The sequence below is a fragment of the Mytilus edulis genome, chromosome 12 (assembly GCF_963676685.1).
Source record: "Mytilus edulis chromosome 12, xbMytEdul2.2, whole genome shotgun sequence".
In the NCBI taxonomy this organism is placed as follows: Eukaryota; Metazoa; Mollusca; class Bivalvia; order Mytilida; family Mytilidae; genus Mytilus; species Mytilus edulis.
In genome coordinates this window covers 38,526,261-38,653,345 of record NC_092355.1, presented here as the reverse complement: position 1 = coordinate 38,653,345, position 127,085 = coordinate 38,526,261, and the positions used below count along the sequence as shown (strand labels likewise).

Sequence of the window (127,085 nt, the reverse complement as noted above, 5' to 3'; positions counted from 1 at the left end):
ATATATCATCGTGATTTCTTCAATCTTGAAACAACAAAAACAATGACGACCAATAATAAGTGACGGTATATATAGTTTTCTTATTATTTGCTAAAATCTTTCAACAGACAATTTTAGTTTCATATTTCGAACTGAGTGAAAGAGATTTAAATCGGAGCCCCCTCTTATGAAGAACAAGACAGACTGCAACTAGAAATGTCGATGTATGAAAATTAAAAATTAAAAAAAAAAAAACCAAATAAAACAAAACAAAACAAAACACTGCGGAATTCCGAGGAAATTTCAAAACGGGAAGTTCATTAACAAATTGAAAAATCAAAAGCTCAAACAGACCAAACACATCAAACGAATGGAAAACAACTGTCATAATTCCTAACTTGTTACAAAAATTTTCTTGTGTAGAAAATGAGGACTTGAACCTGGCTTCATAGCTGTCCAAATGTCTTCTCTTCTAAAAAACTTTTAGGTAATTCCTTCGATAATTACGAAACAATGCACAAAACCCCGTAAAACATAGGTTATCTAATTCAATGATAAGATTCACCTTGATAAAAGTATTCGAAGTGATATTTTGGTTTGATAGTTCTAAGCTTTCTTTCTCCGACAATCTTATTACGACTGTTTCATAACTGTATAACTATTTTTCTAGTTTACCGTGAAAGTCATTGATAATTCGAGTAGTTGCGACAATACAGACATGACATTTGCATATCCTACGCTTGATGATGGACACCGTGTATCATATCCTGGGTTTATAAGATATGGAAAATTCAAAAATGGTGTTTACGTTGAAAGTAAACTGTCTAAGTAAGTTTCAGTTATAAATAATAAAAATCTAATTAATATTAGTCTGATTTTTACTATGATGTATTTATAGAAACTGAACAAACAAAATCAATAATCAAAAGTAGCCAATCCAACTGGACCACAACAACCAGATAAATAAATGAAATCCGAGGTGATCAAATTCACTATAAACGGATTGAGACCTCAGGCAGGTTCTCTTACATGCTACTTTTGCATTAGTATAGAGAACGGAAACAAGGAATATTTCATAGAGACAACAACCCGATCAAATAATAGAAATCACCCAAAAGGCCACCAAAGGTCTTCAACGCTGCCAAACAAAAAACAGTAAAATAAAAAAATCCGCACACATACTGTAGGTGGGATTCATCTGACACCTAGCCCGTAATATTTATTAATTGAGCAAAGTGGACGCCACACTAAACTCAGAAACATACCAATGAACCAGAATAAATAAAACCCATCAAGACTAACAAAAGGTTCCGAACAGGCGCGAGAAATTCAGCCCGATTAACCATTTATATCTAGACTATATCAAATGTCACGATACGGAATAAAACATAATCGGTAAAATGTTTATACCAGACGACTATTCTAAAGTTTCAGATTTATCACCGTTAAAACATCTTTGACACGTGAACCCCTCATATCGAATTAGCTTGTAAGTGATAAGCTGCTATTGGTGATGTCTACATCGAGGAAAAGAGGATATCATTGTTTGTAGTTTCAACAAGTAGAAAATATGTATGGTCATCTGTGACACAAATGTTAGTTAAACATTCAACCAAGTCATGATGTCATCTCAAATGATTCAAACGATAAGGCATGGAACAGAAACAAATGTTTCAAATAGTGTTTGTATCGTAAAATCTCCTTTTATCTATGTTGTTTGCCATAATGAATCGGATACGTTTTAAATGAACAGTTCCTTTAATGGACGTCTTAACTAATAATATTTTCTATCCTGTCCATTACAAGTATGTTCCGGGTGCGGGAATGTCTCGCTACATTGAAGACCTGTTAGTGACCTTTTGCTGTTGTTTTTTTCTATGGTTGGGTTGTTGTCTCTTTGACACATTCCCCATTTCCATTCTCAATTTTATTTTATATCTACCTCAAAATATGCCGTGTCCATTTTAACGGGTTATAGACACTTTCTTGTGTAAAATACATGTATCAAGGCATACAGTTTCAAAACGTGTTCTGTTTGGTTTAGTTTGTGTCATTACTCTCAGTTTCTTTTTCTTCTTATATCTAAAATTTATACACAATGTTTCATACTTCTGTCAAATTTAAGTTACTTTTGAAAATCAGAAATGTATATTCATTGATAGCATGAATCCCATGATATATGGTTAGATACGATTTTATCATTACATCTGATTTATTTTACCTCTGTGAAGGCCACACATTATGCAATCCAAAAAATGAACACGTTATTACTGGTACTATTTTAACTTCCATGACAACTAACGCCATTTCTTATATCTTCAATTGGGATTTTTTGGTAAAAAAATACTGACGTTGTGAATGATGTGCGAAATATTGTTGACAATGTAACTTTTCAGTGGGGTTCTTTTGACTTTCGTGAAGGGTCGAAAGATACCAGGGGACAGTCAAACTCAGAAATCGAAAATAAACTGACAATGTCATGGCTAAATAGAATAAAAGACAGATAAAGAATAGGACACAAAATACAACATAGAAATAGCAACTTAGAAACTTAGCAACACGAACATCACCAAAAACTGGGAGTGATCTCAGGTGCTTCGCAAGCAGATCCTGCTCCACATCGTCGCGTTGCTCATGGTAGTACAAACTCAATAATAAGTCCAATTCGGTGGGTCACATTCGTGAAAAGGGAATGTGTCTGTAGTTACGACATAAGGAGAATATCCGCTGTCATCCGTGAAAAACCTAAGGGATATTCCATTACGGTCAATGAACTCGTGATGGTGTCAGTAAAAATTACGAAGGAATGATTTAAACTTCAACATTTAGAACTCTTGCTTTAATAGCTTCCTTGTGAGCAGCAACCATCTATCAAGGTAATCATGACAAGGAATACAATCCCGGGAATATCGTATCAATTGGGGGATATATACTCCGTATGCAGGCGCTGCTGGAATGATGCTATATAGAAATGGAAAGTTCAAAACTGGGAAGCTGAAATCATCCCTTTTGCCGTAAAGTTTTGTTTCAACCGACCATCATTGTCAATTTCAAGTTGCAAGACAAGATATGAGACAGACATAACTGTATCTGTTGTATTCTTTATCTCTAGTTCGATGGGATAGATGTGTTCACAATAGTCAACAAATTTTGAATTATTTAGTAGAGAACATCATCTGTATAGCGAAAAGTAATGTGAAAGGATAATGCTAACTTCTTTCTTTCTTGTATGAAATCAGCCTTATACGAATAAAGGAAAAAAGTCGACAAGAAGAGGGACACAGTTGGGTCCCATGGGAATGTCGAATGTTTGTTTAAAAACACGTATTCCAAACGTAACAAATATGTTATCAATCAACAAATGAAGCGTCTTGATAATGTCAGTTTCAGAGAATTATTTGCCTGAATCAGAGAGATATTTTTCACGGATTTGGCTATACTTTTTGAACCTTTTGGATTATAGCTCTTCATCTTTTATATAAGCTTTGGATTTTAAATATTATGGCCACGAGCATCACTGAAGAGACATGTATTGTCGAAATGCGCATCTGGTGCAGGAAAATTGGTACCGTTAATTTTATTACAAAGTAGGATTTATCCTTCCCTAAGACAAGATACTTGTTTCTACGTTGGCTATTATGTTTTATGAAACAAAGCAATACCAACTCTTGGAGTTTTTCTTGTAGTTTGGAATGGGGAGTACTTGTATATGAAGTGTTGAAAAGTCATATGTTTTAAAACTATTGCAAGATGCAAGAGTCTTAGCTTTTATGTACTATATAAGATCTTTGGAATTTTTAGTATCCACATCTGATTCACGCCACCTCTATAATAGGCAGTTTAGCAATAACTTTGAAGTCCAGCTTTGATTGCTGATAAAATTGATGTTAATAATTTAGAAAGAGGTTTCGTGGAGCACTTAGAAGACCCAGATATATACCGTAGTTTGTAGGGACACTTATGTAGTTTATATATCCAATAAAGCAATGGAAGATCTAGTTCTTCAAGACCTGTTGGTGACCTTCTGCTGTTGTTTTTTTCTATGGTCGGGTTGTTGTCTCTTTGGCACATTCCCCATTTCCATTCTCAATTTTATTGGTTGTAATTCCAAAGGAACAAAGAACAGACATATGATTATCCAGGATTTCCTCTGTAGTAAGTGCTGTGTATATTTTGACTTTCCAAGTGAATGGTCATTCGTCAATGCCTAATTCATTTATCAAACAGTTTATGTAATGTAACTTACACCCTAAAACGATTTAATTTAAGGCTTTATTTGCGGGAACAACAACATATTTGCCATGGAGGTAGGACAATTGTTTTGCAACATTATGGTCTTTAAAGATTGACGTATCATTTAGGCTCAAGATATTTCGGACCTTGGATATCACATTTCGCACAGAAGTTTTATTGACAAAGTTGAGGTCACCGGCAATAACGTAGCCAGCTGGATTATATATAAATGGGAACTAGCACAGGTGCAATCAGAAGGATAGACTTGAAGTCATCAATATAGAAATCCTGCAAAACGTATTTGTAATCTAAAATTTTAGTTGCAATTGGTTTGGTATAGGTATAAGAAATGATTGATACACACTGATCTTTAAAATAGGGAGGTATTTTCGATTGAACCAATTTATAATGAAGGATATTGACCAAGTTGACAACATGGAGACCTTTGTTGGCATAGGAAAATTTAAGAATGGATATTTTCTCTTTTTCGTCTTTTCCAATGCGAATTGCTTTGATAAGTCTGTGACTTGCAATATCCGAAATGATAGCTGTAAGTTTGTATTGGTTTGAAAGAGGGTTTGTAAGTTGGACCAATTATTTTCAAATATTGACGTTGTCGGTTCAGATTTATCGCAGACAATGTACTAAGAGGATACGTGAAGTTCTTTGTTTTATATACTTAATAATAATTAGTATGTGTGCGCCCCTAACGTCAGATATTTCAAGTAGCAAAAACGGAGAAAAGGGGGGGGGGGAGAGGGGTATTTTGTATATTTTTTTTCTGACCTAGGTTTTTTATATCGCGTACTTTTTTTCTTGATGAGGTTTCGAAAAGTGGATTCGCTTGAGATGTGTCAGCATCTTTAAATAAGATGTAAAACAATAAAATAAAGCGTTAAAGATTTTCTGCCAAAACACGTTATATATAAATTATGTTTTTTAGTTCAGTGGAATTTATGGCAAGTCTTCCAGCAGGGATGCAAGTGGAATTGTTGAAAGACGATTTACTCAGAAATAATGTTTCAAGAATCTATATAAGCTGGAATCCACCCCGTGAGCAGTCAGCTGATAATATAATGTGTGTATGGGGAAAACGTGATAATGGGTAAGGTTTCTGTATCTTATCATAGAATAGTTTTCGGAACATTAAATTTCACTTTACCTTCGCAAAAATGTCCTTTGAGCACAGAAGCTTCTTGTTGTGACTTTACACTGCACCTGGCTGACCGCTTTTATGAGCTTTTGATAGCGATTGTAGTTCATCGTCTCTTAACTTCTTCAGAGATCTTCTCCATTGAAACTTTTCAACCAGTTAAAATGAAATTGCTCCTCTGGGTGTCTAGTTTATATCTTTTATTTTATTTAGTTAATTAGCCAACATGATAATCATGTCACAACATAAAATATGACGGTAAAATGCCAGTAATTGTCTAACATCTTGAAAACCACAATCGATACAGAAAATCTGAAGTGGGAATTAGTTGCGAATGTCAGCCATGGCATATAATCTACTGTTTCTACCCTTTATATGTATACAATTAACACATGATACTACATTGAGATACTGCATTTAAAGACGAAGTTAGAGTTTTTCATATTATCTAAAATCCAAAATGCATGAAACTTTCAATTGAAACCTTGAAGGACAAATTGCCTGAAATAAATATATTCTTTCCACACCATAAGTATGTTTGCCTACAAATGATATACAGAAACTACCAGCAACACATCTGAGAGAAATTGATCACGAAACACACTAAAATATTTAAATTATAACTTAATGCTTTTCAACTTCGTTCCTTTTTGGCCTTCTTAATATTTTTAATCAAGGGTCACTGATGAGTCTTTTACAAGGAACGCAAGTCTGACGTTCAAAAGTTTAAGCCTGACATCAGTGACTAGTCGACAATATTCCCCCCTCCCCACTTTTTAAGCTGTTAAAACGATATGAGTAATTGACAGATAAGCATCCAGACTCCTTGATTTAATCCATACCACCTTCTTTTTGTGGTATATATTAAAAGGGTAGTCCGTCTGTGATTCCACCCGTCACACTTTGTTTTATCCGCTACTAATCCTTTACAGAATTTAGTGAAACTTTCACAAAATATTTCTTAAACGATGATCTTTCAATCTTCAATTTTGTGTCTTCATCATAATTTTTTTTTGGATCACTTAACCATGACATGGGCGTTATTCTATCTGCACATTACAGATTACAGTTGTATCCGGGTCTCCTACTTAACTCGTAAAAAGAATTTAATGAAATGTGCTAATTTTTTTACAAGAGATTACCTATGTGAACCTCTTGTTTTTTTTTTTTCAGAAATACTTTTTTGGTTTCCTTGAGAAATTATTACACATTCTCATTGCTTTATCTGGGGGAGCGGACATTTTAAAAAATCTACCCACAATTCCTACTTGTTAGAATTCGATTAAACTTGTCAAGGAAATATCCATTAAAAAACTAAATAAAAACTAGATAAAATCGTGATATCCTAGCTAAAAAATGTAATTATAATTATTGAATGCTTCTTTTTGTAACTTCATAGGGTTGTAAAAGCGTTGACCGTGCGCCATACAAAATGTACCTCGGTCAACGTTTTTACACCCCAATAAAATTACAAAAAGAAGCATTCAATTTTTAATTAAAAAAAGAAATTGAATAAAACACCTTATAAAGATTATTTTTCATAAATTTAATTATGCGAGTATCAGTTAGTTGATATTTTTATCTTAACTTTGAAGTAGTAACTATGTCGACAGATCCAGACAACGATAATTCAAACATTAAAATTGTCTACAAGGATAATGAAATGTCATATTATCAATTTACAAAGTATCATGTGTGTTGTTTTATGCTGTTTATCGCTTTGTAATATATATTGTCATTGCTATAGCATGTATATTAATTGCAAATAAACTTAATTGCAAATAAACTCATTCAATCAATTCAAAACACATCAGTTCTCATTAAGGTGGATCGGGACTATTCGACTGCGGATTGTTTCACGCATGAATTCCAATGCACACGAAAAGTATTTGTCCTTAATTCGATATTATTATTTAAAATATTTTTGTAGATTAGAAATGTTAAATCATTGTAGTTGTGTCACTAAAAGAATATTTTCGATATTATGTGTATCTGTTAAAGGCTCAAAATGACATTTCACCCATTTTTACCATTTTCCCGCCAATATTTGGGTTTTAATGCAAAATATTTGTTGTTCCTTATCGGTGACCTATGTTTTTTATTTGCTTATTCTTTGAAGCTATATTTCAGCTTTTTATATCACAATTTTGGACCAAGTGTCATAGAACGTTTTTTTGATATTCCGATAAAAATATGTCAACACCTCTATTTTCCCTATCATTTCATTGAAAAATGGTCCCTTTTACATACCTGTTTAAAAGTAAAATTTTGAGCTTAAATGGTCCGTGACCCCCTATTTGTTTGCGACCAATTTGATTCACTTTCTGTAAAGAGAAACATAACAAAAAAATACGTCACTTCTGATAGAAACTTCGAATAGTCCCGAGCCACCTGAAGCTGCTGTTTGATACAGAAAACATTATTATGTTTTGTCAGTTAATTATATTTCCGCTCCAACCAATACAACCTTGATATTGCTATTCGCTGTGCCTATACATCATTAGTTATTCAGTGTGTCTATACTTTGATTTGTATGACTTAACTTAAATATCTAATCCTATATATATCATTAACTGTTTGTCAAATGGAATTATATATTATAACGATTTAAACCAAATTGTTAACAAGAATTAAAAAAGGATTTTTCTGTCTTAAATTCGATTTCGCAGTACAGCCGATATAACTGTACATGTGAAGGACAGACCAATGTTAAGTGGCTTGCTTGAAATAATTGCGATCGATATATCAATCTCCGTACAGCGCTCGTTTCCTTTCCGTATACTTAGTACACTACAATACAATAACAATCTCCGGCGCAGAGCTCACATCCGTTCCGTACTCACTTCGTATCACTACACTAAATATGTCATTGTATTGTAGGGTACTAAGTATACGGAAAGGAAACGAGCGCTGTACGGAGATTGTCATATTTGTGTAGTGATACGAAGTAAGTACGGAACGGATGTGAGCTCTGCGCCGGAGATTGTCGATCTATCTGTTGTCCTATTTTGATTTGTATATATGTTTGAAATTCTTTGTCAGTTTTGTTGTATATCCTTGATTTATGTTTACTCATTTTTGGCTGCTGGATGCGAAGTATTGTAACATTTATTTATTATGTCTGTTTGCTCAACCAATTTTGTAAATATATTAAGTGAACTATAAACAATTGTCATACAGGTGGGAGGTTCAGCAGCAACCAATTTAACCAGGTTTCCACTATTTTCTTCGAAAAATGCATGAACCATGTCGGGAATATGGCAGTTGTATTTAACTCGTTCCGTTATCTGAAAACTTTTGATTTTGTCATTTTTTATTCTTAGACTTTTGGAATTTACAATGTACATTTAAGTTCAGTATTTTTTTTATACGTTTTAGTATGTTTTGACTAAGTACTGTGTTGGAAGTATATTGTTGTCATTTGTTCTTCCATTGTTCAACCTGAAGGAACAACGCCTTATATCTCTCTATTACCAAACCATCCACCAAGTAATCTATCCCAACCGGCAATGTTGACAAAGTCTATCACAAACATTTTTGACACAACACTCAATGTAATCAGAACTAGTTTGTCAAGTGCACGATATTACTAAAGGCGTTTCTGTAGATATATCTGTGTTGTATTTTCGCTCTTTTTCAGTTGCTATTCTGTTTTGGTCAGCAACGGTATCGTCTATTAAATGGTAGTGTATTTTGTCGTTTCAAACATTCATATTCTTTAATGAATTTTAGATAATTTACATAAACCGATGGTTTATATTTAGGTAGTATTTTATAGTTAGACATGATACCTTTACCAACCAACTTTTGTGTAATATCATGAGAGTTAAGCAAGATACCTTTACTGATCTGCTTTTATGTGATGTCTTAGGGTTAAAAAAGAGACGTGGTCACCAATTTGTTATTGCGTGTGATATCTAAGGATTGGGCAAACGAGGCTACTACTATGTAATCTGATATTTTGTGATGACTGAGGGTTTGGCAAGGAAAGTTTATGACCCGTTATTGTGTGAGGAAGTAATTACTCGTAGAGCCCATAAAATTTATAAAGATGTTTCTATTAGGACAGAGGCTTTTACTTATCTGTTTTTGTATAATGCCCTAGGGTAAGGCAAGCGCCTTTTACTAATCTGTTATTGTGTGATGCTTAGGGTTATTATTGAAGGTTGTTATTCTGTGGTTTACATGTTGTTAAAAGTAAAATTCCAAAAATACTGAACTCAGAGGAAAATCAAATCGAAAAGTCCATAATCACATGGCAAAATCAAATGACAAAACACATAAAAAACGAATGGACAACAACTGTCATATTTCTGACTTGGTACAGGCAGTTTCAAATGTAGAAAATGGTGGATTAAACCTGGTTTTATAGCGCTAAACCTCTCACTTTGACCGACAGTCTCATCCAATTCCGTTATATTTACAATATAAAAGAGGGACGAAAGATACTAGAGGGACAGTCAAACTCATAGATTTAAAATAAATTCATGCAACTTTGCTACTGGGAGGATGATGTCCTCGGGGACAAAATGTCGACCAGCAGAGACATCGACCCAGTGGTTATAAAAGAGAGACGAAAGATACCAGAGGGAGAGTCAAACTCCTAGATTGAAAATAAATTCATGCAATTTTGGTACTGGTTGGATTATGTCCTCGGGAACAAAATGTCCACCAGCAGAGATATCGACCCAGTTGTTATAAAAGAGGGACGAAATATATCAGAAAGACAGACAAACTCGTAGATTGAAACTAAATTCGTGAAATATTGCGACTGGGCGGAATTTGTTCTCTGGGACAAAATGTTCACTAGCAGAGACATCGACCCAGTTCTTATAAAAAGGGACGAAAGATACCAGGGGGACAGTCAAACGCATAGAATGAAGATAAATTCATACAATTTTGCAACTGGGCGGATGATGTCTTTGGGGACATCGACCCAGTGGATATAAAAGAAGGACAGTCAAGACTTATGTACTATCACATTAATTATTTATGCATTATTCTGTCCAGCGAGTTGTTTTTACTGTATTGCAGTTACGTATTATTGTAATTTTAGCGGTATTTTTACTTTTTCCTTATAAGCGAGAGGTTTAGCTAGCCACAAAACCAGGTTCAACAAATTTTTTTTTCTTAAAATCTCGTGTACTAAGTCATATAAGGGATATGGCAGTTGTTAAATTTTTTTTCGTTTCTATGTATGTTGGCGTTTGTTTTGATGCAATTAAATGTTTCTGTTGTTTTGTTGTTCTGTTGTTTTCCTCTTATAGTTGATGTGTTTCCATCGGTTTTTGGTTTGTGACCCTGATTTGTTTCCGCGTAAGCGTTATACTGGCTTTTTTCAAATTAGAATAAGTATAATGAAAAGAACGTGAACAAAGTCCTCGTTATATTCATTATAGCACATTCTTTCTCTGTTCTCTTTTCGAACAAATAATTTCAAAAAGACCTTTTCTCGCCTTATATTTACTAAATGTGTGTTGCTTATCATGACGATACTTTTGCTCCAATGAATACACATCATATTTATATGGATATGTCATTTCTTACTTTTAGAATAACATCTGATACACGATGTGTAGTCGGATTGATAAATGGTAAGTTCATTTTATCATATTAAAACGGAAGGTTTACAAATAATGAATAAAACAAAATGTGGTATTGCAGAGTTGCTATTGAGGGTAAAATACTTGAAAATCGGCATTTTCCAGTCTTGATATGTTTATTTTGCCTTTTTGGACGAATTGAGTAAATAGGAATTCCACGTAACATATTTAGAGTTTCAATATGCAATAAATGGGATGTGTCCGAAATATATTTTTTCAATAATAAAGTGAAAGTTCTTAAACGACATTATACATTTGAAAATATAAGCACATTCATACCACATCGCAATATTTTTAAATGATAAAATATAAAAAGGATTCCAAGTTAGCAAACAAAACAATTTCGAAGAAAGACAAAGACTATTGCCAAACTTTCAAAGAACTCCATTCAGCTTTACACAAAATGCTCTCAGTTCTTATGTTTTCAACATTTGTTGAAATATTCACTAAAGACCTTCAAACGACATACACAGTTATATAAGTCAATTGAATGTTTTTTCTCGTTATTTCTTCTTTAACGCGTTAACTAGACTTCGTGATATTAAGGCGGATTGTAGCTTATACGTTTTTTCAGCGATAGCTAGGTCTAGCTGTTTTGCTAGTTTAAATTGTGTATCACCTTATTTGTTTATAAGTTCATCATCTCTGTAGGACATACTCATCATGTCATAGAATGGTAATCACCTACATAGTACATGTAGTCAACATATCATATACGTCAAGGTATGAGATATATACTAACAAAATATAGAAATTAGAATGTTCCTGTTTTATTTCAAGATTTCAATGACTGTGACATAAAGCATATTGTATGTAAAAACAATGGAACATGCGTTAATCTATGGCACAGGACAACATGTAAATGTCAACATGGCTTTAAACCAAAAGACTGTACTGATAGTAAGTAGCATTTTCTTATCTCTGTAAAACCAGCGGAAAATACCAGTGTTGATCAAAAATAATGTCAAAATGGGTTTGAACCAAAAGACTTTACGGATAGTATAGATTCCCTTTTCTTGTCACTATAACACAACCGGAATATATTAGTGTCGATCAATAACAATGTCAACATGGCTTTAAACCAAAAGACTTTGCGGATAGTAGATATCCTTTTCACTGTAAAAGAGATAGAATGAACCATTGTCGTTCAAAAACAATTAATAAAAGAAAACAAACAAATTAATGACCAAAGGAAAAATTACGAAAAGGCAAAACAGTCAACAACAAAAAAAGATAAAAAAATACTTCAACACAGGAAACTACAAAGAAAAGAAAGAGTACCAATATAAACCAAGGGTTATTTTTCATTTCTGTCACATATATTCATTTTGTTCGTTGTTTATGGTAAACAAATGTGTTTCACTTTCCTTGTCTGGTAAATAGGATTTTAGAACTTTGATATTACAAAAATTTTAATTTTCAAATTAAGAGAACTGCATATGAGTAGATTTGATTTTATGTCGAATGAAATTTATTATGCAGGAGTGACATGTGCTGATTTTCCATGCAAGAACAATGGTACATGTGTAGATACTGGAAAGGCATTTATATGTGCTTGCATGTCAGGTGAACAAATTTCGAAAGCTTAGAATATATTAATTTTATTCCTTTAAATATTTACTCTCCTATTAATACATATGACAGAAGATAAGGTTTACGCAAAGACACTTTTCTTTGACGTCTGACTTGTAACGTTAATGGTATAAATATTTTTATACTGCACTTGTTCTATTTGAGCAGTCAAAATGCGTTGACTGTATATTTCTAAATCATATACAGTCACTGACCAGATATAACTTTTCCTCATGAATATTTAAATAGAAATTGCCAGATCTATATTTTATTATTCATAGGACCTCTTCAACCTGTTCTTGTTTCCAATGTTTACAACGAAGCGTGGAACTTATTTCTTTTACAATTTTTAGATAACCATATTTCACATGTTAATATTTTTTGTTTGAAACCTATAAATCATCATGTTTTATGCTTAGGAATGATATTTTAGTCCATACTCAACATGCTCAAACGACAGATCTTAGCGTTTCCTTGTTTCTAAGCCTCATCATTATATCGTTGATATGTCAAGTCAATGCACTATTAATGTATATATAATCATATTCGTAAATTAAAATCTGTCGATACTACTATTTTGGCATTGCACAAGGTCATGTTTTCTGTAAATGTAGTCTGTACAATTACTCAAATGGATGGTGGATGTGTAGGGATTGCTATTTTTGTCTTAAAAGAGGGACGAAAGATACCAAAGGGACAGTCAAACTCATAAATATAAAACAAACTGACAACGCCATGGCAAAAAATGAAAAAGACAAACAGAAAAACAATAGTACACATGACACAACATAGAAAACTAAAGAATAAACAACACGAACCCCACCAAAAACTCGGGGTGATCTCAGGTGCTCCGGAAGGGTAAGCAGATCCTGCTCCACATGTGGAACCCGTCGTGTTGCTTATGTGATTACAAATCCGGTATATAGTGTAATTCGGTAGGTCACATTCATGAAAGGGAAGGGGATTGTAGTTACGACGTAAGGAACATATCCGATATCATTTGTGAAACGGTTATTCCATAACGGTCAACCAACTCGTGATGGCGTCCGTAAAATTTACGAAGGGATGATTTCAACTTCACCATTTGGAACTCTTGGTTTAATAGCTTCCTTGTGAGCAGTAACCCTCTATCAAGAAAATCATGATAGGAAATGCAAGCACGGGAATATCGTATCAATTGGGAGATATATACCCCGTATGCAGGTGCTGCTGGAATGTTGCTACTTAGAAATGGAAAGTTCACAATTGGAAAGCTGAAATCATCTCTTTTGTCGTAACGTTTTGTTTTCAACCGACCCTCATTGTTAATTTCTAGATGTAAGTCAAGATATGAAGCCGACTTAACTGTATCTGTAGTATCCTTTATCTCCAATTCGATGGGATAGATGCGTTCCACATAGTCACCAAATTTTGAATTGTTTAGTGAAAGAACGTCATATATATAGCGGAAAGTAGAGTTAAAGAATATTTCTAACTTCTTATCTTTCTTCCTAAGAAGTTCCTGCATGAAGTCAGCCTCATAATAATAAAGAAACAAGTCGGCAAGTAGAGGGGCACAGTTTGTTCCCATTGGGATGCCGACAGTCTGTTGAAAAACACGTCCTCCGACCGTTACAAATATGTTGTCAATCAAGAAATCAAGCATCTTGATAATATCGGTTTCAGAGAATTTTTGTTTGAATCAGAGTGATTCTTTACAAAGTATGATTTATCCCTCCCTAAGACAAGATACTTGTATCTAAGTTGGCCATTTTTTTTTATGCAGCAAAGTAATACCAACTCTTTCAATTTGTCTTTTAGTTTGGAATGTGGAATACTTGTGTAAAGAGTAGAAAAGTCAAATGTTTTAATACTGTTACAAGATGAAAGAGAGTTAGATTGTATGTACTCTAAATGATCTTTAAATGTATGATTATGTTATTGGTTTCTGTATTTTGTTGTAAGGGATGTATAACTTCCATGCCAAGTCCGTTCTGTGTTTTTTATTAATATTTTTTTGTACTTTGTATCTATCTGATGATTTAAGTCCATTCCAACTGATTTTTATAGTTTGTATTACGCTGATCTGTTACAGCACTGTTCCAAGTTTGATGGGAGAGTGTTCTGTGCCAGCAAACATGTTGAACACATCCAAATTCTCTATGCGGCTGTCCAAAGTCCCAAATCCGAGTAGTTCAGAGGTTGTCGTTGGTTCATGTTTGTCATATTTGTTTTTCGTAAATGTTTTATTATAGAATAGGCCATTAGTTTTCTCAATTGAATTGTTTAATATTTTTCATGCAGAGAATTTTCTAGCCTACTATCCACTTTTTACTAGTATATCCACTTCATTTGAACTATGATGGATACATGTCTCATTAGTAGTCTTACCAAATATCCTTATTTTCATATTTATGTGTTTTACCTGCGGAAACAAACCCATGAAGTCAAAACAGTTCCAGTCTGTTTATTTACCTTTATGACATTATACTAATAACAAGCAAGCGAGACAATTTCCCGTCAACTATTCGTGGTTAAACTAGACTTCCCAAGTATCCGTCATCTAAATAAAAGGGTACTAATGTAGAAGTCAAACGTACTTTTCCACTTATATACACATTTCTCTTTTTCTTGATATTTTAGTGTTAAATAGATGATTTTGTTTGGTAGCTATTGGCTTTGAACTAGCTTTTAGTTCTGTGAGTGCTATCAGATCTGTATTTTGTGTTTTTGTTAAGAGAGATTGGTAAATTCACTACCACATCCGGTCTACATAATGATCATGATAATTGTTTCTATAATGAGTGGTTGATATCAAACACATCGATGAAACCTTCTGGCTACCAATTATACACAGCCAAAGAAGTAAAAGGACAAACTGTAACAGTAAACTTGTTCAGTTAGACATGATCCAAATAAAAGGCAAAGAAATCTGAAACCGAAAGTCTACTTCTTATAAAATGAATGACCATTTGTACTTATTTTTTTTTTAATTTTGTCAACAACTATAGAAGATAGAGGGAAAATGAAAGAAAAAAACAAATCTAAGAAAACATATATTTCAGTCATTAATCGTATTCTAGACTTTACTGTTGAGGTGTGGCCATTGTTAAAAATGCACCTAGATTCCTGCGATCGATCAGAATTACCTAGTTGTTATTTTCTTTTTCGTTTCTTTTTAAAAGTTTATTACACTTCGAATCGAATTTTTATTTGGAGCTTCATCTGTTTCTAAACAGTATACTTACAAATGCATATCTGTATCTAGAGAATGTAAATAATATATGTTTTGTAAAATACGTTTTTTTCTAATAATAATCATCCAACGGAAATTCCATATTAGTGAACATTTTGTTATTGCGTACGCATTTGTTTTTAATATTTTTTATCAAGAGTTCAATGTACTAATTCCTTGTTTCTGTCAGTGCATAGTTAAAGAGAATTTGAGCTTATTGATAAAAGGGCGCAATTAAGAAAATAATTGTACTTATAAAAATACGTCACAACAAGTGTTTAAATGAAGGACATTATGGATAGGCGTTAGTTTATAAAAAAAACATTTACATCTGGTCAGGGACCTTATGTAGTATCTTATTTGATGCTTAGCAAACAACAAATCATTAATGTAATAGCTTATCAATTAGTTTTGATTACTTATCGTTGTGTGTTATGTCTTTTTTGTTGTTGGTTTTATTGAATTGAGCGCAGATAATACGCTCATCAAAATCATTAGTAATTGCAATAAAAGCATCTTTATTTTATTCTTTTTTTTTTATATTTTTTTGTCAAACATCCTACATGTTAAAGAAAACAAAAACAGGTATCAGTACACAAACGAAATTATCATACCATTATTTTGTAAAGATATTTTCGACCACTGGGTCGATGCCACTGCTGGTGGACGTTTTGTCCCCGAGGGAATCACCAGCCCAGTAGTCAGCACTTGGGTGTTGACATGAATATTAATTATATGGTCATATTTTTTTTTATAAATTCCTGTTACAAAACTTTGAATTTTTCTTATCCCAGGAATGAATTACCTTAGCCGTATTTGGCACAACTTTTTGAATTTTGAGTCCTCAGTGCTCTTCAACTTTGTACTTGTTTGGCTTTATAACTACTTTGATCTGAGCCTCACTGATGAGTCTTTAGCAGACGGAACGCGCGTTTGGCGTGTTCAATTATAATCCTGGTACCTTTGCTAACTATTCGATCTATTGACCATTCTTAATACCAATAAAAACAAAAGAAGCTTTGATGAATAAGTTTTATATAAAGTATTTCTTATATTTTTTAGGGTAATAGCTTAGAATTACAAATCTTTTGACCATTCTAAATACCAATAAAACAAAAGAAACTTTGATGGATTAGTTTTATAGAAAGTATTTTTTATATTTTTTAGGGTAATAGCTTAGAATTACAAATCTTCCTGAAATAATCGCCACAACAAGTGTTTAAATGAAGGACATTATGGATAGGCGTTAGTTTATAAAAAACATTTACATCTGGTCAGGGACCTTATGTAGTATCTTATTTGATGCTTAGCAAACAACAAATCATTAATGTAAAAGCTTATCAATTAGTTTTGATTACTTATCGTTGTGTGTTATGTCTTTTTTTTTGTTGGTTTTATTGAATTGAGCGCAGATAATACGCTCATCAAAATCATTAGTAATTGCAATAAAAGCATCTTTATTTTATTCTTTTTTTTATGTTTTTTTGTCAAACATCCTACATGTTAAAGAAAACAAAAACAGGTATCAGTACACAAACGAAATTATCATGCCATTATTTTGTAAAGATATTTTCGACCACTGGGTCGATGCCACTGCTGGTGGACGTTTTGTCCCCGAGGGAATCACCAGCCCAGTAGTCAGCACTTGGGTGTTGACATGAATATTAATTATATGGTCATATTTTTTTTATAAATTCCTGTTACAAAACTTTGAATTTTTCTTATCCCAGGAATGAATTACCTTAGCCGTATTTGGCACAACTTTTTGAATTTTGAGTCCTCAGTGCTCTTCAACTTTGTACTTGTTTGGCTTTATAACTACTTTGATCTGAGCCTCACTGATGAGTCTTTAGCAGACGAAACGCGCGTTTGGCGTATTCAATTATAATCCTGGTACCTTTTCTAACTATTCGATCTATTGACCATTCTTAATACCAATAAAAACAAAAGAAGCTTTGATGAATAAGTTTTATATAAAGTATTTCTTATATTTTTTAGGGTAATAGCTTAGAATTACAAATCTTTTGACCATTCTAAATACCAATAATACAAAAGAAGCTTTGATGGATTAGTTTTATAGAAAGTATTTTTTATATTTTTTAGGGTAATAACTTAGAATTACAAATCTTCCCGAAATAATCGTTCAGTTAAAAGGGACGCAGTAATTATCAGCTAAGGTTTGCCTGTAACAACAATTTCAGTATGTTTTTAATCCTACTTAGGCTATACTGGTGTTGACTGTGAGACAGAAATAGACGAGTGCTCTTCCAACCCATGTAAACACGGTGGAAGATGTGTTAATGATATCAACAAATTTTCTTGTTCCTATGTCCAAAATTATACCGGGAAAAAATGCAATTTGGGTAAGCATTAAAATGTATATGGGACTCGGCAATAACTTGTTTTCTATTGGTAAAACTCAATATCTAGACAATTATTGAAAACAATAATGGATAGTCATTAATTCGTAACATTTCAAACGATTCCAGATTACTTCGTTATAGACAAATTGTAAGACAAACAATTAATAATCATAATGAAAAACACAGATAGTAAGTTTGAATGTTGACGATTTTTTGTCAGGGACAGTTCAACAATATATCAGCCGGCCATCGGAATTAGCATTCATCGTCAATGCCTCAATAATGTCCAATATAAAAACAAAGAAGAGCAAATTAAATTGAGAGTCTACCAAAATTTATGAAATGAAGATATCTTCTAAACTTGAATCTCCACAGAGATTTTGTTATGTAAACACACACGACTTGTGTACATTGTCCAATGTCAAGGCACTTATAACTATTGTATGTATGTCGAAAATATTTAATACTGTTATTGAAAAGGATTAGAATTCTAAATCAAATAACCGACTGTACTTTAGGAGAAAAAAGCATTTTAGGAGAAAGATGAAAATAAGTAAAATATATATGTTTATTTTCCATTTCAGACCCAGAGCAACACCATAAGGTATGTGCATAATATTGTCGTCATTGGATGTAATGTTTGTTATCTTTTAAAAGGTTTATTTAATTACAATGTTGCTCTCACCTATATTTCAAAAAGCTATGTCACTGTTTGTTGAGATAGTGCAATGAATACACGCTATTCCGTTTTGCTGGTAACTTCATTTCCAAAGCAATGTTTCTCTTTACAGATCTCAACATAAACACATACTGATATATTACAATCAAGAGGCACACTATAACAATGTCATGGCAAAACAAAACCCAAAAAACTCCGACGAATCGATAAACAAGTACGCAAACAACTACATAGAAAATAAAAGACGGAACAACATTATAACCATCCAACAATGATTCGAATCTTTTTTGCACCGTAAAGTACAAATTCTGTGGTCTGAAGTCTCGTTCGGAGAAAATGACCCTGTAGAAGCTCTGAAGTCAACGGACAAACTAAAAGATTTCATATAAATGTTTAGAAATCGATTTTTATTAAAATCAAAAACTTGATTAATTAGCTTTTTTTCTTCAGAATTCAGAAACATGGCCATTGGTGATTGCCTCCGTTTGCGGAGCGACAGCTCTAGTCGGAGCAACAGCTTGTTGTTGGTGGTGTTTGTGTGGAGCAGCAGTTAATCGACGAAAGCGTAAACGGATACATCCTAAACCCCGTTCCGTGGAAAAAAATGGAGTTGCACATAATAATGTTTCATCAATAAGAAAATCAATCGATATTTTGCAGGGAGCCAAGTAACGATTTTCCATGACCCGTACTAGTAAATCTGCAACCATGGGAAACTCGTATTTCATTGTCATACATACCTTTTCTTCTGATAAATATTGTCCAAAACTTTAATATACACTGAAAGGATTTATTTATCTAGTAGATATCTGTGTAACTAATAAATCATATTCTCTGTGTTTTGTTTAAACTAGTTTTACTACCGGTTACGTCAGTATGTTGACCGAGCGTTTTCGTAGAAGGTTGATCCGAGTTTCGTGATTTTTTAAAACTCGTAATGATAATTTTCGAATTTAATTCATAATGTTTGTGTGAAGCAGCATTTCTAAATTATTCGAGAATCTTTATTTTTTTAACACAGAAATCGCGTCTGGCGTACAAAATGTTGATGATGATCTATGATGATTTTTTATATACATAGATTAAAGACAAAATCAATAAGTTTGTTATTATTCCTAACAGTATTATGTTTAAATGGTTTAATTTCATTATTAGCAGGTCTTCAAATTTAATGGAATTACTTTTAAAGTCCTATGAAAGCTCATTTTCGTGGATCTTTTTTCTATCGCGAATAGAACTGTTTCTTACATTGTCTTATGCAAATATCTTTGAATTTCACTTTTAAGTACTTTCTATGCCCACTGACCATCATATTGGTCAAATTTGCATCTAAACTATGCACGGTGAATATTTGTCCAGGAAGCAGAAATTCCTAATTTCGAGACCGCCTTATTCATATGACCTCTATTTCGACCTCACTCGGAAGCCGACTGCGCATCGCGTTACGTTGATGCTGACAAGATGGCGGATACACAGACTAAGTCAACACGAGGGAGAAAGCCAATTTTAACTGATTCTGGACGAAAGAGGAAGAAAAAGGAAGTGAACGCCCAAATTAATAGATCTCGTATCTATATTGGAGACCATTTACGACCGCTGGAATGATCTGAAAGTTGCATTGGGAGTGAAGACGCATTCTGATTTGACCAAAATGTTACTGGACCGGTAAAGTTTAATTTACTTAATATATGTGCACGTAATGCAACTGGGTTGCAGTATTTTATCATGATTTGCGTTTGTGTTATTGTTTGTTGCCGTATAAATAACGTATAAAATCCGTTTTCTCTTTGCAAAAAAATTATAACTGAATTTCATATTGACGCACGAGGTAAACTTTTCGGGGGCCCACCAAGGGGTAATTTTATTCTAATGCTTTTGAACGACTAGACTTGACATTTTCGTTGCAAAAATACATGATATTATCAGAGACATATAATACAAGAGATTGGCAACTCGGCGAAATCCCGTAATATCACACGGCCAGATTTAAACCTCGCGAGATCTCTTTGAGTAATAGAGTTATTATCAAAGTATTAAAAGTACTCGAGGTAAAATTATTATCAAAGTATTAAAAGTACTCGAGGTAATGGTGAATGTTTAAGCATAAATTAACTGTTTCAGTGTTAAATTTAACATAATTAATTAAATAATTTGAGTTCATACATTCATAATTATTTATTTCAATGTCCTTTTAATTTTGATTTGTATTATTTGTATTATTGAAAAAGAGACATAATTTGATATTGAATTAAAAAAAAAAAAAAAAAACAATATTAAATAATTAACACTTAATAAATTGTATCAGAGTTCATTTTATTTGATACTTTCACAATGGGTTTCTATTAAATATACACCTGTCTCGGAGACATAATTTCACAGTGTAACATATATATTAGGCTTGAATTATTCGATGGTCAGGTAAATCACAACCTGTTAAAAAGAGTTTTATTTGACACCTGGTACACAAGAAGTTGTTACACCACAGGTGTCAACACTATATCCGAAAATACTATTTACAAAATATATAAAATTAATTAATGTGTAGAAAAAAAATAATTAATTTGTTTGTTTATTTATCGTTAATCATGATCGACTTCGTCTTATATTCATAATTTGTATAGATCATTAAAAATTGAATACTTATTGTGTTAATTATTAATTGGGCTTGTATTAAGTTTTTTTCTATGATTGTCGGTAAATTGTTTCCTAAGTGTGTTTTTTTTCAAAATTTACATTATGAGCTTGCATTGAGTTTTTTTTTTATGATTGTCGGTTTATTTATGGTTTCTCCTTTTCACGGATTGTGTATTTAGGACTTACATTTAATGATCATTTAATAGAAAATGGCAATATAAGTCTCACTTTTGACCTCGAATAGAAAGAGATTAAACCATATTTTAAGTGTAAGGAACTGATAAATATACGATAAAGACTCAGAGCAGCAGGAATTGCTGCCTTTTCATGTAACAATTTTTGTAAGAAGAAACATTTTACTATGTTATACTTCTGTCAGCTTGGTAAGTTGACTTCAAAGCATACACCAGTTTTAATGCCACATTGATATCTAAATGTTTCGAAATGTACATGTTTCCCTTCTTTCTTTCTTTCTTTTTAACTTTTGGACTAGTTAAAATCTTTTAGTTTTGAAACGGACATGCACATGTGTAAATATTTTACAACTATTTGACTTGATTTGTAAGTTAAAACCTTTTGGTTTACTTTATACAAACTGCACGAACATGCGTCTACTTTTGTTGTTGATCAGGCTGATTTAATTGATGGTTGCCTAACGTCCAGTGGAAAATATTTCATGGCATATTTTTAATATATTGATGTGCGAGTGTATGACATTTCTTTTCTGTACAGTATATGCAATATAATATTGAACTCTCCACAAGAAACCAAATGATACAGACATTAACAACTGTAGGTAACCATAAGGCTCTTAGCAATGAGTAAAATTCATACTGTACTGCGAACTATACAAGGTCTATTTACATGTATGAAAAAGGTTTAACAATTCAAACAAGAAAACTAACCGCCCGATTTATGTACAAAAAAAATCCAAATATGATATACAGCAACAAACCACAAGTGAATTACAGGGTTCTTACTTTGGAAAGACACAAAGATAATAAAGGCATGATAATATATTTCACCATTATTACAAGCCGTACAATTTTATGTTTTTGTTTGTTTTTGTGTTTGTTATGTTTTTCCCCCCACAGTAAGCATATCTATAAATCATATAAACCAATTAATTTGGTGTGGCTTTTGGATAAACCAAATTACATCGTTCTGTAAAAAAACACTGTCATACATCATAATAATAATAATAATAATGAAAATTTATAAAGCGCCCTATATAAACAATAAAAATTACTCTAAGGCGCTGTACATACACATGGTAATTAAAACATATCAATGACAATAACATAAAACATAAAAAAATACATCGTGTCAGATTCAAATACTGAAATAAAAAATGCCTACCATGAAATAAAAGGTCAATACGAAATACATGTTAAAACAAAGAATAAAAAAATAACAATATAGGATAAAAGCATGCAGAACAAGCAAAAACTCAATACAAAGAGTAAAAAAGCCCGTAAAAGAGAAAAGAATTCAATCTAATTAAAAGCAATACGATAAAAATGAGTTTTTAACTGTATTTTAAAACACTCTAGGGACTTGCATTGTCTTAAACTGTTCGGGAGATTGTTCCATAGAGATGCCGCTACCCAATCAAATTGTATTTCACCGTACGTCTTCGTTCTCACTTTTGGAACGGTGAGTAGTTTTGTGGAACTTGAACGCAAAGATCGGTTTGGCACGTGTAGATTGACTAGTTCCCGGATGTAAGCAGGGCCAATGTCATTCAAAGCGCAGTACACATAAGTCAGTATTTTGTATTGTGGTCTATATTGGACGGGTAACCAATGTAAATCAGCAAGCATCACATTATTCTGAAATGAAAAAGACCAGTCAGACTGAGAATCAGAACAAGTATTTATGTATACAATATATCTAGACTATCACTACACATCATTCCATCCTTTTTCAATAATTAAACCAAGATATAAGAGAACAAAATTCATTCCAGGTATAAATAATATTTTTATTATCAAACATTCACTTATAATGTTACTGTCAATGATAACTGAGAGCTTCATGCTAATTTCCCTGCAACTGATCTGGTACAGTACTATATGCAAATTTCGGTATCTGTACAGCTAAGGATATATGTACATGTATCATTGATGCTAACTCGTTATAAATTGCATAAAGTCTGAAAGGGAGAATGGGAGAAAGGCAAGGTTTTTCATGTTCATTGTGTGTCTAATTCACTGCAAATATCTCAATTACAAATGTATTGTGTAATCAGTTGCTCTGTGCCTTCTAGTGGTGCAAGAAAAAAATCAGCATGGCAATCAAATTCAAGTGTACATATTTTTTCATTCTCAAATGGCTGTTCTTTTGCTGCATAAGTGTGGTCTGAGTGTTCATCTAACAAGAGTTCTTCTTTGACTTCTTCTGATGTAATAGAAATTTCCTCAGAACGTACAAACTCGACCAGAGATGTGTCATAATTGGATGATCATTTTAATCTTCAGTGTGGATTGAAACTGCAACAGATATCTCCTCCATAATGGTATCAACAGCTGTTCATGGTCGAGGATTACCTTTCTTTTTAACTCCTTTTGTTAACTTACTACATCTTTTCCTCTTTTGGCATTCTAAATAAAAAAAAAAATGTTTTAGAGTTGAAAAGAAATTTGAATTTGTAGAGCCTATTATACAACATCTATTTGTCTTACTTTTAAACTTTACTTCCTACATGTATGTCATACAACATTCTGCAGGTTTTTATTATGCTAAATCTATTTTAAATTTCATTTTGTCATGTATGAACCTTTCAAGCTTGCTATTAGGAACAAATATTTGATATATTTGTCAATTGTTAAACATCGTACAGTGAACATACAATGTAAGTTGCTGACATCAACTTTACTTAGTCTCTGCTTCTATCTCATGAGGGTCTGGAAGCAGGGGCGGATCAACCCAGGATAAAGGGGGTTCCAACCACATGTCCCCATTCAAATTCATTGATCGTCCATAAAAATGGGCTGGATCCGCCAATGGGAAGGTGTTTACAAAAGGTAAACGGACAGAAAGTCACAGGACATAAAGTCACAAATTTGGTAGGACAAAAAGTCACAAATAATCTGTTGACAATGGTTTGTATATATATAAGAGAAATATCTTTAAATATTTACTTTTTAATACATATAGGTTTAATCCACCATTTTCTACATTTGAAAATGCCTGTACCAAGTCAGGAATATGACAGTTTTTGTCCATTCGTTTTTGATGCGTTTTGTTATTTGATTTTGCCATGTGATTATGGACTTTCCCAATTGATCTTCCTCTAAGTTCAGTATTTTTGTGATTTTACTTTTTATTCATATTAAAGTTTAATAAATGTGTCATTATATTTGAAAAATGAAGATTTATTTAATTTTAATCATGCAAAAGAAAGATTTATTGGCACCATGAAGCCATTTAAGTGGCAAACCAGTTTGACATTTTGTTTTTTCAACAATTATTTGATCATTTTTTAATTGTTTTTGATAATTTTTGTTTACAAAGTTGGTTTATATACAATTGTTCGGTGTCTTCCTCGAATGCCAACATTTTTTATGTTACCTATTCCTTGAATGCCAACATAAATATTTCAATGGATGTTTATATAATAACTATAAGTGTTTTTATAAGTATTTGACTGTGTAAAATAATTAGTGAACCTGATAAGATTGCAACATTTTATCAATTTTTGATAAAAAAAATATCATATTTTAGGATGAAAATTATCATGAATTTTAAAAAAAATAAAGATAATGAGAATATTTTTATTACTTTTTATTAAAAAAAAATGATAGTGTGGGAATGCACATGTTTATAAACATAAGACGCATCAGAAATATTACAGAAATTTTAGTTAAATACAATTATTTCAAACTAAACAAGGATATAAGAGACTTATTTAATTTCGTATTATTTTAAATATTATGTAGTTAAAATGAAATTTATAAGGTTTCAATTAAAAAATTAAATAAACTTTAAAAATCGTCAGAAATAATTAATTAAATTTGAAAACTTCCAAGCTTTCAATAAAATAAAAAAGGGTGTAGTATTATTACCAAGAAAATTATCATGAAAAAAACTGAACAAAATAAAACATAGTTAAACATAGTTATCTAACCTGTGATACAAAGCTTCCAGAAACTCCATTGAGTAATATGGGGGGATGTTTCAGAACAGACAACTATAAAAATATTGAAAAAAAAAATAATGGTCATATTAAAAAAAAGAGGAACGAGAAACACGTATATGAACAGCCACATCAACAAATGACAACTACTTTACATCAGGTTCCTGACTTAAGACAGGTGCAAATAAATGCAGCGGGTTTAAATGTTTTAATTGGTACTAACCTTCACCCTTACCCGAAACAATAGTGTAATATCACAACATAGAAAGACACACTATAAGATATCAAATGTTGTAAATATGTTTTTGTTGCTATATAGATATAGGAAGATGTGGTATGAGTGCCAATGAGACAACTCTCCATCCAGTTAACAATTTATAAAAGTAAACCATTATAGGTCAATGTACGGCCTCCAACACGGAGCCTATCGCATATATATGCTTTTTGCTATAAAGTATTCATTCATTTATTCAATTGAAATGGCATGAATTAAATTTAGCTACCTATAAAATACCTATGTGTTTAATTGGTATGATTGTTTTGATAAGCATGCACTTTTGTTGTGATAACTACTTGCACCTATTCCTCGAACGCCAACATTATTTTACAGGTAAATTGTCGGTAGATCAAAGGATGTTGGCATTCAGAAATAAACCCAGATAGAAATAAGCGTTTTTTTGTTCAAAGAAATAATCAGAAAAAATGAATTGTGACTTTTGTCCTGTGACTTTCTGACACTGTCCTACATTCATACAATAGGAGTATTGGAATAACTGCATACATTGAAATCAGAAAAGTAAAGACAAGAGGAAACATTTTATCAAAATATTAAGATTGGAGAATGATGGGGTGCTAAAATAAATAAAGAATAGAGAATAATGGGCAAAATTTATAAAGAAAAGAAGAATATATTGGGAATGTGTACATGTCCATGGTATACACATATATGCCCCGCTGATCTTATTTTAACAAGATAACATTTGGAATTTATTCAGGCTCATTCAATTGCATATTTATTCGATAATTTCTAAGTTTATGAAAAAAGGTAATTCTCTCACATAGCTGAATTTGGGTATCAATGTGAAAAAAATAAATCACCTTTGATGGTATTTTATGAAAACACTATTTGATCAAAATATACGAAAATAGTTTCATTTTAACGGGATAACAATCGGGAGTAGAATAACACTTTAAAATTGTATATAAAATCGTAAATTTTAAAGTTTTATGGAAAAAAAATGGTGGGCCACACCGGTTCTACACAATAAAGAGGGGCAGCTGAATGGACCGAATTTAAATTGGTCTGCTTTTGATTATTATCATCATCTCAGCACATTATAGTATAAACAAATTGGTAGAACTAGTTAAATGTATCTTTTGAATATACTTGCATGCTTTAGCTGTGAAAGCAATCGACATAAACGAGAAAACAAATCTGTAAGTATATCGTCTCTTTTACAACAATGGCGGAATTTTCTCATCTCGATCCTCCTTCATCCCAGGTCACATTATAATCCCAAGCACTTCCGGTAGCCAAGTGATTTCATTGACCGTTATATAGACTCTACTAGAGTTGCCAATCTCTGATATTATCAAGTTCATTCAATTATGATTTTGTCTACAAGTTATATTTGATGATGCATCTTGCACATTTCTTTCAAAATTGGACTGGGTCTACAAAACAAGAAAAAGGTTTCTTCAACTTTACCATGTTTACACACTAGCAACTGTTCACTATCAACTTTTGACTAAAGCTACATGTACATCTATATTATACCCCAACTTAAAGTGGACATGGTGGAAGCCGGTGTATGATGTATCCCAAAGAATAATCATGAATCCCCAGTATTATCTTTTTTATCACTTAGAAGTATATACATGATATAGGTCAGTCGAAACCTGTGCTTATTCAAATTTATTAGTCAAGTAGTTTTTGTCGAGCCTGCGACTTTTGTCGCAGAAAGCTCGACATATGGATAGTGATCCGGCGCCGGCGGGGGTGGCGGCGGTGTTAGCTAACTTCTTAAAAGCTTTATATTTTAAAAGGTGGAAGACCTGGATGCTTCATACTTTGTATATGGATGCCTCATGTTATGAAGTTTCCGTCAGTCACATGTCCAATGTCCTAGACCTCATTTTCATGGTTCAGTGACTACTTGAAAAAAAAGTTCGATTTTTTGTAATGTTAAATTCTCTCTTATTATAAGTAATAGGATAACTATATTTGGTATGTGCATATCTTGCAAAGTCCTCATGCCCGTAAGACAGTTTTCACTTGACCTCGACCTCATTTCATGGACCAGTGAACAAGGTTAAGTTTTGGTGGTCAAGTGCATATCTTAGATACTATAAGCAAAAGGTCTAGTATATTCGGTGTATGGAAGCACTGTAAGGTGTACATGTTCATCTGGCAGATGTCATCTGACCTTGACCTCATTTTCATGGTTCATTGGTTATAGTTAAGTTTTTGTGTTTTGGTCTGTTTTTCTTATACTGTATGCAATAGGTCTACTATATTTGGTGTATGGAATGAATTTAAGGTGTACTAGCTGGCAAGTGTCATCTGACCTTGACCTCATTTTCATGGTTCAGTGGTCAAAGTTAAGTTTTTGAGTGTTGGTCTTTTTTTACTAAAACTATATGCAATAGGTCAACTACATTTGATGTATGGAAATATTTTATGATCTATATCAGTTGTGCAGGTTTTATTTTACCTTGACCTCATTTTCAAGGTTCATTGCTCAGTGTTAAATTTGTGTTTTTAGTCTGTTTTTCTCAAACTATGAGCAATATGTCACCTATATATATTTGTTGTATGGAAGAATTGTTAGCTGTACATGCTTGTTTGGCATGGTTCATCTGACCTTGACCTCATTTTCATGGTTCATTGGTCAATGTTTAGTTTTCTTGGTTAATTTCAAGTTTATGTGACAGTTGTAATAAAGCTTTATATTTAGGACTTTCAACATAATATCAATGATTAGTAAAGAAGGCGAGAAATTTCAGCATGTGCATTCTTGTCTTTAAGGTAGCACAATACAAAGATTTTTCATCCCCAATCAGACATCTTTAAACTGATGTAATTCCACTCATCTTTCTTTAAATTTTATAAATGAGGTACCAAAAGAAAGAAGAAGGATTAATCTTTCAAATTGTGATAATTTCATTATGACATAATTATTACATAATTAATTGTTATGTAATAAGTTGCCATATTGTGATGTCCATACGTGAATGAATTTAGCTTCTTTGTTATTCATAGCATTCCAAAATTTTTTATAGATTCTTGTTCAACACAGTTTGACCTCCAAAACTGTGTCTCAGATTTTTCCTATTGTATTTCATTCTCTCATAAACCTTAAATGAAGTTTGCAACATCAATTCATAAGAGACCACTAAATTCAATTGGGTATAAAATTTGTTCTATTGATGTTTTTGGAAATCTGAGACACAGTTTTGGAGGTCAAGCTGTGTTGTACAAGAATCTATGAAATATTTTGGGGTGCTATGAAGAACAAAGACGATAAATTCATTCAAGTGTGGACATCACAATATAGCAACTAATTACATAATAATTAATTATGTAATAATTATGTCATGATGAAATTATCACAATTTGAAAGATTAATCTTTCTTCTTTCTTTTGGTACCTCATTTACAAAATATAAAGAAGGATGAAATGAATTACTTCAGTTTAAAGCTGTCTGATTGGGAGTGAAAAAATCTTTGTATTGTGCTACCTTAAAAGCTTTAGATGGCTATGATTATTTTCAGGGAAAACTAAATGTAGATTACAGTGAACCTGTTGACTTTATTGAAATAAAGATAGGAAATTCTTCAGATATACTTCAGCTAGAATTCCAGTTAACATACACTGATTTACTTCACACAATGCCAACACAGACTAGATTAACAGCTATTGTTAATGGTGAGTACATTGATCTTATAAACAAAATGTCAACACAGACTAGATTAACAGTTATTGTTAATGGCGAGTATATTGATCTTATAAGCACCATGTCAACACAGACTAGATTAAATGTAATTGTCATTGGTGAGTACATTGATCTTATAAACACTTTGCCAAAACAGACTACAATACAATTATTGCTTGACGAATTTCTGGTGTCAGTACTTGTAGTTTTGGTTTCTTCTTCCTTATCTGTTTGGATGGTCCTGAGGAAGATGCCACCTTGGATAGTAGCTGATTTAAGTCTATTCTTTTAACAACAAAATTATTTTCATTAACCTGTGTATAATATGACGTAATTGTTTTCAAAGTTGATGTTTTTTTCTGAAATTGTTTAACATTTCACAGCGGTATAATACTTTTACTTTAATTTATCATCCCTTTTTTTTTTATTGACTTTGTATTTACACTATCATAGATAAAATGTATTTGTTTTTTGTGTGCTAATTTGTGTTACTACGTTTTTTGATTGAGTTAAGTCATTCCAATTGATATTCTATAGTGCGTCTTTCTATGTTGTGATGTTACCCATTTGTTTCAGATAATGGACAAGGTTTGGTACCATTAACTCGTTTTAATCCCGCTGCACATTGTTTGCACCTGTCTGAAATCAGGAATCTGATGTTCAATAGGTGTCGTTTGTTTATGTGGTTCATAAGTGTTTCTCGTTTCTCGTTTTTATATAGATTAGACTGTTAGTTTTCCCATTTGAATAATTTTACACTATTAATTTTTAGGGGCCTTTTATAACTTGCTGTTCGGTGTGAGCAAAGGCTCCGTGTTGAAGACTGTACCTTGACATATAATGGTTGACTTTTATAAATTCTCACAGTGACTTGGATGAAGAGTTGTCTTATTGGCATTCATACCACATCTACCTATATCTATTAACTCATCAGATGCATACAAATACAAGTACTACACATAGAGTACAAGTACTCTTGTTCCGGCAGTCAAACCTTTGATTGTGTGAGACATTGGAACAAAACCGGCCTTTCCAACGAACTCCCATTGTTCTATGGCATCAACATGACCCGCCCTTCACCACTGTTTTCTTTCCATGCAGAACAACCATATATTGCTCTAAATGTTAATCATTTATCGTCCTGAATATCATTGAACTTCTTTCTATCCACCAACAAGAAGGAACATGCAAGGATTTTGTATTAATTTCTTTTTTTATTAAAATAATCTCCAACCAGAGAATGTCCATCTACCGTACCCATCACTACTGAGAATCCCTTGTGGTTGTTCGAATGGTGCTGATCTTGTAAATACAACGTCTCCGGCAGACAACGAGACTATAACCAAAGCTGTTGAACACGCATCATCATAATCTTGTTCACTGTCAGCATTTATTACGCCTTTTACGACTGAGTTTTTCACCAGTTCAACGGTTATCTCACCATGCTTAGCGTCACCTATTCTTCCAGCAGCTTTTATTGTCCAAGTAAAGGCATATATTCCGTCTGATGGCGCAGTGAATGTACCTGTAAACTTATTGTACCCATTGCCTTCGTTCGTTTCGATTACATCATACTTAACGGTATGACCAGTTCCAAAGTGTTCCCCATCGAAATTAGCGGATAAATATGCCGTAAAAGCAACAAGCTCACTCGCCCTTCGTTGTCGGTTTGTTTTGGTTTCAGTTAATCCTAAAATATTTGAATAAATACAAACATGAAATCAAAATCTATATATGTATGTTGGAAGAAAATATGAAATTTATTTGTATGAGCTTTAGAAACAGGACGAAAAGCGAGGCTTATCCGAGCTTTTCTCCTGTTGGGTAGCGAGTACAAATAAATTTTATATTTTCCGTCAATGTATATATATTATGTTTATTCTGAAATTACTCACAACACTTAAAAATTTAGTTATTTAAAAAATCTAAATCCTTGTCTCTAATTTCTCAAAGAAATCGACATAGTTGAAACGCGGACCGCGAAGAGGACCCCAACATGAACTGGTTCGGAAACAGAAATATTCATATAACCGCTTTCTCAATATGGAAGTGGGGTAACAGGAGACTTTATTTGTCCAAGTCCAAATAAAGCAAAAATTTATTTGCATACTTGTTATTTTTACAACAGTAGGCTCATTACAGGATAATACGTTTTATGGCAATGACTTCTAATATCAACTGGTGCATTATGTCTGTTATATTTCCTATCTTAAATTTCCAAATCTATAGCATCTGAAAGTCTTCTAAGAGTGAAACTACAGGCGAGTTGTCTACGGGATTTAAATTAAGAGTCTTCCTAAAAATAATTAAACCATATATATGAAGGATTCATAATTTAACTATATATATGAAGGATTCATCTTTCTTCTTTCTTTTGGTTCCCGATTTATGAATTGTAAAGTTGAATGAAAGAAATTACATCAGATTAAAATTGTCTGATTTTATTTTATGATATGTACATTGCGCTGCATTAAACATTTTTATTTACTTTTATCCTGCAATTGGCATGTGTCTTATCATACATATACAGGACAATGTCTAGGCTGTATCTGTATACTATACAATATGGGCCAATGTCACTTTAAAGCTCCACCCACTGACGGACTACGTTTATGTATAATTATTGTTGACGAGTATTTTATAAACCTGTGAAATCTCTGAATGTGTATAACTATTGCAGTCGCATTCCAGTTTCATACGTACCTTATTTAAACTATCGATAGATTTACGTTCTGTTTGTTTTCAAGCATTTCTTAAGCGAACCATTTTCTGCTAACAGACGGATTAATTTTCTACGACACCAATCATTAAGTTCACATCAGTTCAATCCATACGTCATTGGAATGCGACTACAATACACATTTTGAGGTCATGCAGGTTCATCAAAACTTGTCAATAATACACAAACGTAGTCCGTCAGTTTATGGAGCATCAAAATATATGTTGGCCTGTTTATGAATGATAACATTGAGAATGGAAATGGGGAATGTGTCAAAGAGACAACAACCCGACCAAATAAAAAACAACAGCAGAGGGTCACCAACAGGTCTTCAATGTAGCGAGAAATTCCCGCACCCGGAGGCGTCCTTCAGCTGGCCCCTAAACAAATATATACTAGTCCAGTGATAATGAACGCCATACTAATTTCCAAATTGTACACAAGAAACTAAAATTAAAATAATACAAGACTAACAAAGGCCAGAGGCTCCTGACTTGGGACAGGCGCAAAAATGCGGCGGGGTTAAACATGTTTGTGAGATAAGATACCAAATTGCAGAAAAAAAAGAATACGTTTGTGCATGTTACCCAAAGAGCTGTGAAAGTAATGAAAGCGTTAGTAAATGACCATGGGATGAATTGAAACCGTTATTATTTTTTTTAACAATTTTCTTATATATATATATCTTGGGAAATATGTTCAAGAATTCCATTGAAAGTTTTATCTCCGGAACTGCATAAACCATTAAATAAAAATTCTTTTTAAATCTTATGATTAATGATACCGGTAGTCTCCCCAGTTGAAAATTTATTTTGGTTAAGTTTACATACCTGTATGATTTTCTTGTCCCGTGTTTGCAACCACTTGGCCAAGTCTCGACACTTCCTTCTCGAGTTCCTGAATTTTATGTTTGTATTTTTCTTCTCTTGCTTCAAGACCTATCATCTTTGATTCAAGTCGCGTAAGGTGATCGGCTAATGTCTTCACAACATCCGTTTCTGCAACGGAAGCTGTGAAGACTGCAAATAAAATAACTGGGAAAATCGACAACATTTCATTTACCGGTAGTTCACGAATGAGTTTTACCTGTATTCTGATTTACAGTACTTATATAATTGATAAGACAGGATATGTTCCCGATTTTGACGTATTTCATTTTGATTTAACATTATACATGTTATATTCTAGATCAAGGTTGTGAACTATCTTACCATATGTCTACTGAAAAATATTTCCATAGATAAAACAAATTAAGACAAATTGAATTCGATTAGACTAAATAATCGTGTTGAAAACCTAACACAAGTTAGACATGTTAGACTACTGCTGAAAACGAGAATGTTTCGTATGAAAAAATCCACAAGGAAGAAAGTATCCGCCCAAATACCCAAACAACAACAAAACATTACAAACAAATAAATTATTAAAAGACGTAGAGTTTAACTTAAATAAATGCAACAGTACTATACCGCTGTTTGAAATTCATACATTGATAGAGAAAAAAAAACCGAGTTACAAACTAAAACTGAGGGAAACGCATCAAATATAAGAGAACTACGACACAACAGAAACACAACATAATGTAATACACACAGAAACGAACTATAACATAACAATGGCCATTTTCCTGACTTGGTACAGGGCATTTTTAGATAAGAAGGTGAGTTGAACCTGGTTTTGTGGCATGACAAACCTCGCGCTTTAATGGCAATGTTAAATATAACATTAAAATGACAACATTACATGACAGGACTACAATACAAATGAATGGGAGAAAAATAAAGGACAGAGAAACAAACAATTAATAGCCAACAACAGGTACCTGGTTAAAAATTTAATATGCCAGACGCGCGCTATTTAAAATAGCAACACAGTAATACGATGTACCTTCTAACCTGGTTTCAGGTATCGCAGATCAAATTTATTCGTTCATAATGTGTTAATTTACGTTTTTTGATTGAGTTAAGCCTTCCAATTGATATTTTATCGTGTGATTTTCTATGTTGTGATGTTATGCTATTGTTTCAGAAAAAAGGGAGAAGGTTTGGTACCATTAAAACGTTTAATCCCGCTGCAAACATTTGTATCTGTCCTAAGTCAGGAATCTGATGTACAGTAGTTGTCGTTTGTTTATGTAATTTATACGTGTTTCTCGTTTCTCGTTTTTTTTCTATAGATAAGACCGTTGGTTTTCCCGTATGAATGGTTTCACACTAGTAATTTTGGGGCCCTTTATAGCTTTTTGTTCGGTGTGAGCCAAGGCTCCGTGTTGAAGGCCGTACATTGACCTATGATGGTTTACTTTTATAAATTGTTATTTGGATGGAGAGTTGTCTTATTGGCACTCACACCACATCTTCCTATATCTATTGCATGCTGCATTGAATACGTTTTGTGTGGATATATTTCAATTTTATAGTCAGACGATAAGATACGACGAAAGTCTAGTTAATTGGTCCATTAAAACCCAATCACGAATTACCTTAATAATTTGGTAAGAGGATTTCATTAACCTGTTCCAAATGCTAATTTTCTTGAAATGTTGAATATTTGTGCACTTTCTGATGATCTTGTTAATCATGTTAATGCGTTATTTGCTCGGGCACTTACGACAGTGGATTTAGAACGTAAATTGTACATCTATACTTTAAAATGAGATGACTTCATTTTGTGTGTCGCTTCTCTTCTTTCCACAATAAATGTTTCCGTCATCGGACATTTGAGTCATATATAAGATTACCGTTAAGGACTTTTTAAAACTACTCATAATTTGCATATGTACTTGGGGACAGGACCATTATTTTTGCTTTTTTCTGTATACTATGATCATACATACATGTATACTATAAATAAAGTGTATATGCTATTTAATACCAAATCCAATAGTTTACTTTCCACGGAGATCACTGATATATTATATAGATAGTCTCTATATAATATATCAGTGACTGTTTATAATATATTTATGTTCATAGTATAGAGAAAAAACAGAATCCCCCCTCCCCCCCAAAAAAATAGCGCACTTTTGAAAAAGGGACAGGACTAAATAACATTTCCTGTCCCCAAGTACCTATGACTTTGGATAGTGATACCTTTCCTGAAAGTTTCCAGTTATAAATCTTTTTTACAAAAAAATATTCTACAACAGTTTACATACGCTCTAAATGACCGCGATTTCGCGGGTGTGTTCTAGTATTAATGTAAACATTGATTATGTCTATGACCATGATGACAGCAAATTGTCTTAAAAATCTATGCAAGAGGTCTAGTTATAAAGCAATATCTTTAACTTGCAGAAAAACCTAATTGAACTCAAAATTGATTAGAAATTATTGATAAAATATTAATGTTGTTAATCTGAAAATGTTGACTTAAAAATCATTTCCAAGTCAGTATTATGACAGTTGTTGTTCATTCATTTAATGTGTTTTATCACTTGATTTTGCCCTTTGATAAGGGACTTTCCGTTTTGAATTTTCCTCGGAGTTTAGTATTTTTGTTATTTTACTTCCCCCCTCCCCTCTTAAATGTATGCCATAGTTCTATTAAGATATTCACAGTTGCGTTTAAACATCAACCATGAAGATGTTATCTTTTGGTACATACATTGGTTTACTTTTTGTATATTGAAGGTTTATATGAATTACAAAAAATCTACTTTTTCCAACTTTTCATTCGACTCTTTCATCAAATACTATCCCTCGGATCTAGTTAATTTTATTTTATCATTATTTAAGTAAATGTCTGAAAAGCAAACAAGCATGCCACACAGTCTTTACATGCGAAGTACAGCTGTCAAAGAACAATGATTAAAACAACAGCAACATTTTGCGTAGTTTGCTTAAATAAATAGCAGCCATATTTATTTTATTTTGACGACAACTATTTCAAAGGGATTAAACATACATGTATGTAAAATAAGTATACAAACATGGCAATTCTTAATATTTATCAACAATTCAGTCGCATATAGGTGAATTTTAAACGTTTGATATTCCTTCTGTTTGTGTACTGATGAACATTGTCAGCGTTGAAATCAAATTGACCCTTTTAGTTTTAAAACGTAATTGCAATCGTAGTTATGTGATATTTATACTGAAAATAACAAAAAAAAAAAAAAAAAAAAAAATTGGAATGTCAGATACAAAACACAAATAAAGTTTGTCCAATGTTTGCTTTTTTAAAAGTTCAACATTCAATCTAAAAAACAAAATCCTTTATGCATTATTTTCCAATGCTGATAGTAAGCGCTGTTTTTCTCTTGTTTCGTAACAGATATTAGATAGTATATCGATATATAAGCAAGCGATTATAAAGCAATGGATACATTTTTATAGTTGCCGATGATGACAAAAGCACATATTTTGAGTATGAGTATAAATGCCCTTTTGCATCAAATATGTTCATATTAGCTTTAATTTCAATGAGACCGAAACATATTTTTCATTAAATATAGAAAGAAAAAAAACCTTATTATATCGAAATCTACCAAGACAATCCAAATGTTAAAAAGAAATTAACAAGTTAAGAAGTTAACCATTTCGTATTCACGTTCTCTCCACCTGAATGTCTTTGTTGCCTTTTTATGTTTTGTTTCAAAGAATGGTTTCTTTTTTTCTTTTTCTAATTTTCCCTACCTAACAGTATTTCTATGTTCTTTCAATCACGTTGATTTTGACCCTGTTCATTAACAATTTTCACCTTTTGATAAATTAATAAAAACTACGCTTACATACTGACCCTGTTCATTAATAACGATCATGATTCGATCAGGTACTTTGGCTTGTTATCTCGTTCATTAATCTGTTCATGAAGAGCATTTAAATGAATTGACACTGTTTATGACTAACATAATAATTTTACAAGCTATTTTTTTTTTATCAGTAACATATATTAATGTGTAAATGTGAAAACCAGTATCATTGTGTCATCAGTATATTCAAATAATTTTTTATTGATCTCACATTTTTGTGTAGATCTATTCGCCTAATCTCTAATCTTTATATTTGATATGCTAGTACACGTTGTCTGTTTTCTGTCGAGCATGCATTTTTAGTTTTCATTTGACTACTATTTTTAAAAGATCTAAAATTTGTAGAATCAGTCTTATTACTTGTTCTCAATAATAATATTTTAGCAAATCTCATCAATTTTTTGGATTATCACGTTTTATTTTCTGTTGTTTAAAATGTTGAAGTAATCTGTATCTGTAAGTTGCGAAGTCAGTTCATCCGTTATGGTATCAATCTCCATTATTTAAACTGTTATACAAATGAGAGCGCTAAACTTGTTTTTACGTACACTCAAAGACAGCAAATACATAGTCCACATACTGTGCATACAGCGCACTGGCAATGTTGAATGGGTCATTTAGTTTCGGTAAAGTCTTTGATACAGGCGAAATAGAATTTACCGTCTATCACCCATGCCGATTGACACTATGCTTTACGTACATGACCGATTCTTTTATATCTTCTCGGCCTGCATATTTATGAAAAAATTTCCCCTTCACTTTGAAGAATGTCTCCTCGTGATTTTATCAGATAATGCACACATGTCTATCATATTGTTATTATATTTGCATTTGATATAATATATATACATTATAAAGATCTATAAAGCAATAAAATTCTGACAAACAACACAATGATACTGGTTCTCACATGAACATACGTCAAATAACAAACATATCTTACCCTAACTAAAACTGCTACGCATATGTAAGACGCAATATATGAACCACCTACCAATCAATTTTCAAGTTTTATTACATTTATGTATATACACCATGTATAGATTGAGATGTTGAATGTGAAATTAACGACCAGCGAGATAAAGCAGATTTGAACATAGTTGTACGTATTGTTTTCTTTTAATATTGTTTTAAGTAAAATCAACAAATTAAAACATTTTTTCTATATTTTACTATTTGAAAATCACTGCTTAATATATATTGATTTTTCACAATAGTATTGATCTTTTATTCACGTTACATTTTTTGAGTGGTGCAAATTGGGATGACTTTGTACTGGTGATTCATTTATTTTTCGTTAATACCAATTTTCGTGGATTGAGGAAAACTTATATTTTTGTGGATACCAATGTCTGCATACATACCTTTCGAACATATGTTATTCGTTGAACATTAATTTTCGATTAAGATTGCAATTGATATCCAACGATTATAATGAATCCACAGTATTTCATATTGTTGAAAACGTTCCTTAACAAACCTATATAGAAATAAAACGACTTAATTAAACATGTTAAATGTAGTTATTTAAATACGTATGATTTTTAATTACCTTTACCTAATTTTTGACGTTGGTGTACTGTATGTTCAGGAATTTCCCTTTTAAGCAGTTTTATGTTGTTGTTGCTCTAATATATATAATGTTTAGAAATTAGTAAATACCATAATAATGTTTTCTTAAATTAACTTGTGATAATGATTTACGCATTACTGGTGTTTCTTGAATAACAGACAAATAGTACGCTTCAAACAAAAAAGTTTCGAAAGCCATGAAAATATAGACTCTAGAAAATTGACCACGAAAGCACAGACAAAAAATGTAAAATGTACACTTTTACTAACCCCACACAAAAGAAGGACTGCGGTATAAAGAAATATAGTTTTTTTATTAGTCTCAGTTAAACACTTACTGAGCGTAATGTATAAATTCACATTCATGTTCAGTCAGATTGTAGCTACGTGTAGAAAGAGTCCCGCGATTTTTGCATAATAAGAACCTTAGCAAAAACTCTTTTCCATCCGGTTTCACCCAATATTGCAAGACCGACCTAGTGTTGATTGTTTATTTGTCCTCATCCTAAAAAAGTATGACATATGTCAATGTATATGACACACATTAAGCACGCCAATTGTCGTAATTTTATTTTATAATACATGATTTAATTTTACCAAAAAACAAGAATGATATCCCTAAACACCTGTAATTCTAGTTTCGATTATGTGAATGGATTATGTAACAGTTACTACCGTTTGTCCCCTTAATCGTTTCTTCTCTGATGGCATCACTTGCCCAGAAATCAACATTTCTGTGTTAACATGAATAAATATAAATATGGTTAGAATTTCGGGCGTTTAATCCAATGATTTGTGTGTAGCAAATGTCACACTTTTAATTGAATACAAAACGTTAACTCTAGGCATAGATCACTTTAGCTGCATTTGAAAAACCTTTAGGAAAGTTGGGTTCCCAATGCTCTTCAACTGCGTACTTTATTTTACCTTTTTAACATGTTTGAATCACTGGTGAGTTTTTTTTTTGTAGACAAAACATGAAATGGCGTACAAAATTTGAATCAGGTACCTCTGATGTTTTTTACCATAATTTTAAACTGATTTCCTGCGATAGCTGTTGTAAAGGGAAGGAATGATACACTTAGTTCAGATGTGTTCATTTCAATATGTTCATAACGTTATTGATGTTGAACGATTACAACTGATATTTGGTTCGGAAGAACTATGTTCAATAAACAAAAGACTTTATAAATTTCGGAGGATTTTTCTTTATCTACCTAAATAGTATACCGAATCCTCTCATCCAAATAAAAAACAAACCAACACAAACAAAATAACTACATTGTTAATAAAGTAATATATAAAAAAAATGTTAAAAATGGAACTACATTACAGATCATTTTCAATTTGTTAATTTAGTTCTACGTTTCAATTCATACAAAAATAACATTTAGTGAATTTTGAGGTATATAATAGTCGTCATTTGCAAAAATCATTGTTTTAATTTTTCTGCGCAATTCATGCAATTGACATAATCAATAGATATATAGATCACATCTTAAGTTACGTTCGTACACCAGTCTTTTTCAATTCATGAATTTGATTTATGAGTTTCAATCTATTAAACTGCAGAGAAGGACCTCAAATGATTTACATGCTAATGTAAATAGTAACTGACGTCACGGCACATATACGGTAGTAAACACATCAGTTTTTATACCCCAATAAAAGAAAAGTGGGACTATTACCTAGTACTATCTTTCAACAAATACGATTTTAATTTTCATTGGTACAACTAAACATAATAACTTCATATTTGGTAAGCAGCTAGATAGTGAAAAGTATAAGCACTTTTTTGTTAGAAATCTTCTTCCTGATATTTAAAATGTTAATGTCAAATTACAAGTTGATGTATTATAATCATGATAAATCACATTCTGGTGCTATTTTATCATTTTTCTTATCCCAGGCATAGATTACCTTAGCCGTATTTGGCACAATTTGTCACAATTTGTTGGAATTTTGGATGCTCAATGCTCTTCAACTTTGTACTTGTTTGGCTTTATAAATATTTTGATATGTGCATCACTGATGAGTCGTATGTAGGCGATCGCGCGTCTGGCGTACTAAATTAAAATCCTGGTACCTTTGATAACTATTAAATAAAAGACAGGCGGAAGGTACAAAGGGATCAGTCTTAAAAGTCTTAAAACGAAAACCGCCAAAAGACATTCAACCGTTTTTAACACACAATACAAAAAATAAATACCGAGCAATACAACCCAACCAACAGGGGTTCGTCTTAGGTCTACATGTAGAATAAGCAGATATCAATTCCCTGTATCAAAATTGAAAAAGGACGAAGCTTAATCGGATTAGGAAGCACTCTTGTTTAAAAAAATATTTAATCATCAATCATAGATTACATTTTTATCAACTATATTGCTAAGTTTTCTTTAGATGTGTCTTTGTTTTTATATTTACTCGCATGTTTTTCTTTTAAAACAAATATGTCTTAGGTTTTTTAATCTTTTACAAATACATCTTGCTCACATACTTGATTATTTATTAAATAAATGTGAATTGTTATTAGTGCTAAAGCTTATGTGGGTGGACATGACTCTAATCTTAATTGACGAAGATTGTCTGTTTTCCTACCGAAGGTTGGTGGTTTTCTCCGGGGACTCCAGCTTCATGAGCTTCTTCTGCCAATAAAAACTGACCACCATGAAAAAGCACAAAAGTGTTGAAAGTAGCGGTAATGTGCATACTATGCTTTATGCATTTAGGAATAGTTGTATTTTTGCAGGTGTTTCCATCATTAAATTTTCCGAGGTTTACTTTTACCTACGAAATCCATGAAAATTGCTTTTCCATGAACAAGTTATAAAAGTCATCCATGTTTAATAAGGCTATCTGCGCTTAATCTAACTGAATGCTATCTATCAAAATATGTGATAATATAAAAGGTAATAGTAAAGTTCCATTATTATGTTTACAGTCACTATGTCTACAATATCAGTGCCAGTGTGCGACCTGCATGGACAAGAAGAAGTCCGTTTTTATTGTAAAGATTGCAATATTACGTTGTGTGACGATTGTATAACCGGGCCACATAAGAATCATGACTTCATAAAACTGAAGGAATTTGGGACACAGAAAAAAGACAGTTTATCAAAAATATTGACAGCTGCGAAAGAATCCAAAATTCCGGAAACTCGTGCTGCTGTAATGAAGGCTGAGGAAGGCAAGATTGAATTTCAGAAATCAATAGAACAGCAAATTGTATTGATAAATTCTACGCGGGAAACAATAAATCTTACGTTAGATAAATTACAGAAACAGTTAGTTGAAAGTTTTCAGAATGAGAACAAAGCTGCCGTTGATGAATTTGAAAGATTTGTCACGAGGCAAAACAAACGTATAGTAGAAATAGAGGCTATAATAGAAAATGTTGAATCCAAGGGAACTAATTTGCTTGATACAGATGTGGCTTTGTATCATGTAACATTAGATAAGCTTTGTGAATTTGATCCTTATTATGACACAGTCCCTAATATACAACATCCAGTCTACCAGTTTACTAAGGAAATTGCTACCAGGAACAAGTTACAACATATTATGGGTCAGATGGACTGCGGAACATATGACGTCGTGCAACCTATTAAAGAAGAAACGATTCCTAAAACGGTAATGGACAGTCCAATTGAACAGTCTGTTGAAGACAATTCAAGCGATTTTTATTGTTCCGCAACACAAGAAAATAAGAAACATTTTCAAATATTGCGAACTATCTCCACTACAGAAAAATCGGAATCGTTTATTGTTCCAAAGCATGATAGGTTTTCGGCATGGCTGATAGACAACAACGTCACAGAAATCGATTGTAGTGCTGAAGAAACAAAGTTTGAAATGGTTAAAACATTGAATGAAAAACCAGCCTCAGTGTGTACAGATGGTAAAAGTAACCTTCTTTTAGGATTTAAACAAAAGAAAGCTTTAAAGCAATTGCAAACAACAACATCGAAATTCCTTCGCAGATCATCCTATAATTTTGTTGCAGACATAAACTATGGCGATTTAAAATTATGTTGCATATCAAAAGCTGTAACGACAGATGAAATTATTTTATGTCTTTATGACACAATGTCAAGTGATGCCGGCTCGTATGTAGTTCAATGGCATAGAAGCGGAAATAAAATTGCATCAAGAAAGCTCTCGTTATTATCCATAACAAGTGAAATTGTCAATCCTGTACAAATATGCGAACAAAAGGATAAACTGATTTGTGTGCTTTGTCGTCCAGACAACGATTCGTGGGTTCTTGTCGTAGACATAACTGGACAGATTCAGACAAGATTTCCAAAATTGGGCGTGCAAGAAAGTTTCAACATTGTCGGTGCTGGATTTATGACTGACGGCACAATCACCATTTCCTGCCAAGAAAGATGTGAGCAATGCATATTTAATTTAGAAGGCAAATGCTTTCAGAAAGATAAACTTGACAAAAACCCAACATGTTGCTCCGTAGATGAGCAGGACAATATATGGATTGGATTTGATGATGGGACTGTTCAAATTGCTAGTTATGTTAGCGGTTTAAGTTCGTCGAGTGAAATCAAAACACAGCTGTAAATCTAATGTTCATTTTTTTTCTGATTACTCTAATGCAAATTTTATCCATTATTACCTTTATGTATATGTATGAGGTAATGATAATTAATAGCTAAAAATTTGTTAATTTCCAAAATCTGATTATATCACGTGGAGAAATCCCCCTCTACCCAAATAATTAAGAAGGGAAAATGTAACAGGTCAATTTGCCATATTCGGCTTGTAAATCGTATGAACTAAACAATTTCTAAACATGACATATAACATTTATTAACCTTTGCTACGAGTTAAAACAATATTGTCTTTATAACGATTGAATGGCAATTTTAAAGATTGACTTCGAATGGAAAGAAGTCGTAAGTTCATGACGAAGCAAAATATAAAATAGAAATATATTAATTCTTAACAGTAAAAATAATATTTTAAACCTATGAAAAGTGCTAAATATATAATTCTTAAAATCTAAATATAGAATATGATATTTGGATGTGTATATTGCCAAATGTCAATCCCGCAAGCATGCGTTATATTGGTGTCATGCCGTCAATCAACAACTATGTCATCCCCCCCCCCCAAAAAAAAAATGCTAATGAGGTTTGATCATGACAAATATTAGCAATCAAGTCATCAAGCGTATACAAACAAACCATACCAGTTTAGTCATATTTAATCGACCGAAGCTTCATATTTCGTTCATTTTCTGTATTTTGCTTAATTAAGTAACAATAGCCGATATTTTCTATTTTTAGTTGTCACTTTTTTTTATTGTTTTGATTCAATCACCGACACAAGTGTAGCACAACGAGTGCTCTTTAAAAAACAACAGGATCTGATTGTTTTCCTGAGCACATGATATCGACCCAAGTGATCAGAAGAGTTCGAGTTTCTTATACTTTGACTTCCTCTAATACATTTAAATGACTAAGATTTGACATTTAATACATGTTATGTTGATATATTGCGGATGAGTGATTATAGTTTACCGGTATAATACCATCCGTTTGTTTTTTTTTTACTTTACCGGAAAGAAAGTTAAAATATTGTTAATGATAGTTTTTTTTGGAAGCCCGTCATACTCAAAGTACTGTTTTCATTTTCAGTTATAAAAGATTTGAGCAAAAACTTAACTTTCTCGAAGCAAACAAACTTTTTCTAGCGAGCGACTCTATTCTTGTTAGTCATTCCTCACTCTAATATATAATTATAGATACAAGAAGATGTGGTATGAGTGCTAATGAGACGACTCTCCATTCAAATCACAATTTTAAAAAGTAAACCATTATATGTCAAAGTACAGCTTTCAACACGGAGCATTGGCTCACACAGAACAACAATATGTACTGGGCCCAAAAATAACTTGTGCAAAACCATTCAAACAGAAAACTATAGGTCAAATCTATACATAAATAAGAGAAATGAGAAACACTTAGGAACCACACCAACAAACGGCAATCACTGAACATCAGTTCCCTGACTTAGGACAGGTGCAAACAAATGCAGCGGGTTTCAACTATATAACAAGATGTGACTATTAGTAATCAACAGTCAAGCAATCTTTCAAACATAAATGTGAATAAAACTAATCGATGCATTGTAGAGTACAGCTTTAATAAGATTTTGAACAATTGTTTACTGCAAACAAATTGTTAAAATCATAATTGACAATCATTTAAAAACACATAAAAAGTCATATTTATGTAAATTGCACAAATAAATTATTGTAAATTAAAAATGTCTCGGTTGTCCATCGTTCATGTTGTCGTTTTCTTCTTATATATAATTAACCTGAAAAATATAAGATAAACTATTCATGTTGATACACAAAATATATTACATTTGCACGCAAAAAATAACAGATGATTCAGAAATGCAACACTCTCAGATAGATAAAGCATACCCTTTTGCTGAATTGAAGGAGAAAGTGATGTATAAATACGTCTGCGCAAGAATTTGAGTTTACTTATAGAAACTTTCACAATCTCTTTCTAGAATACACTAAACCTTAAGAAAATATCATTGATATTTGGTTTTAGGTAAGTCCACTAAAAGTTTGAATACTATGGATTCTTTCGATTTCGTGGGGTATCAATTTTTATAAGTTGTATGCAGACATTTTTATCTCAATACACGAAAATTGATACCAACGAAAATAAATAAAACCAAAGTAATAAGTTTTGCAGACTTAATTCAGTGGTTACCAGAAAAAAATCAGTTAATTTGGCATGAGTGTTTTGGTTTATGTAGACGATTCAGTTGTTTATATTCAAAGTTCTGTTATTGTAATTATATCATCGCTTTGAAAATTGATGAAACAATAATCAAACGCATGCACTTCACCACATGTGAAAAGATTTTTAGAACCAATCAATAGTGTGATGGATTTTTTATTTTATTTGATTTCACCATCTTATTCAAGGAACAGGATGTTGGAATGCAAACTTCCAATGGTTTCAATAGAATAATTCAATTGAGCAATTTGCCTTTGTCCTGTAGTACCCTAAACCACCTTCCATTACGTCAGCTTTATTCTATTTTTGCACTTAAAATACTGATAAATCATTCTCCTTTCTAATATGACTCAGCAATATTGTTTTACCCTGTAAATAAACTATTAGTCAACTATATACTTACATTGTCCTTCTGTCAGGATCATATGGTCAATTGCTATGTCTCCTTTAGAAGTGCTGCCTATATATCCTATTATTGAAATCTGTAAAACATTATGACAACTTGAACATTTAACATACTGATGTAAAATGAGTAAACTAAAGTTCCTGTGAAAACAATACATTAGCAGAACATTCATTTACTGACTTTGACATGGATTATAAGACTACAATTGAAACCTATAGAATTAAACAATAGCAAAAGCATAAAACAGTTATCATGCTCTCAGATTTCAAAGCATGGTTATTAGTATACAAAACATCTTTATCTAAATAGTAGTATTGTGTCTGTCGCTTGTCTCAACCAATTCCTGATGCTGACCATACAACATATGAAGTGTCGATTTTGGTCGTAAATCAGGACATTGTAATTCGTTCGCATACTTGATAAATGTTATTCTAGACATATTTTGTAAGCATTGAAATCGAATAAATATTTATAAACAAGATCTACAGTCATGTCCTAGTATTATATCGTGATATATAAAAAAAATATGAAACGTGCTTCGGCGAATGCAGGTAATACAGCATTATCTTTTTAAAATTACTAAAACCAGACATATTTAAAAAAATAGTTAAGTCATCCAAATGCCTTCAATATTAAATTACAGAAAAGATCAATTTTTTTATGATGAAAGAAAAAGTCTTCAGACACACAGTAACATGTTGTAGAGTTATATGTTTTTTTCTTCAAATCATTCAATCTCCTTCAAAACAAAATTAGAAAACTGATATATCGCATGGTGAACCATAAGATAATTTTGAAAATGTGTCGTATTATATACTCAACCAAAGATACGACATTGGACAAGAATGTTTATGAACACAATATGTACTTACTATTGGGTCCGAAATCTGCGGTATGTTGATATTGGCGCTAAACCAATCATCCCCTTGGTGTCCTATATATGACGCCTCACCATACCAACTACCAATACGTTCTTCAGCTGAAATAACTAATTCTCCAGGTTGTCCCCTCATATTGATAGACAACGAAAGACAATATGCAGAATCTAAAATAAAATTAAAAAAATGTGTATTTTTTGTATGCAACATTCATTATACAGTTAAGAAATAATTCATGGGGGCTTGCATATATCGTGATTTTACCCTGAGCGATATCGAGGAGTAAAATATCGGCATAAATAGACAACCCGTGGTAAAATCATGATATATTCAAGACCCCATGAATTATTTCGATTCTAATAGGTCAAATACGGCAAAAGTTTTGGATTATAGCACTCTAGGTGAATGCATTATTTGCCGTTCCCATAAATAAAAGCACTATTAATTTGACGTAAAAGAACGGAGCAAACTGAATATGTGACATGCTAAAACTATTTATAATAAAATAATTAGATGGGTTTGGATGAATCTTAATGACAATTATAACTATATGTCTTATAAGTATACAACAAATAGCTTATATAACAAATTTTAGCATCGTTTGTTTACGTTTCCTTGTTTGTGATGATTTAAGGTTTCACAAGCGTGTATTTTCCCGATAAATACTGATATTTTGACGTCAAATTTCTATGATAAGATACAATAAAGGTTACTGTAAAAAAAAAAAAACCCTTGCGAATCAAAAGAGTGAGACCGGCTTCATTGAAAGGGCTAACTTTTGCCTTATACATACATCAACCACTATGCGCTTTGATGTTCATTCGAAATGCCCAGTTACGCAGAAAGGACACAATCAATTAAAAAGTATACAACTAAACTTATAGCTAAAGGCCGCCTTTGGCGTTATTAAGACGAGAGACGAGACACAGACATAATATTTGTCCACCAACTCGTGATGGGGATTGTAGAACTTCTGTAATTTCGATTTAAGTGTTTATTCTTAGTTGGAGGAGTTAAAGTGAGGGGACACACAATTTTTATCGATGTCCTCATAATGTGGATATTTCTTCTTCTTCTTCCGAATACGGGAGTAGACTCCTGGGTAGGAGTGTAAAACTTCCCGGAACTTGTGCGCTATGTACATATACGGACTTAATTTAAAATTAATATAAAAAAGAAAAATAGTTAACAATAACATGTAATTATACATTATGTACAGTGGCTTGGTAGTTTAATAAGTTGTTGTGGGTCCTTCAAATGTTAGAGTGGATATGCCACTTTTGAAGGATTCCAGTGTGTCAGACATACCTTTTGCTTCAAGTAGTGAATTCCAGTCAGAAATAGTGCGAGAATGAAATAAAATTTCTTTTTTTGTTGATATTTGCCTTAATTTATGTTTCCCTTTAGTACGTCTATCAGATATTGTCAAATTGTCCTATTGAACTTCAACTAACCCTCAATGTATTTTATATAGCATAGTTCTTAACTTAACAGAATGTAAAAATTCATTTTTCTACATACAAGAACTTATAATATTTACGTGGTCGTTTTCTTTTCGCGAGGAAAATAAAATTTGTTAAAAGTTGTTATCCACCAAATGTGCTTCGTTGCACGTATTTTACCGGTTCAAAGCTGATTTAATTGATAAGGTTTTAAACCATGTCTTCTGAACGATTTTAGATAGGGCGTATTCAATGAACAAAACCACAGAAAAAACATGTCATGCAAACTCAAATCCTATAAATATTACCTTTGAGTCTATAGTTGATAGTATCCATAACTGCAAAATCACTTTCATTCCGAGGAGAGGATGCCTCTGTATACATGTAGTAGGATCCAGATTCGGCCCCATTAATTGGTCCTGTATTAACACTTGAAGTCGTACCCTATTTATAGATATAATCTTTATTGTGAAATTATACCCATAAGGGTCAAAGCAATATAAACATTGCAAACAATACAATGGAAATACTAAAGAACATATCTAAATTAACAAATTCATGTAAACACACAATTATAAACCGGTCTGACATTGGTCTGACCCACTCAGTTCTAAAGACTGCTTAATGAAGTCTCCAATATGACAACAAGTGCAGGAGTGGGGTTTAGAATGTGTTTTATTTTATTAAATGCATGGAGATGCTGAAATAAAGAAAATGAACTGCAAGTAAGCTTTTCTTGTTGTTAGACATGTATTATTGTATGAACCAAAGAATATTATTTCAAAATGCTTAGTAGCATTATATTGTGTTAACCAAGTATCATGGTTATATTGAAATGATATGGTTTTGTTTTCTTTTTCAAAAGTGTTTAGTAGGTTTTATTCTGTGTGCACCACATTTTTTATATGATTTCTCCATAAAACAAATATCACAGTCATTCCTTAAAGAACATATAAGAATTAACTCTATAATCAATAAACGTTTGTCTGAAATCATTGACGTAAGTTAATATTTTACGATAGCCAGAACACCTTCCATGACAAAAAAGAATACAAATTCACTAAGATAACTTATGATAATATTTTCTTACATTAAAGGACATTTTCTACTTGCAACAAAAAGAAGATATGGTATGATTACATGCCAATTAGATGATGGTAGCATAACAACATATATGGATGAATTTGAACTCACAGTTCGTCTTCTCCAATCAAAATCATCGTAAGATAAAGAATTTTCAAATATACAACCAACTTCATTGTCCTCGAAATCACATGCCATAGATGTCTCTAATCTTTTGTCTGCAATAAAAGAATGTAAAATTCAAAATTTTTAAATGACAAATATAGTATATTCATAATAAATTCTTTCTATTCCCTGTAATATCATTTGATGAGTTGGGATTCTATGTTACTGTTTTCTATATATGTTTGAGTTTGTTTTTGTAACAGTTCAGTATTACAGTTAATCTGTTGTTTTTCTTTTATAGTTGATGTGTTTCCCTCGACCACCACCAAATCTCGTATAATACGATATTTATCCACTCTCGACAGTTAAATTTTAAATATTTAAAACGGTCGGCAAGCCTCGCGTTTTAAATTTGAACATTTAACTGTCTCGAGTGGATAGATATTGCATCACACTTGATACAGTGATAGAATCTATATGTATCATGATGGTGAGAGATGCTCATAAAGCACAACTGAAGCGACACTTTTTGTCGGGTTAACTCTAGTAAATTTCTCGTTCAGTCACCAAGACAATGTGTTGAAGAAATGAACCAGTAAGCGGTACCGAAACGTGGAAAATGAACTCATCAGTTTTCTAATCAGATTTATCTAGAAATACGTTCGAAAGCTTAGGAAACTGAAAATTAGAAAACAAATTAATTGGGAAATAATGGGTAATGGAAACTAAAATGGAAATAATAAGGATTACTATAGAAGTGGCAAAGCAATTTAATGTTAAAAGAAAACAACCAAAGGAGTGAGAAAAAAGATTGGATAATACTACAGGAAACGATCCTTCCAATAGTGAAAACGAATTAAATAATTACATAATTTGAAAGCTAAAATTCCAGATTTTTACGACAAAAAAAGCCGAAGCAGCCAGAATAAGGTCTAAGGTTGATTGGTAAAGACAGATGAAAAATCAACAGAAACTCGATAATAAGAGGGGCGAGGAAAAACTAATCACTAGAATAAAGGCTTCAGATGGGAGGTATAAAGATGATAAGGAATCTATTCTAGAAAAACAAGTAGCATTCTACAAACAATTATTTTACGACCTAGGGGTGCATAGGGATGTTGCAGAAAATAAATAGCAAAATATATGTTATATATTCTGCAAGCAGAACCACTTGCTGCATCAATATGAAACTTAGAAATAAAGAGTTATCATTTGTGCCCAAAATTGTGTCTTAAAGATACTCGATGCTTTAAGGAAAGTAATACAACTCCAAATAGTCAGTTTAATGGGGATTTACATATTGGGATGGAACTACAATGGGCAGATATGTGGGACAATTTGAATAAGAATTAAGCTAAAAGGAAGGCAAACAATGGAAGATAATTCATGAGATATAATTTACTCGACATAAAAATACAAAAAAAAATAATCGCTAAAACGAAAATTGTCAATTTTGTAATGAAAACAATTCACTATTTTACCTTTTTTATATACTGTAAAATGTTGGAAGATGTTTGGCGGGAAATTTTTGCAATTTGTTAAATTGAGTATAATGTGTCATAAACGCAGAAATATGTTATTTTCAAATTGTATTTACATGGATTTAGGAACATAGCAAACCATCAAATGAACGGGATAACAAAATTGAGAATTTTGAATAAGACAAAACATGAAAAGGATTCTTTTGTTTAAATCTCTAAAATAACATTCGAACAATGAAACTTTCTTTGCTAAATGTGAGACATTTTGAAGAGAACTTAATATTTTTGTGTGATCAGGGTAGTGTAATTACCACTTCAATACTTAATAAAACATCAATAATATTGCTATCAACTTCCCCTTTAAACTATGCATTTTCCTATTGTGTATATAAGCCCCGGGATATAAGCAATGTCTATTGTATACTTATAACAAAGACAATTTATGTCAACATGTACATATCATAAGCAAGTATTTACTCACCATATCTTTTAATAACTCCTTTTCAGAAAACAAAATAATAAATCCTACTTTTTAAATGAATTTTAACAAGAAGCACGTGGCAAAAGATCACTCTACCGGAATGTAATAGAAATTAGCATATCAAAAGAACTGAATGAAGTGCTATAAAATTGAAACTGCTTAATATATATTTATACAATGTTTATAAGTTGCTCCTGTGAGAAAACATATATAGGTATCATGAATACGTTAAACAAATGAATATATATGGTGTGAGGTGTAAATATATAGATATATTATAATTATATGGATACATGTTTGTTATTTAAGAGAGAACTGTATTGTATTTGAAGCTTTAAGGACGTCCATCGGTAGTTCTACTGTCGCAAATTTAGTTTACCTGGCGACGCGGAGCGGAGACAGGTAAACGGGTATTTGCGACAGTAAAACTACCGATGGACGTCCGCAAAGCTTCAAATACAATACAGTTATCTCTATTCTAATGCAAAACAAGTTCATAATTAAATTTTAATCATTATTCAGTATAAAATCTTCATTAAAGAAAATTCCGCGAAAAGATGTTATCTTCTTTGGTCCCTACACTAGGTGACGTCATAGGTATGCTTCCGGCGTCAAACATAAACACCGGGCGTTTTCTGGCTTCTGTACCGCTTCAGAATGTAATAAAATTTCATAAAAAGAAGATTTTTAGGCGCAACAAATGAGTTTTTTGTTTATTATTGTAGAAATAACATGTCAATACATTCCGAAATTCAAAATGTCGGCTTCCTTAGTTACAGACAAGGAGATAGAGAATTTTACGCTTGCTGTCATCCAATCAGAACAATTGTTACAAAATAATTGCATTAGAATTATAGTTGGAGTTTGTTGTTCCTCATTTGCATTTCCCCCGACACATGAGACTGAAAATTTTGGACCTCATTAGTTGCTTCCCTGGACAACTTAGGGATGACATTACAGGTAAAAATTATTAAAATATATATTAAAAAAATATAATACGCTCTAATTTTGTACCATTATGAAATGAGAAACATTGATTGATTATGTTGAAAATATGTACATAACAATCACTGTTATAAAACCCTCACATCAGTGTAAGAAGTTGACGTATACCTGTTAACTGACATTCGGAACCAGTAAATTCTGATTTACAACTACATTGATAAGTGCCGTCCTGGTTCCCTGTACATATACCACCATTTTGACAAGGAAAGCTGCCACATGGAGATGAACCTGATATTTGATAAAAAAAAAGTATGATTATGTAGGAACAATTGTTTGCACAATTGTTTTTTTAAAGTGATAAAGTCGTTGACATAAATATTCAAATTTATTTTACGAAACAATATTTATTGTTAAAGTTTGCACTTTTTTTTATTACAGCTGTTTCTCAAACCACGCCTCTTTTGGGAAGATTTAGAATATTCATAGTTCCCAGTTATGATCTGTAGGTTCCATCTCATAGAGACATAACTTGGGAAAGTTACCAGAAAATATACATATGAATATTGTTTATATTGAAATCAATGGTAACCCTACAGTTGAGGTAGGAAAAGTTTAGAAATTAAGTGTAAGTTAAACTTATAGAAGTTTGGGGTATATAAACGCACAGCCCTATATTTTGACCTTTGAAAAAAAATAGTAGTGCATATGAACTTTCCATTCCAGGATATAATTTTTTTCAAAACTTCATAGCAAAAGTGGTACAGTTTTAGCCGTAAAGGGAGTTCCTTTGGAAGAATGCATTGTCAATATTAACAGAAATGCTAGTTATTAACATGTACTTACAAAGTCCCTTCTGTAGAGTGATCAAGTCCAGCCCAATGTCTCCTTTACTGGTAGGTCCTCTTATACCTTTTATTGAGATCTAAAATATGGATAACTCTTAAATAAGATGAACAGACAGGTTTAAACTGTAATCATAGGGTGCTACATATAATTATAATCGAAGAGCAAAATCAAACTGAACTAACTCGTCACCATCAAGTCATTTTGTGACCGTAGTCAATTGTATTTGACATATATTGAATTGTATACAAGGGTATTATACCTTCATCCTGGTCAACCCACTTTATAGATGCTAATTATCACTTAACTAGTATAAATATTTGTTTATGTGCCAGCTGAAGGACACCTCGGGGTGCGGGGGTTTCTCGCTACATTAAAGACCCATTGGTGGCTTTCGGCTGTTGTCTGCTCTATTGTCAGGTTGTTGTAGCTTTGGCACATTCTCTATTTTACCTAGTATTTTGTTGGTTTATGTAATGATTATGCATGACTTACTTGTAATTTGTCATTATTACCTTTAAGTCTTACAAACACAAAATAATATTTCTGGGAAATTTACATCGTAATAGCGATAATAATTTTAGAATTTAACCGTTTCCTTTGAAAATGTATTGTACAGACCATAATTATAGATCATTGGAAATCATCAGTAATTATAAAGAGACTTCAAATGAAAATTTCGTAAAATCGCGATAAATAGCCACACAATGTGATATTTGATAAATGACGCTTACTACTGCATCTGAAAATTGCGGTATCTGAACAACGCTTGAGTGCCACTGCTCCCCCTGGTTTCCAGTCCAATTTTCAATTTGATTTTCACTGTTTCCTCTTTCACCTGCATTGATGACCAAGGAACCAGGCTCACTATACATGTGATAGTGATATTGCATACACAATGGTGAATCTGAAAGAAACAGATAAGTTAACAGACAAAGTATGAAATTATTTACAATAATAACAAATATAATAAACCATAGTATTTTTAAATAAAAAAATAGTTTTTATTGTCTAGGGTCAATTGATTATAAAAAAGTATATATTGGGATTTGTTATAATTTTCTAAACGTATGTACTTTTGCATTGAATTTCTTAAAATTTTAGCAAAATGTGTTTTCATTCAAGACTCAATTATTTGTTTTGTCTTACAAACATGTCATTCAAGCTTCTTTTTTCTAACAAACCAATAATTTTCATCTAATAAGCAGCAAATTTAGCGTCCCGTAAAGCGGATTATTTTCGGGGTTGTAAACTTTCTCGATTTTCATTGAATAAGATGAAAAAAATATTTGGTGGTGATTTCCTTTTGCGGATTAAAACCTTTCTACAATACCTGGCAGTTTGAATGTTGAGGAAGTAAAAGTTGCCACATCACCCGGCTGTCTGGGTGATGATGCTTCAGTGAAAGCGTAGTATTCTCCAGAGTATGCAACATTAGGGCCTGTACTGGAACTAAGAGTTTTCACCTAAAAATGTAAGACAAGCTCATAAATTGTGATTGAAAGCACAAATGTATGTTCATATGTATTATTTCTGTTACCAGGTATATAAATATTAAGTTGGCCAGATTTTTTGGTATTGATATTGAAGTTATTTTCCAAATTAAATTTTAAATGTTTTTTTTTTTGTTTTTTTTTTAAATTCAAGACAACCATAAACTCCATAACAATTTTTTGGCTAATGTTTTATGTCGTAATGGTAATTGTTTTGTTCTGCTTAGCATAAAGGTTTGAACCTATTTATTTCATACGATATTCAAACCACCTTGAAAATATAACGTGATATATAGAGTTTCTCATTGGTTTCCTCATGATGTAGGAAATATTCTATTGACACACATGAGATAAAGACTTGGGAACATGTCCCAGATAACAGAAGATACGGGGAAATATAGTATGTGTATTCAAAGTCCGATCTGGTACCTCAGTGAAGATTAGTTTTTGCATTTATTGGTTGACCTTTCTATGTATTGCCTGCCGCGGCACCTTTATATTGATCACTAGGCGCAATAAGTGAATTTTAAATTGATAAATTAATCATCGAAATTTAATATAATAAATTAATTTTAATTTGGTTTTGATTCTCATCATGGCACTAGTTTTATTCAATTTTAGCCCCATTATAACTAAAATGAGATGTATAATAAAAAAAACTTTCCCGAAGCAGAGAAGATGGAAGAAAAATAATAAATTAACAACATTGGACTCAACACCCCATAAACAAATGTTGGTCCTTGTTGACGTAATTTATGATAATTCGACGATCTCCGTATGTATGTTGAAAGATTACATTCAATTACATTAAATATTATGTACATTAATCTTACATTTGTTAGTGTCCAGTCAAAGTCATCTCCAGTTTGGGTATTAGTAAAAACACACTCATTTTCGCCTGTCGTAAATTCACATGTAAAGGTTATCCCTGTTGTGACGTCTAAAATAAGATAATGTATTTCTATACTTAAAGACAAAATATACAATATACAGTACAAGTAATTGATTACATGCGATCATCATTAAAATCAAATGTTTTGTAGTTATATAGTTGAAATGTGAAGTCAGTGATATAAAAACAAACTGGAATTGAATCACACATCAAAACAAAACGTAGTTGCGAAAAGAGTTTTTTTAAAGGTGGTTGAAATATATAATAATTATTTTCTTTTGATTTTTTTTCCAAATTATTGTTACAGTACTGTTTGTAATCTTATATTGCAAATTATCAAATGCTATCTCTTACACATAAAAAAGATGATGTGAATTGAGTGTCTATATTTGATAAAATTGCTATTTGGACACTGAATCATTTATAATGCTTAAATGACTAAATACATAAAAACAAGTCTTGAGAGTATATTCAATGAGTTTGTTTATTCACCCCTTTCTTTTAAACTGTATTTTGTAACACAGGAAATACATTCGAAAATGGCCGGCGAACAAACTAATCAATGATTGTAAATCCACGTGGTACAAAAAATATTTTTTTCGCATTAAATGGACAAAGCTCGAAGAGATCATATATATTTATCAATAAATCGGTAGAAATTACATTAAAAATCTTAAAACGGCTTACAAAGATTGTCCCATATAGTCAATCGGTCTTTCTAGGTAATTTCAGATTCTGGTAGACAAACATTTGAACTTATAAAATAAGACATCTGAAGTGAAGGCCGTACTTTGACCTATAATTGTTCAATTTTAACACATTGATGCTTGGATTCAGAGTTTTGCCATTGGCACTCATACCACATCTTCTTATATCTATCTGAATTAAAAAATGTTTCTGGCTTCTTACCTTGCAATTGGCATGTATCCCCTACCCACCCAGAGGTACACGAACATGTAAAGGTACCATCACTGTAGTTCGGGGAACACTGTCCGCCATTTACACATGGTGATTGCCCACAGGGATCTATGTTTGAACCTGTACAAGGTATTTATAAAACTTCATAATAAAATTATGATTTAGACATTAGAATAAGTGTACAATCTTTCTTTTAAAATAAAGCGTTTGCCTTTCATGAACAATTCTATTACTTCAAAACGTCACAAATGCCAATATTCTTATATTAACAGAGGGTGAATGGATCTTTAATAAAAACTGTCATAAAGTGTAAAGGTCACACAAACTAGAGGCTATATTATCGAAACCATATATATATACATATTGCTCTGTTAATTTACTATGTATTCAAATAAGCCGTTTTTGTTTTGAGATAGCGAATCACCGAATAAGTCCATAGTAGGTAATATGTGTTTTGTAGGTTGATCCTGTAACGAAATAAATTTAATGTCTTTGATTTGTTTTCAACATGCATTATTTGATCAATAAATTTTACTTACAAGGGCCTTTTGTAAGTAAAATATTATCCAGAGCTATATCTCCTTGCCAGCTTGATCCTCTAATACCTCTAACTGAAATCTGAAAAATAATGCTTAATTGATGTAATGCAAGTCTTAAAACCAAAAAAAGTGAAACATGATCTTTTAAAGAAAACACGAACTACAGAATACTAGAACAAACCATAGAACTGTCGACAAAGGTCATAACGACAAACTAAAAAAATAAATCACTGATAACCTGATAACCTGATAATTCACTATGTTTAAGATATAAAAAATAAGAAGATGATATGGTACGATTGCCAATGAGACAACCAAATGACGATGAATCATAAATCATTTATATATAAAACTCCTTACCACGAGATCGTCATACGGATTAATAATTGTTGTCTCTGTCTGTTGCCACAAATCCCCATGGTCACCAGTTCGAGTCAGAATTGAATTCATATTGCCATTCCTTTCACCAGCTGATACAACAAGACTGCCAGGATTCCCCAACATGTGAAAGGAAAATGACAAACAGAATGCGCCACCTACGATAAATCGTTGACATAAACGTGTATAACAAATAATGCAACATGATAATAGCGCTATAAAAATTGAGAATGAAAATGGGGAATGTGTCAAAGAGACAATAACCCAACCATAGAGCCTAAGGCACCAATGAGTCTTCAATGCAGCAAGAGACTCGCGCACTCGGAGCAGTCCTTCAGCAATCCCTATGTCTATTACCGATATACATCTTTAATGAGGTGATAATGAATTACGTCAGTTACCATTATTTTAGTTTATGTATTCCTGTTTTATATACATAACCTGTCGTATTCCTTATTATGACATTTTAAACGAGTGTGCATTTGATAGACAGCCGATAGATGCAAATCAGCAAACACTAATCCTTACATCACCTTATTGTAAGTATGTATTTTTGTATTATAACGTAATATTTTAAAATAATTTATGTTTCCTTTTTTAATATTGCTATGTTGTTTGTTTGTTTGTTTTTATTTTTATTTGAAAGACAACATACTTGGAAGTTTATATTTAGTTGTGTCCATGACTGCAACGTCGTCTTTAGCACTAGGTAGAGAGGCTTCCAGATACGTGTACTTCGTTCCAGAGGCAGCAGCAGTTGGCCCAGTACTACTACTTGGTGTAGATCCCTGTGTTGAAAAAAATACAATAAAAAGTAAAATTACAAAAATACTGAACTGTGAGGAAAATTAAAAATGGAAAGTTTCTAATCAATTGGCAAAATCAAAAGTTAGAACACATCAAACAAATGGATAACAACTGTCATATTCCTGACTTGGTAAAGGCATTTTCTTATTTAAAAAGATGATGGATTAAACCTGGTTTATAGCTAAGTAAACCTCTCACTTGTATGACAGTCGTATGAAATTACAAATCATAAGATATGTTTATCTATAAGATTATGCCATTTCTTCAAACACATGCTCTCTCAACTGTTGACGTCGGCCTTTATTTAGCCTTTTTACTTTTTTGATCGAGCGTCATTGATGAGTCTTTTATAGATGAAACGCTCATCTGGCGTAAATACAAGATTTAATCCTGTTATTTTTTTTAAAGAAATGGGTCTCAACTGATAGTTTCATATTATTTCGTTAATAAATTCTAGCCTCTGAAAAAAACCAACTATAGAAACATTGAATGTCTTTTATTTACACCGATTCGTCATTGACAAGGCCCTCTTTTACTTTTTAGTAGATTCCCATAATTGATTCTCAAAGTAAAGCAAAATTCTTGTTATTAAATAAAGAAAAGGCAAGTTGTTTTTACTTACTTGGATTGGACGCCAATCAAGATCATCCCCTTCCACGTTATTGAAAATGCAATTTGTATCTGCCTCATAATCACATAGAAAGTTGTCACTGTTAGACTTATCTTTAAATTGATAAAATTATATTCATGTATGATATTCATAACTGCAAAAAGTTAAAGTGATTCTCATCAGCATTGATATGATAACAGTCCTTCTTTGTTTTAGGAACAAACAACATAGTAAAATCAATATGTTTTCATGTCGCTCTCTATAAAGAAATGATTTTTTTCTTTTTTTCTTTCTATATTTGTATTGTTATCATGTGACAGTGACAGTGATGTCTCAATTGTGATAATTGTTTTGATTAATTTAACGACATGAGATTCATTTACTTACCTCCTCATGTCTGTACTTCGACTGAGGACTTCCAAAACCATCCTTTCTTCAGTATATTTTTTTTTTCTTTCTCAAAATTGTTTTGATGAAAGTGACAATCAGACATTACATGCATAAGACTAGTGTATTTTCGGTTAACAGATTGACGTGCATACACCACCTATGTATCTCAGTAAATGTTCAAACTCGAAATGGAATTTACCTTTTCAGAATTTTAAACACTATGGGTAAATGCATTGTTCGTAGTCCAAAATGAAAATTGACATGGCATCATTTGCGAATTTTTATTGTTTAGTACATCTCAATCCAAACACAAAGTTTTGTTGTACGCTTTTGAAAATATTGCATTAGTATCAGAAACGTCGAGTTAAACAAAAACAAAAAGGCAAACACTGTTAACAGTACGTGTATTATGATATCAATTACAAACCTATTACAGAACAGTCATTCTCTAGATAACCCTGGTTACAATCACATGAAAATGTACCACCAGTACTTGAACAAGTTCCACCCATATTACAAGGCTGACTGTAACATGGATCTACATTGTTACCTGTAAATTCAAAGCATTATTATTTTTTTCTTTTTTTTTTAATAAAAAAAAAATCAAAGGTATCAGGATTACATTGTTGTACGCAAGATGCGCGTTTAGTGTAAAAACGACTCACCAGTGACACTTAAATCAAAAAGTTAAAAATACTAAACAAAGGTACGAAGTTGAGGAGCATTGACGACCCAAAATTCAGAAACGTTTTACCAAATAAATCTAATCTAAATTTTTATAGAAAGTACGTGGGAAACCTTAAACAATTCATCAATATGATAGCTAATTAAGAAGTTAAATCAAATATAAGTAAAGACGTTGTGGCCAAATCAGAGTGATCAGGTTAAAAATAAAAAAAAGCATAACAAATACTGGTTTTAATCAATGCATATCATAATCTTTCTTTACTGCATACATGTGACAGAGTTGTTCCAGTAAACTTACTGCATGTCCCTTGGTGAACAGAAAGATCGTCCATAGCTATGTCACCATGAAGAGTGAATCCTTTTGATGCACTTATGATGAGCTGGAAGTGTAATGGTAATTCTGGATTAAATCTTGTATATTGAAAAAACACATTACAAATATAATTGTACAAAACAAAGCAAGCAAATTACAAGCCAATCAAAACAGTGGGGGACATTAACAGTTATTACCTATGTACTCCTCGTGCAAGCTTTCATATATAAATTCATTTTAGTGTCATTAGTTTTTTTTCAATGAATCAGATGATTGAAAAAATCTATGCATTGTTTGATTAAATGTCCCCGAACATATCTTTAATCTATATTATTCTATTTATTTCATTCCTTTAATGTTGCATGAATGACAACGTCATTTATCATGACAAGTACATGGAATTTAAGAAGCGAATGTTAGACCTCTATAAACTCTGCGCTATAATTTTAATTGGTATATTTTTATATATCTTTTAATGATATAATAGTCATAAACCATAGGAATGGCATGATACTTTACACTCTCATCATCTCTAAGATAATATAAAATATCATAAGTAAAACTACATACCCCAGAAATAATACTACTTATCACTATAACAGTAAAAATTAACAGCTAGTAAGTGTGTGTAATTATGTTTTTATTCAAAAAAGAGGATACATTTGAAATTGAACGATTTTAAACCTAATTGAAAAAAGGAATAATGTATCCAAGGACAAGAATGTCCCCGATCAAGCTTTGTTACAAAATTGGTACGGACGGAAAGACGGAATAAAATTAACGGTACCTATTTTCTTGCACCAGATGCGCATTTCGACAATACCTGTCTCTTCAGTGATGCTCGTGGCCAAAATATTTGATATCCAAAGCTTATATAAAAGATGAAGAGCTATAATCCAAAAGGTCCAAAAAGTATATCCAAATCCGTGAAAGGAATCAGAGCTTTGCATGAGGGAGATACATTCCTTAATCTATAATAATTTCTATCATTTTGTAACAGCAAATTTTAATAACACAAAAAATCCGTATTTTCATGCCAGTACCGAAGTACTGGCTACTGGGCTGGTGATACCCTCGGGGACAAATAGTCCACCAGCAGAGGCATCGACCCAGTGGTAGGAATTGACGGCCTGTTAAGGTTAACATCTAATTTATAATGTTTTGTTCATATATCTATATCAATACAATGGAATTTTATGGAACTGTCATATAAGTGAGATATTTAGCTAGCTATCAAACCACATTTAATCAACCATGTTTAACAAGTCAGGAACATGACAGTTCTTATCCATTTGTTTAATGTGTTTCATCTCTTGCCATTTGTTTTAGGACTTTCCGTTTTGGATGTCTGTCCGAGTTTGGTATTTTTGTTATTTTAACTTTTGAATACCTTTCGTCCAGTACTACCAGAGAAGTCTATAGCGGCTGTATACCATACATTTCCTTTATTGCCTGTTTTAGACAGCAGCACATTATCTATGACACTACCAGTACTACTGGTTCCTGTCCCAACAACCAAGTCTCCCATATATCCTTCTTTACCATACATATGATAAGCAAACGACAGACAATACACGGAACCTGCAAACATAGCATAACAAGTATAGTTAGATAAAATTTTCTATTTTTGAAGTCGAGCAGGTAATGATTGAATCTAGTATAGGATCTTATTAGGTGTGTTGAAGAATCATGGACGCAACTCTATGAGGGATCCATAGGTTTCCCTTCCACACTTGAATCCGTTTAAGGTAAAGCTGTAAATCTTATCAATGTACATCTCCACTGTTCCTCCTTATAATTACATATATAATGTTTTCTTAGCTAAATCGGAAAAGTCCGGATTACCATGTTGTAATACACTATGACCACAATAGAAAAACACACACAAACGACAGTAGCTGATGTCTTATTTCAGGTGCAAATTCAGTGACTATTTTAAAAATGGATCTTCTATAAAATAATTACTATTTTACTGATAGCTATTACGGTTTGGTCAAATATTTACCTTCAAACGAAATATCTGATACCAAACTTGCTTTATCTTCATTTGATTTTCCTGATACCTCTATATACGCATAGTTAGATCCTTCAAATGCTGAATTTGGTCCAGTATTAACAGACGAAGTAGGTCCCTAAAACAAAATAATAGAAATCATGAAAGATACCACGCTTATAGTATAGAAATATAAATTATTTTTCATCTCAGAAAAAAATCAAAACATAAGTGCAAATGAATAGAATATACTTAAAAACTGCCCTTAAAAGTAGTAAACAAATCAAGATTTTTAAAATCCAAAAACAGGAATAACGCAAGCCTAATGGCATTGGTAAATGGATTAGTTTATGAATTTAAAATTGATTTGAATGTTGACACATGCAAAATCCAAACTGCGTTGGACGGAAAAGAAATATTCAAAAGGAAACGCGCATCCCTATCGACACACCTGATGTTGCTACAGTGTCTTTTCTTGCAAATACTCTCTAGATTTCCTTTCGCATATACTCTTTTTATGCATATAACATGAATAATACATGGAACTTCAATGGCGGATCCAGAACATAAGGGAGGGCGTCGACTGACATAAGGAGGGAGCTCTACAGTCATGCCTCAGTTATTCCCTACACAACCAACCAAATTCCCATCAGCCCCCCTTGATCCGCCTTTGATGTTGGAGTCTTTTAATGGGACGACTTCCAAATCCAACCATTCAATTTAGAATGTATAAATCAAGCTTACAAACGAACGCTCTGGGATTCGCATCAGCTTCAACAATAAGCGAAACTTGATGCATCGCCAATGTAAGCATCCCTCATATATATGCATAATCTGCAATAACAGCCGTTGATAAATAAAAATTTGCTATAGGTTGGTTAACATTGTTATATTTTGCTCTTGGTTTTTCTAGTAAGTGATAACATTTGGTATGTTCAAAAAAGTTTCAGTCGTTTATGAAATAGGATGAAATCTTGTTATATGTCGACCTGGATTTGTTTTCAGTAAATGACAGACTATGCACTGTTAAAACATATCATTATACATACGGAGTTAATTGTAAAGTTCATTTGATCGTCAATGGCATCATATAAACAACAGTCTGTCTCGTCAGCTTCGAAAGAACATCTGCATAAGGAATCCGGACCTGAATGACATTAAATCAAACCCTGTAAAGTGATTGTATAAATATTGTGTCCACTTATTTGCTGATTTAAAATACACAAATGATGAAGAACACATGACAGCAATGCAATTTATAAGTTTAATGATATACAAAAAAACTGTCTATCCTGTTCGTCTGGAACGAACATATGTACGGTGGGCATGAAACGTATTCACAAATTAACAAAACTTGGTATTGATTGTATAAATATCGTATCAACACCTTTGCAGATTGAAAATACACAAATGATGAAGAACACATGACAGCAATGCAATTTGTATTTGTTTTATGGAATAAAAAAAAAACTGTCTATCCTGTCCGTCTGGAACGAACATATGTACAGTGGGCATGAAACGTATTCACAAATTAACAAAACTTGGTATTGACTGAAAAAATATCATATTTACACCTTTCCATATTTGATCGATAAAACTAAGAAAGAATGAGGGACAAACCAAAATACATCTATTTAAATTAAACTTGATTTTTTTTATTTTTTTTATGGTAGTTAATGAGGTAGACCTTGGTTCAGGGAGATAACTCTTTAAATCAGTTATGCGTTTGTAAAAGTCAAGTTTCATCAATGTATTTTAAGCATTTACCTAAAACAGATTGGAAATAATCTAGAAGTTTAGAATATATTTATGAAAATGGTTGACACAAACGTACTGATGATTTTAAGAGTTGTTTCCCTTAAAAGAGGGACGAAAGATACCAAAGGGACAGTCAAACTCATAAATCTATAACAAACTGACAAAGCCATGGCTAAAAATGAAAAAGACAAACAGAAAAACAATAGTACACATGACACAACATAGAAAACTAAAGAATAAACAACACGAACCCCTAGGTCTACCTCCTTAAACGGATTAAATACAACTACCGTATCAATCTTTTAAGGTATCAACAGTGGTTTCTGTAATGAAGAAAATCCGTTGCATACATTGCAATATATACGAATATGTGTCATTCGTTTACAATTAATTGCATGCTTTTTGACATAATTTTTCAAAACACAAACTGAATACTTTACATTTATGTGGTAAAGTAGCTGAACTTTTAAATTATTAGTATAAGTAGACTTACCTGTAACAATTGAAGTAGTTGTTGTCGGTGTAGTAGTTGTCGTCGGTGTAGTTGTTGTCGTTGGTGTAGTTGTGGTCGTCGGTGTAGTTGTGGTCGTCGGTGTAGTGGTTGTTGTCGGTGTAGTGGTTGTCATGATTGTAGTTGTTGTAGTGGTTGGTGTAGTTGTTGTCGTCGGTGTAGTGGTTGTTGTTGGTGTAGTTGTCGTTGTAGGTATAGTGGTGGTCGTGATAGTAGTTGTTGTATCTGATTCTGCGAGGGGATTGTCTGGAAATGAAATTTTGGTTGTTTAAATTATCGTTTTAAAAGAAAAAAAACAGTCAGCCAAACATGTATTTTCACTTCGTCCGTTAAGGACAGAGAGATAGAAGCGATTACCATTCTTTATTTGTATAGAATTCAATATGTAATGTGACTAGAGACAACCTGCATATTGCTTAGTCCTAAGCAATATGTCGATAACTAAAATGCAATATGGACATCTACTGCACAATGAAAGTCGCAAATAGGCATTATCACGTGATCGATCAAAGGCAAATAAAGGACGGTCAGAAAGTGGTGAGTAATCATTGCTGTTAAGTATCTTCTTAGTTGACACATTTAATTTGATAATTGTCAACCGGCTCTTTCGACTGAAAACTTATCAGTAATTAACCCACAGACGACAGAGATCATTAAATAACTATTGTGTTTCATTTTCAAGATTATCACGTACTGGTCGATGACAGTTAATTTAATAACAATCGTCTGGGTTTTCCTGTCTGTTGAAATTCGGAACTGAACAAATGACATTTGTTGCTATAAAAAAACATGTGAAAAAAATATAAAAAGGTAAGTTGCAAAAAAAGAAATTTAATATTGAGGTCTTAAGATAAAACATAATATGAATAAATAACTGAACAAAAAAAAACAAAAAAATATATGTATGATATACATAGTACGCTTTTGAATCTTAAGTACAAAAATTGGATGCCTTATTAACAAAATAAAAGCAATGATCTGAATAGGTCATGCGCGTAAACAGGTAAATAATTTTAATTGGGGACATGTCAAATACGTACCACAGGTGCCTGGTATTAACTTTATGTCGTCTAAGGCAATGTCAGATGCAAAGCTGCTGCCACGAACTCCTTCAAAAAGTACCTAAGATATAATTAAATGATATGTTTAGAAAAAATTTCATTTGCAAAATTACACTTATTAAGGCATAAACGTCAGAACAAGGGCACAGAAACATATCACGGCAACATAATTCATCGATAAACTCATATATACCAGAATTAAAACAAGAGTCTTAGTATCTTATAAGTCAATTCCCTTTATCATGGTTCAATGTAATCAGTTAAACATGCATTTGATGGCAATAACGCAAATACATATTAAAGATTACTTTACAACTATTATGATTTTTTTTTGAAAAATGACACCTTTTATAACGATATACTTCAACTGAATCCTGAGGAAGCCATTTGCAAAATCTAAACTTTAATAATTGCATTATGTTGATACAGTTTAAATGAGTACTTATCTTCAAAGAAATCATTTTATGAATATTTGTGGAATACACATATTGCGATATGTAAGTCTTTAGTTATATACCTATTCACCTTCAAAATTTTGTGAATAAAAATCTATTGCATAAAAGAAAGGTCCACCACCAGTAATATGAGTTGTTGTTACAACAGCAAAACCAGATCAACAAGAATGTGTCCACAGTACACGGATACCCCACTCGCACTATCATTTTCTATATTACGTGGACAGTGAAATTGGAATAAATTCTCTAATTTGGCATTAAAATTAGAATGATCTTATCAAAGGGAACATGTATACTAAGTTTCAAGTTGATTGGACTTCAACTTCATCAAAAACTACCTTGACCAAAAACTTTAACCTGAAGCGGGACAGACGGACGAATAGACGGACGGACGAACGGACGGCCGAACGGATGCACAGACCAGAAAACATAATGCCCCTTTACTATCGTAGGTGGGGCATAAAAATCAAGCCAAATATCGTCCTGATTCGAATAAAGCTAACATGAACTAATGCAGATCTTTCATGAATTTTCTTAAAGATGATGACGGACTAACAATCAACGACGGACGAGGTTCCTGTCTTGTAATGAGGGGCGTAAAGGAGGGGGGGGGGTATCTGCAAGGAAGACCGCGAAATAAAATTGCCATTTCTCGATGAACGAACAATTAAAAATGTCTTACACGTTGATCTTTTTACCGATTTCACGAAACACGGTGAATAACAAACCTTTTTCACGGCTGCACGTGAAATAAAAATGGCAAAACACGTTGCAAGACAATAACCCTTTACCACCCTCTGTAATCGGCGCACTACTTTGAAATATTTTTTAATAGGTTGTTAGGTATATACTAATGCTGAAAAGGAAAAGCAAAAAATTAAAGAAACCACGTGGTAATGTATGCATGCTTTTAAAGAAACCGAAATTCGAGAAACATATGGACAGATACCCTATCAAAATTGCTCGTGGTAAGGCTATCTTCTACCAGTAAAATCATTTGTTGCTATAGGTAAACTATACTAAATCAATGTACCTTCAAACCATCCATTGCTGGAATAAAAATGGCTGTTTCATTCCATTGGTTTCCTTGATTACCAGACATTGTAAATATCTGAATTTGTGTTCCCTGTGCATTTTCGGTGTATACATTTAAGGTACCCATAGTATCTCCGTACATATGATACCAAAAACGAAGACATCTATCTACCCCTGTAACATGAACAAGATGTAATAAAATAACACATTTAGTCATATGATATTCATTATTAGGTTATTGCGATATTAGAGACTCTATATGGGCAACAATTGCATCATGTTTTATCGATTGTATCGAAAATATGACTCACGAGTATTTTTTTTTATGAAATGAGTCACTTTGTAGTTCTTGAGACGTGAAAACAATTAAATTTGACGGACAGACGGACAGAGGGAAAAACGAATTGACGGACAGACGTAAACCAGTAATTCTTTTGATAGTAATCCTGGTATATATAAGGAGTTTATTAAGTAGCTGTGATTAAATGAATTTTAATATTTGTTTAACAAGTAAGTCAACGTTTAGTTTTTTTAGTCTTAGATATATTATTTATTTTATTAATGTTATTGGCTTTGAACTAAATGTCAGTAACTGCGAGTATTCTCAGATCTGTACTTTTTGAAATTACGTCATAAATAAGGCCTTCGGTTATGTCGTTTAAATTTTTTAGTGTTTTGTCATGTAGGGGCCATTTTTTAAGCTCACTTCACGGTTCGGGCTTTGCTAATTGTTGACAGCCGTAAGGTGAATTTGTTGCTAACATGTACAAGTGATCAATGTCATATGGTCTCGGATGTCTATCGAAAACGAATCTTTTTCGTGCACAAAAAAATGTGTTATGTACTGGATCATAAATATATTACACTAACGCTGTTAAGAAAGACCTTACTGCTATAACTTCAACGACAAAAATACCATGATATTGTTTATACGGAGTTTCGTAGAGATAAGCATTATTGTTCTTAATTTTATGTTAGTATAATGCAGTTTAAACGTCTGTTATTTTAAAGAAAATAAATTAAAATGTATAAAAAATGTCAAAATATACGTCTAAATTCATCTTGCTTCACTTTTGTTACTTTTTCTAATGACTCATTCCAATATACATGAAGTCATAGTTTATATATTTTATTTAGAATTTAAAAGACATGCAATAATGACAGAAAAAAAAGTAAAATAACATAAATACCGAACTCCGAGGAAAACTCAAAACAGAAAGTCACTAATCAAATTGCAAAATCAAAAGCTCAAACACATTAAACGAATGGATATTCAACACTTGGTAAAGACATTTTTTATGTAGAAACTTTTGATTTTTCAACCAACATTCCCCAGTCGGAATTACAAAATTGTCTAGAATGGAATATCCACAACGCTTTTCAACATAAAAAGTAAAATCACAAAAATACTGAACTCAAAACGAAAAGTCCCTAGTCAAATGGCAAAATCAAATGATAAAACACATTAAACGAATGGAAAACTGTCATATTCCTGACTTGGTACAGGCATTTTCAAATGTAGAAAATGGTGGATTAAACCTGGTTTTATAGCTGGCTAAACCTCTCACTTGTATGAAAATCATAAACATTCAGTAAAATACATTAAATACCGGGTAACACACAGCTGAGCATGATAGATAAAGGCAACAGTAGTATACCGCTGTTCAAAACTCATAAATCCATGGACAAAAAAACAAAATTGGGGTAACAAACTAAAACTGAGGGAAACGCATTAAATATAAGAGGAGAACAACGACACAACAGTAAAATGTAACACACACACACACAGAAGCGGACTAAGCATTAGACAAAATCCTATGAGAATAACAGATATAACATCAAAACCAAATACATGAATTTGGATAGATAAGTACCGTGACCGTCTTATAGTAATGTGAATTCACACTCAAAAATAAGAGAAAACAAACGACACAACGGAAACACAACGTTAAAATGTAACACACACAGAAACGAACTTTAATATAACAATGGCCATATTCCTGACTTGTTACATGACATTTTTAAAGGAAAAAATGGTGGGTTGAACCTGGTTTTGTGGCATGCAAAACCTCCCTCTTTTATGGCCATGTGAAATAAAACAAGGAAATGACAACACAAGAGTACAGGAATACAATATAAATAAATAGGAGAACACAATTGACAAAGAAACACTCGAATAAAAGCTAACAAAAGGCAACAGTTTAATTTTTTTTAATACGTCAGAAGTGCATCTTGTCCACACAAGACTCACCAGTGACGCCCAGATACAAACGTTTGAAAGCCGAAACAAGTACAAAGCCGAACAGCATCGAGGACCAAAAGTTCAAAAAAGTTGTGCCAAAAACGGACGGGGTTTTCTGTTAGGTACCAGAACATCCCTATTATTTAGAATAATTTATATAATTTTATAAAATGACTATACAAAAGATGTACATGATAAAACTGAAGTATTAGCTAATTACAGGAAACAACCGAAATACATTACATAACCCGACAAAAAGCAACACATCTGAATAATTTTAAACCTCAACGCCAAGTGACGTCATCTTAGAAATTGTAAAAAATGACAAAAAAATGACGTCACATTTGAATTTGTAAAACAGATCATCAAAAAATGAAAAATGACGTCACATTTGAATGAATAAGATAGATTTTAGGATTGATTTAAGATTATATTTGAACTAAATACTGATATTACATTTAATAACAATGCACATTTCAATACTTATTAATAGCAAACTAAGGTAGCAATTAACTGTATTAAATAGCTATGTCCGGTTTGTTTTGAATCTAACTTCAAACGTAAAACATTGTACAGATTACGTTAAACAAAATCTAATAAATGAAGGCGGTGATTAATTTTCTTTACCATAACACCCGAATATAATAGAAAAGACGTCAACACATTTTACAAAATCCGATGAGAATTACAAATATAACATTAAACATTTAAACTAAATACATGAATTTGGGATAGATAAGTACCGTAACACGTCTTATGGTAATGCGAATTCACTCAGCAAAACAGGCACAATCGGGAATAAGTCACGTTTGGTAATTAAAAGATTAGACGACGTAATGACAAACCACAATCTACCATGTGGTAAAAATGTTTTTAGCTAGTTTGGTCAAAGACACATCGTATGGATCCACCAATTGGTGATGGTGTCCATAAAATTTACGGAGTGTCAATTTTAATCTGTCCTCCTCATAACTTTGTTGGAGCACACTCTTGTATATGAAGTCCGTAAAGTGTAAACAAGCACGAGAATAACGTATCAATTGTGATATGTAAACACCGTACGAAGGGGCAGAGGGTATGTTACTGCTGAGAAATGGGAAATTGATAATTGAGAAGTTGAAATCGTCCCGTTTATCATAGATTTTCGTGTGAAGTTGTCCATCTGCGTCAATATTGAGGAAAAGATCAAGGTATGAAGCAGTCTGTTGACCCTAAAAAAAACCTTACCAACCTTAACTTCGCCTTGGGTGTCAATTTTTCTCTCGGGGTAACAACCTGCTCTATCACCCTCCCTATCAGTCATGTGTTATTTATATTATATACAACCATGTTACAATAATTCTATACTTTCTCTTCACCTATTTCATCAACTTGCATGATTTAAGTATGTTATTGATTATCGATTTACTAGATCGGATGTTGAAAGGAGAGCATAACATTCCTTTTGATGGATTGATTGTTGAAATTTGAAAAGTTTATATCTTTTTTCTTGAAAATAAAACAAATGATAAAGTAACTTATATAGTATGATCAGAAAGTGTGTTGGATCATACATTTATGTGTGTGTACAGTAAAAAATAAAATAACGGATAACTCCTACATATAGATATATGTATATAATCAAACATAACCTACACAAACGGTGATAAATGCAAACTTGTGTAATACATACTTGGTAAAGTCATTTTAGTGACCATTATAGCTATCTCATCATCTAGTCTTGGACTTGACGCCTCAATAAACATAAATACTGTTCCAACCTTTGCAGCCTCAGGGCCGGTTCCAGAAGAAGGCGTTTTAGACTGTTTGAAATAAAACCATAAACATTATTTTTCATAATAAAAGTTTTAAAACAGACGCCTCCGGGTGCGGGAATTTCTCGCTACATTGAAGACCTGTTGGTGACCTTCTACTGTTGTTTTTTTCTATGGTCGGGTTGTTGTCTCTTTGGCACATTTCCCATTTCCATTCTCAATTTTATTAGACTACTCATAACTACTGTGAATATTTTATACCTTTACAAGATTACGTTAACATAGTACCGTTTACTATGAAAACCACAAATAAAAGCCTGTTTCTGGTCACTTACGTTGTATTGCCGAATACGACGGAGCTGAGCACAGGCGACCATGTCTTTGTAATTGTTGTTTTGTTTTGATTTGCTTTGTTTAGTTTTATTTTCGATTCAAAGAAGTTTTTGTAAAAAAAAAGCTGGTCGTGAATAATTTATGAAATGCATGTTGAAATATTGACATTAGTTTTAGATATATTGAAAATGAGAAAAAAAGTTAATGATAGTATGGAATAGTTGTTAACCACGCAATGTTACGTTTAACATATTTTAATATAACTCTAAATTGAATTTTTCTATGAATATTATCTGTACCATCTTCTTAATCAGGCTTTATTTGCTGCTTCATATTGGCATATCCATTAGAGGTTTCTAAATATTATTTGAGTTTTAATGTTTACGATGGACTTACGCTTGTAAATATCCAATCAAAGTCATCAGTCTGTATCTCCTGCTCCAACACACAATACGCATTAGCTTCTCCATTACAACCGATTGTTCCATATTCTACAAAAGGTATACTATAGTCACACAACTGCGAGTGATTTAAGGAGGTAGACCTAGGTTAAGGGAAACAACTCTTAAAATAATCAGTACGTTTGTGTCAACCATTTTGAAAAACATATTCTAAGCTTCTAGGTTACATAGATTATTTTTAATCTGTTTCAGGTAAATGCTTAAAAAACATTGATGAACTTGACTTTTACAAACGCTTAACTGATTTAAAGAGTTATCTCCCTGAACCAAGGTCTACCCCCTTAAGGTCTGCTATTTCAATGATTAAACATGAGAAACGATCAACTTGAGTTTAATTAAGAAGATAAATTTGAAAATCTAATCACTAAATTAAATGCAAAATGTTATACATGTGATGAGACTGAATATTTTTATACTTTTTAAAATTTTGATTTCCCTCTCAAGTATTTAAAATTTCAATCTTATTTGAAATTCGCTTCAATACTTTATTTAATAGTTGGATGAATGAGACTATTTGCTGTAGAAAAGGAAAGAAAATAGACAGATGGCACCAAATTGGTAATCGAAGTTACAAGTCGAAAAAAAACGTCAATACACTGTACTAAAACATAAAACATAAACAACTAACATCAATTAAAGAACTGAAGATAGAAATACACACACTTTTCAAAAACAGGGGCTGATCTCAGGTGCTCATAAGCATGAAAAAGACTCTTCTCTACCTATGACACCTGTCGTGTTGCTAATGGAAATAGCAAATACAAATTCGGTGGTAAGTTGTATACGGTTATATCAAATTGGCTGAACTTCTGATGTTGATTTGTTTTGTCTTTTGATTCTGAAATTCCTGCCTCAAAGAATATTTAGTACAGTGGAGCAGGATCTGCTTACCCTTCCGAAGCACATGAAATCACCCCAAGTGTTTGGTGGGGTTCATGTTGCTCAGTCTTTAGTTTTCTGTGTTGTTTCTGTTACTATTATTTGTCTGTTTGTCTTTTTCATTTTTAGTCATGGCGTTGTCAGATTATTTTCGATTTATGAGTTAAACTGTTCCTCTGGTATCTTTCGCCCCCTCTTTTAAAAAATATTTAACAAGACAATTTTTACTTTCTCAAATGATAATTACTAGTATTCTTCTGACCATCTTCCATTTCACATTATGTTATAAATTTAAAAAAAGTCAATCGATTGGTATTTATCTAGATAATATCATGATGACAGAATTTATAAATACTTTAATTAAATAATAAAAATAAAAAAAAAAACACAACAGAAACAGTCTTAAGAAAGTAATCAAAATGTTTGTTATAATGTGAATGACAATATGTATCAGGTATACCTAAATGAAATAATTATAACTGCAAATTAATGAGAGAAAACTACACTGTTCTTATAGAATTAGTAATTTACCTGTTAGTATATCACAGTTTGTTCCTGTAAATCCTTGGTCACATGAGCATGTATACGTGTTACTGTTGAAAGCACTGTTACACGTTCCAAACGCACATGGATTTTCATCATCCTGACATCCTATGAATAAAATGAACATATAAATTAATACTCTCTCAAAATGTTACAAACGAGGAAAAGATGTTTGGGTTCATCACCCCTACAAGCTAACAACATTTGATTATCATACATTTTGTCGAAGTATTAAGTGATTCAGATAAATTACTTTAAGGGAAAAGAGCTTATACTGTCTGTATTTTGTATTGCTTGTATGCATATCAATTTATTAACAGCCTGTTAAAACGAATATTAGATGTTGTTGCTTACTATCATTGTTTGTTTTTCAAAAACTATAACTTATAGATAAAAATAAGGAGATTTTGTATGAGTGCCAATGAGACAACTACCCATCTATGTCAAAATGTGTAAAAAGTAAACAAGTAAAGGTCAAAGTACGGCCTTCAACACGGAGCCTTGGCTCACACCGAACAGCAAGCTATAAAGGGCTTCCAAAAAGACCAGTGTAAAACAATTCGAACAGTAAAAACAACGGTCTTATCTATATAAAAAACGAGAAACACTTATGGACCACACTAACAAAGGACAACCACTGAACAACAGGCTCTTGACTTAGGACAGGTGCATAAAAATGCAGCGGGTTTAAACGTTTTAACAGGCGCCAACCTTCACCCTAACCTGAAAGAGTGGTGTAATACTACAAGATAGAAAGACAACCTACAAGTATGAAAATAAGGATGAGGTACACATTGAACATACTCACCACAAACAGTCCATGGTTTTAGCCATACATCATCCAATGCCATGTCAGACCTACTCCCTGATCCCATCACACTTTCAAATATTACCTGAAATGATATTGATAGGAAGTCTAAAAATAAAAAGTACGAATTGGTTATCATCCTAAGGCAACCAATGGGTCTTGAATACAGCAAGAAAATCCTGCACCCGGAGGCGAGCTTCAGCTGGCCCTTAAACAAATGCTTGTATTATGCTGTTATGTTTGTATTATCTTTTTATGGAGATATCGTTAAGTTATGAATAACGTATTTCACTCTGCTTTTTTAATGATCAGACATAAGTTATGTATGCCCAAAAGCTTTCAAATAATGTACATCATTGTTCTGATATGCAAGCAGTCTTAGTAGAAAATGCATGTACTACAGACTTCAGTGCCAAAGAAATGGGATGAGCATTTAAAGTGAAAAAAAACATCAAACAGAAAGAATTGTTGACAGATTTATTTAATCAAGGGGGAGGGGGAATCTAGCTCTAAATTGACCCTTATACAGCTGCATAAAGTATGAGATCAGGTGTATATATCTTTAGGAAAGATGAAATCTTAACTGCCCAAATAAATGATTTCTTTTCTCGATTGACACAACAACAGAGAAAAACAGATGAGCATGACTATAAACCAGCTGAGTCTGAAATTCTTAGGCCACAATTCAGACAATTGAAGATTGAATTTGAACTCCACTAAAATGAATATTGCAATGTCCTATGATCCTAACAAGATATGGCCATACAATATCTTTTCTCAAACACAATGCTACAAGTTTTTATGAAATGTGTGAAGTGTATCAGAGAGATGTTCAATTTTGATATTTTATTGGTTACACATTTGAATGTATGAACTTTTCATTTGAATACTGTTACATCTTTTTGTTTTGGTCAATATGTTCAAACTTGATTAGGTGATATTTCTGTACCCATAGCTGTTTTAACTTATTTTTGAGAATTCCTAAGTCTCTTGAAAGTTTTGTAATACCTGTACAATGGCTTTGATATACTTGTTGATTTTATGTTATTCTGTAAAATTCAGACGTGTTGGCATAGTTGGCGGATTTGTTTTAAGTGAACAGATTTAGCATTTGTTATAAAGCTATGTACTTTTTCTATTGATAATTCTTCAAACTTGGAAAAGAAATATTCTACTACAATTTGTTTGTATCATTGAATTTTATTGGCTACCACTCTGTGTAAATTCCACAATCTAACTACCATAACTAAGGCTCTTCTTGAAATGATGCAAGAAGCAGTAATATTGGATTTAACCACATCATATTTACCCAGAAAATAAGAAAAATATAAAACAAACTGCCTACCTTAAACTACTTTTTATCAGCTTATATTCAAATTTGAAGCGTAAACGAAGCCCCAAAACATAAGATGTTAACATTTTACACTCAAATTATTCATATGACGTCATGATGTTGCTAAAGAAGTCAGTAACATTTCCTGGAATTTTTAGTTTAAGCAACTTTATGTTAAAATAAAAAAACAGAAACAATATTTTTATTGACTATTGCATTAGAATGGATACAACTGTATTGTATTTTAACGCTTGTGGACCTAAATTTAGATTTTCTGTTGCATATATCTATTTTAACTAGCTCTACTACATATCACTAGGTAAACTCAATTTACGACAGTAATACCTACTTTTTATGTCTGTAAAGGTTTAAATATGAATACAGTTATCTCCTAAATTATATACACATCATTGCACCAATATGAGTTTAATATAATGAAATTTGAATGTACTTAGAAGGTGTTTTACTCGATTTAAAAAAAATTAAGATGAATAAGTGTTTTACTCAAATTGCGTTATAAATAGCAAACTGTGTTGATCTGTATCAGTTAAAAACTAATATGCACAATCAGTTCTTCCTTCCCTCTGTATTGAATTACATATATCAATCTTAAGGTAGATAGGGTGTCTTCCTCCATCTTGGATTTGGAAATACCAGAAAACAAGGTCTAGATCTTTTATAGAATGTGCAAATCTTTAGAGTAGTAGGTAACTCATGTGTAAGAACTTCCACTTCGATATAGAAAATGACATGTTTTATCATATTTATGGTTGTATTTTACCAAAAACAGAAAACTTGTGTTTGATAATTTTTTTTCCAACTTTGCCAAATAAGGGGAGGCAACTCAAATGCAAGGGCAGATAATTCAGATAAGGTAATTTTACACTGGATTGTGTTAGGAATTTACTTATTTTAAAATGTAGCAAGAAAACGGGTCCGGTGACCCCATTGTTTCTTTTTCTTAACTGAAAGCATACTATGTAAGCCATCTTCTCATATGTTATCTCAAAATTCTATGGTGTAGATTATGCTTTATTGCAGAAAATTGGGTTTTCCATGCATAATCTATACAAAATTTGTCAATTTTGAACACCGTGTAGCGTGAAAAAAAGCCACACCCCATCTACTTTAAAAAATGAAAAAATTGACATACTAAATTTGAAAAAGAAAAAAATTGTAAATTTGGGAAATTTGGTTACCATAGCTACCATTTTTATTAAATTTCATTAAACACAAATATTTCTAAGGACTGAAAAATTTTACTGATTAATTTTGTTATGTTGTAAGGAATTTAATGCCATGTTTGTATTGTGTAAATATGTAAAATACTTGGATTATTATTGACTTGTAGAAAAATACAATTTACGGAATTTGAAAATCTTGTGTTTTTCATTCATTAATAACATTTTTTACAATTAATTGACAATTGATTTTATTTTATAATCTGAAAGCCCTTTATATGTTCTTTCTAAACAAACCTCATATTTAACTGGGAGACGCTGCATTTAAGAAAAAAAATCCACTTGAATATCCTGTATTTACGCATTTTTCACTTAATCCAAATTTGCCATTTGACCATATCTTAACTAGCTTGTAGCAGAATAATTGATAATGGTAAATGTAAATCATATGTGAATTTTATACAGCTTACAGGTCATTTATATTATATTATTCAGAAAAAAAGGTTATATTATACATGAAAAAAGTACTAAACAGTGCAACATGTCGTTTTTTCACTTTTTTTAGAGTTAAAATATGACCTTTTTTTGGTAAAATCAACCTATGTGGTTTCCATGGCAACCGGAATATTCCGGAACAATTTGTTGCCTTTTATTGCCTTTAGGTAAGGTATTGACTATTGCATAGAAGTTTCATCAAAATCTGAGACCACGTGTGCCAGACCCTATTAGAATTTCTTTGGTGGTTACAGAGAATTTAATTCTTCTCATTTTTACCTCATAATTTTACAAAAACATGTGCCTTTGAGTATAAAAAACCCATACTGTACAAAAAAGAGATAGAAGATATAAATAGGTACGTGTTCATAACTCATAAGGTGTTATGAACATTATAAATAGTAACTGTTGAATTAAAAAATAATCACTGAGAAATAACAGGAATTGAAATTCCTAAAACTCTTTCCTCACCTGCCAAACAAGCTCATACCGTCTTGTCTTACCTTAAGTCCAGCTGTGGCCGGACTGACCATACTTTCTGTGAGCCATTGGTTTCCTTGATTTCCTGTTTTCGTAAATACTGTCGTGTTAGTTCCTTGTCCATCTTCGAAGTATACGTTTAAGGTGCCCATTTCGGACCCGTACATATGATACGAAAAATGAAAACATCTCTTTATACCTGGAAAACAGAGATAAATTTCTCTTATCAATATTGTTTTGCTTTGACCAAATGTATCTCGTTATTCTATCGGGATAAAACGGATCAATGCACTAATAAATGCAAGCAAAGAAAAAATGGTTGCAGACCATGAAGAATAAATATGTCCTAACACACTTTTTTGATAACAAGTTTTACATTGTGTGTCATATGAAAACACCAAAGCTTCTTCGGTCCATAATTAAACTTAATTGTAAATTTGGCATACTTATTTTATTAATATGCACTTTACTTTTATGGACAACAAAGGAAAGGATGGATGTATACGTACCCTGTTGAATCCTTTCTGTATACTGTTACATTTCATTCTCTGAAGCAGTGACTGAATAATATCGGGGTTCGGATGAACCAATAGGAGATGGACCAATATCAAAATGGAATTTAAATAGCTAATAATATTTGGTCATAAGCTGCAATACCCTAAACTGAGTTCTTTTTGATTATACATTCCAAATGATTAGTGTTCAGAACACTAATTTTATATTGCCTCTTTTTGAGTTTTAGAGGATCAGTTTTGTTTTGTTTCAAGTGACGGCAATAGTTAACGTTCTTAAGCTAAACTTATTTCTATATAGCATATTTCTTCTATCTAGTTTTTCACCCAAAGGGTGACTGGGGTATAGAAATATGGTCACTTGGTCTTCTCCCGACCGGCAGTAAAACGCTTGCCGAAGTGGCGCGTCCGTTTGGCTGTGCAGGATGTATCAAGTTCGCAGTCACGTCCGGTCAGAAGGGGGACGTTAAATCCGATACCTCGTGTAAAAAAAGTGCCACGCTCTTTGCACGTTAAGAACCCTTGCAACAACTCTTTGAGGGTCCGTAGGTGGCCTGTTGCAAAGCAAAATTTCTGTCCCTATCCAATATACCCTAATTTTCCAATGGCAGTCCAAATTTCCCCAACCAACATCCCAGATGGCCTCTATTGTATCAACCTACCTATTGTATTTATTGTGAACTTGTTCTCGTCCTGAATATGCATGAAATATTTGCCACTGGACGTTAAGCAACCAACAATCAATAAATCTATCTAGTTTCCTTTATCATTTGATGCGAACATTAAATACCTATTAGATGTTACGAACTAATTCTTTAATGAGACCAAATGGAATATTCCCCGTATAGTAATTTCAATATATCATAAAATTGTCTACTCTTAAGAGGAACTGAATTTATTTACTTAGTATCTCATTCTGAAAATAACTTCATTTTTTTTCACTTTTGAAATAGGTTAATGTTAAGTATAAATATGAAAACAATTTGTATTGAATTGAAATTAGTTTGTTAGTGAACTGCTTTTGGAAGTTGTTATACATGGATTCGGTAGAAAAGGACACTTTTGAAATACACTGGAGGGTTTTCAGATGATTTTTAACATTTTTTTCAAATATTCTATTTCAAAGGCAAATCCTCACTGCCGTTGAAGGTAAATGTAAATGACTCATAGCTACCCATAGACACAAAACATTAATCTAGAGGTCACACTTCCTACGAAAATAAAATTGACAAGCTCTTCATCGCCCCAAGTTTATAGAATTAGCGAATATATTAACCAGTATTCAAGCATACATCAACACACAAACAATGTACATATTTATATACTTTTCTTTGGAGTAACGGTCAATGTTTCATTGCAGTAACGGTTAATGTTTCATTGGAGCAACGGTTAACGTCAAATTGAATGACAGGGAATGTTTCATTGGAGTAACGGGTAACATTGCATTGTAGTTACAGGGAACGTTTCATTTAAGTAACGGGTATCATTTTATTTGAGAGACGTCGACAGTTTCATTGGAGTCACAGAAAGGGCGGGTTAGAACTTGTAATGATGAAAATTATAAAACAATTCTTACTAGGCAAAGATATGTTTGTGAACATAACAGCTTTTTGTCCGATTTTTCTTGGTGATGATGCCTCCGTATACCAGTAAACATATCCTTCAACAGCATTCTCCGGGCCACTTTTTGTAGTTCGTGTCTCACCCTGTACAAGTTGAGAGAAAAAAGTCATTAATGTATTGAAATGATAGTGTATTAGTTTAACTGGTGTTTCTCCAAATAAATTGCAATTACAAATATTTATACAGGGCCATCTTCCATTAAATTTAGTTCACATCAAGACATTTTTGACATGTTTCATATATAAGTCACAGCTTCTTTTTATATAACCTAGTTCTGACCATTTTACATCTGATCTTTGAAAATTGATGCAAATAATGTATGCTTACAATTCACAATTTGAATATATTCGAAGATCATTTATGACAAGAAAAGCTAAAGTTCACAAAAAAAGCCTATTTGTTTCGTTTTGTTTATTTTATTTTTATATATTTTATCAAAAACATGATATATGATGTATTATACTTTTCGAAATGCATTTTTTTTACAAGGAAAAAAGCCGTTTCCTTCTAACAATTTTTTTTATCAAATGTGAACAGCTCAAATAAATGGAGATAATGAATTTTTAATCACCGTATAGGTAAACCAGTCAAAGTCATCATTTGTCTCATCCTGTGCCAGCATACAATACTCTCCAATCTCTGCCGTACATCCTAATGATGCAGTATCTACAAGATTATTTATTAAAAAGAATATATAGAAAATACGGTGCACATGCCTAGAGAAAAAGTAAAAGAAATGAAAAAAGGTCCTGATCAACAAAAGTTTATAATCCATACCCAACTAAAAAGCCACTCTGGATATGATATTTGGATGGTTTTAAACTGCTTTGTGGCTTTGATAGATTAACTCTTTATTTACGTCCAGGCACAAATATCTCAAGCCTATTAAAATGAGAAATCCAATAGGTGATTCTGCAAAGTTGTGCGACCGCGATAAAGTAGAGGAATTCCAACCTAGAAAATGATGGAACGTTGAAGACGGCAGACATCTTACTGGTAACATGATTCGGGCAGACATACTTACTTGTTACAGTCCACCTATGGGCCACTCAAAGAGTTACAATGCATGTTTAATGTGGCATTAACAATACACGAGACATAGTACTAAACGTACAAATTCTGAAGGGATATGAATGCATGTTTAGACATCTCGCGATAGCCTAACTGTGCCTATCTTTACAAAAAAAAAAGATTATTTTTTATGGATGGGAGAAGTCAAGGAATCGCCATATTTTTATACCACTGTCAACCTTAGAAGTAATGAAAATGCGTTCTTTATAAATTATACCGGTAGTCATAAGAAGATTACTAAAACGTACGACTTTCCTTTAAGATCCGCGGTAAGGAAGTAAAATTCCTCTTGTAGAACAAACGGTAATAATGTAAATAACTTTAGTGCTGTCTTTGGTCTATACATACATCATAAAAAACATTTACCTGTTAGAACTTCACAATTTGCTCCTGTAAATCCTTCGTTGCATGTGCATGTATAGGTGTCCGAATTCAGAGGACTGTCACATGATCCAAATTTACATGGATGGTTTATACAACCTAAATACCAACACAAACAAATAAAAATAAATGAACTTTCACAGATGTTTCACATGATCTACATAATGTCACGTTGTAATCGTAATTTTCTTAAAATAAACAAATCCATAACATTTTACAAATTTCACTGTATTAAACATTGACATTACGAACACATATGAGAATATCATAATTTTTAATTTGTATTTCTGTTTTATGAGTTATTTGACGATAAACTTGCTTTCCCTCTACTCTTTTATTTGTTACAAATGTAGGATATCCGTCAAATAGATTTTGTGATATTTTTTCTGTCCCTTCGATAAAAAAAATGATTAAGATAAAAGGTAATGGTTGTTCAAAATCTATCTATTTTTATGCAAAAACTTAAAAAAATTATCATTCTTTAGGTCTGTTATCTTTCAAGATGCCCCTCATGAAGGTGTCCAATTAATCACATAATCATTAATTATTTTTTTAAACAAGATATTCAAATAATCAAAAATACAGTTCTAGGACTTCTTAGGAAGAAAGATAAGAAGTTAGCAATATCCTTTAACTCTACTTTCCGCTATATAGATGACGTTCTTTCACTAAACAATTCAAAATTTGGTGAATATGTGGAACGCATCTATCCCATCGAATTGGAGATAAAGGATACTACAGATACAGTTAAGTCGGCTTCATATCTTGACTTACATCTAGAAATTGACAATGAGGGTCGGTTGAAAACAAAACATTACGACAAAAGAGATGATTTCAGCTTTCCAATTGTGAACTTTCCATTTCTAAGTAGCAACATTCCAGCAGCACCTGCATACGGGGTATATATCTCCCAATTGATACGATATTCCCGTGCTTGCATTTCCTATCATGATTTTCTTGATAGAGGGTTACTGCTCACAAGGAAGCTATCAAACCAAGAGTTCCAAATGGTGAAGTTGAAATCATCCCTTCGTAAATTTTACGGACGTCATCACGAGTTGGTTGACCGTTATGGAATAACCGTTTCACAAATGATATCGAATATGTTCCTTACGTCGTAACTACAATCCCCCCCTTTCATGAATGTGACCTACCGAATTAGACTATTTACCGGATTTGTAATCACATAAGCAACACGACAGGTGCCACATGTGGAGCAGGATCTGCTTACCCTTCCGGAGCACCTGAGATCACCCCTAGTTTTGGTGGGGTTCGTGTTGTTTAGTTTTCTATGTTGTGTCATATGTACTATTGTTTTTCTGTTTGTCTTTTCCATTTTTAGCCATGGCGTTGTCAGTTGGTTTTAGATTTATGAGTTTGACTGTCCCTTTGGTATCTTTCGTCCCCCTTTCTAGATTATCAAATAATCAAATAATCATGAAATATTTGGTCTGATAATCAAATAATCACTATAAAAACACATAATCAAAAACCCCATGAGGAGGCTCTTTCAAAGTTATTTTATAGCCTTTGAATTTCGTAATACATTACAGTCATCCCATACATTCTACATCAGTTAAGAGGCATTGCTAGATGTACACAATTGATAAAAATTAATCTTGTTATCCAAATATGTGTACCTGTTCCGATAGATTTAAACTTCATTCGAAATCCTCTTGATGTTTGTTCATCAATATGACTGTCGAACTGGATAATCATTTTGTTCGGAAATTCATCAGGTGTTGCATCCCACTGTTCATTATTGGTTGTACCACATCTCCTATGAATGTACAAAAGAATCAAATTAAAAAATACCGAACTCCATGGAAAATTCAAAAAGAAAAGTCCTTTATCAATTGGAAAAATCAAAAGCTCAAACACATCAAACGAATAGAAAACAACTGTCATATTCCTGACTTTTCCTTATGTATAAAATGGTAGATTAAACCTGGTTTTATAGCTAGCTAAACCTCTCACTTGTATGACAGTCGCATAAAATTCCATTATATTAACAACAATGTGTGAACAAAATAAACAGAAATATTAGGTTAAAATGACAAAAATAGGGGTACAGAAGTCAACATTGTGTTATAATCTAAAACAAAAACCCAAATATGTCAACAAGGAAAAAGACCCAACAAAATGGATTATGAGATTCGTAATATGAACGTTGTTGGTGTGCTTGAAGGGAATTGTTTGGCAAATAAGTATTCACTTTTAGATATTGTGTGAATTGTAACATATATTCCTAAGTATTTCTTTCGATGTCTGTAGAAACTTTTTGCTTTTGGTAAAACAAATCTACAAATATAAAGTCGCATTTTTCCAAAACGGTTTTGGCAAAACCTTATAATATATTTCTGAAATCATGCCTTAGCTGATTTGGCTTTTTTAACTTTTTAGATTCGTGCGTCACTGAGAACCAACTATAAAAATCAGTTGAAAAAATCTCAACTCATCAGATCGATAAGAAGCAGAAATACATATAAACAAAAATGTGCCCGTAGTACACGGATGCCCTACTCACACTATCATTTTCTATGTTCAGTGGACCGTCATAAACCCTAATTTGGCATTACAACTAGAAAAATCATTTCATAGGGAAAATGTGTACTAAGTTGAAAGGTGATTGGACTTCAACTTCATCAAAAGCTACCCTGACCAAAAACTTTAACCTGAAACGGGACAAACGGACTGACGAACGAACGGACGGACGAACAAACGAACGAATCAACAAACGCAATGAATGAAAAACATAAAGCTGTATATAAATTGTACATCTGTAAAGCCGCATATAATCTGTACATCTGTAAAGCCGTATATAATCTGTACATTTGTAAAGCTGTATATCATCTGTACAGCTGTAAAGCTTTATATAAACTGTACATCTGTAAAGCTGTATATAAACTGTACATCTGTAAAGCTGTAAATAAACTATACATCTGTAAAGCTGTATATAAACTGTACATCTGTAAAGCTGTATATAAACTGTACATCTGTAAAGCTGTAAATAAACTATACATCTGTAAAGCTGTATATCATCTGTACAGCTGTAAAGCTTTATATAAACTGTACAGCTGTAAAGCTGTAAATAAACTGTGCATCTGTAAAGCTGTATATCATCTGTACAGCTGTAAAGCCGTATATAAACTGTACATCTGTAAAGCTGTATATAAACTGTACATCTGTAAAGCTGTATATAAACTGTACATCTGTAAAGCTGTAAATAAAATGTACATCTGTAAAGCTGTATATAAACTGTGCATCTGTAAAGCTGTAAATAAACGGTGGATAGATATCGTATCACACAAGATACAGTGGTAGATTCTTTATGTATAGCTTATACACATATTTAAAAATGTGCAGTTAACGTACATTTTTACAGAGTTGCAGTTTATATACAGCTTTAAAAATGTACAGTTTATATACAGTTTTACAGATGTATAGTTTATTTACATCTTAACAGATGTACAGTTTATATACAGCTTTTTAGATGTGCAGTTTATATACTGCTTTACATAGTAGGGCATCCGTGTACTTGTACTAAAGTAGCTGTGTAGGTGGAGCATGAAAACACACAGACCAGACGTGGCAGGGTACTCATATATGTGTATACTTTTCTAATGATGTAATGATGTTTTGCTCCGAAAGCATTTTTTCTATCAAATAAATGTAATAAAAACGTTTCTTTCTTTCTTTTTTCTTTATGTAAACGTTATCTGCTGAAACAAATATGTTGGATTATGGATATACATTTAGCATTGCAATTTGCAACATACGGACCATCAATGAGTTGTTGCAATGGTTCTTTAACATGCAGAGTGTTTCACTTTGTCTATACGAGAGATCCGATATAACATCCCCATTTTGATCACAGGTTCGTATAAGGATTTTTTTTATCACTGTATTGGTATCCAAGTCAAAGTTGTCATTTGTTTCATCATGACAAAACAATCAGATGGCCGAAGAGATAGAAACTTTTAAAAAGTTATACTTACTTAGGTCCAGTCTGTCCTAATAAATTGTACCTAAATTCTAACCAATGAAAGCAAGCCTTTCCATTATCACTGATATCCATATCTTCAATTGTCCCACGTAAAATATTGTTTTCCACACCCTAAAAAACATATTAGAATTTAACTTTCATAGCTTGAACCTCATTCAAATACATCTTTAAAACAAATGACTTTAGAATGTTTCTTTTTACATTTTCTAAATTTCCTTGATAATTTTTAACCATTATTTAGTTAATTCAGTTGATCATTCAATTTTCCCTCTGAAAAATCAAGAGGTGTCTGGTTTCTGACTAAACACCTCTTATTTCAAATGTTCGTACCATTGATAAAAAGCTCCAAAAGAACTGCTAGTATTTTAAAAACTACTATTTGACTTTAAATCTCTTTTAGGATAACTGGTTTTCATCACATTTGTTTTGTATAAATTGTCAATTGTAAAAAGTTTGGAAATAAGGTCATATATGAACCTATCAATTATAAAAAGTTGATATTGTTTGTTTTCTCACTCGAATTGAATAGTCCTGTAATGTGATGTTGTCATTTTAGTGTTATATTTTATAAACATTGCAATAAAACCACGAGGTTTGACTAGCCACGGCACAGGGTTCAACTCACAATTTGTTCTCAAAGTGTTCCGTTCTAAGTCAGGAAAATTGCAGTTAATATCTTATAGTTCATTTCTCTGTGTGTTGCATTGTCGTTTTGTTTTTTTTTGTTGCACTTTAGTGTTTCTGTTGTTTCGTTGTTTTTCTCTTATAGTTGATGCGTTTAGCTCAATTTTAGTTTGTTACCCGGATCGGTTTTCTCTCAATCGTTTTATGAATTTCGAACAGCGGTATACTACTGTTGCCTTTATTTACTGTAACACGTGTACACGGAATTTCTTGTACTTGTCAATTTTATCCAGATATGTACTACTATTGTATTCTTGTCTTTCTAACTCTGAATCGCCGACATCTTTTCTGATGAAAGTAACCTTATTCGCTCAGTACTTACCTGTATAAGCCAGGTACATATTAAACCTGTATCATAGTTGTTTGGATAGCTAGGTGAGTTGATATATACTTCCTCTCCTACACCTACATTCACCACTCCACCACAGTCTAAACACATAATTATCATTTTCATTATTATGAACTTTTTTGTTTGCATTCTGTATGAATCAAAATCATTTAAATGAATACGATATATAATCATATACTATTACTGTAGGAAAGTGACCTTTTAGTATGGTGACCAAAACTTGTTTATGTCTACGTCATTTTGTCTTTGCTGGATAGTTGTCTGATTGGTAATCATAACACATCTTCTAATTTTTATATTAAATCAAAATTCTATTGTTTGTGAACATGTAGTGTCGAAAAAAGAAAACTCAGTTAAACAATTTATTTTTTAGTTTTATGGTATACAGAAATTATAGTGTGTTTTGTTTTTGGTAATACATTATATGATATTAGATACTTGTAAGTTAAACACATAGTACTCACTTCCAGTTGATATTGGTACTTCACATGTGTCACCGCCTAACACGTCAGGGCAATAACACTTGCACTCCCAATTCATAAACCCTCCATTCTGACATCCAAGATCGGTACATTGAGCTAACAAAAAATATAAAGAAATATATATAAAAATTTATTTTACCTCCTAATAGATACAATTCTCTGAATATGATTGGTTAAAAGCAATCGCGTAGAGACCGTGTATAGGTCATATTGGTTAAGTAGGCAGGGGACTTTAAATGACATGTGATATAGAAGTCTCAGAATGAGTGTAATATATTTTCTGTCTAAAAATGAATAACACTAAAAATGTGGTGCACACTAAATTATTCGCGTAGCGTGTTATTTAATAGTGTGCACCACATTATTTAGATTATTTCGAATAGACAGAAAACTTATTACAGTCATTCCAAATAGTTTAATTCAAAATTTAATTTTTAAGGAGTAAATAACAAAATAACTTTAATGACATCACGGTCACATGATAAAATTGTGTCTTAGAGCTAATAAACAAAATTATTTCAGTCAATCAGAAGACGTGTTACATTTAAAACCATTGTAGGATTCTGTTTAGAGTTTTATTGCTTGTCCTTTTTGTTTTATGTTATACTGTTATTGGTAGTTTTCCAGTATACTGGTTTCTATTGAATGTTCCTTTAGATACATTTATACGTCCATCGAGATTAAAGGAGTAGGGTTTAGATATCGAAAAACGTAATAGACCCAGCCATATATTCATGTGCTATTTCCTAGTCAGGAAGTTTGTCAGTGGTTAACTCAGGTTTTTACTTGGATAATAACAACTTCAAAGCGATCCAGGGGGTGTTGTTCCGGGGATTGAATCTCCCTTTTTTTGACGATCAATGTTTTTGAATGGGAGATATGGTTTGAAACCACTTTAAAAAATGACTGGATCAGCCCCAGTAGTCTTTTACATTCTAGATATATTTCAGTTATATATTTCTTTAGGTTGCTGGTTTCGTTGACGTGTACCCCACACCCAAGTTAATTCATATCAGATATTACCAGAACATCCGTAAGCATTGTCAACTTCAAGTACGTCATAGAACATCAGACCATCAGCAATACTCGCTAAAAATTCCAATCTGTAGTCTTTGAATGGTATAGTCTTTCCACCGTTAGTCGAACTAGCCTGTAAATAAAGAGGTCCTTCATGGGGGTGTCCAAGTAATCACATAATGACACTTTTTTGCAAATATAATCACATAATCATTATATCTTTTTTTGTAAACAAGGTAATACAATAATTAAAAATACAGTCCTGCATTATCATTGCTGTGTTGACATGAATTATCACTGATGTCATAATTATAAATCAACTGTTTACAAAACATTGAATTTTTCGTGAAACAGCAGATTTCTACCCCAGGAATATATCATCTTATCTGTACCAATCAAAACCTTTCAGAATTTGGGATCTAAATACTCTTCAAGTTGGTACTTTATTTGATTTTTTTTCTATTTTATGGTTCAAGCGTCAATGATGAGACTTTTGTAGACGCTTCTGGTGTACAAAATAGTAATAATCCTGGTATCTATGATGAGTTTATTTACGCTGCAAATTTCAATGATTTTGATTGACAGTCAAGCTCATTGTTATTACAACTTTTTCTGTAAAGAAAATCCATAATAGATTTCGTGTACAAAAAAAATCATGATAATCCATTATAATTGAATTCATAAAGTGTGGTAAAATTCAATGCTGTCACTTTTCTAAATAAACATCGTTAGCCCACTAAAATATAGCAAATAGATATAATTTGATTGATTCAAAATATATTTGACCAGACCAAACGTTTTGCTTTAGTTGGAATTCATCATCTACGTGTAAGAACGCGCATTGCTAGGACAATGTCTTTTAAAACCTTTTAGTCGAACGTCGTACATGTATTACAGTGACTTCTGCCTTTATCGTTACTATACCAACGATCGTGTTCTTTAATGCATTTCTTAACAAACATTTATAAATATTCTACTGTCGTAATTGTTTTACTTAACATGCTTAAAGACATTTTCTCTAAAAAAAAAATATTAGTGAAATGATATACTATTGTGTGATATGTTCATTATTAATAAAAAAAATTATACGAATTTCTAGTAATCTTCAAAATCTTAAAAAAAATTCTTATTTTGTAAATCGGTAATACTTATTATTAAAAATATTAACACATTTCCTAAATTTCATACAGACTTATTATATGGTCTGTGTTGGCGTAACAGAATAGAGAATAATTGAATAAAACAAAAAACAAAAAAACAACCACAACAACAAAAAAACCCAACCACAACAACAAAAGAACAGGGAATAATGAACAAAACAAGCATATAGAAAAAGAGCTAATCCAATTATGAATACATAAATGGAGGACGACCATCCTGACTATCGTATCAACTTACGTATACACTGTATTGTAGATCTGATGACCCATCATATGAAACATCTGTTGCAACGTTCCTAATATCAAAGTTCTTCCGTTTGTCCTCTTTGATTTGTTGCCATTGCACGTTTAAGTAACTATCTCTGTCTGGTCGGCTTTGTTCATGATGAGCACCCAAAGCATGTAACATCTCGTGAACTACTGTAGATCTCTGAAACAAGTACAAGTTAATGGTGAACACTTTAAGTATGTAACTTTTTGTGAACTATTGTAGATCTCTGAAACCAATACAAATATCGAACATTTTTCAATGATGTACAAACACAATAAAGCAGTCATTTTTCACTTGTTCCGTTGATTAAAAGCGTTTGATTTTGTCATTTTTAATGTTTTTCTCCTTTTTGAATTTTCCTCGGAGTTCAGTATTTTTTTTCATAACTTTTTGCAAACCTCATGTATATTTCGAAACCTCAATACGCCTTAAACTCATCATCATATTTAACAAACACAGAAGATTCTCATGAAAATATACCTGTTTGCCTATCATAGAAGATTACAATCTCGATGAAGACAAAAGCGCTAAACTAAAATCATTTGACAAATTCCGATAAAAACAGACTACACCTGAACGAAAAGAAAAACGATTAACAGATTAAAAGACAATTAACCATAACTTATGAGTGGGGAGATACGAAAGAAATGAAGGAAACCAATCTTTAATGTCGAAAAGAAAACACAACGCTATCACAGAAAAGACCAAAAAGACAAACAACAGTACACAAATCACAATATAAAAAACATAAACAAAAATACTTGAGCAACCACAAACCCTACCAATAAACCCGGATCTGATCTTATCTGCTCCTAAAGAGCAAGCAGATCTTGCTGTGCATGCGAACGCCGTCATTTTGTTCATGCCAGTACAAACCCGATTTTCAGTTTAACTCAGTAGGTCACAACATTCAATTACCGAATAGAAAAACGATAAAAAGACAAACATAGTAAAACATGACACAGGAAACCAAATTGTGATCAACAGCGCACAATCCAAATACCGAGATTGAACTCAGGTGCTCTGGTATTTGTTCTACTTATTACCGTCTTAGAAGATAATGCATTCTGTGTAATATTTTGGAAAGTGTTCCCCAAAGCTTGTGATTGCTTAAAACATCCTAACCCATTGCAATCCTACTAATGATGTGTCCTTATTTTAATTTTTTGGAAGGAACAATAAAATGACTTATATATTCATAGTCCTTTGGATTCTATAAAGGCCTGTTGACCCGCTGTGTTGCTCGTGAAAGTAAAGTTTTGGCGATAATTTGCATTTGATAATGTCTTGTATAGTAAGTAAGTAAGTAAGTTTCGTGTTTAGCCTTTTCTATCCCTATTCGCGGCGAACTAATTTCGTAATTTTCAAATAATCTTGATGTAGTTAGACAGGGAAAGTTCCAGGATTTTAATTTTCGCGACAATTTATATTCGCGAATGTTGCGAAAATAAATCGCTCGCGAAAATTAGTTGGTTTACGGTAAGTTGCAAGATATTAAATCTACTCACCGACATACAGTTACCTGGAGTAAGAGTAAGGGCTTGAAATGGATTAAAATCTACTCACCGACATAAAGTTACCTGGAGTAAGAGTAAGTGCCTGGTATGGATTTAAATATACTCACTGACAAACAGTTACCTGCAGTAAGAGTAAGGGCCTGGTATGAATTTAAATCTACTCACTGACAAACAGTTACCTGGAGTAAGAGTAAGGGCCTGGTATGGATTTAAATCTTCTCACTGACATACAGTTACCTGGAGTAAGAGTAAGGACCTCGTCTGAATTTAAATCTACTCACGTACAGTTACCTGGAGGAAGAGTAAGGGCTTGGTATGGATTTAAATCTACTCACCGACATACAGTTACCTGGAGTAAGAGTAAGCGGTTGGTATGGATTTAAAAATCTACTCACGACAAGCAGTTTCCTGGGGTAGAGTAAGTGGTTGGTCTGGATTTAAATCTACACACCGACATACAGTTGCCTGGGGTAGGAGTAAATGGTTGGTCTGGATTTGAATCTCCCCACCGATATACAGTTGCCTAGAGGAAAAGTAAGTGCCAGATATCGATTTAAAAATCTACTCACCGACATATTGTTCCCTGGGGTAGAGTAAGTGGTAAGTCTGGATTTAAATCTACTCACCGACATACAGTTGCCTGGGGTAAAAGTAAATGGTTGGTCTGGATTTGAATCTCCTTACCGATATACAGTTGCCTGGAGTAAGAGTAAGTGATTGGTTTGGATTTAAATATACTCACTGACAAACAGTTGCCTGGGGTAAGAGTAAGTGCCTGGTATGAATTTAAATATACTCACTGACATACAGTTGCCTGGAGTAAGAGTAAGTGATTGGTTTGGATTTAAATATACTCACTGACATACAATTGCCTGGGGTAGAGTAAGTGGTAAGTCTGGATTTAAATCTACTCACCGACATACAGTTGCCTGGGGTAAGAGTATGTGCCTGGTATGGATTTGAATCTCCTCATCGATATACAGTTACCTGGAGTAAGAGTTATTGATTGGTTTGGATTTAAATATACTCACTGACATACAGTTGCCTGGGGTAAGAGTAAGTGCCTGGTATGGATTTGTACTTAAAACACTAGCTACTTTTCCAACATATGATCTACATCCACTATAACTATAAATATAAACGATAAGTTTAATACCATGTAAATCAATGTACTCTGATTCATTCATTATCACGACGGAAAGATATGTTCTTACTTTTATTCATTAAGTATCATGACGGATAGATGTGTTCGTACTCTTGTTCATTCATTATCACGACGGAAAGGTGTGTTTTTTTCTTATTAATTCATTTTCACGACGGAAAGATGTGTTCTTACTCTGATTCATTTATTATCATAACGGATAGGTGTGTTCTTCATTTTTACGACGGATAGGTGTGTTCTAGCTCTAGTTCATTCATCATAAATGATATGTGTGTTCTTATTCTGATACAATCATTATTATATGACGTCTTCTCTCTCTAAATCATTCAATATTATGACGGATAGGTGATTTCTTAATGTACCTATTTATCATCATGAAGGATATGTGAGTTCTTACTTTGCCGCTCTCATTATCCTGACAAACTCTATGTGGCCCAGATTGTCAAACGAAGCTAGAGGATCATCTCTTGGGACCCATCTTATACAAGTAAGGTCGTCAAACTGTTTTATGCCCTCATAAATTGCATTTTCTTCGTCTACAGCTGAAAAAAATGTCATTGATATTTCATAAAATACTAAGACCTATTAATGAAGTAATATCGTTTTCCATAAAATAATTTCTTGATTATAACTTATTATAACATTGGTTGCAATGAAATAGCGTGATTTCCTGGAAAATAGATACGGTCCGATAACTTCATTATTTTGACGTCGTACACCAATGGCAATCGGCAATCCTCGGGTGATTCCGCTACTCTCCCGATGTGCCAAGTTGTGACGAATGAAACCAAAGGGTGTTGCCAGGACATGTCGACTACTGTGCATCAAAATGCATTGACGATGAGTAAACAGACAAGGTTCCTTGCATGTTCTATTCTTATTTTTATAGCAAATAAGATGATCCAAGAAAAATAAATCATTAATACGTATCTCATGACCGAACAGTGTGAATAATTCATATACGCATTCATGAATGTATGTGTTGTTCGGACATTCTTTGAATATTTTTTTATGTTAAAATTATTCGATTTGTCAGTATTTTTTTTTTACTTGTTTTACACCTTCAAAAATAAAATGTTTGGGAGAGAGTGTGCAGACAGTGTTGTCTCGATATCCCAATATTATGAGTTCGAATCCAGGCGAGAGAAGAACAAAAATCTGCTTCAGCAAATTTCCAGATTTAGCATTTTTGTGCTGATATTTAGAGTAATTATGAATAAGATATGTGTTTTCAGCCGTTTATCACCTTCACTTTTTTTGAAAAATTATAATGTCTACATACTGTACGTATTTGGTGCTATTTCATAAGGTATAATTCCTTTTGGCCATATATACCATTGGTTTAAGACAAAATTCCTCTTTGTTCCACCAGGCTGAAAGATAATAAGTATATTATAATGAAAATAAAGAAAATATCTTAGCTTTTCGTTTTAGAAGCAAAAAAGTAGCTATAAAACCTTTTTTAATTAACATTGATGACAAATAGATGAATGGAGTATACATCACAATGAAGCAAAATCACAGCTTCACAATGACGCATTACAATGACCGGCGCAGCATTACAATGAGACAGCATCCCAATGATGCAATACAATGACGCAGCATTGCAAGGACCCAATCTCACAATGAGGTAGAATTATGTGCATATTATAAGTTTTTTTTCTGCTTTCATATTGCCATACCAAATTTAGAGGAATTAACAAAAGAACTCAAGGAAAAAGATAACAAAAAGATATGTAAATATATTTGCAGTATCGATAGCCGATGATACGGTGTTTTCGCTTTATTCTTACCTGATCGACTAGCAAGTGTTCATCGTTGTTATCTCCCTTGAGTTTCTCTTTCAGTCTCGGTTTAGCACCTTCAGCCTGTAATAAAAAACGTTTTTGATAATTATTCAGAAAATCCACATTTTTATATAATCGTACTTTGACTACCCAGCTGATGGTCTTCATGTGGGTCTTTCAACGTTAACAAGCAAAAAATCAATTATCAGATTATGATTCAATGAAAATTAAGTAACTATTTTTCAATTAAACCATTGTGGTTACGTCAGCCTATTCAATTACCGTGGATTCTTTTTCTAAAATCAACGCTTCCTAAATTCGTCGCTGAAATAAACTCACCTAATTATATTGTATTGTTTTCTTTGTGTGTCTAGTTTCATTAGCCTCCGGGCTCATGGTTTCTTTTTCAAGAATCAACGCTTATCCATTGTAATTATATCACTTAAATGATTTCAAGTTATTAGTGAATAGCTTTGCACAAATTGTATACTTTTCAATGAAATCAAAACGTTTATCACGGCTAAATATCAAAGTTGACGATATTTTTTTCTCGTAATAAAATTTGTTAAATGTGATTTATAAGATATATTTATTAAAGCATTTTAAGCGTTAGTTACTTATAAGTATACAAGAGAATTCTTTATGTCAGAAAACACTATCAAACATCCAAACATACTATCCACACTGATTTGTGTCCACACTTTAACAAGTGTGGACACACATCAGTGTGGATAAGTAGACAAAATAACGACAAACCTGACGATACTTTCCGTTCTTCTCGATTTGCATGGCTTCAACATCTTTCTCGAAAGAGTTTTCAGCTGATATTTCCTGGAAATAGTAGAATTGATATGTTATATGGTATTTGGAATCTTCACATGGATACAGGCTCATAGTCCTCGTAAGTGTTTTATATCAAGCACTGAATCTGAACCCATATCTCCACTAAAAGTTATAAAATATAACAATCATATTATTATTATACTGAAGTTCCTGATTTCAATATTAATTTTCACAAGGCTTTTAATCTTTATCTTTCGTCTTATAGATATGGTGCTTTATGTATGATACACTTATTGATCTCACTTCTGAGTTAAGGATGTTTGCTCCTCTTTTTTTTGAATTTTTGCCAGATTTTCGGAATCCTCTGCTTTTATCCATGTATTAACAATAAAAAAAAATTGCCCACTACCCCTACTTTTCTTTTTTATATTTTATTACATATTGTTTAAAAAGCCATATTTCAAAATCTTATGAAATCCTTGTTATTTTTTCATATTTTTTTAAACAAAAAAGGTGCCAATGTTAAGTGAAAAAAAATCTAGAGAGAATTATTTCCCGCCATATTTTCAATGGATTATATCTCGACCATTTTTTTCGGCTTTTTTAGTTTCTTTAATTATATACTATCATTTTATAACAGTCTTTTAAAAATCTTGTTATTTATAAACAGAGAAGCGAACATCCTTAATACTTTATTTCAAGCAATTGATTTGAAAACGAGGAATAGTTTTCTTCTCCAGTTTTATTTGACAGAAATGTTTTTCGTAGGATTTTTTTTTAAAACATGTATTCTGATTGATAATTCAGTACCGTCTAGTCATTTCACTTGCAGTTAACCTGTTGCTGTTTATGTATTGCTTTCCAGACAAATTAATATGTTATTCTTTTATATATGGCAATTAAGCTACTAACCAACACGCAATAATACTGCGCATATCTTAATTAAATGCAAGCGAAATGTGTGAACAGTACTGACTTTACAGCAGAGGGAAGGTCTAAAATTTGACTGAAAACTGCATGTACTTATTTTTCGTTCAGTCGTTTAGGACCGATTCTTATAAAAATGGCCGTTTCAATCCCAAATCGACAAGTTAGTGGCTCAATCAAACCACATATCCTTTTTCTATGTATCATATATATATACAAAGGTCTGCCCTAACAGTCAAATTATTAACAGTATGGAAACACCAAATTGTAGTGTGTACTGTATGCCAAGACAGCTAGCCTGTGATCGTTGTACATCATTGAGTAGGCAATCCTCTTATTTAAAAAAAAAACAAACAGTTGGACCACAATCGGTAAATAAGAACACACGTAAAGGTAATTTCGTTTTTTAATTGGTAGCGGTTAAACGGCAATTAATGCATTGGGGTATGTCGAGACTTTAAAGTCGTGCAATAGCACTCGAAATTTGTTTTTTTTTCTCAAATTAAAAATTCTGTAAGGATAACTTTTAATGTGGTTTGATTTATTGATAAAACAAAAATTAATAGCTGCTTTAAATTGAAGTATGTTTGATAACTAGATATGTTATTGTTATGGTTCATATAACATTATAATCTGTGTTTATCAAATAATATGTTTACATATTTACGATTTATCAACGAAATAAATTTTTATAAATAATTAACTTAAAGTGTCAAAATTGTGGTCAGATAACAATCCTTTTATTGATATTTCGATTCATCATATAATTTTCATCTTTATAGCGCCTTACATTTAATCGCACTCATTAAGTTGTTTTCATATAGATAAACAAACCTAGCACTAATAAGTGCGTATTAAAGTCCTACATGGCACAAACTCTTTTCCCTAGCTAGATTTTTTTTATTACATTATTTTTACCGTTAGCGCGTACGTTTCTATATCTAATAAATCCCAATTGTTACTAGGGAGTGAAAATATGATTAATATTTCTCGTTTTTTAAATAGATTAGAACGTTGGTTTTTCCATTTGAATGGTTTTACAGTGGTCATTTTTTGTGCCCTTTATGGCTTGCTGTTCGGCGTGAGCCAAGCTCCGTGTTGAAAACCATACTTTGACCTATAATAGTTTACTTTTTAACAAATTGTGACTTAGATGGAGAGTTGTCTCATTGTCTCGTGTACAGAGATTTCAAAGTTCGCTGCACGTTAAGAACCTTTGTAACAACTTTTAGAAGGACCCAAACGTGGCATCTTGCAAGATTAAATTTGATCCGTCTCTATATCCATAATATTCTCAATTCCCAGTGGTAGTCCAAATTTCCCGCCCTTTTCCCGGTCGGTATATATACTTATTTCAGTACAAACCTTCTGTAGATATCGTTAATTTGTTCTCTTCTTGAGAATGCATGAGATATTGGCTACTGGAAGATAATCCATCAAATGTCAATCAATCTATATATAATAACACAAGTTCAGTATATTATTTTGACCTCTGTTCTTTCATAAAAAAGGAGACCAAACGTACAATTTAAAAAAAAGTTATTCTCAAAATTTCGAATTCCTTATTCATAAACAAGTATCAATACAATGTATATATACAGTTCCATGTACTAGACAAAGTTTACAAGAAATTCCGGAAACAAAGGCAGAGATTCGGAGCGATTTCTTTTTATTAGTGCCATAGTACATATTTGGATTTCATAACTCTCAAAAAAAGTATGTAAGCTTTTTGCATTTTGGTATATTGTATTTATGTATACAAAAAGAAGATGTGGTATGATTGCCAATGAGACAACTCTCCACAAGAGACCAAAATAACACAGAAATTAACAACTATAGGTCACCGTACGGCCTTCAACAATGAGCAAAGCCCATACCGCATAGTCAGCTATGTACGTCATTTCTATTTAACTTTATATATATATTTATTTATTTATTTTTAATTAGAGTTCTTGAGTAATGTAGATGTAACATGCTTATCTTTTTTCCTTAAAAAAAGCGTTGAGATATAAACTTCAGAAAATAACGCAATAACACGAGTATAGAAACTCCTTACATAATGTCCTTGACCCCTCGACCCCTCAGTGCGCAACTGCATAGTCACATGTTTTTTTTCCCTTTTGATCTAAGACTTTCCTTACATGTATACTCAAAATTAAAAGCAATTAGTATAATATTTCCTAACGTCTATATTTTCATAAGCCAGTAGTTTTCTCATGATTAAATCATCAAACAGTATTCAATAACCTTTTAAATGATTTGTCAGCTTTTTAATAGACACTTAAATATTTTCATCAGTTATTTAAAATGATACATATTAAGATTGAAATCTTTATATCTTTCAAAATATATTTAATTTGGATCTTTTAAATTTAAACAAAGCTCGAATGTTTACAAATGTCACTGTTTATAAGAGCAATGCTTTATTTTTGAAGATATGACACATATAGAACGGCAGTTTTACTTGCCTTCCCCTTTTACTTGATTAGTATATCTTGACCATATATCGTAAGGCTTACACGCACAAATACAGCCCGCACAGCAAAGTAGTAGGCCCAGTAGGACCCCTTTTTGCCCCCATAAATATAGCAGTTTTACAAAAATTGTTATGTAAACTTTTAGCTATTCATTGGAAAGTAGAATACTTCTGTTACATAAATATGGGCTGTTTTTGACCATACAATTCACATGTATCGGGTACTAGCATCAATAAGTCATGCTAAGTTACTGAAATCTTCACAATTTTAGCATTTGAAGTAATTAGACGGTTTTCGTCTTACATGGAAGTGGCAGCATTTGTGTGCATTCTTAACATTTAAATGTAAGATGCATTTGATAATAATACATAACATATATAAAGGTTGAGACTGAACACGTATTTTTTGGTGACGAGGTGCGCTATCAAATTCATTTGGTGAAATAAAAAGGCATTCTTTTGGGCCGGTTTCATTTACCTTAAACGGTCTTTGATATGTATAAGGGACTATATTTCCGCCTCTGTTTTTTGTTATACCGATAGTATAAATTGCATAATTATAAGGGGATGATCTTAGAGTGTCATACAGACAACTCTCCACCAAAGACCAAAGTTCAAAGATGTAAACAACCATGCGGCTTTCAAACATGAGTAAATCCCATACCAAACAGCAAGTTACAAAAGTCCCTGGCATGACATAATGAATAGTTCAAAAGAAAAACGAGGCTTATTTAAGCTAAATTTATTCACAGAATTTTTTTTATTGCAGACAGCAACCATGCACCGAAAACCATATAACTTCCGGCTCCTGACTGGAAACAGGCACATACAACTATAGTGTATGTCTGAACGGATGTTTGTTGTGTGTTTTTTTTTGTATAAAAAAAAGATGTGGTATGATTGCCAATGAGACATCTATGTCTATTTTTCAATGTTTCACTTATAAAGTGTAAATTAAACTTGGATCTGGGCTGACAACTACGGTGTTTATTTTTTTTTTTAATTTTTTTTTATATTAGCGTAATACAAGTGGATTCCAGTTCAAATACAAATGTTCGCTATCGAAATAAGACTTAGGAGAGTCAATAGTAAAAGAAACGATTTTTGTTGATGTAGTTGAAATTAAGAGGACAGCTATCAAAATAAGAATCCTGAATGAGACTGTCCACTAGAGATAAAATGACATAGACGAATAGCAACTACTATATTATTGATTTTAGTATAGAGTAGTTAAGTTCATGATGATCCATAAACATGCTTATGTTTTTTCATTAAAAAAACTGAAAGTGTCGAGAAATAAAATTTAGGTAAAGCCATGGCCTCGCCTTCAAATTTGTAATGACCTTTACACCTGAATTACTCGCTCTCAAATATTAACACTTTTTTTTAGTTTTCTTTTTAAGATCTTTAGATCAAAAACTTGTTTCAACAAAATTAAAAGCAATTAGTTTAATATTTATTCACTTCAATATTTTCACAAGCCAGTAGGTTTCTCATGATTTTATCACAAACTAACAAATACATGTAACAGTATACAATGACCTGTTAAATGATTTGTCAACTTTTCATCAATCATATAAATATGTTCGTCAGTTATTAAAAAAGATGTATTGGGATTTCAATCAAATTTTTATTTGAACAAAAAAGTCTGCACTATCGAAATTAAAAAGAGGAGAGTCAAATCCTTTAGCATCTATAACTGTTTGTTTTATTGGACTTGGTTTCAGATTAAATCAAAATAGAAATCTAAATCTAAATTAACTATATTAACAAAAATCGTTCATGGGCATAGCGATTTAGCGGTTAGTATTTGGTTCACAGATGTATATTAACTATAATGACCTCTAGATTACCTTTTAAAATTTTCATTTTGTATAACTTGCTTACTGTTGACTTATACACCTATCCTCCTTTTATTCGTATTAATATACATTGTGTATTATCAAACAATCACTTACGAATTCTAAATGATAAAATTTTACTTTTTTTCCCTGTAAAACTGAAAAATGAAAGTCTTTTTCATTTCACAAGTTTGGATCTATATAAGTTTGGCAAATATTATGAAGGAAATAGTAAAAAAAAAACCAACCCCAAGAACTCTAATAGTGATATTTTCCATTTTTACAATTTTAAAAATCCGAATGATGGTAACAATGGAATATCTAGCATCATATTTTAATAAAAATTAATAGTAATTAAGCTTTATGATACTCCGATAATATAATTTAGACCTCACGAGAGAAGCTTTAATATCTACCCTATTCACCGATCCCGTACGTTTCAGTTACCAATATGGCATCCTGAATACACACATAAACCTTGTGAACAAGTTTTATTTTCGATGTAAGGGACGACATCAAAAGTTCAATGAAGGATAAAAAACTAAATTCATATAGTTTTTTCACTGACCCCTCACCCCCCTCTTAACTTAATTTGGGAAAAATTGATTGACCCTATAGATATATGTAAAAACCAATGTCGGATAACCACATCTTGCAGCAATTCACCCTCCCCACCCCAAACTATTTGAATTAATTTTTTTTTATCTTACATTGATCTTTTGATGTCGTCCCTAAGGTGTTTGAAAAAAAAAACAACTAAATAATCGCAATGCTATAAGGATTTATCACATTTTTCCAGAGTTTGTATTTGGTCTGTAAACCGGACCAAATTATTCACAAACTTTCGTACAAAAAAGTCATGTTGATTTAAAAGCTCTTCGAAATTTTCTTCGTCATTTGTTTATGATTTAATTGGTCCAGTTTATACACCAATAAACTCCTGCAAATATGTTTGATCCTATACTAATTATTAAATTAATTTATAATTTATAATTTAATTTTTTGTAATATTATTTATATGCCATAATTCTCTTTTATTGTAATATCTTTTGAAGATAATATCTAAGAACATTAAAATGCCCATAAATCGTGTATAAAAGATAAATGTCAACACTAATGCGACATACAAAATGCAAATGATTAAATTAATGTCCATAACAAATTTAATAAACAACCTATAAGATTCAAAAGTACACATTGATTTATTTTCTTAATTGTTTGAAAACTATCATCGCGAATGAAAACTATCAGTGCAACTATATGCACTCTCAGTTTATTTTTTAGTTAATTGTAATTCGCTTGTAGAATATTGATAAATTCCAACTGCGATGCTAAATGGTTATTTGTAATTGGATTACTTTTATGAATTAGTTTTATTGAATTTCATATTTCATTTAAAAAGATAAAAGAGAGAAACATTACATTATAACTGTTATACCATGTAATCAAAAGTGCAATAAGATTATGATTTTTTACATTAGTTACAAAACAAACACATCCCAGTTTTAACATATTCAAAGGTCATATTCTTGTATGTAGATATAGGAAGATATGGTATGAGTGCTAATGAGACAACTCTCCATCCAGGTCACAATTTATAAAAGTAAACCATTATAGGTAAAGGTGCGGCCTTCAATACGGAGCTTTGGCTCACACCGAACAGCAAGCTAGAAAGGGCCCAAAAATGACTAGTATATAAAACCATTCAAACAGGAAACCAACGGTCTAATCTATATAAAAACGAAAAACGAAAAACACTTATGAACCACATAAACATGAACCACAACCACTGAACATCAGATTCCTGTACATGTTTATAACATTTAGGCCAACGTTGTGCTTTTTCCTGGTTTATCCTGGTCAAATTCAATCAAAATACAGTACTTTAAACAATTTGTTGAAAATGTAAAAATTTCGATATTCAAGGGGATATATGAATACGAACTATATGTCCTTAAGTTCTTAATCATTATATGGCTGAACATTTTATCTAAACTGATGCATGTCTTTTCTGCTTTATATATGTTTTGATAGGAAGATATATGATGTTTACATTTGACGCGAAATAATATACATGTTTCATGTATGTTTCAATTATGTAATTACAAATGTATGTAATATAGAAATAAGAAGATGTGGTACATGTATGACTGCCAATGAGACAAATATCCAAATATGAACAATTAAAGACAACTGTACGGTCTTTATCTACGAGAACACAAAATATATCGTATAGTCAGCTATAAACATTTGATAAAAGACCTAAGAATGCAAAATATAAAACAATTCATTGCGAACACAACAGGCCTAATTTATAACAAAACGTGCTTTCGCAATAACGCAAAAAAAATGCAAATTGGAAACAGACGAAAAATGTGATATTATAATTTATTGCACGCTAACTTTTGGTTACTTTCTGTGGGAAATATTATATTGCTATGCAATAATACTTATTATTTCACAGTTGTTAAAAAGACATTGTAAGAAATCAATGGTTCTTTTTGCATTTTAATAGGGTTGTAAAATCGTTGTAGTCTGAAGCGCTTCTCAAACAAAATACTCTTTAATCAACGTTTTTACACCTCAATAAAATTTCAAAAAGGCATTGAATTTTTGTATATTTTCTTCGTTTCCCAGCTGATTTATTTGAAAAAAAACCCAACACGCTTTATAGATACTAAAACACTAGACACAGTCATAGGTATAAGGCATATATTTTGTATGTCTTTCTAGCTTTACAGGTAGTCTATTCTCACGGTTGTACTTAAATTACCATCAAAGGTGACTGCGGAATAGAAATATAGTCACTTGATCTTCTTCAGCCTGGCAGTAAAACGCTCAAGTGACAAAGTGGATTGTCCGTTTCGTTGTGCGGGATTCAAAGGTTTTCAGTTAGGTCCGGTCAGAATGAGGACGTTAGATCCGATGTCTCGCTTGAAGAGAGTGCCACGCTCTTCGCACGTAAAGAAACCTTGCAACAACTCTTTCAGGTGTCCGTAGGTGGCCCATTGCAAGGCAACATTTTTGTCTATCCAAATACACCAAGCCGATCTGGGGCCGTGTCAATGAAAGTATCCTAGGACATGTCCTAAGATAGGTCTTAGGACATTATTTAGGATGGTCTTAGGACGTGTCTGAGACATGTCTTAGGATGTAAAACAAAGCTGTCTTAGGACAGTCCTAACTTCGATGGTCCTAGGACCATCCTAACACATGTATTTAATTGAAAATATATGTAGAGATTTGTATGACATAGATTGAATTGTATTTTAGAACATATATGTAAAGAGAGGGAGGATGACTCTTATATAGAAAACAATTAACGCAAAAAAAGGTTAAAGTTTTTACGGAATACTAATAAATACGTTATTAACTATGATAAAAGATATAAATGGATTTAATACGAAAACAAAAGTAATAGGTCAGAAAACTTTGTGATATTCGTGCTGCAATTTTAGTACATAAACTAGTTTTGTCCTTAGGTCCACTCGATTTCATTACATGTATCGAATCAGGATTAGGTAAAAAAGAAGTAAACTTTTTCCCATATTTGAAAATATGTTGCTTATGATGATAGTATTGTTTAGGCTTCAAAAAAGGCATCACGAAATAATTTAATATAATAGATTAAATCTTTAACAAACATTAAACAATATTTTTTTTTATTAATTTTATCTAATGATAGTTTAATATTGTATTAGTATTTTTACGGTATTGAGTTTATGCCATATTTGTTGTTTTTATTACGTTTTAGGACGATGTAACCTTTAGGACTATCCTAAGACACCTAATTGTATATCCTAACTTTAGGACCAAATTTAGGACATATCTTATTTTAGGAGACTTTCGTTAACCCGACTTAGGACTAAGACGTGTCCTAAGACCATCCTAAGACAGGTCTTAGTCCTAGGACAGCTTCGTTGACACGGCCCCTGGCTAACAGTGACCTATTATATATACTGCAGTCAAAAAGATATAAACACAGAATAACGTCGTATTATCCATTCATAAACGAACCATTAATTGTGAAGAAAATTGACATAAAAGAAAAAGTCGCATGACTAGATTGTTGATAAGAAAAATCATTTCTTTACAACATTTTTCAGTTCAAGACAACATGAGTGTATAACGCTGTAGTATATATGAATGAAGGTAAAACCTGGATTTGATCCCAAAGGAGATTACATGTAAATCCTTCGTGGGAGTAGGATCCAGATTTTAATTATTTATCATTACAAACTTTTTACTACTCGTGATTCTGATCGCTCCGCGGTTTCGGATCGGGAAAATCGGTACACACTTTTTTGTATTCAAGATCCCTGAAAGTTAACCCCGAAATGCCCTAAAAAATGGGACTTTGGAAATTTTATGCAAAATGCTGTCATAAAAAATATCCAAACTGTCCACCCATTAATTTATGATTCCTTGACATGTAGTTTATAAGAATTTTCTGTTTCTGCATATAACCATTTCGAAATATATAAATATATATATTTTGCATGGTAACGCATAACTGCTTGTAGTTATCTGAGATGAATGAAAAATCAGTACTAGGAGTGTTTTGTTTATTCATTTTTTGCTTTTAAATTTAAGTTTATGTTTATCTATTAGGGGAGGAGTTCTTTGCAAATATTAACCAGCATGCTAAGATCCGTTTTCGGTGTATTTAGCGATAAACTAAGAAGTTTCTTTTTACTTTAAAAGTACAAAATGTAGTTCAGCTCATCCGGGTATTAATTAGTAGGGCTAGTTTTAAAGTACATGTAGTAAGTTTGACAATATCATAGTGATACTATAGTACATCACCATTTCAGTAGTTAAAGGATAGTTGATTATCATTATTTGTATACCAAAATGAACATGTAGTCACATCTTGTGGTTAATCTCCATTGTTTAAGTTGGTGTTAGCAAATCACAGTGCTTCGTTTTACACTTTTCGACAATATTACCAAGAATACAATTGATATTTAAACTGCGATTACAGACGAGACCATTCTGTTTAAGCAACAATTGGAAACTGTAACCAAACTTTAAATCAGGGATGAAAGAAGTAAGAATTATACATCAATGAAACAGCAACCCAACGACCCATGGATATTAATTCGCTCATTATTGTGAAAGTTTAATCAATTTGATGTAAAATGCGTTATACACCAACGAGATAGCAACCAATCGGCACAGATACACCCACGCATTCTGATAGTCTTCAAACTGTTTTCAACATTTATAGCTGGTCCTATGCAATGTGTCAATAAATGTACCATTTGACCTACTATTTTGTCTGACAAAGGAATTCATATCTGACAAACATGTACAGTTAATATAGAATCCTAGTAACAGACTGCAAAGACTCAAGACAAAGACAATTTAAAATTATGAGAGAAGATAGCGGACCGGAAGTTAAATTAGCTTGAAATTTAAATTTGCATGTTAAGAGTAATAGTTACCTTTGGGTTTTCTAAGTAATATTTTTCACTTTTACGTCCTTTCTTTTTATCCTTTTTTGGTGGTTTTCGGCGTTGATTATGTTGTAGCTTTTGATGACCTTTTCTTTCTCTTAAAAGTCTACGTTTATGTTTTGGACTTTGTTGGAGCGTAAGGTTAAATTCTTTAATATTTTTCTCTTCAAGGTTGAACTCCGCTCTATGTAATACTTCTTTCAATCTTCGTAGATCTTCGCTTTCCAGATCTGATAAAGACGTCTGCTTTTCCGACTAGAAATAAAAATAAAGCTACAGTCACATTGTACCCTCAGGTATTAGTTTTCATTATTTACTTTTTTTTCGCAAAAAAAATGATTTATCTATATAATTTTAAGAGGGATTAGAACAGCAGTTATATGTAGTCTCTTCAAAGCACCCTCATTGCAATTTAAAATAATATCGCATATTTAATGGATTGAAGAATCCAAAATTATTCGAAACTATGTCACTTTCTGTCAAACTGTATTTTTTAAAATTTAATATCAATACTGAAAACATACATTTGACAATGAAAACGTCTTGGCTAAACAAGATAAAAAAGGGGCGAATTAAACCAAAAGGTACATTCAAACAGACCTGCTAACGTCTTGGCTAAACAAGATAAAAAAGGGGCGAATTTAACCAAAAGGGACATTCAAACTCATAATTCAAACAGACTAGTATTCACGGTCATAAAACTTTCGAGCATGATTTTTGTACTCAGACTCGAAAACCAACCAACCAAATTGCTGGATTTCATGTTTCGAGCATGGTTTTTGTGCTCCAAGTACTGAGCAAAGTTTTATGCCTTCAAGGCCTGCTAACGTCTTGGCTAAACAAGATAAAAAAGGGACGAAATAAACCAAACGGGACATTAAAACTCTTAATTCAAACAGACCTGATAACGTCTTGGCTTAAACAAGATAGAAAAGGGGCGACATAAACCAAAAGGGACATTCAAACTCATAATTCAAACATACCTGATAACGTCTTTGCTAAACAAGATAAAAAAAGGTAAAAGAATCAGACAAGCAAACGTACAAAAAACATAACAGAGAAAACAAAAAAACTGAACAACACGATTATCCGCAACAAAAACTGGGGATTAACCTTAGGTGTTTAGGGAGGGCAAGCAGATCCTGCTCCACATGTGACACCCGTTTAGTGTTGCTCATGTTAGTGCAAACTCTGACAGTTTTTACTACCACAAAGGAGAAAACCTTATCGAATGCCATGGTTATAATTATATGATATAATCTTTGTCTCTTACCTCCCCTTCTGCATTGTATCCTTCCCGCTCTTTCAGTCTTGAGACACCACGAAGAAGATTTCCAATCTCGTTTCTTCTATCGAATTTTGCTAGGAAATAAAGTGAAATTATAACTGAAACATAATGCACTTCATTTCTTGGTAATTAACTGGTCGTTTAATGTACAGCGCGAATATGGAAGACGCTAGCATGGTATCAATGTCATATGAATAAGGGAGCTACCATTTGATTATTATTGGGAGCCGGGGGGGGGGGGGGGTGGTGGGGGGATTGGGGGTGGCGGGGGCTAGAATGAAAAATGTTGTCCTGCATTTTTTTAAGTTGTAATCTCTGTCCTGTCTATTTATTTTTCACTCTACTCGGTCCTGCCTATTTTATTTTTTTTTAGTTTATCCTGACTTTTTTCATAAATTGTCTCCCTGTCTTTTTATTTTTGGCTAAGTGTCTTATCCTGCCTTTTTTACCCAAAACTCCTGTCCTGCTTATTGTTTTCAAATTTCACCTTATCAATCCCACCCCTACCTCATCCCCCTCTTCTCCCGCATAAAAACTAAATGGTAGCTCACTAAAACATCAGCATGTTTCATTGGTTTTTATAATCGGTGAACTGAAAAACAATTATGCTGTCTGACACATTGTTCTGAATCAGAACCGAACAGAGCGTATACATTTTCATATTGATCACAGAGTTGTGGGGATATGTCCATAAGACAGCACTCAAACGAAGAAACTAAACTAAACATGAAACATAATTCGAGAGCAGGGTAAAATTTAAAGTACTTCCAATCTTATTAGTTTCTCCGAGATAGTGAATAAGGGAGCTACCATTTGATTTTTATGGGGGGCTAGGATGAAAAATTTTGTCCTGCTTTTTTTTTAGTTGTAATCCCTGTCCTGCCTTTTTATTTTTTACTCTATTTGGTCCTGCCTTTTTTTTTACTAGTTTATCCTGACTTTTTTTACACAAATTGTCATCCTGCCTTTTTTTTTACCAGGTTGCTCATCCTGCCTTTTTTTTTTACTCATAACTCCTGTCCTGCCTTTTTTTTCAAATTTCATCCTAGCCCCCCCCCCCCCCCCCCCCATAAAAATCAAATGGTAGCTCCCTAACAGTATTGTTATCTGTGATTTTTAAATTATTGCACCTTTTTTTACGTGTATTATAAACAAAAAAAACACAAATAAAATAAAAAATGATTAATTAATTAATTTATCAATTATTATTTTTTTAAAACATAAAAAAAAAATAATCAAACAAACAAATAAATAAATTGCAACGCGCAGTGCCACACTTAAACACATTTCCTACCTTCTTTCCATGGCAAAACATTTGCCAGTGATGTTATTAAAAAACAACTCAGATACAGAGCTAGCATCTTGATACTTTAGCCTAAAAGTACGGAAGATTAAAGTGGTACGTTAGAGTATCTATATATATACATATGAATCCGCTATTGGTTGACCACAGACGAGTAATTTTATAAAGTGTAATTTAACAAATTTAAAAGTTAGTCTCCATTCCAACTAATTAGATCATATAAATGAAGCTTTAAAATAACTCAACATTTACATTAAATTTCTTTTAACTTTTTGAAAATAATTTTTCAAGGCCATTAATTTCTGTCCTCAGTGATTTTCTTTTCGATACTTTGTACGACATAGGAAGTCGAACTTGTTTGTGGTATACAATTAAATACATGCTGTTTCATGATTTAGGTAATTATTCAACGATAATTCTACTGGCGGGATATCGTACGTATTAGAGGGTCCGGGCTGGGTTTTTAGAATAGAAAATAATTGGCCCAAAACATAAAACAAAATAAAGCGTCAACAATGAAGAATAGAGAAAGAGAAGCACGAAAGCTTATATACAGAAAAGAGAATAATAGGGAGCTAAAACATTAAAAAATAGAAAAGGGCATATTTAAAAGCAAAGAAGCATAAATGAATGAACCCTTGAAGGAACCTCTTATTAGGAAAGGATGGAACTTCGTTTGAAAATCACATGAACTTTTAGAGTTTAGTGATATCTTCATGCATGTAATATTGTACCAAACAGGTTTACTATTTAATGTAAATAATTAAGATCCATGTAATTGATAAGAAAAGAACTTTTAATTATGCACGCCTTAAAACGTCACATACAAATTTGTTAAATGTCACTTACGCTATTAAAAATAGAATCTTTATAGTCAGCAAATGAGAACTTAAACCCCGTTAAGATCTCCATGCTATAAATATTCTTATCATACCATTGCTTAAAGATGATTTCATTATATATTGCATTACAGGTCTCGGTTCTTATGCCTTCTGTTTTGTCAAAAAAAAAAGGAGTGTCTATCTGTTACGTCATCACCGACCTTGTGGCTATTTGTACTTGAATCAAACGTACATGTACACTGTGAAATGTACTTTCAATTTACATCGATGGATTGAATGGTTGTTAAGGTCCAGTGGCAAATATTTCATTAAAATTCAGGGGAAAACATTTCACGAATATTCTTTATAATCAGGATTCATGTCCAGTGGCAAGTATTTCGGACATATTCAGAAAGAATAACTATTAATGATAGGTACGTCTATAAAATTAGTGGTGGGTGCGATTGTGTAGCCTGGGTGGTGTTGGTACGGTATACGGACGGACATTTAAACTTCCACCGGAATATATTACAAAATAAAATGAAAAGCGAGAAGAATTTTTATGTATAAATATTTTGGTGAGGCTTTTGTTGTTCAGTCTTTAGTTCTCTTTGTTTTTGTGTACTGTTACTGATGTGGTGGTACTACCCTATTATAGCCATGGTGTTGTCAGTTTATTTTCTTCTTATGACTTTGGGTGTACCTTTTGGCATCTTTTTAATTTTTGATAAGAAGTTCTAATCTAAAACCTTTGATCACGACTTATACTTGAATGTAAACTAGCAATTGAGAGATGTAAGTATTTCAAAAACTGCAGGTTTGAACCCTTGTTTCAAAGGTGAAGTAAAAGAGGGACGAACGATACCGGAGGGACAGTCAAACTCATATATCGAAAAAAAACGCCATGGCTAAAAATGAAAAAGACAAACAGACAAACAATAGTACAAATGACACAACATCTCGTAACAATGGTAGAGATTTTCATTTCACTTTCAGTTTGACTACTACATCCGTACGTTAGCCTAAAGTTTCTAAATTCTACGTCATTGGGTCTGTGGTGAACAATCGCACAACATGTTTTACAAAACATAACAGGGATCAACCATTTATGTTCCAAGAGTTTGTTTTTTTTGGGGGGGGGGGGGGTAGGGTTTATTTCCTAAAATATTCTTATCACCAATTTAATTTTAATGAAAAAATATATTGTGAATGCTAATTCCACCCTCCACCCCCTTGATAAAAATAATCTGCTTGATCGAGTCGAAAAGCTTAATAAACTAAGAAAAATCGGACTAAGAAAACAATAACGTAACACCACCACCTCTTGAAGTTAAATGATTGCTCCCTTAGTTCAAAACATAGAAATCTGAGATTGATTTCCGATTCAATGTGTTGCAAGTTGTGTTCAAATTTATTAAACTATGCATTGATCTGCAAAAAAAAAGGGAGGTTCCAACCCCGGGTCCCCCCCCCCCCAACCCCCCCCCCCTGGATCCGTCAATGTTGTGGTTATCTTTTTAATTGAGGCATTGTTTCATCCATATTCTGTTTGAAAAATAACTTATATCTAGTTCGTCTCCAGCTTAACCCAATGAAACTAGTTTTAAAAACAACAGCTCATTCTCATCACGGAAAAAGTTGCTTTGGATAAAATCAATCTTAGAGAAACGTAAACAATTTGGATAACGATATCACATTTTCGGTGCTTATAACAATCATGTATAAATCGATAATGAGTTCTAGGACGTACACGCTGTGCGAAACGGAATGGTGAATACCATTTACACAAATATTTCGACGCATTATTTTGCCTCATGTCCCAAGTTAGGAGTCTGTGATTCTGTGGTTGTCGTGGGTTACTATCCGCCATATTTGTTTTCCGTTTAACATTTTTGGCATACGTTAGATTTCTCTATTTAATTGTTTCACATATGAATAGCTTAATAAACAATGAAATGTTTTCTCAGTGGCTGTTTAAGTCATTTCGGGACCTCTTATGGCTGCCTATGAGCTTTTTTTGTCATTGTTGTAGGCCGAACGGTGACCTAACGTTTTTAATTTATGTGTTATTTGGTTTATTGTGAAGAGTTTTCTCATTGGCAATCACATCCAATCTTCTTTTTTTAAAAATATATGTTGATCATGAGCGCTTTAAAAATGAATGGAGTTATACCCCTTCTAATATGTTCATTTAATACATCATTGCCAGCTGAGGGACGCCTCCGGTTGTGGGAGTTTCTTGCTGCATTGAAGACCCATTGGTAGCCTTCGGCTGTTGTCTGCTCTATGGTCGGGTTGTTGTCGCTTTGACACATTCCCCATTTCCATTCTCAATTTTATCATATAGTGCTCGTTTCGCGAATTGCCAATTGCTGGTAAAGAACAGTTTGAACTGGATAGAATGTGGCGCGGGATGTTATTGATTGGGAGTTTGTTCTGTCCAGCAAAGGTTTAATAAAGATTTTACTTACAAAAGATATCATGATATTATGAGTTGTTATATATACAATCTACTATAAATAAAAGCTACAGTAGTATACCGCTGTGAACAAGTCATAACACGATTAGGAGAAAACAAATCCGGGTAACAAACAAAAAAAAAAAGGGAAACACAACTGCAAGACCACAAACGGAAGAACAGAAATTTGGAAATGCAAAAAAATCAATTGCCAATGCCACATACAAAAAAAAACAGAAGTATTTGATAACAACTGCAATATTCCTGACTTGGTACAGGACAAAATGATGGGTTGAACCTGGTTTTATAGCTAGCCAAACATCCCATTTATATAATCATGTGAAAAATACCGTTAAAATAACAGCATTACGTGATTTAAAATAGTACAAATAAATGCAAGAACAATCAGGATAGAGAAATACACAAATAAATTAAATATTAGTACATTTCCACATATAAATCACGTGCACAGAATAACAACAAACATCTGAAATTAATTAACGACAATGCACAAAGACAGTATCACAGAATTATGAACTGTGGAATGAACTTGAACACCAGATATCCATTTATTAAAGATTTGAGATGAGGCGGTCTATAAAATATAAGATCACGTACCAGATGAGTTTGTAAATGTACCGACTTTGTCATATACCATACAGTGACATTTTGTGTCAGTCAAGATTGTCATGTAGATGACACACGCACAGAAGGGCACGCATACCGTGTCGATACATCCGGGTTCCGTCCTTAAACGATCATGTGATTCCTTCGTTTGTCATGTTCAAAAATCATTGTTCTGATTCAATATGAATGGATTATCATTACCTCTTACTTATTTGTTTGTTATCTGCCCTTTGGTCGGGTTGTCGTCTCTTTCACACATTCTCCATTTCCATCCTCAATTGTATTTGTCTATTGTGCTGTTATTAACGATTGGCTTCTGATAAGGATAAACAATCGTTCATTAAAGAAAATCCTACTCTTTGACAATATGAACATCCACAAAAAAATAAAACCAACTATTTTATAAGATAAGATGTTTATTTAAAGCAAAAACAGGTCATTATACAAATGTATACTGTAACATAATACGTTAATATCAAGAATAAGGCTATACAATATAAAAAAAGATGAATATAATATAAAATTGAATTTTAAGGTATTAAATTCTATTGATAGGAAATTTAGATTCAGAAAACAAAAATGGCTTCATTCAACTTAATTATAAACATAATATAAAAAAAAATATATGGCATGTTTAAAGGTTACTTGTAATTATTTAATGATAATTAGGTGACACCAATGCATCTTCTGATTGTAGATGACATATATAGGGACATGGTTTCCGTGAATTTCAGGAAAACAGATAAACTTAATTACAAACTAGTATACTCCTTATAGATACCAAAATTACATTTTTTTCTAGGGTAAAGAGTCCGTCCTTATTAATTTGAAAAACTACAAGTTTGGTAAACATTTAATTTATCAATGATAGTTCTTGCCAGCAAGGAAGTGAGGAGGACTATTGGTTTAAAACCTTACATGTTATACAAATCTTGTGGGATTATACTGCAAAAAAAAACCAACCCTTAGTGTTAATGTTTATATTCTGTGTTAGTTTTACCATTGAGTTTTTATAGCTCTAGGTTTCAAAGTTACATAAAAATATAGATATACGGTTTGATTGACGATGAGACGAGTATCCATCAGATAATGAGAAGAATGGAATGTAAACAACTTCAGGTTGCAATACCATAATGGCAACTATAAAAGGTATCAGAATAACACAAAGTAAAATAATGTAATATCAGAGCCATCGACCTTACTTCAAGCAAAACTTATAGTATCAACAAAAATACCAAAACAATAACAGATGGACTACAGACGGTTTGCTTTTGATAACGACATAACTAATTACATGTAATATGACGGGGTTCAAAATTTTCATTGACCCCAAATGTCCCCTCAAATGATGAAATGCAGTAACATGTGATTAAACTGTAAAAATCAGTTGAGAAAAGCTTTTATCATCTTATTAGTATGAAACACTAACACAAAAAATTACTAATATGTCGGATAACAATTATTCATGAAGCAATTAAACTGGGAAAAATGATGTCAAACATTGAGAACTTGCAGCTACATAAATCTAAATCAGAGGAAAATATTCAACGAAGACATACATTATGGATCGCCAGCCTCAAACATTTGTGCACAACTTACAAAGAAAATTAAAGTTGATAATGTACAAAATCATCAGTCTGAAAATGAATGTAACCTGTTTGCCTGTATATGCGATTGAACAAATGCGTTTTTGACAGTAACAAGACTAAGTTCGATTTACTTAAATGTTTCTGTGTGTCCTCCGAATATGAAAACAAGAGTTATTGATTTGTGATACGAGAAACTTCAACATTGAGGCTCGATGTATGCTTCATTTACAGAAACAAAGAGAAAACTAAAGAATATTTAATTGAAATTCCGTTATTTATCTAAATATACATGTAATTGAGACCCCTTTCTAAAAGGCTTTAAGACAATTCTTGAAAGATGTGGTATGATTTCTAATGAAACAACCATTCATCAGACAAGAAAATGTAACCAAATTTAATCGTCTAGCATTTTTTTAAAAACCTGCTTCATTTCAATTAAAAAAAAAAAAACGGTAGCATTTTAGCATTTTTCAAAATATTCACTGTCATTATTACCACTGGGGAGATATTTGCTTGTTTGAAACAGAGAACATGTTCCATCTGACGCCATCGTGAAACCAAGGCAGTTGTCAATATTTCTGCAGCTTCTAGCACATCGGAAATCTGTAAAATTTGCCAAATCCATTTGAACCCTCATCATTGGTTGCTTGTTAATCTGCTTGCAGTAAAATCCTGTAACGATAAATGACATCAGTTAACAAAAACTGTTTAATTCAACTCAAATAGTCTGTTCCGATATGCAAAAAAGACAGATTAACAATTCAAGATTTTGGCTCGGCCTTTTGCAAATTTAATGACTTTTATCGCTCAAAGACTACATAATTGATTTGATTTTCGTTTTTGATTTCCGAACGACAATGATGAGACTTTTACAAACAAATCGCATGTATGGCGTACAACAATGTAATTCTGGTATTTTTGCGAGTGACATAACAAGAGCCATTGCTATTGGACGTTTTGTCCTGAGTATTACCAGACTAGTAGTAAGCTCTTTGATCCTTTAACGCATTTTCAATAATTGTGTCCTTACTGTTAGTTATTTGTTTATGAAATTAAATTTACTGATTGTAAAATATCTTTCCTTCAAAAAGCATATACATTTTTACATGTATAGGCATAACCAAATTTGACAGAGCTATTTGAGATTTTCCTTTTTAAATATTTGTGGACTTCATTATTGATTTTGTTTTCTAATTTTGTCGATTAAACACCACTGACCAGTCGTACCGTTGAAAAATACGATTAAGGCATGCCACATTGTCAGTTTGGTAACTTGCATGACTTTTAATTAAGAAGAGGAATTTTGGAAAGCGTCTTTAAGGTGGTATCTAACACTACATGGGAGATAACTCTGTAAACTCAGCTAATCGTTTTAATTACGTTGTGTTGTTAAGGAAATATTAAGCTTCTCAATGATCAAAATTGGTGTTTGTCAAACTGCTATGTAACCAGTGTAATTTTTCTGATAAAATGGTTGGTTAAACTTTTTGGAAATTTTTATATTTTTGTTAAAGGGTCAAAGTAAATTATTTGTCAAAATTTTATGAAAACTAAACGAGCCAAATTAATTTTAGTGAAGGTGTTGGGTACCACCTTAAGAACAAGTTGATAACTTTCTACATGGAAACTTGTCTGATTGAAATCATGTCACATCTTCGTATCTTTATAATAAAGCATATATAACGTTTTTGGTTAAACGAGGACAATCCCAACGTACAATGAATGATCCAGAACTAATGATTGATTCAATACACATATTAGATGAATTATGTTGTTTGTCGAGAATATTTTTCTTAATTTCACTATTTATAATTTTTTGGTTTTTTTTGTATTGACTTAACATAGCACTTCAAAAATACTTTCAAAAAAGGAGTAAGAATTAAGTCTTGAATGAATGTTGAGCCGCAAAAGTGACACTCGACCTTATACTTGTTTTGTAACTTGCTGTTTAATATCCTGCAGGAACAGTTTGTTGAATCAACGTTGAATCTTTTTTGATTTTAGATTATACATTCAACAAATATTCAACATTGAGTCAACGTTGACAATGCAACGTTGAAATTAGTACATTGTTTCAACGTTGAATTAACATTGGGTTAAACTACCAACACTGAATAAACGTTGGCTAAAGAAAATATAAAACCCAGTAGTTGTGGATACCAGAATTGCCAAAAAAGAAGTATTGGGTACATCACAATTCTTTTTAAATTTACAACGATATTCACAAAAAAAGATTAATAGATTTATCTCTTGTTGTCGTGGTGATTATATAACTATATATAAAACAATCGCAGTGTATATATTAGCATTCAATTAATCATGAACTTTGCACTCCAAATAATAGAAGTTCCAAAATTTCACCCCAACCCAAAACATAATAATAGAACCAACTTGTATACATACAGTAAATATAGATATTTGTGAATAACCCTTTTCCCTGACTCCTGATGTCAATTATCTTGTTTTCATTCCTGTTTTTCTTTTCTATTCTTTTGATCAATCCAAGGAGAAAGACGTATTAATCAGTAAATAAACAATGGTTGCGATATAAAAAATAAAACAACCGATTGATCTTTTAAAATAGCTCAGTAAAATAGTGAGTTAAATTTTTGCGGCTTTTGTACATTTCTATTATTCAGATATGCACATGCGCGGTTGTTTTGTTCGAATATCCGCCAACGAGACTGCAAGCCATGGTCAGTGATTCTACAGAGTTTTTTTGTTATCAATATCTTTCCTGTATTTTAATCGTAAGATCTTCAAGAACAACTGATTAATTACTTCTACTGAGTACTTTTTATCTTAATATTAACAATGTTATTTCTCTTGCAACGTTTACCCTAATTTGTATTTCACGTGTTTTCCTGTTAAGAACCCCCTTTACCATCCTCGTATATGTGAATCAGACTGATATCCATGCAGTAGCACAAGTAATATAGAAAAAGACATAAGTGGATAAATCTTCAATTTATTGCAAAATAGAATAAACGAATTTTAGAATGAAGCTAAACAATACCTTCATTATGATTGTGGTCAGCAAAAACTTCCACTTCACACAAAGATAAGGCGTCTCCATCAGCATGGTCAGGGAAATAATGATATTTCTTATATATTTTGATATATCTGCCACGAATAATCCGATTGCAAGCAATATTGAGTATACTTGGAGCCGCTCCTTTGTGGAAGAAACATAGTTGTTCTTGCTCTTTATCAAAATTCGTCAAATTGCTTATGCTCGGATTGTAGATGAATATTTCAAAGTCAGTCAAACGAAAACCTGAAATTGTAAACGAAGCCATTATAGGTATGGCAGAAACAAATGTGATGATTTATACATCAATGTCTGACAAATTAGTAGCACATCTCAATGTATTGTAATGAATCCAGCTATAACTAATTGTATTAAACATGTTAAATGACCACATACAATGGCTTCTGAAGATAAGGTTTCTAAAGCGTTTTTTATTTTTGGCTAGTGTGGTGGGTATGCATAATTTAAGAAATAATTGATGCAAGCTATAGTTTATTGTAGTTTTAACATGGTTAGACATTATATTCGTGATTATTTTTGCCCGAGCGACAGTGAGGGCTAAAATAACACGAATATAATGCCTACCCATGTTACAACTACAATAAAGTTTAGCTTGCATCAATTATTTCGATTTTGATTAGGACAATTAAGGTATCTTGTATGTTCGATGTGGATAAGGGTAAAGCGATTGTGTATTCTCTTCCATGAACCTCCCTTTCTTGTTTTTAAAGAAGCAAACAGCTGGCACTGTGATTTTTCAGAGGGAGGAAATTTTGAACAGCCAGCATGAACGGTTGTCGTAACAAGGTCAAATATGTCAATTTCGGAATGCAACATATTACAACCATAATAAATGAATTAGTAACAACATGTGCATCATTTAAGCGTTTTGAAGTGTTTCATGCTAACGAAATATATTAAAGGGAAAATCCGCAAAAAAAATGAAAAATTAATATTTTGTTCTTGAAGCATAATAAACCACATGTTCATCAATAACAAAGTTTAATTCTGTATGTAAAGAGATCAAAATCGATTTTTGAAATTAATTATCAGTTCTTGGAAATCGCCATCTTGTCGGCATGTCCTATATAAAATGTCACGTGACTTCTGGTGATATCTATAAACCACAAAGAACAATCAGATTCGGGGATTACCGACCGTGCGTTATCATCAATCAATCGGGTATTGCCGTAGACGTCATACAGTGTTAAAATGTCTTGCTAAGTGTAGGGTTGTTCTGTCAAACAAGGTTGGGACAAAAGTGTACATAGTTTTCCCGATCCCACAACACAATAAAGACATGCAATGCATGAACACCGTGCGGGACAAATTTGCCATTCCAGGATTGGCAAATCTGACTTTGTCTGTTTACAAGATATCAAAAATATTTTTTGCCCAAGTGATAGATAATCAAAAATATTAAATTTCCCCATATGTCCCAACATGTCACCGTTGTCACTGTTGTCACCACAGCTGATTAAAAGTACATTTCCCATGGGAAATTTAAAAATTCCCATGGGAATATTCAAAGTTCCCATGGGAAAAGTTGAAGTTCCCATGGGAAAAGTTGAAGTTCCCATGGGAAAAGTTGAAGTTCCCATGGGAAAAAGTACTTTTCCCATGGGAATTTTAAAGTTCCCATCGGAACTACAATTTCCCATGGGAACATTGGTAGATAGTTTCTTCCCATGGGAAATTCTAAATTTCCCAAGGGAATTTTTTTGAACACCTTTTTCCCTTGGGAACATTTTTTCTTCCCATGGGAACTAAAATTCTTCCCATGGGAAGATATATTTTTCATATGGGAACATTAGTTTTTTTTTTTTTTTTTTTTTAGAATTTGTAAAAGAGCTATGAAACATCGCAATGGACTGACAGTTACTAGTTACCATGCCTGGAACAGTTTAACAAGCATTCCATTTTATAAAAAGGCGTTTTTTTCAACAAATTAAAAGTATTTCTATCATACTTTTACACTCAAAAGTCTTTTATTATCGTTGAATAATTGATAGAAATTCTACCGTCCAGCGGCTGATTTTACAATTTGAATCTCTCACCTTTGTGTTCGGTCAATAGCATCGTGCATTTCATGTAATAGTGTTCGCTGAACTGTCAAGTATCAGAGCCATGCCTTTGTATTTCAAAATTGAATTTAAGAATAAAAATTATAATACTGTTTTAATTTATATATCAAGAATCGTGTTTCAGATTGTTTTCTAATTAAAACCCTCTAATTTCATGAAATTGACATCATAATTATTATTTATTTACTTATTCTCTTTCGTCGACGTAACTCGATATGCGTGGTTTTGGCCTCTAGAAAGATGGTCACTTACTTTTTTAAAGTTTATTTCATTCATTTGGTCAAATTTTCTAATCATGCTAATGCAGTGTCTACACAAAAATCTTTTATTTCTATTCATTTTTGGCAAACTTTTGAAAGTCTTGTTAGATTTGTCTTTTATGATCTCTCAGGTAAATATCAAAGAGAATCCAGAGTTTTGCATTTACAAGGACAGATCAGGATTAAATATAATCTTTATAATCTTTAACCGTAGGCTGTCTTCGTATAATTAATGGTTTAAAGGAATACGAATACTTTATTTCTCATAAAAATTCAATTACTAGTTATCGAGAATATACATAAACATAACTGTAAGGTAAAATTATTACATGCATGTATAAACGGGCGTATGACATTTGCGCCGATTTTGAAAATTTTCATTCTTTCATTTGCGCCGATTTCATTTTTTCATATGCGCCGGTTTTATGGGTCTTGTATTTTGTAAAAATAAAAAATGAAGAAAAAAAATTGTGGTATTTCTAAGCACCGGAAAAAAGTTGTCAAACATTTATTATCTATTTTCCAATAAGTTTAATAATAGAAAAAGAATATTTTGTATTCATAACACACACGCACAACTTATTATTGTCAGGGCTTCATATTTAATTGGATAATCAGAGTTTTTATGGAAGTTGCATGTTGTTATCAACTTTAGACACGAAACCTCATTGACATTTTGTAGAAAACCTGCATACTGCAATAATTTACTATTAATCCTGTATTTTCAACAAATTTTTATTTTTCTAGGAGAAAAACAATCAAACGGAAAACATGTTCCATACATATAATATTTGTTTCAATGAGAAGAAAAATTAATTGTTCCCATAGGTAGACAAATTTTCCCATGGGAAGAAAAGTTGTTCCAATGAGAAGAAAACTTGTTCCCATGGGAGGAAAAAATGTTCCTATGGGAAGAAAAATTGTTCCCATGGGAAGATAAACTGTTCCCATCGGAAAAGTTAAATTCCCATTGGAACTCTCTGTATTTTTCTTTTCCCATGGGAATTGTAAAGTTCCAATGGGAAATTTAAAATTCCCATGGGAAGAGTACTTTTTCCGATGGGAACTTTAACTTTTCCCATGGGAACATCGAATATTCACATGGGAATTTTTAAATTTCCCATGGGAAATGTACTTTTAAGCAGCTGTGGTGACAACAATGACAACGATGACATGTTGGGACATATGGGGAAATTTAATTTTTTTGATTATCTATCACTTTGGCAAAACATATTTTTGATATCTTGTAAACCGACAAAGTCGGATTTGCCAATTCTGGAATTGCAAATTTGTCCCGCACAGTGTTCATGGTTGTGCAGCCTTAAAGTAATAGCAAAAAGTTTCATCTATAGCAATTAAATAAAATTGAGAATGAAGCTTAAGTTGGTGTGTGACGACCATTTTGAACAACCTTCTTTCGGGGGAGATTGGTAATTATATTCTTTTAATAACAAAATAACCTAGCAGTGCTGATAGCTATAATTATCAAAAACTTATATGATAAGATCTCGTTGATAAACAAATATATAGATTTGATGAGGAAGAATAGTTTCAATTATAAGAAAGACAAAATCAATGCAGTGTTCTTGTAACAATCAATGATATACCAAAGATTCATTAGTATGCCTCTTTTATTTAAAGTACATTGATTTATATCAAGAATATTTCCATATATAGACAAGGTAATTTTCAAAATCAATAAAGTTATACTGTTATAAATAAAAAAAATTAATTATGGTATTCAACGGCTATTGACAAGGAGCGATGTTAGGAAGAGCTTTAGCTTGGACATAATATGTTGATATACACATGTAATATAATATTTCCACTGCCATGTTATAGAAATATAAATATCGAAATATCGGACATTTCAATTTCTTTATTAAAAGAGTTTTTTTTTTAACTAATCTTTGAATGATATACGGAATCAATTCAGAACGGTCATTTGTAAAGACACTTTACAGTAAAATTTGTGACCCTATCTGGTACATTCGGTGAAAATGTATAGGTTTTGTTTTCTTTTTAAATTTCATTTCGTTATCTTTTTGAATATATATTTTGGCTTCCTCCCGAATTGACAAAAGGTATGCCAGACTTTTTGTTAGATGTTATGTCAGAGTGACAAATTCAGCTAGGTATTCCAAGGACGTATATTCGATACATGTCCCTGTGTATTCCAGTGACATCCTGTCGACTAAAATTCGTATGACATAATTAAACAATACAGGTACATGCATGGTCTCTTCATTGATGTACCCGGTGTGCACAGCTAACATTTATTGAACCACATATTTGTGTCTGATAATAAGTTTAAAAAAATTAATAAACATGATCTTTGAAATTTTTGAAAAATAGATAATGTTTTGTCATGATAATAGAGCCTTTTTGTGAAAAAAAATCTTTATGGAAATACAAGCTTTTGTCGATTGACAAAGATGCAGATATACAGTAATGCAACACTTATAGTCACTTGAAGATAAGCTGATAATCCCTTCTATGTCTGTCCGGTTTTTGTTGTTGTCTTCTGTCCCTATATATATCTTAATAAGGATTAGGATGACACGGAAATTTGTCATTGTATTAAAATTAAGAAGTGTAGATAGAGTGGCATATTGAAAACAATATATAACCGAATAGAGAAAAAATAAAGAGAATGATCGACGAAAATAGGAACTAGTTACTGAAAGAAGCGGATATAAAAAGAGAGGCACATTGGGAAACAGACGTTTGCATGACAAAGTTATTGCTCGCTTTGATATTTTAAGTTATACAAAATCACACATCGTGTTCGGAAACCTCATAATTGATATTCACGTGCACTTACTTGATGTCTGCATAGCGACATGGTTATAACTTAAAATAATTAAGTTTTCCATTTGTTATATCGTAGTGTTGCTGTGTTTCTTTATTAATGATTGTGTAAAGTGTATAAAAAATCGTCATACCCGTTTAGTTATTAACTATAGACGTTTGATTATTGTTACATACGATAGATATATATATATATATATATATATATATATATAGAGAGAGAGAACCTTTCATACATCTTAAAGTAAAACGACATAAGAATCCTGTAATACTAGCTACTCAATATGGTTGTATTGGAATACAGATTGACAACTAGGCATGGTCCGAGATCATGTAATATTTTGCCAAATGACGCACATATTTCTTTCTACCATCATCATTTTATTCATTAAATATTGCTGTAAACATCGATGTTTAACACCCAAACAAAATGAGAGTAGTATATACCTTCAGAGTTTCTTCGTGGTATATATTTGTGAAATATATAATTACATTTTTGAGAGAACACTCACCAAACCAAAACGAACGATATAACCATGCAGGCATCTAGTTTTCGTCAGACACAAGATAAATAATCACTCTCAAAAACGTATATATATGCATTCAGTTTCAAATATCAAGAACAATTAGCGGTCGATGTCTATAGGTCACTGTTAAGTCCGTTTACAAACTGTTTAGAGTCAGATATGCCACTTGTACATTCTTGGAAGCCTTCATGTACCACATTCGACGATAGGAATTCTTCTCTGATGGTGTTGAAAACATAAGCTTATATGGTAATTCTGGTTATCGGTATACAAGTGGTTGGCCTCTTCTGTTCCAACAATCATATTAACGCTACTAGTCTGCTTTTTCTGGTAGAGAGAACCTCTGGAACTCATCCTCAATAGCACTTATACGACAGAAAACTTACAAGTATACAAGTAAAGATTGTTTCAAAAGCAACGAGGTTGGGACGAATTAATCTATATAAAATCGTCAATAGCAGTTATACATTACTAAGATATGCCTTTTATTACAACTTCTGTTCTTATAATTTGGATAATTGACCGCTATCCTGTTCAACATTGCACACAATTATCATGCATAGAATATAAAACAAACTTGTAAAAAAAATCCTCAAACATACTAATGTTTTAGATAAGATTTATAATATATGTATATCCATTAATGAAATAAACGATTTTAGCATTCTTTTCACATATAATAATAATAATTTAGTTAGTGATTGTCAGATTAATTTAAATAAGTAAGAACGAAATGTTAAAAGGAAAAAAATCTTGCTAGTTGCACTGTTGTATTTTTTTCAATTAAACACTTTAAAATTGCGAAAGATTTGCGATACTTAGCATTTAAAAATCGCCAGATTTAAACACAAGTTAAATGATCCCGGTGAAGTAAATCAGATGTGCAATAATTTTTATTTGGGAAACGCAACATTTAATTTTTAATGTTCTTACAACTTAATTTTTTAATTTTATGCTAATTGCATAGAACGTTATTGGAAATTGTTTATGATGCATACACTGCCGAAATTAAATTATTGTTTCTCTATTGTCATCGGTGTGATAAACTCGCTATACACTTTCTGTTGATTCATTCGAAATGACAACATTCACAGCTGTGTTCACTTGAATTCACATCTGTGTATACCTGAGCCTAAATTGCTGCAAGTTAAAGTTCAAACCAATTCTCCGCAAATCGAGAAATATACACAGACTGTACAAAATAATATACACACTCTGTTCACACATATTTTTCATTGCAATGGTTACCAAAGTTATAACGGTAAATAAAACGTAAAAATATTTTCAATTCAAGATCAGTAAAAATGTTCAACAGATATTTTATGAAAAGATCTCAACAATAAGTTTTGAAATTAATTCGAAAATATTTATATTTATATAATTATTAAGGAAGTTTTATTCAATAATACAAAACGGTACATGCATTTTTATTTTGCTATTGTGGTTATTAAGTACGACCAACGGTCATCTGTGCGCTTTTAAATACGTAGTATTGTGAGAAGAAATTAAGACTTTAACAGATTTTATTTTTTCCCAGGATTCAACAAATCGGGCTAAAACGTCACAGCCCACTCTCGTAGGTCAAGCAAAAAAGTTACAAATACTTGATTTTCTCCTTTATTAGAAGGAATATGAACATAACACTTTGTGATTGTGTTTTTTATGTTAAGACGAACATATTAAGATGATAAGTAAAAAATCGCGGAATTTCCCTTTATATGCATGTCAATTTGATAAAATTAATTATTCCGCAGTAGTCAATATACGCATGTGCAAAAAACAATTTATTGGATTTAGATCATGAATCTGTTCACACAGTAGCCAAAAGAAAAACAAATGTGATTAGAATAGTATTATAATGAATATGATCATATGTATTTCCTTAAATTGTTTGGATTACATGTGAAATTTGTTGATGTTGTCAAATCAGTGTAAATTATCGTGTGCTTGGTATTTAGATGCCCATGTAGGTGCCATAGAGCCAATGTCCCTCACTGGCAAATATTTAATAAACACTATGTAATGAAAGATGTTACTTGGCACTAACAAAACTTAATGCATTTGCTTCCTCATATGTTCCAGTTATAACAACTTGGTACAGGTTATAAAAAGTACTCCTCGAAGCTCAATTTCCAAATGAATTCGTTCAGGAAAGTCTAGCAATACAATCATTTGCTTGGTTACATGATAATAACATAATTTTTTTTATTAAAATTATGATAATTATAGGTTACATTTATTTAGAACATGCACAGTAAAAGTAATCTTTCCTGTAGCCAACGGCCCTATTAATGGAGGTAAATTATACATACTAGAAATTTGAATTTACCAATTCCAGCTTTAATAGTTTAAAATACTTTATTCCCCAAAGCAACGACAAAATATGCCTTTTTATGTGTCTTTGTTACATATTTCTTTGTTTTAAAGTGGTCAGGATTATAACACAATGTTGACTGCTGTACCCATATTTTTTACATTTTTACCTATAATGTTCGTTTGTTTTGTTCACACATTGTTGTCAATTTAATGTAATTTTATTCGACTGTCATACACATGATAGGTTAAGTTAGCTTTAAAACCGACTTTAATCCACCATTTCCTACATAAGAAAATGCCTATACACAGTCCGGAATATGACAGTTGTTATTCATTCTTTTGATGTGTTTGAGCTTTTGACTAAGCTATTTGATTAGGTACTTTCTGTTTTGAATTATCCTCAGCGTTGGTTAATTTTGTGATTTTACTTTTTACTACTAAAGACGTATATCCAATGTTCCCAATGTCGTGTGACTTTTTGTTTTTATGTAGCGTATTTCAATGAACCAGATAGAGATAAAGAGCATAACAGTTGTAAGGTCGTGGTTACCCTTATTAGACAAAAACCAAAGAGCGATAGTAGATGGATTTTTCTCTTGAACTGAATTTTAATGTGCGTATTGTTATGCGTTTACTTTTTTACATTGGCTAGAGGTATATGTGGAGGGTTGAGATCTCATAAACATCATGAACACGTTTAACCGCGCCGCATTTTTGCGCCTGTCCCAAATCAGGAGCATCTGGCCTTTGTTAGTCTTGTATTATTTTTAAATTTAGTTTCCTTTGTACAATTTGGAGATTAGTATGGCGTTCATTATCACTGAACTAGTATATATTTGTTTAGGGGCCAGCTGAAGGGGTGCGGGAATTTCTCGCTACATGGAAGACCTGTTGGTGACCTTCTGCTGTTGTCTTTTCTATGGTCGGACCTTTGTCACTTTGACACATTCCTCATTTCCATCCTCAATTTTATTTGAATCTATATATGAAAAGAGGATTGTTAAAATATATATGTGGGATTATTAATTGAAATATACATCATGGCAGTCTGGGTATATGTCTTTATGTTAGATATTTCATAGAATGTCACATGCAACACATTAAAAGAAAACCGATTAAGCAATTGTCAGTATGACAACAAATGAATTTGATAAAGATGAATAATGTTTTAGTCTTTACATTGGTTATAGAACATAGAAGACGAGGAAATAAAGGTCTTAAAGTAGAGAAAAAGACTGTTTACCTGTTACTTGTGAGGATTAACTAATAAAAGTAAATTGTAAGGTACTTCATGTGTTATTGTACCGAATTAAGATCTATGAATAATGAAATCGTATGAAAAATATCAATCAAATGTCAATACAGACTTAATGATGTGCATATTTTATTAACAATGTATTAAGCTGATCTGTAGCATGAAAAGTCTTGACTTTAATATGTATGAACATACACCAGTTAAAACACATTGAAATAATAGTATTGTAATTAATGAATATTAAAAGAAGGAACTGTAAACTTATTTGATTCTGGAATATGTAGGACGTTGAAAGTGATTTGGAAGCATAAAAATAAACTAGTGCAGCAGGATTTAATATTTTTAAATATGTTAAGACAATATTTGGATCAGAAATATATGAAGATTCTTCAAACATCTTTATAAGAACATTTTACGTAACATCCATTAATGCTTTATTATGAACTTAATTACTGAAATCCGGCTTTAATCTAGCTTTGTATTTTTTCCCCTCAAAAATGCATTGTTAAAACCAAAAAATATCAAATGAAAACACTGAAGTTAAAGCTCAATTTGTAAACTGATAATAGTTCACCATTGTTCAATATGCATACTTCATTTGACATGATCAGTATCTAGTTGAAATCATCCCTTCGTAAATTTTACGGACACCATCACGAGTTGTTGACCGTTATGGAATAACCGTCTCACAAATGATATCGGATATGTTCCTTATGTCGTAACCACAATCCCCTTCCCTTTCATGATTGTGACCTACCGAATTAGACTATTTACCGAATATGATATAACATAAGCAACACGACGGGTGCCACATGTGGAGCAGGATCTGCTTACCCTTCCGGAGCACCTGATATCACCCATAATGTTTGGTGGGGTTCGTGTTGCTTATTCTTTAGTTTTCTATGTATTGTCATGTGTATAATTGTTTGTCTATTTGTCTTTTTCATTTTAAGCCATGGCGTTGTCAGTTTATTTTCGATATATGAGTTTGACTGTCCCTTTGGTATCTTTCGTCCTTTTTCTACAATCATGATAATGCATTGAACAAATTGTATACAGTCAAAATGGGTGCTTACTGTATTGTAACTAACACTTCTGTACACTCAGACCTTCTTTTTCTCATAAGAATGTCGATGAAGATTTGAGTATTTACTGTGTTGAATCTTAGTGTATTATTTACATAAGCATTCAAACAGGAAAACCTACGGTCAAATATCTATGAAAACAAGAAACGAAAACACTTATGAACCACATCAACAAACCACAATAATCAGCTGACAAGTAAATAAACTAATACAAACCTTTTTCGGCTAACAAATTTCAGGGTACATTATAATTTTTGCAATGGAACGAAATTAAGGGTACGAAACGGTTAGGGTTCGAAATGACTATATTTCGTAAATATAATTACATCAATCAAACATTACTTACCACAGTCGTCTTCCTTGTATAAGTATATTGTAATAGTGTTGATGTAATAAACTTGTCCAAGGTCTACTGCCCACCAATATTCTGTTTGATTCTCCAACGTTTGGCTGCAGAAAGGGAAAAACAAAGCTACTAGACATGTATGAAAATCATCTTCCCAGAAACCATCATTAGCTAAAGAAGAACCCGTTCCCGGGTTTTTGTTTGAGTTTTGCCTGGTATTCTTACTCAGCGCTATGTTTTCCTCCAATGCTGCTTAAAGATAAAAGAAAATAATAACATGTTATGCATTTATGCTTCCAAATCTCTTTTCCTGATTCACCTTCATCATGAACGCCTAAAGCCGAATATTTGAAAGTAAGGGATGTGTAAGGATCGAAAATATTGAAGAACTATAAACCAGAAATGACATAAAATATAGCCAAATTAATATTATT

General features: G+C 32.3%; 3 protein-coding genes across 4 annotated transcripts; 1 reads left to right on the top strand and 2 right to left on the bottom strand.

The window, feature by feature from the left end:
* Nucleotides 1-30,697: 30,697 nt before the first annotated feature.
* Nucleotides 30,698-33,302, bottom strand: LOC139499624 (C1q-related factor-like). The gene is made up of 2 exons (XM_071288365.1): nt 33,053-33,302; nt 30,698-31,193 (listed from the first exon to the last, which is right to left on the bottom strand). The coding sequence occupies exons 1-2, from the start codon at nt 33,273-33,275 to the stop codon at nt 30,721-30,723; spliced, it is 696 nt and encodes a 231-aa protein (XP_071144466.1). The 5' UTR covers nt 33,276-33,302; the 3' UTR covers nt 30,698-30,720.
* An 8,191-nt stretch (nt 33,303-41,493) lies between these two features.
* On the top strand, nt 41,494-43,122 carry LOC139497609 (uncharacterized). Its single transcript, XM_071285843.1, has one exon. It carries the CDS (start codon nt 41,494-41,496, stop codon nt 43,120-43,122), a length of 1,629 nt encoding a protein of 542 aa, XP_071141944.1.
* Nucleotides 43,123-44,688: 1,566 nt separating this feature from the next.
* LOC139498408 (MAM and LDL-receptor class A domain-containing protein 1-like) lies at nt 44,689-107,565 on the bottom strand. 2 transcript variants are annotated; one of them, XM_071286787.1, is made up of 46 exons: nt 107,433-107,565; nt 106,124-106,212; nt 104,839-105,105; nt 94,121-94,195; nt 93,371-93,445; nt 92,860-92,950; nt 91,975-92,119; nt 91,447-91,543; nt 88,866-89,057; nt 87,474-87,600; nt 86,433-86,546; nt 85,942-86,048; nt 84,928-85,046; nt 82,570-82,709; nt 80,915-81,028; nt 80,049-80,143; nt 79,431-79,560; nt 77,366-77,541; nt 73,854-73,938; nt 73,034-73,153; nt 71,559-71,653; nt 70,748-70,877; nt 66,832-67,007; nt 65,323-65,404; nt 64,265-64,528; nt 63,063-63,160; nt 62,026-62,152; nt 61,411-61,601; nt 60,006-60,087; nt 59,448-59,570; nt 58,643-58,743; nt 57,869-58,001; nt 57,196-57,371; nt 56,836-56,914; nt 56,288-56,416; nt 55,320-55,426; nt 54,327-54,459; nt 53,728-53,900; nt 52,994-53,072; nt 52,319-52,438; nt 51,206-51,223; nt 49,250-49,356; nt 48,364-48,499; nt 46,608-46,780; nt 45,733-45,811; nt 44,689-44,886 (listed from the first exon to the last, which is right to left on the bottom strand). In XM_071286787.1, exons 1-46 carry the CDS (start codon nt 107,497-107,499, stop codon nt 44,882-44,884), a joined length of 5,541 nt encoding a protein of 1,846 aa, XP_071142888.1. In that variant the 5' UTR covers nt 107,500-107,565; the 3' UTR covers nt 44,689-44,881. The 2 variants fall into 2 exon arrangements, with proteins under 2 accessions (XP_071142888.1, XP_071142890.1); XM_071286789.1 differs by lacking the exon at nt 51,206-51,223.
* Nucleotides 107,566-127,085: the final 19,520 nt, after the last annotated feature.

Bases quoted from the DNA above. Each gene is read 5' to 3' on its own strand.
- LOC139499624 (XM_071288365.1), bottom strand. From the start codon at position 33,275: ATGTTGTCGATTTTCCCAGTTATTTTATTTGCAGTCTTCACAGCTTCC. The intron at 31,194-33,052 runs GTATGTAAACTT...CAAATATTTTAG, and splicing joins GGGACAAGAAAATCATACAG to GATTAACTGAAACCAAAACA.
- LOC139497609 (XM_071285843.1), top strand. From the start codon at position 41,494: ATGTCTACAATATCAGTGCCAGTGTGCGACCTGCATGGACAAGAAGAA.
- LOC139498408 (XM_071286787.1), bottom strand. From the start codon at position 107,499: ATGCTAGCTCTGTATCTGAGTTGTTTTTTAATAACATCACTGGCAAAT. The intron at 87,601-88,865 runs GTAAGTTGATAC...CTTTATTTACAG, and splicing joins ATCTACAATACAGTGTATAC to GCTAGTTCGACTAACGGTGG. The intron at 86,547-87,473 runs GTAATATCTGAT...ATTTTTTGTTAG, and splicing joins CAATGCTTACGGATGTTCTG to CTCAATGTACCGATCTTGGA.